General features: G+C 45.1%; 3 protein-coding genes and 3 non-coding genes across 7 annotated transcripts; 2 read left to right on the top strand and 4 right to left on the bottom strand.

The window, feature by feature from the left end:
* Nucleotides 1-14660: 14660 nt before the first annotated feature.
* On the top strand, nucleotides 14661-34352 carry NCOA4 (nuclear receptor coactivator 4). Of its 2 annotated transcripts, none has more exons than XM_075258013.1 (10): nucleotides 14661-14772; nucleotides 26948-27096; nucleotides 27775-27915; nucleotides 28050-28138; nucleotides 28438-28546; nucleotides 28665-28766; nucleotides 29655-29804; nucleotides 30224-31225; nucleotides 31452-31544; nucleotides 32808-34352. In XM_075258013.1, the coding sequence occupies exons 2-10, from the start codon at nucleotides 26950-26952 to the stop codon at nucleotides 32811-32813; spliced, it is 1839 nt and encodes a 612-aa protein (XP_075114114.1). In that variant the 5' UTR covers nucleotides 14661-14772; nucleotides 26948-26949; the 3' UTR covers nucleotides 32814-34352. The 2 variants fall into 2 exon arrangements, with proteins under 2 accessions (XP_075114114.1, XP_075114113.1); XM_075258012.1 differs by lacking the exon at nucleotides 14661-14772 and adding an exon at nucleotides 25365-25485.
* A 2639-nt stretch (nucleotides 34353-36991) lies between these two features.
* Nucleotides 36992-57260, bottom strand: TIMM23B (translocase of inner mitochondrial membrane 23 homolog B). Its single transcript, XM_075257850.1, has 7 exons — nucleotides 57075-57260; nucleotides 53524-53582; nucleotides 50964-51057; nucleotides 50258-50342; nucleotides 48044-48102; nucleotides 46704-46814; nucleotides 36992-37395 (listed from the first exon to the last, which is right to left on the bottom strand). Exons 1-7 carry the CDS (start codon nucleotides 57169-57171, stop codon nucleotides 37280-37282), a joined length of 621 nt encoding a protein of 206 aa, XP_075113951.1. The 5' UTR covers nucleotides 57172-57260; the 3' UTR covers nucleotides 36992-37279.
* LOC142183628 (small nucleolar RNA SNORA74) lies at nucleotides 47822-48018 on the bottom strand. Its single transcript, XR_012711789.1, has one exon. It is a non-coding gene; the product is annotated as a small nucleolar RNA SNORA74 (small nucleolar RNA).
* LOC142183627 (small nucleolar RNA SNORA74) lies at nucleotides 48295-48498 on the bottom strand. Its single transcript, XR_012711788.1, has one exon. It is a non-coding gene; the product is annotated as a small nucleolar RNA SNORA74 (small nucleolar RNA).
* LOC142183629 (small nucleolar RNA SNORA74) lies at nucleotides 50447-50649 on the bottom strand. Its single transcript, XR_012711790.1, has one exon. It is a non-coding gene; the product is annotated as a small nucleolar RNA SNORA74 (small nucleolar RNA).
* A 79-nt stretch (nucleotides 57261-57339) lies between the features above and the next one.
* Nucleotides 57340-125334, top strand: PARG (poly(ADP-ribose) glycohydrolase). Its single transcript, XM_075257839.1, has 18 exons — nucleotides 57340-57706; nucleotides 59507-59573; nucleotides 67698-68318; nucleotides 74857-74965; nucleotides 75384-75506; nucleotides 75587-75667; nucleotides 76816-76890; nucleotides 87759-87851; nucleotides 90973-91127; nucleotides 101026-101105; nucleotides 101204-101264; nucleotides 101600-101675; nucleotides 104794-104941; nucleotides 107861-107939; nucleotides 109697-109805; nucleotides 114274-114379; nucleotides 123154-123282; nucleotides 124603-125334. The coding sequence occupies exons 1-18, from the start codon at nucleotides 57559-57561 to the stop codon at nucleotides 124713-124715; spliced, it is 2373 nt and encodes a 790-aa protein (XP_075113940.1). The 5' UTR covers nucleotides 57340-57558; the 3' UTR covers nucleotides 124716-125334.
* Nucleotides 125335-138549: the final 13215 nt, after the last annotated feature.

Here is a 138549-nt window from a genome sequence, read left to right as displayed (position 1 = left end):
TATAGAGCAAAAGGAGCTAAGCAGTTTGATAGATTTAATGTGAAAATTCTATATAACTTATAATTCATTAATTTACATCCTTGCTTTTTGTATGCTGAGAGGCATTATCCAGTTTTTTTAAAGGGGCTCTATCATTAGATTTTACTTTTTGTAGATAAACATATGCCTGAATAGCCTTTAAATAGCCGTTTTTCTGAATTACCATTAAAATGTATATGCAAATCAGTTCTACCGTGCATGGTGGGTGTTCTGTGCACCCCTCATGTCATAGCTTGTTCACGCCCTCCTCTCTTCTTCGACGTCCTCCTCCTTGCCATTCACTGCCTCCAGCCTGGCGGTTTCGATTGAAATCTTGCGCATGCACAGTAGTGCTCCCTCTGGTCTACTACTGCGCATGCTCCAGCGCCACTTTCCTGTAGAGATCATCGGCGACTGTACTGCGCATGCGCAGCATGTTCGCGTAGTTCTCAGGGGAACTGAGCAGTTCTCTACACAAAAATGGTGTGGGAGCATGCGCGAGATTTCGAGAAGAAGAGAGGAGGGCCTGAACAAGCTATGACGTGGGGGGTGTACGGAACGCCCACCGTGCACGGTAGAACTGATTTGCATATACATTTTAATGGTAATTCAGAAAAACGGTGGAGGGGGTTAAAAAACAATTATCAGCACCTGAATAGCCTGTTTAAAGGCTATTCAGTAGAGATGAGTGAACACTGTTCGGATCAGCCGATCCGAACAGCACGCTCCCATAGAAATGAATGGAAGCACCTGTGACGCTGACTTTGCCGGTGGCCGGCCGGCGTCACAGGTGCTTCCATTCATTTCTATGGGAGCGTGCTGTTCGGATCGGCTGATCCGAACAGTGTTCGCTCATCTCTACTATTCAGGCATATGTTTATCTAAAAACCAAAATGATCTAAAAAAAATCTAATGAGAGAGCCCCTTTAAATATTGGCCAAATAACAGGGGGCTCCCTGTAAGCAGCTCATCCAGCAAACAAAACATCACAACATCTCGAAGCCACTCATACTGACCTCGGATGTGTAAGTGATCTATTGCCAGGTCAGATATATGGAGGAGAGTGATGCTGCACGGACTGAAGAAGAAATGTGACACAACACAGACCCCAGAGAGAGAGCTTGCACACAGGCAGTGTATGTCCAGAGGAGAGTAAAGAAGGGAGGTGAGTGCAAGAATATTAATCATGGGAAATGTAGTATTTCCACAGATTAACCACATGTGAATAATAGTGATACATGGAATAGCAAGTAAAGTAAAGCTGAACAAAGGGTATAAAAGGGATCATTGAGTATTTAGCAGTGCAGTGGAGGTATCTGCAAATATTTTTTAGAAGTTGGATAAAGGCAGTGGGTGGTCCTGAATCACAGACGGCCTACATTATTTCTCTAAGGGTTGGTTCACACTAGCGTATGTATTCCATCCGGAGATAGTCTGCATGGAGACCCCCCAGACGGAATACAATCACAATTGCAAGCGTTGTGCTGTCAAAGCACATGGACTGTATAGACTATAATGGGGTCTGTGTGCTTGCCGCGTGCTGACCAAATGAATCATGTGGACAGGAAAGTAGATTGTGAACTACTTTTCTCTCTGCACAATGCCTGTGGAGATCTGGCGGCAAGCACAGAGACCCCATTATAGTCTATACGGTCCATGTGCTTTGACAGCACAACGCTTGCAATTGCGATTGTATTCTGTCTGGGGGGTCTCCATACGGACTCCCCCCAGACAGAATACATATGCTAGTGTGAACCAGGGGTAAGCGTCAGTCACTAAGGAGGACTATCCACCAGACTTGTAATCATAAAAGATCAGGGATGTAAATAATGATTTTATTATTTCCTTTTTTTGCACATTTTGCACACGTAAATGTATCAGATAAAGATCACCTGAGTAAATACAAAAAGCAGCTTGCCAATAATAATTTCATTTATTAAGAGGAAAAAAGCTATCCCGAACAACTATGTGAAAAAATAATTACCCCCACCCCCCATATGCATTAATTGTAATTAACTATATTGTTTTGGAAAGCTGAGTTCAATTTCACTAGCCACATCCAGGCCTGGCTACTGCTAGAGCTGTAGAATCAAGAAATCCCTGAAATAGAACCTGTGCAACAACATGACGTAGGCTAAAAGATCTCAAATTAGCAACACATTATGCCCCGATCTGAAGGAATTCAAGAACAAATGAGAAACAAAGTCATCCACATTTATCAGTCTTTCAAAAGGTTGCAAAGCCATTTCTAAGGGTTTGGGGCTCCAGTGAACCACAATAAGGTATTATCTACATATGGAGAAATCATGGAACAGCGGAGAACCTTCCCAAGAGTGGCCAGCCTACCAAAAATTCTCCAAAGAAAGCATCAACAGATGTCTCACAACATTTGCTTTCACAACTTTAGAGTAAGTTCACACGGGTTTTTTTGGACCGGAACCTGAGACGGAGCCCGCCTCAGGTTCTGGTCCAAAATACAGGTAGCCGCGACTGAATACCGCTGCAGTACACTGGCATCCAGTCACGCACTCTGCTCTGGATTAGGCCCAAATGAATGGACCAAGTCGGGACGGAGTGTCTTCAGGCGGATTCGCGAGGCGAATGAATGAGCATATCGCTCAGTTTGTTCCGGCTCCCGGAAAAAGGAACTGGTTGGCTCCCATTGATTTCAATGCGAGCTGTCTTTTTGATCAGGATTTTGAGGTGGATACGACCTCAATATCCAGACCAAAAAACCCAGTGTGAACTTACCCTTAGGTAGGGAGGTCAAAATTGTGACAGCAATAGGTTTCACGTGAACTCCTTGTGTCGCAGTAGTGGCAGCATGACTGCATTCGCTTTCATTAGTTGAGATGAAGTCAGCCACTTATACTATGATCTTTGGATATGGGTTACAGCTAAAATCACTGTTTAACCCTAGCCTAAATGTCACTCGGCTATACCTATGGAGCCAATGCTATATACTAACACAGCAAAAACAATGAATGAGTCCTCTGCTTGTGCAATTGTCACAGAAACACATGTATGATGTCACAACACACTTATGTTACAGAACACTAGGTCACCACCTCTTGGAGTAGTCCCCGTGTTGGGGACAGTTGACCAGATATTATGCTGTCGTGCTCCAATGGACCAGGCAAAAGATGATGGATTAGCCCGAGGTCAGGCTGGCAGGACAGGTGAATTAATCAGGAACAGGTCCGGTCTGCAACGAGTAATCATATTAAGCCCTATTCACACCTGCGTTCGGGTTTCCGTTCAGGGAGTCTTCTTGGGGACCCCCGAAATGAAACCTATACGCATTCGAAGTGGTTACCTTCAGGAAACCCGTAGACCCCATAGACTACAATGGGGTCAATGTGGTTTCTGCCCAAAAAGGGTGAGAAAAGCGCTGAGAGGGGAACTGACTCCCTAAACGTAGTACAAGTGCTGGTAGTGATCCCAGCCTTATGCCTCGTTCACATCTGCTTTTGGTAATCCGTTCAGGGAGTCTGCATAGGGACCCCCCTGAACAGAATACCAAATGCATTTGCAAGCGGTATGCAGTGAAAGCACACGGACCCCATAGACTATAATGGGGTCCGTGTGCTCTCCGCGCTATGTCCATGATCTACTTTCATGTCCGCATGACTCGTCTGGGCAGCGCGTGGTAAGCACACGGACCCCATTATAGTCTATGGGGTCCGTGTGCTTTCACTGAATGCCGCTTGCCAGTGTGTTCGGTAGTCCATTCGGGGGCTCCCCATGCGGCCTCCCCGAACGGATTACCAAACACAGATGTGAACGAGGCCTTAGCTGCTAGGAGTTCCTGCATCCCTGCAACATAATGTCCTGTACTGTAATCACTATGGAACAGTATATGACGGGCAGGATAGATAACTATGCTAGGAGTCTTCTGGAATATACACAGAATGAGTTGGATGGCTGAAACCTGGTTGTGTGAATCTAGGCTTAGGGCAACAATATGCAGAGTTGATCCACATTCACAAATGACCTCCCCCCATGCACAGAGAATGATATAGTCTGCTTTCAGATAATAGCTGATAACAACCCATTAACTATCACAAATATTTCCCATCTGCTAATTCTGCTCAGCAAATAGATGTTAGCCCATTGACATAGCTAGCATGTCTCCATTTACTGCTACTGCTACATACATGCACACTATGCATTAAGAGAGAAGTTCTGCACTCTGCCCAGTTGCAAAAGCACACTGTTATTGAGTTTTATTGACCCGAGTCCTTTGGCAGACTTCACTGAAACACTACAATCGTATGTCTATCTGCAAATAATGACACAGGTGCAAAACTGCATTGCTCAACCTTCCCATTGAGCACTAGCAGACGTATGACAAAACACATCAAGCCAGAAGCCTCCATGTTTACCAATGCACCCGAGTGTTACTGCTAAAACAAGAACAGGACATAGTGCTGTTGCCAACTGGATTCTAATACAGAAGTGTTAGAAATTTCTAATCATTTATTATTAGTGTTGAGCGAGTAGTATTCGATCGAATACCTCACCAACATAGGAATACGTGTAATCAACCGAACACCGGGGGGTTAAACGCATATTCGATGCGTTTAACCCCTTGGGTTTCGGCCGCTTACACGCATTCCTATGCTGGCGATGTATTCGATCGAATACTACTCGCTCATCGCTAGATATTATTAGCCCTAAATATTCTATAGTATGTACAACACAAATCTTCCCCTGATGTTGTGTGGAGGGGTCACTATGAAACATTGTGTTATATGGAGGGCTGCTTTGGGACACTATACTGTATAGGGGGCACTATGGGACATTACAGTGTATTTTTTTGCCTTCCCCTGGATCAATACTGTAGGGATTGTAGGGTTATAGGTTGGACTTGATGGACTAATGTCTTTATCCAGCCTCATCTACTATGTAACTATGTATGGAGGACACTATGGGACATTAAACTGTGTGAAGGGACCACTAAGGGACACTAAACTGTATTTACATTTTTGCTTCAGGAAGAAGAATAGCTAGAATTGGTCCTGGAAATTCCAGCATTCCAGGTAAGGGGGTCCGGACCACCCTAGTACAGCTATATAGCAGATGAGCTTGGATGAGAACATAGGTCAATCAAGTTCAACCTATAACCCTACAGTGTTGGTGCATCGGAGAGGGGGAAGTCTTTGCAGTGAGGGGGCAAGCGGCGTAGGATGGGACAGGTTAATGTGTGATGTCAATGCAGTGGAACATGAATCCTTATGCTTTGGCTCCACCAATGTGAAGTTGAATATGCTTGGGGGAGGAGGTAGACTCTCATTAAGTGTGAGAAGGAACGCTATTGAAAGTCTTTCCTCCCCGCTGCGATTAGGCTGTACAGCCAACACCGAGCTAAGCAGAGATCACTCCATACAAAGAACGGAAAGATCCTTAAGTTGTGATATCCCTCCTACTATCTTCTTTACCTTTTATTTGTACCTACTGTCACTGTAATGCCCCTACCATGGAGCTTTTTGGATTTGTTTTTTTTTTGGTATTGTTGTATTATCCATGCTGCTGTAACACACTGAATTTCCCCATGGTGGGACTATTAAAGGATTATCTTATTTTAAAGAAAACTCATCCACACATTACAGTAAAAAAAACATAAACAGTGTTCAGAAATTTGGAAACTTGAATTTTCAGGAGGAATCCACATATGGCAGATTTTTTGCAGACATATCTGAAATTCTAAAAGCAACTGGTTATTTTAAAATTACTGCAAAAACAACTCCATTTACACGGATGAAACAAGTTTTTAGCCATAGAAATTATTGCCGTGTAGAAATGTACCTTAAGTCTTCAGCATGTCGCTCGTAGGCTGCAGATTTTCAGTGCGGATTTCAGTGCTTGCAGTGCAAAAGGTGAATTTTGCAACAAATCTGCATCACGCATTTCTAAGAACACATCAAAACTCGCCTTTTTTTTCTACTTTGAAATTTGGCGCTAGAAAAAGCCTCGCACCAAATGTGTGTCATATTAACACGTGTCTACACGCTGGTGTACATGGGATAATGAATTTAGTGTTCCTTTGTGTCTCTGTTTCTCTCACACTCACTCAGCGTTGGCTCTCCGTACGGGGATTCCGTTCCCCTCTCTGCAAGCAGCGCTTTTTTCTCTGCATTTTTCGCCACGCTGACCCCATTATAGTCTATGGTGTCCATGGGTAACCACTTTTTTAAGCGGATTAGGCTTCCCCCAGAACGGAAACCCAAACGCAGATATGTAAATGTATCAGATATGTAAATGTAAAGCACCATGGAATTAGTGGTGCTATATAAATAAACAATAATAATAATAATAATAATAATAATAAGATATGAACTCAGACTCAGAGATGAAATTCTCCAAACATTTTTATTATTATTAATAGCTGGTACCCGCGACTTCGTCTGCGGTGATTGTAGCAGTGGGTATATACAGGCGTGGGTAAGGTTTTCGTACTGTGTATAAGGTATGGGATATGAAATGTAAGTTTGTATCTTGTTTTTGCTGTAATTCAGAGAATACGTGAGACTTTTGTGTTGAAGTTAATTTGTATTTGAGCTGCTATACGGTGTTGTGAGAAACTTTACATAGTGACTTTGGGACAGAAGTATTTGTAGTTAACCCTTTCCCGCCGATGGCATTTTTTGATTTTGGTTTGTCGTTTTTGACTCTCCTCCTTCTAAACCCCATAACTTTTTTATTTCTCCGCTCCCAGAGCCATATGAGGTCTTAATTATTAAAATTATTTATTCTATATAATGTACTGGGAATCAGGGAAAAAATGCAGAATGGGGTGGATTTGAAGAAAAAATGCATTTCTGCGACTTTCTTACGGGCTTTGGTTTTACGGCGTTCACTGTGCAACCAAAATGACATGTCCCCTGTATTCTGTGTTTCATTACGACTCCGGGGATACTAAATTTATATGGTTTTATTTAAATTTTGACACCTTAAACAAATCGAAAACTATGTTAAACAAATTTTTTTTTGAAAAGTCGCCATATTCCGACAGCCGTAACTTTTTTATACGTCCGTGTACGGGAATGTATAGGGCGTCTTTTTTTGCGGGACCGGGTGTACTTTGTAGTTCTACCATTTTCTGGAAATGTTATTGCTTTGATCACTTTTTATTCAAATTTTTATCAGAATCAAAACAGTGAAAAAACGGCGGTTTGGCACTTTTGACCATTTTTCCCGCTACAGCGTTTACCGAACAGGAAAAATATTTGTATAGCTTTGTAGAGCGGGCGATTTCGGACGCAGGGATACCTAATATGTATGTGTTTCACAGTTTTTAATTACTTTTATATGTGTTCTAGGGAAAGGGGGGTGATTTGAATTTTTAATCCTTTTTATTTTTTTTATATTTTTTTTTACTTTTTTTTACACTTTTTTTTTTTTTGCATTTATTAGACCGCCTAGGGGTATTGACATGGGTGGGCGGTGTCGCGGATTGTCAGAGCGGTGGGGGTCGGCAAACATGGCTGCTCCGGAGCGTTAAAGAGAGCCTCCTGGAGTATCGTTAAGGTGAGGGGCAAAGTGGTAAAGTATATGTATATGTGATTGTGTGGGGTTAGGGGCGAGGCTGTAGAGGGCAATAGGAATTTTGTGGCTTGCTATGGTCCAAAGTGTGTGAGATGGCAGAGATGGTGGTGTGAGTTTGGGTTTTGTGGGGTTCCTGGCACAAACCTATGTGCGCTATTGTGACGAAAAGTAGCCTATTGCGCAATGGGGTGTATTAACTATGTTTGTGGAAACTTTCAGCCAAATCGGTCGAGCAGGTTTTCCGTGATTGAGGAACAAACATCCGAACATCCAAACTCACAAACCCACAAACTTTCACATTTATAATATTAATAGGATTATTATTTATTTATTTATTTATTTACACTCACCGGCCACTTTATTAGGTACACCATGCTAGTAACGGGTTGGACCCCCTTTTGCCTTCAGAACTGCCTCAATTCTTCGTGGCATAGATACAACAAGGTGCTGGAAGCATTCCTCAGAGATTTTGGTCCATATTGACATGATGGCATCACACAGTTGCCGCAGATTTGTCGGCTGCACATCCATGATGCGAATCTCCCGTTCCACCACATCCCAAAGATGCTCTATTGGATTGAGATCTGGTGACTGTGGAGGCCATTGGAGTACAGTGAACTCATTGTCATGTTCAAGAAACCAGTCTGAGATGATTCCAGCTTTATGACATGGCATTGCATTATCCTGCTGAAAGTAGCCATCAGATGTTGGGTACATTGTGGTCATAAAGGGATGGACATGGTCAGCAACAATACTCAGGTAGGCTTTGGCTTTGCAACGATGCTCAATTGGTACCAAGGGGCCCAAAGAGTGCCAAGAAAATATTCCCCACACCATGACACCACCACCACCAGCCTGAACCGTTGATACAAGGCAGGATGGATCCATGCTTTCATGTTGTTGACGCCAAATTCTGACCCTACCATCCGAATGTCGCAGCAGAAATCGAGACTCATCAGACCAGGCAACGTTTTTCCAATCTTCAATTGTCCAATTTCGATGAGCTTGTGCAAATTGTAGCCTCAGTTTCCTGTTCTTAGCTGAAAGGAGTGGCACCCGGTGTGGTCTTCTGCTGCTGTAGCCCATCTGCCTCAAAGTTCGACGTACTGTGCGTTCAGAGATGCTCTTCTGGCTACCTTGGTTGTAACGGGTGGCTATTTGAGTCACTGTTGCCTTTCTATCAGCTCGAACCAGTCTGGCCATTCTCCTCTGACCTCTGGCATCAACAACGCATTTCCGCCCACAGAACTGCCGCTCACTGGATGTTTTTTCTTTTTCGGACCATTCTCTGTAAACCCTAGAGATGGTTGTGCGTGAAAATCCCAGTAGATCAGCAGTTTCTGAAATACTCAGACCAGCCCTTCTGGCACCAACAACCATGCCACGTTCAAAGGCACTCAAATCACCTTTCTTCCCCATACTGATGCTCGGTTTGAACTGCAGGAGATTGTCTTGACCATGTCTACATGCCTAAATGCACTGAGTGGCCGCCATGTGATTGGCTGATTAGAAATTAAGTGTTAACGAGCAGTTGGACAGGTGTACCTAATAAAGTGGCCGGTGAGTGTATATAGCACCATTAATTTCATGTTGCTGTACATTTGAGGGTTTATATCTGGTACACAAAATATACAAAACAATATAAATATAATATAAATATATACTATATATAGTATGGGTATAATACAGTGACCGACTGGCACAGTGGGATAGAGGGCTCTGCTCACAAGGGCTGACAGTCAAATATTTCGAAGAGAATATCAGGCTAGGAAGGAGGGAGAAAGAGCAAGATCAGCGGAGAAGCAAATATTCTTCTGTGATAAGACATATTATAACATTTATTATATTTGCCTGTTTTATTGATTTAAGCAAAGTTTGTTGAAACATTTAAGTATCTGAGATATTTTTTCCAAATAACTTATTACAGTTTATGCCATCATGGCGCATCTCACCCTACTAATATTATAAAAAAGTTTGTGTGTTTGGATGTTTGTTCCTCAATCATGCAAAAACGGTTGAATGGATTTGAATACAATTTGGCACATAGATAGATTGTAACCTCGATTAACACATACTACGCTACTTTTTATCCCAGTAAATGACATCGCTTCACTGTTATGAATTTATGTTCACATACTATATTACACTGCTCTTGGCAGCAGCTTATCTCAGGTTCTGATAAAGCCAGGTCTGTTATCTCTCTGTGTAAACACTCAGCTAACCCTCAGTCCATTCTGAATACACATTTGCATATTATCTGATCTGCTCCAGGCAGTGCTGACAAACTGGATGGCAAAACACCTTTAATCCAAATTGGCAGTTTGCTACTTTTAAGCATGCCGGGAAAAAGAAAATCTAATTTGTTGCATAATTCTAAAACAATGTCAGCTACGCAGGTAGCCAGAAGTCACAGAGTTCTCCTCAAGCAGAGCTGACGGGGATCATCTGCGCCAACAACATGCTCATTATATGGCGTCCCAGCAAGCTGCTGAGATGCTGGAACAATCACAGGCATGGCGTGAGGAACAAGTTCAGTAGCAGGACAGCTTAAGAGCTGCCGAAACGTTGGAGCAGACAAACCATCGACAGCAGCAATTTGCTGAATATAGGCGGATCATCGATGCCAACACCACACAGATGAAGTTGCAGGCAGAGATACACATGCAAACGACATACAAAATACACAAGTGCAAAACTGGGCAATTCTTATAGGGCCACTACACAAACAAAAAATTAAATATACCCGTGCGAAGCCGCGTCTTCCTGCTAGTTTTCTATAAAAGAATATCTGTATTGACAAGTGCTAGTTTTGTTCCTTTTCGTGCAGAATACATCCGTCCCAAAGTCTACTTATAGCCCACTGCCATCTACCAAGTATAGTTTAAAAGACTCTTCTTCACATTTTCATGAGTATCTGTACATTTTCAGAACAAATATTCATGTACACTTATGAATAAAGTCATGGTTATCAATGGAAAATTCACTTTCTCTTTCATGAAACAAATTTGTCTACAAGAAGTGAAAGTGAACTGTGTAAAGATGTTGTCCCAGGATGTCTTCCTGTCTCAGGAAGTGAAATGTAACGTGTGTTGAAAGGAACAATCTCCTTCTAAAGATCTGAGGAGAAGTAGAGGCATCTGTAGTGCTGTAACTTCCAGAAATCCTAACCACAATAACGGTTTTACTGGCTTAAGAATGACTTCCTACTACACTCACCGGCCACTTTATTAGGTACACCATGCTAGTAACGGGTTGGACCCCCTTTTGCCTTCAGAACTGCCTCAATTCTTCATGGCATAGATTCAACAAGGTGCTGGAAGCATTCCTCAGAGATTTTGGTCCATATTGACATGATGGCATCACACAGTTGCCGCAGATTTGTCGGCTGCACATCCATGATGCGAATCTCCCGTTCCACCACATCCCAAAGATGCTCTATTGGATTGAGATCTGGTGACTGTGGAGGCCATTGGAGTACAGTGAACTCATTGTCATGTTCAAGAAACCAGTCTGAGATGATTCCAGCTTTATGACATGGCGCATTATCCTGCTGAAAGTAGCCATCAGATGTTGGGTACATTGTGGTCATAAAGGGATGGACATGGTCAGCAACAATACTCAGGTAGGCTTTGGCGTTGCAACGATGCTCAATTGGTACCAAGGGGCCCAAAGAGTGCCAAGAAAATATTCCCCACACCATGACACCACCACCACCACCAGCCTGAACCGTTGATACAAGGCAGGATGGATCCATGCTTTCATGTTGTTGACGCCAAATTCTGACCCTACCATCCGAATGTCGCAGCAGAAATCGAGACTCATCAGACCAGGCAACGTTTTTCCAATCTTCAATTGTCCAATGTCGATGAGCTTGTGCAAATTGTAGCCTCAGTTTCCTGTTCTTAGCTGAAAGGAGTGGCACCCGGTGTGGTCTTCTGCTGCTGTAGCCCATCTGCCTCAAAGTTCGACGTACTGTGCGTTCAGAGATGCTCTTCTGGCTACCTTGGTTGTAACGGGTGGCTATTTGAGTCACTGTTGCCTTTCTATCAGCTCGAACCAGTCTGGCCATTCTCCTCTGACCTCTGGCATCAACAACGCATTTCCACCCACAGAACTGCCGCTCACTGGATGTTTTTTCTTTTTTGGACCATTCTCTGTAAACCCTAGAGATGGTTGTGCGTGAAAATCCCAGTAGATCAGCAGTTTCTGAAATACTCAGACCAGCCCTTCTGGCACCAACAACCATGCCACGTTCAAGGGCACTCAAATCACCTTTCTTCCCCATACTGATGCTCGGTTTGAACTGCAGGAGATTGTCTTGACCATGTCTACATGCCTAAATGCACTGAGTTGCCGCCATGTGATTGGCTGATTAGAAATTAAGTGTTAACGAGCAGTTGGACAGGTGTACCTAATAAAGTGGCCGGTGAGTGTATGTGCAGTATAAGGTGCATGGTCACATACAGTATACCGTTGCATACATCTGGTTGCACGTTTGGCATACCTCCCAACTTTTGAAGAGCCGAAAGAGGGACAAAATATGTGGCATACTTAGCTCCGCCCATTTTTATGTTGACTCCGCCCATTCTCGTTCATTTTTCATATGCCCCCACACATTATAATCCTCCTATAGTCACCTGTAAATTATATGTCCCCCCTCCATCTCTCCCACAGTTTCATATAACCCCTTTATCTGCCCCCAGTTTCATGCCCCCCTCCATCTCTGCCCCCAGTTTCATGTTCCCCCATCTCTGTCCTCAGATTCATGTCCCCCCTTCATCTGCCCCAGTGTCATGCCATTCCCCCCTTCATCTGCCCCAGTGTCATGCTGTTCTCCCCCCCCTTCATCTGCCCCAGTGTCATGCCGTTCCCCCTTCATCTGCCCCAGTGTCATGCCGTTCCCCCTTCATCTGCCCCAGTGTCATGCCGTTCCCCCTTCATCTGCCCCAGTGTCATGCCGTTCTCCCCCCCCCCTTCATCTGCCCCAGTGTCATGCCGTTCCCCCTTCATCTGCCCCAGTGTCATGCCGTTCCCCCTTCATCTGCCCCAGTGTCATGCCGTTCCCCCTTCATCTGCCCCAGTGTCATGCCGTTCCCCCTTCATCTGCCCCAGTATCATGCTGTTCCCCCCCCCCTTCATCTGCCCCAGTATCATGCTGTTCTCCCCCCCTTCATCTGCCCCAGTGTCATGCCGTTCTCCCCCCCCCTTCATCTGCCCCAGGGTCATGCCGTCCCCCCTTCATCTGCCCCAGTGTCATGCCGTACCCCGCCCTTCATCTGCCCCAATGTGATGCCTCCGGACGCCAATGAGTTGAAATCGGGACATACCTCCCGCCGGGACAAGCAGGACAGGACGCTGAATTTGTGAATGTCCCACGGAAATCGGGACGGTTGGGAGGTATGTGCTTGGTGTTGTATTGGTAACTTCTCAACAAGAAGGCAAATTATATTTTTTGCCAAAGCACAGGGAATGGGATACAATGAGAATAAATAACTATATTTACCTCTTGTGGCCCCTGCTGGTCACTGCTTATTTCCTGCAGCAATGAAATAACATCCATGTACTTCCTGCTGCAGTAAATCACTGGTGTGCATACTACGACCCAATGGAGGGAACTGGAGGATGGGAGTAGTAGTTTGTGTTGTCAATGCTAACAAGCAACTCTCAGCCAACTCCTCCAGCCCACCTCCCGAGTTGGGACAGTGTTGAGGGGGCCTGTGGTGTACCTGATGGTTGTGGTACTTCCCCCTAGGACACTTCCAGTTGTGAGGAGTCCTCTACTCTCATTGATTCAGGTGATGGTGGCTGGAAGGAAGGAAAGACTCAGAGACAGCAGTTGCAGTTTATTCCCGCTCGCAGAAAAAGGAAATAACCGACTCTCATTGATTTCAACGGGAGGCGTTTTTTTGAGCAGGATTTTGACGCGGATTCCACGTGAAAATCCTGACCAAAAAACCCTGTCTGAACTGAGCCTAAGGGTGCATTCACATGGAGGTAAATGGCGCGGATTCCGTGCGGATTTTGGCATGATTCCACGTTAGATTCCGCAAGGAAAAAAAAAAGCCTCCCCATTAATGGAGGAATCTGCGCCATTTACCTCTCTGTGAATGCACCCTAAGGCCGGGGATTACACCCGGAAACGCGGTGATTTTTACCTCTGCGTTTCACAGTACTTGAAAAGTGGATGGGATTCATGCGAATCCCATGCCCACTTTGCGGAAAAAATTGCAGCAATTTCCAAAACCGTCACGGTTTTGAAAATCACAGCATGTTAATTATATCTACGGAAACGCCGGTGGTTTTCCCATAGATATAATTGTAACAGAAAGTCCCCAGAGGAAAACTCAGTGAACTTTCTGTTCAAAGCGCTGCGGGAAGAAACGCAATGCGTTCACGCCGCGGTTCCGGCCCGTGGGGCCTTAGCCTAAGGCCCCAAGTTGCAAAAACGCAGCTTTTTTTGTTGCAGATTTTGCTGCAGTTTTTTGAGCCAAAACCAGGAGTGGATGGAGCAGACAGTAGAAGTATAAGAACTTCATATATATATATATATATATATATATATATATATATATATATATATCCCATTCTTGGCTTTGGCTCAAAAAACCGCAACAAAATCTGCAACAAAACAAGCTGCGTTTCCACAAAGTAGGGTCTTAAAGTCTCAAAAACCGTCCCTGTGGAACCGGCGGTGGAAAGACAAAGCTGAGCTTCATCATCCTGTTTGGCTGTGATACTAGTTTCATATATAATGGGCTGATGAAACGTGAGGCCTCGCCGCCGTGACTTCAGGTGGGATTCAGTAGGTAGAAGTAAAAAAGCATAGCTAAAAAAAAAAACGCTGCAAAAATATGTTGTGTTTTCCTCCACACTTTTTCTTCACCTACAAATATATAGAGAATACCATCAGGATGCTGCACCTAAAATTAGCATGATGTCATTTTCCAAAAAAAAAACATGTTTTGATTTTTATTTCCTTTAAAACAGAGAGCACATTCACCACTGCAGATACATGTCAGGACCACCAGATGGCAGCACAGTATCGATAAGAGTCGCTGATAACAACCAGTGATCTCTTCTCGCGAGATTTCCGCCCTCTCTGCCTTTTCTCCGCCCGGCGTGTATACGCACCATACGGGTAGCTGGACAGCGGATCTCCGTCCCGGGGCGGATTGTGATACTAGTAAACAGATCGGTGTGTCAGCGGTAAGTGAGATGTTTATTGAGTTTAGTTGGCTGCTGTCTGTACGTCTGACCTGGTGACGTGACCTAGTGCTACTGGTATGTGGGTCATTGTCTGCCCTTCCGTTCAAGATCACATGCGCGCATGCGTGCCGCTCAAGTGGTAGGGGGCGGACCTAAGGGGGGACTGTGACTAACGACGTCACTGGTCACCTCTGCTGTGTGTATAGAGATCATGTAGGACTGTGAGGGTCATTGTATCCCTGGAAATGTTAGGTGGAGAGGTGCCCTGTTAGCTAGGATACCTGGCCATGTGGGGTGCAGCTGCTGTATTATTACACTGAGGGTTTGGTAGTCTTGTATACTACTGGCCACAATATGTCTGTATTATAAGATAAGATAATCCTTTAATAGTCCCACCTTGGGGAAATTTCAGCGTCAGTCAGTAACACGGCCACAATATGTCTGTATTATATAGTCAGTATCACGGCCACGATATGTCTGTATTATATAGTCAGTATTATGGCCACAATATAGCTGTATTATATAGTCAGTAACACGGCCACAATATGTCTGTATTATATAGTCAGTAACACGGCCACAATATGTCTGTATTATATAGTCAGTAACACGGCCACAATATGTCTGTATTATATAGTCAGTATTATGGCCACAATATGTCTGTATTATATAGTCGGTAACATGGCCACAATATGTCTGTATTATATAGTCGGTAACAGAGCCACAATATGTCTGTATTATATAGTCAGTAACATGGCCACAATATGTCTGTATTATATAGTCAGTAACATGGCCACAATATGTCTGTATTATATAGTCAGTAACATGGCCACAATATGTCTGTATTATATAGTCAGTAACATGGCCACAATATGTCTGTATTATATAGTCAGTAACATGGCCACAATATGTCTGTATTATATAGTCAGTATCACGGCCACAATATGTCTGTATTATATAGTCAGTAACATGGCCACAATATGTCTGTATTATATAGTCAGTAACACGGCCACAAATCCCTTTTAATGACCAGAACTAGCAGAATCATAGAGATCTACTGTATGTGAATATGTCCTTACCGGGTCAGAAATGGTAATGTGTATCGTGGTACAGGACTTCTAAGACCATGCATGCCCTGTGAAGAGTTCTCGGGTCACACTAGCGCCGCTGTTCGCCCAGGGGTTTCTGTCCTACTCCCCGGAGACACTACATAGGGGACGGCTTCCTGGTCAGTTTTAAAACCCATTCATTTTATACGGACCGCTGGTGTCCGCCTGCAGCCTCTCCGACTGTAAACCGTTTTTTTGCACGGACACAAAGTCCTGCATGTCCGACTTTGTGTCTGTGCAAAAGAAAAAAAAAAAAGATTCCGGGCAGAGCGGCTGCAGGCGGACACCAACGGTCTTAAAACTGACCGCTGGGAAGCCGTCCCCTATCCAGTTATGTTACCCTTTATTCACATCTGCTTTTGTATTCTGTCCAGAGAGAGTCCACATGGAGACTCCCCGCCCCCCCGCCCAAACAGAATACAAACGCAATTGCCAGCGCTGTGCTGTCAAAGTCCACGGACCACATAGACTATAATGGGGTCCGTGTGCCTGCTGCCAGATCTCTGCAGGGGTCTTGCAGACAGGAAAGTACTTCACAATCTACTTTCCTGTCTGCATGAATTGAACGGAGATCTCGCAGCAAGCACACGGACCCCATTATAGTCTATGGGATCCGTGGACTTTGCCAGCACTTGCAATTGCGTTTGTATTCCGTTCGGGGGGGGGGGGGGGGGGGGTTCATGCGGACTCTCTCCAGATGGAATACAAAAGCAGATGTGAGCCAACCCTTAGTTTCTTCTCTTCAAACATGAGTACGTGGGGCTGGTTTTGAGTGCCCGCTGATGGGTACGTGGGGCTGGTTTTGAGTGCCCGCTGATGGGTACGTGGGGCTGCTTTGGGTCCATACTTTCTCAGGTTACATTCTCTGTTGATACATAGCCTGTATTGTATAGTCCCAGTACTGGCACTTTCCCTGGAAATCTGCATAGAGCGCACATTCCATTGCAGTAAATGAAGATCTGACTCTGCTTTTATAGGTAAATGGCTTTGTAAACATTGTGATGGCTGATATGGAGCTGCAGTACGTGCCGGGCATGACATGTCTTAGGAAAATATAGTTTTATACAGCGCTGTAAATCGGATTGGAAGACTCCAAGGAGAATAATATCTCCTGCACCTATAAGGTTTTTTTTTTTACTAGCTTTTTTTTTATTGACCTATGTGAGTTTTTACGGCCAGACTATTCACCTTGGTGTGTGATATCACTTTCCAAAGCCGACCATACAACGAGCTAACTGGCTTTCGATTGTTTCTTTTTTACTTTTACCATAAACCTACAGAATTGTCTTAGCTTATCAATAAGGAGAGAAGAATAAGCTGCAAAGCAGACTTGTCTCATCTGCTGCAGGAAGATACATACACATGATGGAACCTGTAGGGCTACAGATATGGACGCAGCTTCACACTAAAATAATGGGTTCATCTTAGTATACTATTACTGATAATATATTATTGGATACATAGTTTGTTCCATATTTTTATGTTTTAGCAATTCAACACTAGGCTATCCTCTACTGTATGTACCCTTATATGAAATCAGAGGCTCAACTGAGTGTGCAAGTGTTCTGAAAGGAGAGAACGGACTAAGATGTTGTGGTCGCTTTCCCGTCTAAGATTTAATCTAAAATTTCTCATGACCAGGGCTGGCTTCAGGTTTGTGGGCCCTTGGGTGGCAGAGACTCTGTGGGCCCTATGTGGAGCAACTCAGGTGCACTGCAACTGAAAAAAAACAATCAAAATACATATATAAGTATATTTTTTGTTGAGCTGGACCTACTGGAGCGGACTGTGATACAGTAAATGCTGTAAATTGAGCAGATTGATATTTTTCCCCAATGTCCTGCTCCAATTGTTTTCAGTGGGAGACAGAATGAGGGGGACACTGTCAAAATCATCTAGGAGACTGAGCCGCACAATGCAGAAACTGAGTAGATCCTCACCGATAAATATAGTGTAATATGTCCCATACCTGCCCTTGCACACAGTTTAATGTCCCATATCAGTCCCTATGGTGTTCTTTGCAAATAATGAAAAATTTGGGTTTGGTAGAATCTGAAATTTTGGGGGTTCACGACTCTCAAACTATTATACTCTGGGGTCCTTTTCAGATCCCTGAATATAATGTTCGTAGGCCCAGGGGAGGTGACAAACATAAAAAAAACAGTGTGACCCTTCATTCACATCTGCAAACGCAACTGCAAGTGCTGTGCAGAGAAAGCACACGGACCCCATAGACTATAATGGGGTCCATGTGCTTGCCGCACGCTGCCCGCACGAATCATGCAGGCAGGAAAGTAGATTGTGAATTGCTTTCCTGTCTGCATGACCCTTGCAGAGATCTGGCAGCAAGCACACGGACCCGATTATAGTCTATGGGGATCTGTGTGCTTTCACTGACACAGCGTTTGCAGTTGCGTTCAGTAGTCCGTTCGGGGTCCTCATGTGGACTCCCCTGGACAGAATACCAACACAGATGTGAACGAGGCCTGAGTCACCTCTCCTGGGCACCATCGTTACTCCTTACCGCTGTCTTCTGCCTTCTTCAATGACCTCACAGACTTGGGTTACACCAGCCTGACCCATGTGACGTCTGTGGACTGAAGACGACGTAGCGCTGTTTTTTTTAGATTTGATCATCACCTCTCCTGGGGCTCTGATCACTAAACTCCCCCACCCCCAAGTATAATAATAGTTTTGGTTGGGACATGTTTAGCCCAAACTAAACTACGAGGAGATCCTCTTATGGGTAAGGGTTTTTTGGAGGCAGAGGCCGCCTCAGGTTCTGGTCCAAAAGCCGGGTAGCTGCGACTGAAAGCCAGTGCACTGCACCAGCATCCAGCCGCGCACTCTGCTCTGGATTAGGCCCAATGAATGGTCCTATTCGGGAGGAGGGAGTGTCTTCAAGCCGAATAGCGAGGTGACTCGGCCTGAAGAATGAGCACCTCGCTTTTTTTTTTCCGGGAGCCGGAAGAAACAAATACTGGTGCTGCCGACCCATGGCTGCCTTCGCTTCCACTTCAACCCTTCAGGGGGCCCGTGTGTTGCATGTCACATTGCTGCCAGCGTTGTCCTGATGTGAGACATCAGCAATGTGAGATCACAGGGCCCCCTGGAGGGCTGAAGTGGAAGCAGAGGTGGTAGTAAGTAAATTGGGCCACTTTCCTACTCCAGTGGGAAACTATTTATTTTTTCAATAGGTCAAGTTACAATTGTGAGACCCCGAATAAATAAAAAAAATCAGGACAACTTTTGCTGTAATGTGTATAGGGGCTAATCCGGTGTGTAGCCGATTTCGGGTTAGATGTATTGGTATAAGCATTAATGGGTGGTGGGTTTCTAGTATTTTGAGTATGTTCTAGTGGATACATATATTCTACATGGTGTACATTAGATTTTGTTAGGTTTATTCCCTTGTTTTCCAACCAGGGGAACCCCAGAAGACAGCTGTCCCCTGTATAATAGGGGTTGCCCAAGAGGGAACTATAATTTTTTTGGGATTTCCTCTGTGGTTGGGAATTAGTGGTTGGCACAGGCATTGTTTTGCACATGGATTACATTTTGTTTTCCGAAGTGTTTTCTGTAATTTGAGGCTTTTGTTTTTGTAAAGTTCTGTCTGTATGTGACAGTGCTGGCTGCTCGGTTATCTTCTGACCTTCCCAGGAGCTTCTGGAGTTTTTACTTGCAGCTAGACACCATGAAGGACAGGCCGGGTCTGCAGACTAGTTATTCTGCCTGGTAACAATCACTCTTCTGCCTTTGAAGTTCTATCTTGGGATATCATAATTGTTTGCTGTATTCACTTCTCAAGGAGATCTATATGTCTGGACTTTTTCACTTAAGTCTGTGTCTACACTCTGATAGTTTGGAGAAAATGTTTTCTTGTCAGGGTATGTTCCCATAGGGCTTAGAAGACAAGGCAGAATATCAGCTAAAAATGCAAAACAGAAAAAAAACAAATGCAGTGGATTTGATTCCTATTTATCCTTCTCATTGCAAATACTGAAGTACATCACATGTCATTGACTTAGGGTAAGTTCAGATGGGGTTTTTTGGTCCGGAACCTGAGGTGGAGGCCTACACCGCCATCCAGCCACACACTCCGCTCCAGATTAGGCCCAATGAATGGGCCTAGTCGGAGGAGGGAGTGTCTTCAGGCCAAGGTGAAAACGGCCTGAAGAATGAGCATGCCGCTTCTTTTTTCTGGGAGCCGAAAGAAACGGCTCCCGGAAAAAACTCCTGAGCCGCTCCCATTGATTTCAATGGGAGCCGTCTTTTTGGTCAGGATTTTGAGGCAGATACGGCCTCAAAATCCTGACCAAAATACTCCGTGTGAACTTACCCTTAAGATCTACATCACTAGCCTGTTGCTGGCTCTGTGTGGGTTTTTTTCCAAACTGCTGTGATAAAATTTTCTTACAAGATCATCTGCTTTGCTTTTGTTGTAAAATTCTGCAAATGACTGTGAACTCCACTGTGCAGGAAATACGGTACTTGTCCCCGCCGCCCCTTCATTCGTAGCCTAGTTGAGGGTCTCAGAGGTTGGGGCCACTGTACGGCTAGTTCAGGATATTTCTTAAGTCATCAGTTTCAGTTACTGTTTTTAAGGAGCGCTGTCAGTCCCGTCTCCTGCACGCTCAGCACATTGGCGCTATGGACAGCGGGCACTTCCTCCTTATTCATGTGATGAATGGCTTGTACATGGGGTTAGTTTTGGCTACAGTAAGGTCTAGTCACATACTGACTGCATGCACGGCCTAAGCAGCGGCTTTGGAAAACTGAGACCATTAAGAAATATAGCGATATCACGTTAGAGACACCGCCCATACTCGTTTTGCCAAGCGACATGTCCTTTTGCTGTTTTTTTTTTTATTATTATTAATAATAAAGGGAATTCCCAATAGTTACTTTACTTACAATGGCGTACCAATGAACTGTCTATAACCGGTATGAGGTTCAGGCCCCATTTAGCAAAAACGCAGGTTTTTTTCCCATTGTTTTTCATTGAATTTTTCAGGTTTTTTTATGCCACTAAAAATTTAACTTGCTGTATTTTTCAAAAATGCATAATTTTTTTTTAAAAAGCAGCTTTTCCGCAGCTCTTTTTCTTTGTGTTTTGCACCACTTTTATAAAAGTTTAGACTTTTTTCAAACTTGGGCGAAAAAAAAAAGAGACGTGGCCTAAGTTGCAACTCTGCACGCCATGAACGTTTAAGAAAACTCGACGGTCTAACGATATGTCACATACATCAAATAACAAAAACTTAGACAGTATTAGCAAATCTGTCCCACTGTGTTTTGCAATGAAGGTTTCCAATCCAAAGCAATTCAATTTGTTGCTGCAGTTTCTGCCTGTTTTTCAACCTCTGCAATGCAAAAGTTGCATGTCTTCCACGCTAGGACCATTCATTGGGCCTAATCCGGAGCGGAGTGTGCGGCTAGATGGCGGTGCAGTGTACTGGCTTTCAGTCACGGCTACCTGGTTTTTGGTCTGGAACCTGAGATGGCCTCCAATTTTTGGACCAGATTTTGACGTGGAGGCCGCCTCAGAATCTGGCTCCAAAAAACGCCTCCCACTACTGGACGCCGGTGCAGGTACTGTAAACTGCAGCAATTATTGCTGCAATGTTTTATGCCACAGCTAAAATTCTGCATTTTTGCAACATGGGACCCCAGTCTAAAGCTGGAGCCGCACGTGACGTAAACGCCGTGGGAAAAATTGTGGCGCTTTTCAGCAAGGGAATTCCAGGCTCACTTTGCGGGAAATCACAGCATGTCAATTATAGCAGCGGAAATGGAGGCGGTTTCCTCTTAGGTATAATTGGAACAGAAAGTCTGTGGAAGAAAACTCTGTGAACTTTGTCTAAAGCGCTGCGGGAAGAACCGCAATGTGTTGCCGCCATGGTTTTTCCCGCAGCGCTTTTTTGCTGCGAAACGTCCCATGGGGCCTTAGCCTAAAATGATTTTCTCTACTTCAGTTACCAGGGAAGAGCCCAAAAGAGACTCCAATCTGACTCGCGGGTATTTCATAGATGAGATTGGAGCTTCTATGTTTTACTTTATCTACACCATGTGCAGTATGCCGATGGCATCTTCTCTCCAGTAATTGGCGTACATTGCTCACAGTCTTATAACTTTTTAGAGAAAACATTAATATGTACTCTTACGGGAGAGATGTGCTAAATCCCAGTTGGGTTTGCCAAACCAACAGCATGAAGGCGGTTTAATGTACAAAAATCTAGTGACATGGACTCTTTAAAGGGATCTTATCATTAAAACTCAATTTTTTTTTCTCCCTACCACGTCAGAATAGCTTTAAGAAAGGCTATTCTTCTCCTACCTTTAGAAGTCTTCTCCGCACCACTGTTCGGTATAAATCCCGGGTTTCGTCGGTATGCAAATGAGTTCTCTTGCAGCACTGGGGGCGGTCCCCAGCGCTCAAACAACATTGGAGGCGTCCCCAATGCTGCAAAAGAACTCTCCAGCGCCTTATTCATCTTCTTCAGGAATGGGCTTTCTTTGCATCTTCTTCCAGTGGTGGCTTCAAACTTCTAGGCCTCGGGCAGCTGACTGCCCATGCCCACCGGCCACAAGAAAATGGCCGCTTACAATACTGTGTAAGCGGCCATTTTCATGTGGCCGGCGGGCATATGCAGTCAGCTTTACCTGAGGCCTAGAAGTTTGAAGTCAGAAGAAGACGCGTGAAGAAGATGGAGGCGGCGCTGGAGATTTCTCTCGCAGCATTGGGGACGTCCCCAGTACTGTTTGAGCGCTGGGGCCCGCCCCCCAGTGCTGCGAGAGAACTCATTTGCATACCAACGAAAATAGTGATTTCTACTGAACGGCAGTGCGGAAAGACATCTAAAGGTAGGAGAAGAATAGCCTTTCTTAAAGAGGACCTTTCACCATATCTGGGCACATGCAGTTCTATATACTGCCGGAAAGCTGACATTGCACTGAGTTCAGCACACTGTCGGCTTTCCCGATCCGTGCCCGGTGTAAAGAGCTTACGGGGCCGGTACCGTAGTGCTCTATGGTCAGAAGGGCGTTTCTAACCATTAGCCAGAGACGTCCTTCTGTCTCGCGGCGGCAATCGCGCTGTGCTGTGGAGACGGGAGGAACGCCCCCTCCCTCTGCTCACACAGCTCGTCCATAGACGAGTATTATCAGGAGCGGGAGGGGGCGTTCCTCCCCGCTCCACAGCACAGCGCGATTGGCGCCGCGAGACAGAAGGACGTCTCTGGCTAATGGTTAGAAACGCCCTTCTGACCATAGAGCACTACGGTACCGGCCCCGTAAGCTCTTTACACCGGGCACGGATCGGGAAAGCCGACAGTGCGCTGAATTCAGCGCACTGTCAGCTTTCTGACAGTATATAACACTGCCTGTGCCCAGATATGGTGAAAGGTCCTCTTTAAGGCTATTCCTACGTGTTAGTGAGAAAAAATTGAGTTTTAATGATAGGATCCCTTTAAAAGCTCGATTCTCTAAAAGACAATTTTCTAAGTATGTGGAGTGCGCGGTCATTGTCATGTGAATGCTTGGATAGGAATATGGAACATTATTTATTTTAGGTCAAAACCCTGGTTACTGAATATGCAGGAAGGTCATGTGCTCCAGCTTTATTTATTTAGTGACCACAACTGCTAGAAAACACGCTCATTAAAGTGAATCTTTCGTCAGATTGAGCTGCCTGTACATGATAAGGTTTTGCATCAGGTTTTTTTTATCAGGCCAAAACCAGGTATGGATTGTAGGGAGGTAAAGGATTAAAGGTGTTTTTCTAGGGGTATAAAAATATTATGTACAGTGCTAAAAATAGAGTCCTTAATCCGCTTATACAATGTTATTGAATTGCCCAGACTTTGGGCAGACACTTCTCATCTACTCTTAGGCTAAAGCCCCACATTGCGGAAACGCAGCTTTTTTTGTTGCAGATTTTGCTGCGGTTGTTTGAGCCAAAGCCAGGAGTGGATTGAGCAGAAGGTAGAAGTATAAGAACTTCCTATATATCTCCCATTCCTTTTGTAGCCATTCTTGACTTTGGCTCAAAAAAACGCAACAAAAAAAGCTGCGTTTCCGCAATGTGGGGCCTCAGCTTTAGGCTAAACCCCCATGTAGTGAGCTGCGGTGGGAAAACCTGCAGCAGAAATGCATAGTGCTTCTTTCCCCTCAGCACTTGCTGCCTCTATTACACCCATATGGAAAATGCCAGCATTTCCGTAGTCATACAGTAATTCACATACCTCGATTTACAAAAACGCAGTGTTTTTACATCAACACATGTTCACTGCGGATATTTTTCTGCAAGGTGTGGATGGGATTAGCCAGAATCTCATTCACTCAGATAAAAAGAGCTGTGGAAAAACTTTGTGTTTTTGAAAAATGTGGCATGTTACTTTTAGCTTCAGAATCGTGTTTTCTCTAATAGAAGGGCAAAAAAAAAAAAAACCCAGAAAAAACCCCCAGCAAAGACTCTGAAAAATGCTGTAAAAGGAAAGTGCCTTTGCTACACACGTTTTAGCTGTGTTTTGCTACGCGGGGCCTTGTTTGGAATCCCATACAGTCCTACGGTGAGGCGTTTTTAGGAGAAGGAATTTGAGTCAGTTTCCTGACCAAATAACTGTGTGAACGCAGACTAAGACCTTTTTATAGAGCTCTCATTCCTTTTGTAGCCATTGTTGGGTTTGGCTCAAAAAACGCAACAAAAAAAGCTGCGTTTCTGCAACATGAGGCCTCAGACGAAAGTAGTTTTCCTGGACGATATTGAGACCTGTCCTTCATATAGACAATCGGTAATAGATTGTTAAAATCTGGCACATGGGATACCAAGTAGCTGATCCGTGGCGGCCTCCAGAAATCTCCTAGTAATGGCCTATCAGGTGACCAATATCCCAGTCCTATGTCTGACCAAAGGAAAAGACAGTCTAAGGCAAAACTGGATGAATTGCCCAGAACAGCCAATCACAGCACAGCTTTCATTATGAAGGCTGCTCCTGAAAAATAAAAGCTGCTTTGTGATTGGTTTGCTTCGAGACCATTTTTAATCAATCTGCTCCATTGTTTGATGTGTTTTACGTTTCACCAAAAAAAATAGTCCCCTAACATTTGGCCGCAGAAACGCTCTGTGTGAATGTGCTCCTATGGCCGTAACAAACAGCTGTTTTTTCTGAGGTGAACTTTGACCGTCCTATAAACATTTACTTTGGGGGCTTCAGGCCTGTACACTCCTCTGCCCCCGTGTGTGGTCTGTATCGTGCTGTGGTTGAGTCACTATAGGCAGTGCGGTGTTTGCTGGCACAGCTCTTCTTTATCTGGCTCTGTAGATAAGGAGCCTTGTAGCCGGCCCTCCCTCACCCCATCGGCTCCTGTGACCGGCCCTCCCTCACTCCCCGGCTCCTGTAGCCGGCCCTCCTTCACCCCCCTGCGCCTCCCCATCAGCTGGTCTCCTCAGACTACGTGAGCAGCTGCCCTGTGCTAGTGGCGGCCTGCAGGCTGCGCGCCCCGCCCATTATCCGTGACGTCAGCGGAAAGCTTTAAATTGCTGTTTGCCGGTGCGGGGTCTTCCTGAGCTCCGGTAACCGGGAGATGAGGCTGTGCGGTGAGACAGGTACCGGCTACCCCCGTGTGTATGTGTGTGTGTGTGTGTGTGTGTGTGTGGGGTGCTGGGAGTTGTAGTGCATCCTCAGCTGCAGACCTTTATTGTAGTGGCGTGGATCTCTGTGCGCTTTATTGTTGTTGTGTCCCGATTGTGCGTTTCTTATTGCGTTGCCGGAGACTCTGGTTATGTGACCCCTGCACGCTAGACACGTGTGTGTATCAATTGCATCGGGCAGTAGTAGGTAACCTGAGGCCTTACTGACCTGCTGGGAGTTGTAGTTCCTCGGAATGCTGACTATAGTGTATGTTCTGGCCTCATGACCAGGGTGCAGTTTGTGTATTGGGCCACCACCATCATTTGTTGGGGTTTCACCTCCTGTAGAAACGGTGTTATAGATGAAATGTCATTTTTGTGATCCAAGGAAAGGTTCTTAAAATTGTAATTGTAAAATTGTAAACTTTGCATACACCTATATACAAAACTTTTATCTGCTCATTTTCTTCTTGCATTGTAAATGATCTATAGGAGCCACAGTCTTAGGTGCTAACAATCCCCTATGGTGAGCACAGGCAGAGCTGCAACCATTGCAAGCCGGGGTGCACGCCTGGTGGTCATATGAGCGCCAGGTCCGATCGTTAGCAGTGCTGCCTTTTTTATGTAGATTGTAGCCCCATATAGGGATCACAATGTACATTTTATTTCCTATCAGTATGTCTTTGTAGAATGGGAGGAAATCCATGCAAACACGGGAAGAACATACAAACTCCTTGCAGGTGTTATTCCTGGTGGGTTCGAACCCAGGACTCCAGTGCTGCAGTGCTAACCACTGAGCCACCGTGCTGCCTTTTTTCTGTTTGTATATGGCACTTGCAGAACACTACGTACTTTAGTCTGGAAAATAGAAGACCTATGCAGTTGTATACATCTCCCCCTGAGTCCGGATAACTGGGTACCTAACGTTTGCCTGCTAGAGTGCAGGGGTCCAATGGTCAAACCAACAGAACCATTGCTGAGATCAGCTGGAGCTCTCACATCTGTCTGTTGGGGTTGGTTCACACTGTAAATGTGTTCTTCCTGTAGAGGAAGTTGCTGTTTTCTTTGGCTGTCCTATAAACGTCTTGGAATGTGCCTCTCTCCTGGCCCGAGTCAGCAAGACAAGAACTTCACAGCTTCTCAGTAAAACCTGTTCTAGGCGTCTGACGTTGACCTTCTGTGCTCTCTGCTCTTGCCTTCATCCCCCACTAGCTACATTCCTAAGGAGATTGAACCTTAGGAAAGGGGGGTAGTCCTGATGGTCATGTTGGATGTCACCCAGCTTTCCTAGAAACTGATAAAACCACTCAGTATTAAAATCTATTTCTTTATATTGATCTGTCTAGTGCGTTCAGTATTTCTGTGCCTTGCATTAAATATTTATGCTGCATTTCCTATTATTGAATAAGCATTTTACACGTGCCCTCTATCATTGTAGAGATGCCTAAAGAAATGGACGTGGACCAAGACCTCCGTTCCTGTGGACGAGATCCGCTCTCTAAATGCCTGCAAGCCAAAAAGGAATTGGAAAGTGCTATCCAGGCACTAATAAAAGCAGAGCAGCAAGTTAAAGACAATGGCAGAGAGGTAAAGGCTTTATATACTGTTGGGACAATACACTACAATTTTGTTTGGACTCGTCCAACTATTATTGTGGACGCCTGCTTGGGATCTCCTCGGGCCACAATCTCATGATTGCGTCCTGTTCCCGTGATTCAACAACTTCGCAAACATCAATATTTAGTTGTAGACTCTAGCCATACACAAAGTAGCGGAGTGGAGGCATCTGTGGTTTGTAACAGCGCAGGGAATTGTCGCAGCCGTTATTGCTATCCTAATACAGAGCAAAGGGTTTTCTGGAAATTTAAGAAGTCCTGTATGGCTAATATATAATGTCCAAGTTAGGATGTTTGGAATTGACCTAGTATTAAAATCTAATCCAATTTTTAGATGACAGCTAGTCATGTGGTCTTGCCTAGGGGTGTTTTTTCACTTTTTTATGTAGATTGTGAGCCCCATATAGGGATCACAATGTACATTTTTTTCCCTATCAGTATGTCTTTGTAGAATGGGAGGAAATCCACGCAAACACGGGGAGAACATACAAACTCCTTGCAGATGTTATTCCTGGCGGAATTCAAACCCAGGACCCCAACGCTGCCAGGCTGCAGTGCTAACCATTGAGCCACCGTGTTGCCCCTTTCTCTTCATTTTTATCTGTAATTGATTCATTAGCAAACACTAATTCATATTTGATATCAACAGGTGAAGGCCCAGATTCAGTCTTGCATTAGTCGCCACCTTGAATGTCTGCGCAGCCGTGAGATCTGGCTATTGGAGCAAGCGGACCTAATACAGCAGCTGAAGGAGGAAACTTTGCAACAGCAAACTCAGCAGCTGTACTGGGTAAGGATGCATGCAGAATATTGTAGGTGTTGTAATACCTAAAGCTACATGTTACAAAGATCAGAGTTTCAGTACTTCCTTTTACTTTGTATTTTTCAGTACGTTATACCGATATCTTTATCTTGTTTTTGTAGCTGTTGGGGCAGTTCAATTGTTTGATTCACCAACTTGAGACTCCGCACAGTAACGATCTTGCCAACCAGATTACTGTTTGCCTGGAGAGGTATGCGTCCTTAAACACAATTTATGTTGTTTGTTTGCACAATGCTTTGTCTATGTCCTACAGCTGGTCCTAACAACAGACTTGCATGCTTGGTTTAGCTGAGAGTGCATTTGTTTTTAATAGGGAGAGGGGAGTTTGCTGCTAGATATTCTGGAGAAATAGGGATTGTGCATCCCCCCCCATTACAGTCTGTGTGCAGTCAGCTCTCCCTTAGATGTAAATGCATAAAATGGTTATAGACATAATATATAATAAATCGTATACATGAAGTTATTCACTATACTTTCCTTTTTCTGCAGGTTGGGCAGCCTTGCCTTGAAACCAGAGGAATCTTCTGCCATACAGTTTGAGGCTGATGTTGCTTCTCTTAGAAAAGCTATTACTACATTTGGATCCATTAAAACTATGGTAGGTGGACACGACATGGGTTATTTCTGTAATGAGAATAAGCTGGATTATGCAGGTCACAGATGAAATTGCAAACTGCGCTTCTGAATAAGCATTAAAACTCTCATGTATCTTCTAGAGTTGTGATGAAATCCCAGAAAATGTAACCCCTGCGCCATGCAGTTATGTCTCACATAATCCCTGGCTCCTGAACAATTGCTATGTAGCTGAAATTGAACAGGTATGTTTAGTTCTTTATCTTCTCTTATTTAACAATGTATTATTAGGGGTGTTCAGATCAGATATGCAATAAATACCTGATGGGTGTGAGGCCCACCTCTAGGACCGGTCTTTATCTCAAGGACGGTGGGGCACTGTCTGTATCTGAAAGTGGCTTGAGAGCTCCTTACTTGTGTTCAGGGAATATGGATTTAGCCATAAATACTGAGACTACTTAAGGAGTGTGCCCAGGATTCTTACTATCTCAGGCACTTGTGGCATTAAGTCTCTCCCGCTTGCTCCCACCCAAGTTAGGGTGGATGTAAATGGAGAGCAGCACATATTTACTACCACCTGCAGGATGGGGGACATTGACTTGCATTATCAAGATAGATGGTACCTGCACCACTAACCTCTTGTTCACATCTGCGTTTGTATTCCGTTCAGGGAAGTCCGCGTGGGGGAATACCAAACGCAATTGCAAGCGCTGTGCACACGGATCCCCATAGACTATGATGGGGTCCGTGTACTTGCCGCCGGATCGTCACACAGAACAGGAAAGTACTTCACAATCTACTTTCTTGTCCACATGATTCGTACGTGGCAATCACACGGATCCCATTATAGTCTATGGGGTCTGTGTGCTTTTACTGCACAGTACTTGCAATTGCATTTGGTATTCTGTTTGGGGGGTCCCCATGCAGACTTCCCTGGATGCAATACCAACGCAGATGTGAACGAGGGGTAAGTCACTTATGGTATATCCTTTGGAAAACCCATAGGCAGTTTTTGAACCTGGGGAAGAACAAGATTTTCATCTAGCAATTGTGGAAACTGCTAAGTCTAACATGGATTGGGCACAGGCGTGTAGTATCATTGCTACAGTAAACCTTCCGTCTTATTTTACCAGAAACCTACTTCCGTATTTGTGAACACCCCTCTGTCAGACTGGCTACTAGAAGGAAAAGTGACTAACTTGGCTCAGTGTCCGGCTTTGCACATTCCCAGCTCTTCTCTTCAAGACTGGCTGGTAAAGACTCCGCTTGCTGATCCCATCACGGTATGTCCAGGTCACATTGTGAAGATCAGACTTGTAACGTGATATGACGTTCTTTAAAGGGTTGTAAGACGTGAGGCATGAAGTAGAGATGAGCGAGTAGTATTTGATCAACTATCTCGCTGCCATAGGAATGCGTGTAAGCGGACAATCACCAACTGGTTAAGCGCACCGAATATTCACTGCGCTTAACCCTTGGTGATTGGCCGCTTACACGCATTCCTATGGCAGCGAGGTATTCGATCGAATACTACTCGCTCGTCTCTAGTATCAAGGACTCTTTCTGAAACTGTTCATTCCTATTCCCTGTAATAGGTTTAAGACTCCTTACCAGACTTGTCCAAAGTGACGCTGAGTCTTAATCAAAAGCAGTCTCTTCCTATTTTACTAGTGTGTAACGTACTTGTATGTTTATTTCACAGACTTCAGATGCTGTTAATATCCCCAAGTTTAACATTGAGCAAATCTGGGGGAAGTTGGGGGAATTGCACAACTGGCTGCATGAGTCGCAAAGCAAGGACAGTTCCCCTGAGAAAACCGGAGTCCGCACTCGGGAGAGCTCAATTTCAAGCTCCGCTTTTTCCTTTGAGAAGGTAGATGATGAGGATTTTGATCTTTCCAATGATGAAGAGATGGATCTATCAGATTGGTTAATTTCCCCCGCACAGACAGAACCATCTGAAGTGGTGGACAAGTGGAAGTATGTATTCCAGCCGTTCGTAGAGGACTACAGTATTACCGACTGGCTTCATAAAGTAGAGTCCTGCGGGAATTGTTGCGGCGGCAAAACAGCTCCTCTAGAAATCGAAAATCTAGGGAACCTCAAGTGCCTCAACGAACAGGTAGGAGGAAAGAAGCCACCGAGTTCTAGCAATGAAATGTGGCTCGTAAAGGAGTCTCAGCCTCATTTTAAGACGGAAGACGTGTGTAAAGCAAATGAGCCCTGCTCCTCCTTCTCCGAATGCGTCTGCGACGAAAGCTGCAAGAAAGAAGCTCTTAGGAAGTGGCTCTTAAAGAAAGAAGGAAAAGATAAGAACGGGATCCCTTTAAATCAAGAGCACAAACCTAAAAGCAAAGAGTGCGAAAAGTCCAAGCCTTCCAATAACCTGTGGCTACATCCCTGCAGAGCAAACTCTGGAGACCAAAGCTATACCAAGAACTCAGAAGAATGTGACCCCACCCTCAGGATTTTTAAATCTTTGCTTGAAACCCCCTTGAGCACCTGGGTGGTGAAGTCCAGCGCCACAGAGACAAAGATCGATCCAGACAGTAAATATCAGACTCCCCTGGTGGAAACGCCATCTCCGTTCCATTTGCCTCTAGACTCCAGCCGCTGGGTGTTGTCCTCCCAAAACGCAGATAACACAGAAAAGGCAGAACCATCTGTAGCCGAGGATAAATGGCTTCTACGTAAGAGAGCACATGTAAGTAACCTGATAATCTACGCGGACTGCTGGATCTCTGTAGATTAGTCTCTGAAGGGAATGTCACTTTCCTTCCTCTGTGGTTTGTAAGAGCGCCATCTTGCCCAATCTTTGCCTACTTCTTATAACTTGCATGTACAATAGTTGTCATCTAGGTCCAAATTAATAAATGACTATTTTTGCTTGACGAGCGCTTTCTATTAAACAATGATGCCCTTTCTTGTAGGAATACTACGGCCTTCCCAGTGTTTGTGACCTCTTTGCCTGTATGAAACTTGCAGCGGACAAAGACCAGTGGTTGCACCGTACATCTCTACAGGTAAGTTGTCTCGCTACATAATAACTGAATATTGGTCAGGGTAATTCAGTCCTGTTTTCTATATTCTGTACTGTTTTTTTTGTATGACTTAATTCAAGGATCTTTGACCCTTGTTGACTCGAACCATCTGACAGCTATTATTTGCGACTTCCTCAAATATATGCACACTCCATTTGACCTTGTGTGTATTTCAATGAAGCATGTAGTAAGCCTCCGCCAGATGTTGAAATTCAACATCAGTTGGGAAACCCCACTGAGATTGATGGGATCAAACGCTGTTCTTTAATACTCATTTTTGTTCTCACTAACACATCGGAATAGCCCTAAGAAAGTCTATTCTTCTCCTACCTTTAGATCTCTTTTCCGCGCCACTGTTCGGTATAAATCCCGGTTTTCGTCTGTATGCAAATGAGTTCTCTTGCAACACTGGGGGCTGACCCCAGCGGTCAAACTGCACTTGCGGCATCCCCAATGCTGCGAGAGAACTGTCCAGCGCCGCTTCCATCTTCTTCAGCAACGGCCTCTTAACACGTCTTCTTCGGGCACAGACTTCAAACTTCTAGGCCTAGGGCAAAGCCGACTGCGCGTGCCCGCCAGCCACAAGAAGATGGCTGCTTACAATACTGTGTAAGCGGTCATTTTCTTGTGGCCGGTGGGCATGCGCAGTCGGCTTTGCCCTAGGTCTAGAAGTCTGAAGCCAGCGCCTGAAGAGGACGTTCTTGAAAAAGATGGAGGCGGCGCTGGAGAGTTCTCTCGCAGCATTGAGGACACCCCCAGTGCTGTTTGAGAGTTGGGGCCTGCCCCCAGTGCTGCGAGAGAACTCATTTGTATACCGTCGTAAAATGGGATTTCTACCGAATGGCGGCGCGGAGAAGACATCTAAAGGTAGGAGAATAGCTTTTCTTAAGGCTATTCCGACGTGTTAGAAAAAATTGAGTATTAATGATAGGATCCCTTTAATTTGTATGGTGGCCTAGAGGTGGCTTGGTCATTGCTTGGCAAATGACAAACCTATTCATAGAACCATATACTTTTAGGTATATTTTTAGGTTTTTTCGGCATATCGTTTAGTTTAAAATGTATAGGGTTTGTCCAGGATTTTTAGTTAGACCTTCACTTTCACCGAAGGGTTAAAATAGCCTAATAATGAAAGTCTCAGCACCTGCCTCACTATTTTGGCTGCACCTCTGCATGTTACTGGCTGGACAATACAATTACAAGGCTGACACAGATATTGATTGTCTGTTTTTTTTCTCTCTGTAGATGTGAAGGACCTCGTGATCGCTGAACCACCGATGAATCTTCATGCTAAAGATACGCACACAGATCTTTGTGATTTTTGATTGTTCTGCCTCTTTTATTTTCTTTTACCATCACAATCCTCTGCTAGTCATTTAACGTACTAAAATGTGAGTTTCTTCACCTGGATTTCATGTAAATCCACTCCAGGAGAGCGTCATGGCCAGCATGTCTTGTTAGATGCCACATGTCATGACAGAATCTTGTCCGCCTTGTCAGTGTTGCTCAGATATCTGTAGACGGACAATGTTCTGGATCCATTGCTTGTAATGTCCTCCATTACTGACATGTTCCTGATTTTATCCCACTGGCTGCATTACTTAGACCATTGATCGTGCAGACCCAAACACGACCATCTCTGTATTGTGCTAGGGAGGTGAACAAATCCATCTTTGTGCAGATTGTATTTCTTGAAGAGTCTGAAGGACCTGATACTTAAAGGGGTTTTTCCCATCAGATGTTCTTCTGAATTTCCTGAGTCTGTCTTGCCACCCACCAGCAAGCAGATGTTTTTGCTGGGGAATTTACAGCCAGTCAGGCGTTTTTCTGCTGCGGTGGCCATGCTGATCGTGTAATACAGGGTCAGCTTCAATGAGACGCTCTTGGAGTGGCTCTCTGTTTTGGATTATAGAGGATGGGCACTAGACATGAGCGAGTAGCATTCGATCGAATACCTCGCTGCCATAGGAATGCGTGTAAGTGGCCGATCACCAACGCGTTAAGCGCATCGAATATTCACTGCACTTAACCCGTTGGTGTTCGGCCGCTTACACGCATTCCTTTGGCAGCCAGGTATTCGATCTAATACTCATGCTCCTCTCTAATGGGCACCCCTCCATGAGGTCCATGTGCCCCACTAGGGCATACAAACAAGTTGGTTCGCATGAGACGACCCCTTTAATTTCGTTCAGTTGGGTGAAGTTGTAGCAAAATTATCATCTTTTAATGTTTGATTGTTCGATTTGGTTTGGACATTGGGGTTACTTTGCACCACATTTCCTTTACATGCAGGAGAGATGCCCTGGTCGTTCTCGTTTCAGCATTTTGCACAGACTGATGGGACAAAAGCAATTCATTGAACTCTTTGTCTTTATCTCTTAGGTATTCTATAGGTGTTTTTTTTGGTTGCCTCCCCTCCCCCTAAAAGTCTATTCACAAAGTAACCCTATATATTTTTATTGATTACTTAGCTTACCCTTCTTATTTTATTTTAACCCTTTAAGATTGAGTTGGAGCCTGCAGCAATTGTTATGTGTTCAACTAGTAAGTCGGCCTCACCGGCTGGTGGCGACGTGGTACCTGCTCGATACTCGCCGTTCATCAGCTGACGTGCCCTTTTGTCTGCCTAAGCCTTTATCGTGTAAAATGTTAAGTTGCCATGGCCTCTTTTCTTCAATGTTAACATTTCACTTTAAATGATTTATTAATCAGTTCATCTATACAAAGTCTCCAATATAGAAATTTTACTTAACAATTTAATGTTCCATTAAAGACTTATAGCAATATGAACTTTGTGTTTTTATTGGTGTACTTGCGTGTCATGTCTGTACATTGCAGAAACTTTTGAGATGGCTGTTCTTGTCTCCCGAAGGCTATGTAAGGCCTCATTCATGTCTGTGCTGGTATTCCGTCCGGGGGAGTCCACATGAGGACCCCCCTGAATGGTATACCAAATGCAGTTGCAAGCAGTGTGCCAGTGAAAGCGCACGGACCCCATAGACTATAATGGGGTGCGTGTGCTTGCTGTGAGATCTCCGCAGGGATCATGTAGTTCACAATCTACTTTCCTGTCTGCATGATTCGTGTGGGCAGCGCGCGGCAAGCACATGGACCCCATTATAGCCTATGGGGTCCGTGTGCTTTCACTGCACACCGCTTGCAATTGCGTTTGGTATTCTGTTCAGGGGATCTCCATGCGGACTCTAACAACACAGATGTGAACCAAGCATTAGGCTCATGAACAACACTTAATACCTATCCCATATTGACCTGTATGATCACAGCGCTTGGATAAGATTCAGCCAATACACCTATCTTACTGATAATGTAAAAGGTGGTTTTAGGGAATGGGAATTTCCAAATTTTAAACCAGGATGTGCTCTCTCTCAGTAGGAATACGGTACAAAGGTGTATCAAAAATTGGGATTTACTGGTAAAAGACAAAACTTCATCAGATCTTATTCAGTAACGTTGTGGCGCATACAAATGTAAAAAGGGGTTGGCCACTTTCAGACCAATAGCGAGAGGCCGCTGTTATTGTTTGTATAATTTGTACGATATTCATCCTGTATCAATTCCTCAGTTTTCTAGATCTCTGCTTGCTGTCATTGTTTCCACCCAATGGATAAAAATTAGTCCATGGTCATGTGATGGGGCACAGCATTGTTACCGAGCTGTGCACATCACATGACCATGGACATTTTTAGGTGGAGGTAACAGAGAAAGACAGCAAGCAGAGATCTAGATAACCGTGACAAATTGATGAAGAATATTGTACAAACAGTAACAGTCTCTCAATATCCAACCCCTTTAACTAGCTGAAGATCATTCCTGTTTACTTGTCTACAAGGAATGAAAGGAACATAAGGCCCCGTTCACATGGCGTATGGTGTATTTTGGTCCTGATTTTGACGTGGGATGCCGCGTCAGAATAGGACCAAAATGCAGCTGCCACGACTGTCGCAGCTCCGGAGTAGGCCCAAATGAATGGGCCTAGTCCGTAGGGTGCTGTCGCGAGGCGGAATCAGCTGCAGAATCCGCCTGAAGAGGGCAGCTCGCTTCTTTTTTCGGCTAGCGGAAACATACTGCTCACAGAAAAAAGGAAGCTAGTGGTCTACATAGACCTCTATTGTGAGGGGGTGGAATTTGGGGAGGATTCAGAGCCAAAATCTGCCCCTCTTACTCCACGTGAACGGGGTCTAAGGGTTAAAAAACAAACTTGGATACATTTGAATACAAGAGTTGTTTGCCCCTTTACATCAAAATCCACTCCTTATATAACCGGTGCTGTAGCATCACAGACTTTGCTATTAAAAGGTGAAATGTTTCACCTCTACAAATAAACTGGAACACGTAAATTCATTTTTGGTGTTATAGGTTTGGGCTCATAGTTGGTTCAGCTGGTTTCTTAGGCCTGGGACTAATGCAGCATAGATGCCGCTGTGACTACCTGCAAAGTGGTAATCTCATCCATACATTGCAGGAAAATATCTGTAGCAGCCATGCTGTGACTAAGTCTTGTTGTTGTAAATTGCAGGGTGTCGCTGGAAACTCTGGTGCTTTCTGTAAACGTATAAGGTAGGGCTTTTTGGCTGGGAATCACCACATAGAGCTGTGAACAGAAAGCTGCCTCCATTGTTTGTCTTTGCACAGCAGAGGAGGCAATGGGCGGTCAGCAGTGATGTAACATACTATTAAATAGATATCCACAAGCGCAAAATAGGAAGTAGAATAGAAGTTGCCTAAGCTTTTTGGTTAATTTGTGGCCTGTGACTCAGATGTAATTGCTTAAAATAACTGCAATAAGACTGTATAGTGCATAGAACCAGTCCAGAATAATAAGTATCATGTGTTTAGCAGGACATTTTGTAGGAAGTTACTCAGCTCACACTAGCTCCCATTGCCTATAATGGTCAGGTTGTGGGCGGTTTTTCAAAGCGGCAAATGAAACCGCCATGGGTGTAGGACGATGCCACTCTGCCAATTTCAAGGAGACACTGCAATGGGATAGTAACGGGGCATTCACACAGAGTAATGCGGCGCTGATTCTGGCATAACTCATGGAAGAATCGGCGCTGCAAAACAGAATCCCATTGACGTCAATCGGTTCTGTTTAGCGCGTATAACACATTGAAATCAATGGGCTAAAAAGCCTCTCATTGATTTCAATGTGTTACACACGTTAAATGAAACCCATTGAAGTCAATGGGATTCTGTTTTGCAGCACTGATTCTGACACGAGTTTACGAGTAAAGCTGTTTTTGGGCAGCCGTACGTCCAGAATCTGAACGGCATGTAAGGGTTATAGACTGTCCAGTCAATGTGCTCAAAGCAGTTCTGACCCACGGAGAAAAGTGCTTTAATAAGAGACTGTATACAATTACAGAGATCGCACAATAAATACAGCGGAATGAGAATAATACATTGGGTTTGTTTTCGCTTTACAGCTATGATTTAATTTAAAAGAACAGAAATCTCAGCATTACAATACAGTGAATCATTAAATACAATGACATACAATTCTACATATTGTGTCATGACACGTCATGATAATCTTGTCTCCCGCTGCGGACCGCGAGGTCTTCTCATCCACTCGACAAATCCTACATTAGGACCTGCCAAGATCCAGTTGAGAGGTCCAACGCAAAGCTAAAGGTCCGGAAGGACTTGAGGTACAGTTCATTCTAAAGACTGTAGAGAGGTAAAGTGCTGTCCGCTTATAGTGAAACCCGCGTAGAAGACCCTTTAATGTGCTCCCAGTTGTTATATAAAGCGTAGATACTTGTAAGTGCTAAACCGGCAAGACCGCCACGAGCAATGCCACGTAATCCAGCTATGGAAACAAAAAAATTCGCAAATATTAGATGCAGAAGGAAACACGGCTCCTATTAAACAGTGTGGATAATAAAACCTACAATATTCCACCTTAAAGCTAAGGCCCCATATTGCAAATTTTGCTGCGGTTTTTTGAGCCAAAGCCACCCATAGTGTCACATTTATCCCCCTGTCCAGTGGCACAACATTATCCTAAAGAGGACCTTTCATGGTCCGGGGCACAGGCAGTTCTATATACTGCTGGAAAGCTGACAGTGCACTGAATTCAGCTCGCTGTCGGCTTTCCCGATCTGTGCCCCGGGTAAAGAGCTATCGGTCCCGGTACCGTAGCGCTTTACAGACAGAAGGGCGTTCCTGACAGTCTCTCAGGTACGTCCTTCTCCACAGCAGCGCCTATCACGCTGTACAGTGTGAGCGGGGAGGAACGCCCCCTCCCTCTGCTCACAGTGCTCATCAGGAGGGGAGTATTATCAGGAGGGGAGGGGGGTGTTCGTTCCCGCTCACACTGTACAGCGTGATAGGCGCTGCTGTGCAGAAGGACGTTCCTGACTGACTGCCAGGAACGCCCTTCTGACTGTGAAGATCTATGGTACCGGGACCGATAGCGCTTTACCCGGGGCACAGATCGGGAAAGCCGACAGTGCGCCGAATTCAGTGCACTGTCGACTTTCCAGCAGTATATAGAACTGCCTGTGCCCCAGACCATGAAAGTTCCTCTTTAATGGACACAACCCCTTTAGTGTTATAGACTATGCAGAATTCATAAAGTAATCTACACATTAATGCCCAATGAGTGACAGCTCAGCTGGATTCCTAGTTGGACACTAAAGCGACCCATCTGATCTCTCTCAGAGTGGAAAGCCCTGGACACCTGTGTGACCCTGAAATTTATGAATTTACATTGCAACAGACATTACCATCCCCCCCATATATGATTATTCTGCTCTCCCAGTTTTCTAAAAAGCAGTCAGTTCAGAGATGTCAAACTCCTGACAGATTCCCCTATGAGGGGTCAAGTTTATTCCAGCCCATGACCAAAGGGATAATAAAATCCTTGAAGGGTTGAAAGGTTTAGAAAAGTACCACACTTGTCCACAGATTTTAAGTGGTATTTCTGCTTAGCTAGGCTGTAACACTAGACACAATCCATGGACAGGCGACACCGATTCTGCACACAACAGCCAGGTTTTCCTAAGGGTGCATGCACACGATGTAACGTGGCACCGATTCTTGCATGATAATGTGTAAGGTTCAGTGCTGCAAAACAGAATGCCATTGACTTCAATGTGTTACGCGCGCTAAACGGAACCCATTGAAGTCAATGGGATTCTGTTTTGCAGCGCTGAACCTTACACGAGTTATTGTGCAGCAAGAGCCAAGCAGGGTTCATGTCAAACCACCACACCACAGACCATATCTACACCCTGCACAGCCTCATCAAGACGCACGTCCACAACACCAGAAGAGCCAAGATATTCGCCTGCTTTGTGGACTTTAAGAAGGCGTTTGATTCAGTATGGCACCCAGGCCTGCTCCTGAAACTCCTAGAGAGTGGAAGAACGTATGATGTCATTAAGAGCTCCTACACCGGAAACCAGTGCAGTGTGACGGTGAATAGGAAAAGGACAGCATACTTCCAACAGGCCCGAGGGGTCAGACAAGGCTGTAGCCTGAGCCCAACGCTCTTCAATATCTACAATGAACTGGCTACAGCCCTGGAGGCCTCACCAACCCCAGGCCTCGCCCTGAACGACCGGGAGGTGAAGTTCCTGCTATACGCCGACGACTTCCTACTCCTGTCCTTCACCGAGAAAGACCTCCAAGAAAGCCTGTCAGTGCTGGAAAAATTCAGCACCACATGGGCCCTACCCATCAACCAGAAGAAGACCAAAGTCATGGTATTTCAGAAGAAGGGCCACAATAAAGCCTCCACCACCCCACAATTCACACTGAATGGCTCCACACTGGAGAAAACCAACAGCTACACCTACCTGGGGCTGGAGCTCAGCCAATCAGGAAGCTTCAAAGCTGCAATAGAAACCCTGAAAGCAAAAGCCTGCAGAACCTTCTACGCCATCAGAAGACAACTGTACCACCTCAAACCACCAGTGAGGGTCTGACTGAAGATATTTGACGCAGTCATCTCCCCGATCCTTCTCTATGGCAGTGAGGTTTGGGGCCCAGCCACCTACCCAGACCAGTCAAAGTGGGATTCCAGCCCAACAGAGAACTTCCACCTGGAGTTCTGCAAATACCTGCTCCATATCCATCGCAACACCACCAACATAGCCTGCAGGGCAGAGCTAGGCAGACTCCCCCTATGGCTCACCATACAGAAGAGGGCGCTATCATTCTGGACTCACATACAGGGCAGCAGCCCTGGCTCTTACCACCACCAAGCCTGGCTGAGCCACAGAGCCCCGAGAAAAACTGATACCCCCCAACCAAGCATCAGCCATCTGCCAAGCCAAAACCCTCAACATGCCCTGAACAAGGCTCAAATAAAAGGAGTCATTGAGAGAGACAAAGAGCGGTACATCAAGGAATGGAGAAGCGCAATAAATAACTCCAAGAAACTCACCGTGTACCAGTCACTGCAAAGAGACTACACCATGGCCACCTACCTGGAGAGAATATGCCACCCTAAACACAGACCCTGAGCCGGTACAGACTGAGCGCCCACAACCTAGAGATAGAGACGGGGCGATACAGGCAGACGTACAAGCCACGGGAGAACAGACTGTGCCAGCACTGTGACCAGGGGGCCCTATAAGACAAGGCCCATTTCCTGCTACACTGCACCAAATACTCAGCTGTGAGGGCCGTCTACCACCAAAGACTCTCTGCCCACATCCCAGACTTCATGTCTGCAGACGAGAAGAGGAAACTCTACATCCTACTGGGAGAAGAAGAGGCCACTGTGGAGATCGCTGCCCAACATGTGTTCAGCTGTCACCAAACAAGAGGAAGTTGAGACTCCACGGACTGTTATACCCCACCCCACCTCCCCATATAGCGGTCACCAACTAAGAGGAAGATGAGACTCCACGGACTGCTATACCCCAAATCAGCCACCCCACCATACTCTCCACCTCGACTCCAACTCCCCCCCACCCCACCCACACACACACACACACTTTACTGGCTTTGGCAATGCCCAAATGTCCATTCGGATGTGCCAATAAAGCCCATTTGATTTGATTTGTGCCAGAATCAGCGACGCGTTACATCGTGTGCATGCACCCAAATACTGGAAAACCAAACTGTAAAGTCGGCGAATTTTGGATAGTAAAGGAATGTACAGAGAGTAACAACTTCTACATTAGTGCTGCAACTTAAGGAAACTCCCTGAATGCAACCTTATCACAAAGTAACACAGATCAATGCTTTGCTTCTTGCAGATAGTGCTGATCTGGCAGCTTTTTGCACTTTTAGCCCAGTTTTCTTATCTTGGCATGCAGTATACTGCGCTATCCGGGTGCATAAATATACACACACACACACACACACACACACACACACACACACACACACACACCTTACATTCTGCTGACTGGACATGTTTAGGAGACCCATACCAGTTTTATGTGTGCAAACACTACATCTAGCTAAGGTTATTTTAGCTATGCATACAATATCATCTTGAAGCCCATTGGTTATGATAATCACTTATTTCATGCATGCAACACTCATCATAACTCATTAACCCCTTTCCGACATCGGTTATTCTATTATGTCTGGTCTAAACAGGACGGGAGCCGAGTGGTTGCCGGGCCAGTCACCAGTGCTGTCACTCCATTCATACGTGTGGAGTTGCCTGACACGGCTATGTCCTAGACAGCACTACCTCAGTTTGAGACATAGTTTAAAGGGGGTTGGCCACTTTCAGACCAATATTGACAAACAAATGTACAATAAAAAGATATACAATTTTCCAATATACTTTCTGTATCAATTCCTCACGGTTTTCTAGATCTCTGCTCGCTGACATTCATTCTGTTACTTCTAGAGGATAAAAGTCTGACCATGGTCATGTGATTTACGGTCCATGGTCATGTGATGAGTATACAGGTGCACAGCTGATTACCAGGCAGAGGTCTGATTATTGTGCTGTGACTATAACGAGCGGCACCTGTGTGCTCATCACATGACCATGGACCGTAAATCACATGACCATGGTCAGAGTTTAATCCACTAGAAGTAACAGAATGAATGACAGCAAGCCGAAATCAAGAAAACCGCGAGGAATTGAAACAGAAAGTATATTGGAAAATTGTATATCTTTTTATTGTACATTTGTTTGTCAATATTGGTCTGAAAGTGGCCAACCCCTTTAATGTATTGGTAGTAGTTTGGTGCACCCACAACCCCCTGGTCCTGTGGTACAACTCTAGTCAGATTTATTTTTGCTTACGTAGCACCCCTGACACATTGTGGGATGTGGCTTTAATAAATCACTGGAAAAATCATCTGAAGGTTTTATACTGATTGGAAATGGATCACAGTTCACGGCAATGGAAAACCCATCAGCGTATCGCAAGTTGTTCATTTCGCACATAATATAATTAGAAGGGCCGGATCACACCTATTTATTGACTACAAGTAAATCTGTGATAGTAAGTACAAGTAAAGGGCTTGTGTTACTTTAACAACTACTTACTGTTCCTCATCCCTGACCTGCTTCTCCTCCATAACTGACGAAAAACTCTCCTCCCTTATCTCCAAATCCCACCTCACCTCCTGCGTGCTTGACCCGATCCAGTCACATTTCATCCCCAAACTCGCTGAAGTCATTACTCGAGCCCCAACCCATCTCTTCAATCTCTCCCTAACCAATGGATCCTTCCCCTCAGCCTTCAAACACGCCACTGTCACTCCTATACTTAAGAAACCGTCCCTCGACCCGTCCTCTCCTGCCAACTATCGTCCCATCTCACTGCTCCTGTACGCCTCAAAACTTCTTGAGCAGCATGTTCACTCTGAACTCTCCTCCTATTTCTCATCCAACCTGCTCTTTGACAGACTTCAGTCAGGCTTCAGACCCCGGCACTCCACTGAAACTGCCCTAACAAAAGTCACCAATGACCTGCTAACCGCCAAAGTCAAGCGCCATTACTCTGTCCTCCTCCTCCTTGACCTCTCCTCTGCCTTTGACACAGTCGACCACTCCCTCCTGTTAGAAATTCTCTCATCCCTTGGTATCTCAGACCTGACCCTTTCCTGGATCTCCTCATACCTCTCTGACCGCACATTCAGCGTCTCCCACTCGCACACCACCTCCTCACCACGCCCTCTCTCTGTAGGTGTCCCCCAGGGCTCCATCCTAGGACCCCCTCCTGTTCTCCATCTACACCCTTGGCCTGGGCCAACTCATAGAATCTCATGGCTTTCAGTACCATTGCTATGCCGACGACACCCAAATCTACATCTCTGGACCAGACATTACCTCCCTGCTGGCCAGAATTCCAGATTGTTTAGCGGCCGTAGCCTCCTTCCTCTCCTCCCGCTTTCTCAAACTCAACATGGAGAAAACAGAGTTTATCATCTTCAGCCCATCCTGTATGGCCCCACCACCTGACCCATCTATCAAAGTTAATGGAACCACAATTACCCCCGTCTCACAGGCCCGATGCCTTGGGGTAACCCTGGACTCTGACCTATCCTTCAAGCCACATATTCAAGCCCTCAACACCTCCTGCCGCCTCCAACTCAAGAACATCCACCGAATTCGCCCCTTCCTCACCCAGGAAACTACCAAGATGCTCGTCCAGGCCCTCATAATCTCCCGCCTAGACTACTGCAACACCCTTCTCCATGGACTCCCAGCTAACACCCTCACCCCCCTCCAGTCCACCCTAAACTGCGCTGCTCGCTTAATCCACCTCACCCCCCGATCTTCATCAGCTGCTCCCCTCTGCCAGTCCCTCCACTGGCTACCAATAGCCCAGCGAATTGAGTTCAAGCTACTAACACTAACATACAAAGCCATCCACACCCTGTCCCCTCCATATATCTCTGAACTAATCTCCCGCTACCTGCCCACACGTATCCTCAGATCCTCCAATGACCTCCTACTCCGCTCTGCACTAATCTGCTCCTCACACAACCGTCTCAAAGATTTCTCTCGTGCATCCCCCATACTCTGGAACTCCTTACCACGACACATAAGACTGACCCCCACAATCACAGGATTCAAGAAGGCCCTGAAGACTCACCTATTCAGGAAGGCCTACAACCTCCAATAACACTATCACCGCACTGCCATCTGTACAGTCTCCCCCTCTCTTCTGTCTCTATCCCCTTCCCTCATAGATTGTAAGCCCTCGCGGGCAGGGCCCTCTACACCAACGTGCCAGTCAGTCATTGTTAGTATTATATCTACCTGTATATTCTGTGTATTGTATGTAACCCCCAAATGTAAAGCACCATGGAATTAATGGTGCTATATAAATAAATAATAAAAAAAACAAAAAACAAAACAAAGGTGGACGTATAGATGAACTCTTAGGGTACGTTCACATGGGGGTTTCTGGTCCGGAACTTGAGGCGTAGGCCGTTTTAAGTTTCCGGACCAAAATACAGGTAGCTGCGACCCGATGCTGGTGCAGTCGCGCACTCTGCTCCGGATTAAGCCCACTGAATGGTCCTAGTCACGAGGAGGGAGTGTCTTCAGGTGGATGTCGTGAGGTGACTCGGCCTGAAGAATGAGCATGTCGCTTCTTTTTTCTGGGAACTGGAGCAAACGGCTCCCGGAAAACTGAACTGACCGGCTCCCATTGATTTCAATGGGAGCCATCTTTTTGGTCAAGAGTTGGAAGCAGATACGGCCTCAATATCCGGACCAAAATACCTTGTGTGAACTTACCTGTAGCAGCCAAATCCGGGGCAATCAGCTGATTATTGTGACAAGTCTCATATTATATTAATTATCAGAGATCCCCGAAGTGTCCGCTAGATATTTACAGAAACTACATCTTTCTCCCTGTGATATAGTGTTTCTTAATCTCACCAAGTTCCATTTCCTCTTCTTATAAGATAAAATGAAGAATGACTCGCTTGTCATTGTGTCTTCCCGCTGCAGGGTTCCAAGATCTTTGGGCCATTTATAAATGACTCAGACTGTGAGATATGGATTGTGTTTCCATAGACCACACACAAAGGGGGCAGGGGGCGTCCCAGAGAAGCACAGTGCTACCCGAGACCAATCTCACAGGTCACCCGTTGTGGCCTCTGCTCAATTCTTTACCAGCAGGGTAACAACTATTCTGGGCCGGGATATACTTGGGACAGCTGACGAGTAGTACTCGATCAAATACCTTCCTGTAAGCGGCCGAACACAAAGGGGTTAAAGGGATTCTACCATTAAACTACTTTTTTTTCTAATTACCACGTCGGAATAGCCTTAAGAAAGGCTATTCGTCTCCTACCTTTAGACGTGGTCTCCGCCGCGCCGTTCCGTAGAAATACTGGTTTTTACTGGTATGCAAATGAGCTCTCCGCAGCAATGAGGGCGGGCCCCAGCGCTGAAAGGCCGATGAGCGCATCCCCATTGCTGCCAGAGAGCTCTTTCCTGCGCCGCCTCCTTCTTCTGCAGCAAATCTGCCTCTTCTGGCTTCTCTTGCTCTTGTAGTTCGATACAGGAGGATAGAGTGGCCACCCCAAAATGGCCACCGGCCAGCTCCTGTATTGAACTGCAAGAGCGGCTACCCAAAAATGGCCGACGGCCATTTTTGGGTAGCCGCTCTTGCAGTTCAATACAGGAGCCGGCCGGCGGTCATTTTGGGGTAGCCGCTCTTGCAGTTCAATACAGGAGCTGGCCGGCGGCCATTTTTGGGTGGCCTCTCTATGCTCCTGTATAGAACTACAAGAGCAAGAGAAGCCAGAAGAGGCGGAGTTTCTGCAGAACAAGGAGGCGGCGCAGGAAAGAGCTCTGGGCAGCAAGGGGGACGCGCTCATCGGTGTTTCAGCACTGGGGGCCGCTTTGCTGCGGAGAGCTCATTTGCACACCGGTTAAAACCAGTATTTCTACGGAACGGCGCGGCGGAGACCACGTCTAAGTGTAGGAGACGAATAGCCTTTCTTAAGGCTATTCCGACGTGTTCATTAGAGAAAAAAGGTAGTTTAATGGTAGAATCCCTTTAAATGCTTCGAATATTGATGCACTTAACCCCTTCGTGTTCAGCCGCTTACACGGATACCTATGAAGGGGAGGTATTCAATAGAATACTACTCGCTCATCTCTACTGACTACCACTAGGGAATAATACAGGGTGAAGTTCACATGCTACAAACTCACAGCTCATAAGTTTCAAAAACCTTGGAAGAGGCCATGGACGGGGAATAACCACCACACGTCTGTCCCCAGCGCTCAGCTATCCACTGCCATTGTCTAGTCAAAGTCGTGCGCTGCACGTGACCGCTGAGGTCAATCAATAGCCACATGAAAAGAACTGGTGACGTCACTCGCACAAGTCACCGGTTTCTTTCATGTCCAGTGTAGGACTTACCCCGGCACAAGCACTGTATTTGCATTGTGAAGGCTAGACTGGTGTATGAGCGTGCACGCAGGGCCGGCGGCATCTCGCCGCTTGGCTTTGCATATGTGACCCCGCCCATCAATGACGAAAGAAAGCCGGAAGACAGAAGATTTCAGAGAAACGAAGACGGGTGAGTATGCGACGTGGGACAACCCCTTTAAAATATGTAAGAAACACATGAATGTTCCTGGTCCTACCCAACAAGAGATGATCTTTGAATCCCGAATACGAGCTCCACCCTAGTATCTCAGCATTTCCTCATTTATGCTTCAATAACTAGACAAACCCCTTAGGGCTAGTTCACACGGGGACATGGAGGAGGATTTTGACAGCAGATTCCACGTCATAATCCTCCTCCATACAATGTTAGTCTATGTAGACTGCAAGCTTTTTTTTTTCTTCTGCCGGTAGAGAAAAATAAGCGACATGACCTTTCTTCAGGCATTTTTCTGCCTGAAGAAAGCAACAGAAGTGAATGGGAGGCTATAACCGCAAGTTTTTTTCCACGCGTTTTTTGCAAAAAAATAAGCAGCGATTTTTTTTTTCCCCAAAAAACCGTGCGGGAAAAAAACGCGATGCAGTTTTTTCAGCCCATTCACTTTACAGGAGGGGAAAACAGCCTGGATTTTTTTTAAAGCTGTTTTTACAAAAAAAAAAAAAAGCTAAAAAAAAAAAGCTTCCTGGTTAGGAAGCTTTTTATTCCGGTGCCAAAATAAGCCACACGTTATTTACGTGTGAACTAAACCTTAAAAACACGAAGAATAATCACCTGTGGATTTGTACAACATCCCTGTCATTGTACCCGCCGCTACAGTATTGAGGTCATCTTCTGCTCCTCTCGACTTTTCAATGATCACGCCAAAGGCACTGTAGAGTAATGCTGGAAGATGGAGGAAAAAAAAAAAGCTTAAAAGGTTGCCTGAGATATTAGTATATAAGTATATATTTTAAATTTAATGGGATCCTATCATTAAAACTCAATTTTTTTTGTCCCTAACATATTTAACACTTAAGAAAGGCTATTCTTCTCCTACCTTTAGATGTCTTCTCCGCGCCGGCGTTCCGTAGAAATCCTGTTTCGTCAATATGCAAATCAGTTCTCTCTGGGGGCGTCCCCAATGCTGCAAGAGAACTCTCCAGCGCCACCTCCATCTTCTTCAGGAACAGCCTTCTCTTTGCGTCTTTTCTGGCAGTGGCTTCAAACTACTAGGCCTCAGCCTACTGCAAAGCTGACTGCGCATGCCCGCCGGCCACAAGTAAATGGCAGCTTACACAGTATTATAAACGGCCATTTTCTTGTGGACGGCGGGCATGCACAGTCAGCTGCCCGAGGTCTAGAAATTTGAAGCCACTGCCGGAAGAAAACATGAAGAGAGCCAAATCCTGAAGAAGGTGGAGGTGGCGCTTGAGAGTTATCTCGCAGCATTGGGGACGCCCCTAGTGCTGTTTGAGCGCTGGGGCCCGCCCCCAGTGCTGCGAGAGAACTCATTTGCATATGGAAGAAAACTGGGATTTCTACGGAACGGCGGAATGGAGAAGACATCTAAAGGTAGGAGAAGAATAGCCTTTTTTAAAGCTATTCCTACAAGTTAGGGACAAAAAAAAATTTTGTTTTAATGATGGGATCCCTTTAACTGCTCCTATGCCATAAATGTCCGGTTAGAGTACCCCTTTACAGTCCTCCAATCTAGACGTGAACTTTAAAACATGGACACAAAAACAAGGGAAAGCAATGTAGTACGTGTGTCATAATGTCCTTCTAAAGCAAATACAGCTGGAGGAGTCACCCGGTCATTGAGATTTTACTAGAATATTTCATCCACAAAAACAGGAGACGAGTAAATACAACTCAGTGTTACATTGATAAGAAAGGACAGTACGTTGCGTCTTGTATGCTTCCATACTAGCACTTACAGATAAGTGGTAAGCGCACTCTCGAGGAAGCACCGCACTGCCTTATGCCAAAACCACGTGTCACCAAAACAGTGGCCATGGTTTACAGCATGGGGCGGCAGCGCATTCATCTCCCAGCAGTGTAACACGGTCACAGTCACGCCAGAACCGGACAGCTGACTACCGCTGGGTGTCATACAGGATCACGGCACTTACCTAAAGATCCCAGTGTGTTGGCCCACATTGCACCCTGCCTTGTGACCATGTTCAGGATCCTAGGCGAGAAAAGCAAACAAAAAAACACATTATGTTACGGTACTGTTGTCCTTTGTTAAAGGTCAATGCTGGATATGAGGGCGATCAGTGACTGGAGTAATCTGATCGATCTGATCGGCCATGGTTTGCTTCAGCAGCTTCAGACTGGTTATGGATCTTTATAGGAGAGATTCCTGGGTATACCAAGAGATGATGTATGTTTCCAGACTAGCACCAAACTCACAGATTACAGTTTGGCGCACTCTCAAGGAAACACAACATTGCCTGATACTAATGTCACAGGTCACCAGAACGGTGACTGTGACATCCAGTATGAGATGGCAGCGCCTTGTTCTCCCAGCAGTGTAACACTATCATAGGCATAGTATAGCGCTAGACAGCTGACTACCGCTGGGAACCAATATCAGCAGAAATGATATGTGTGTGCTTTGTAGTTCTTTCCTGCTCTTTTGGTTTGTCACCCTTTATTATGACCATATTCCTATGTTTATGGCCTTATTTAGGGTTCCTGTTCATGCACACATCCCTTGAACAAGGTGCGATTTCCTTGGTCCTTTAATGTTAATGCTTTTGTATCTTGGTCCTTTGATCTTAGTTCTGTTTGTCCAGCTGTCTGTGCTGGGAGGCAGATTAGGGCAGTTTTTTGGAAAGAAATTTTGAGGTGAAAGACCACCTCCAAAATCTACGGTGTGATCATATCCTATGGCATAACATAATAACAGACATGCGAGTCAGGTTATCATTGATAACACTGAGCTTTAGTATTACTTAAATATAACTTGACTTTGGAAGTGCAACCAGGGAGAAGCTATGAATATATTATGTAAATGGGCGCTTGTGAAGGATCCCAAACCTTTACTGAAGGACAAGTGTTCTCTGAGAAAAGGTGCGTATACTGCCACCTGCTGGTTGTCACTGCATTTACAGAATAACTGCTTATAAGACAGTGGACATTTCCTAGGGATTTGTAAAATTTTGGTGGAAGTTGGGAAACCCTATTAGGCCTAGTTCACACGGGGAAAGGGGGCGTATTTTGGCCCCGATTTTCACGCAGGAAGCAGTGTCAGAATAGGACCAAAATACGCCTGTAGAGATGAGCTAGTAGTATTCGATAGAATACTACGGTATTCGAAATACTCGTACTCGTTTGAATACTACTCGCTATTCGCAGTAAATATTCAATTCAGAATCAGCATTGATTGGCTGAATACTATACAGTGTACAGCATTCGGCCAATCAATGCTGGTTCTGCTGGAGGCTCAGACTGCTGTGGTCCGATCTTAGACTCCGCCTCCTCACAGACGCGCCTCTGGCAGAATCAGCATTGATTGGCTGAACGCTGTACACTGGCCAATCAACGCTGGTCAATGCATTCCTATGAGAAAAAGTCAGCTCCCTTGTAACAGCAAGCTGCCAGCTCTCCCAGCTAGCAAGGACAAGCCTGTATAGCATTGGGGCAATCAATGCTGGTTCTGCAGGACGAGTAAGGGCCGGTTCACATTATCGCTTGCCTCCCATCCGTAAGGAGTCCACAGGAGGACCCCCCCTCCCAACGGAATATCAGCGCAACTGCAAGCGCTGTGCAGTTAAAGCGCACGGACCCGTTATAGTCTATGGGGTCCGTGCGCTTTAACTGCACAGCACTCCTCCTAAACACTCTCCTCCTGCTATTCGTGGACTTGGTGACTCTCCTTTACTCAAATAGTGGTTTCCCCTGAAACTAGCATTTTTCCCCATAGACTGTAATGGGATTCGATATTCAATCGAGTAGTCGAATATCGAGGCTCTACTCGAAACGAATATCGAATCTCGAATATTTCACTACTCGCTCATCTCTATAAGCCTGCCACGACTTCAGACAGTCACGGCACTCTGGTCCAGAGTACATGTAGAATTTAGCTGTCCACTTAAAAAAATCAGACATCTTTGTAAACGGGCACTAAAGGACACTACATAATAGTACATATGTAATTTTGATGTAACTTTCTATGCAGTATGTATTACGCATTTTGAGGTATAATAACCTGGCTTGCAGAGACCCCAGACCTGCTTTGAAACCTTCTCAGCCATTTGTTCGAGTAAGAAAACGTAGAATTAGTTTGAGCAAATCAAAACCCTAACAGCACCAACGTCAATGATACAAGTGTTACTTACTGAACATTCTTGGGTTTGGACCACACCATGTTCTGCGTTTCCTTAAGACCAAGTCGGAGGCCATTAACTGCACCAAATGCTGCTCCTGGAAGACACAAGTTATCCTTATAAGACGACATCCCCTGGCTAAGAGCTCCATATAACTACTTATCTATATAAAAGACATCCTGCCACATGGCTCAGGAAGAAGCTGTGTAATTCCAGACTAGCACCAAACAGCAGGACCTGTGCGGCGCACTCTCAAGGAATCACAACACTACTAAATGCCGGCATAACAAGAGTCACCAGAACGGTAACAATTGCCGCCAGCAGAGGGCAGTAGTGACTTCATCTGCCAGCAGTGTAACACGGTCACAGGCATGGAAAGCGCTGGACAGCTGACTACTGCTGGATAGTGACTTCAGGTAAGCTCTTGTGACATCACAAGGGCGGTGCGTGTGTGTGTGTGTGTGTGTGGGGGTTAAACTAGTAATTTACTGTAAAATTTTAAGGGTGTTTCAGTCAGGCGACATCAAAGCCCAACCACGGGTTTTGTCCAGGTATACATCCCTTACAGATAAGAATGACCCCATGCAGACGCCATTAATAATGCATGACAGAAAGCGGTATAAATGTTTAAGAAAATTTATTTCCACAATTTTGTTTAATTTTTTTTGATTATTTTTTCAGAATTAAGGAGGATATTTCTACCTGCAGAAATACAAACCTGTCATACAGCAGCCTCCAATAGTGAAGAAAGCCAGCTCAAATCTGCCACGAGTCTTATTAGCACCAGTTGGTAAAATAAATTCATCTGTATCCTACAGGGCAACAGAGAGGACAATGTCAAGTGCGTTTGCTTCTTAAGACTCTTCAAATCCTGCTCAATGTCATACTAAATCATTGCTTTGCAAGCAGACACGGGGCTCAGGACCCTGCCGGAGGCCGCAGGAATTCAGCAGAAACGGTTGTGGCAATGCCAGCCGCACATCAGTGCAGTCCATGTCTAGCAAGGCTGAAGAATATGTGAGGACATTATCAAGGATCGAATGATTCAAAGCCCTAATCTGGACTCAGGGGCATCATAGATTGGTATTGGAGGCTCTTATCTCCTCTCTGTTGTAGGGGTGCGTGGAAGAAGTGAAACTGGGGAGTCATTGGCTTCAAGTTTAGAAGATTTATTTGGCAAGAAGTGGAGAGACTGTGCCTACCAAGAAAGGAAGCATTGATAACAGTGATACTATATTTATTTTTTTATCTGTAGATTGTGAGCCCCATATAGGGATCACAATATACATTTATTTTCCTATCAGTATGGCTTTGTAGTATGGGAGGAAATCCACGCAAACATTGGGAGAACATACAAACTCCTTGCAAATGTTGTTCCTGGCGGGATTCGAACCCAGGACTCCAGTGCTGAAAGGCTGCAGTGCTAACCACTGAGCCACTGTGTTGCCTGTGATGCTATATTTATTGGCACCACTAGGGTGACATGATGTGCCGCACTGTGATGGTTAGCGCTTCTACCAAGTAGAGCAAAGCAATTTTGTCAAAAAATAAAAAAAATTCGATTTAGAAAATTATTGGCAATTTTTAAATTTTAATCTGATTCCCTTATTTTTGTTTATTAAAAAAATAAAAAAAAATAACCCTAATGTTCAGTGACCTGGCACTGTAGGAACCAGCCAACTATTGACCGCAGTGAAGAACTGTTGATCATAGCTGGTAGTTTGAGAGGAACACCAACATAGAACATATAGCTGGAGGGAGCGTGTCGCAACATAAAACGGTTGTGCCATTACAGACACTTATCCTTTATCCAGAGGACAAGGGAGAAGTGCCCTTAAAGGGGTATTCCCATGTAGATAACCATTTTTAAATTTGTAGATAACTAGCATCTGCCCGCGACTTCGTCTGCGGGTTGGTGTGGGCGCTGAGTTGCTTTTATTTAGCCAAGTCGTGTTTGTTAGGATCCGGCGTGCGGCCCCACAGCCCTCCTTGTGCGCCCCCGCCTCCCTTGCTTCTCGCCTGGCCTCGCTACCTACCGCCTGCTCCTGGCTTCCCCCTCGCACCTGCCCCCTTCCTCCACCGCGCCCATGCCCCTGCTCCCCCTGGCGCTCCCCGCCCCCCTTCCCACGGACCCTCTCCTCCCACACCCCCTTCCTCCCAGGTGCCCCTATCCCGCAGCTCCCAGCCCTCCCCCCCACCCACAAACTCCCCTGCCTTGTGGCTCCACAACTCACGCGGCATTGGTTGCTGAGCTGAAGCAGCCGGCGTACTTACACAACCTCCGGACACGGCACAGGGAGAACAGTGCAGTCTCCTGGCGTGCGCACACCACCGGCACAGGCGATGACACTCTAGCAACCCCACAGCACGGGCGCTTTGTCGGGACGCTCCAGAGGTGTGAGAGACGCCATGTTTTTCGGGCTGCAGGCCAGGTGATAGCTCCGCCCACACAGTCACGGCAGCCAACCGGGGAGCAGTTCAAGAGCCTGGGATAACGTCATCTCAGGTCCTTGAGCGTATCCCCAAGTGAACATCGGCGATAGTGGCGGGGGAAGTCCGGTGGTCGACGGGGATGGTAAGTAAGGTATTTAAACATTTTAGCAAATATAAGTAATTAAATTAAATTAGACATTTTTTCAGCTCCCTGGTGGTTTTGAATCAGTGAATAGTTAAACAGAACAAACCCCGCGGCTATGTCATCGCCTCAGCTCGCAGCTCCTGACGCAGGGGCCACATTTAAAGCCAGGCTTCCACCTCACTATTACAGCAGATATTAGGAAAACGGAATTAGACATTTTTTGTTAAAGAACAGAATTGTCTGAGACAACCTAAGTGAATTCATCTAACTAATTAAATTAATCACCCAGCTGTAGCAGTATGGCATTTTCTGACAGACACTGGCATTCAGCACTGCAGTGTAGTATTTGGTGTAGTTATGGCATTTTGTGTGCTGTACTATGGCCCCCAGTTTAACCTAATGGCCATTGGTCAGGTTGACAGATTTTTTTTAAATGTAGATTATGAGCCCCATATAGGGATCACAATGTACATTTTTTCCTATCAGTATGTCTTTGTAGAATGAGAGGAAATCCACGCAAACACGGGGAGAACATACAAACTCCTTGCAGATGTTGTTCCTGGCGGGATTCAAACCCAGGACTCCAGCACTGCAAGGCTGCAGTGCTAACCACTGTGTTGCCCCGAGGGGTTGACAGATCCTGTAAACAGTATTCTGAGTATGACAACAAACCAGCTAAATTTAAGTACGGACAGCTTACCTGTACTAAATACCTCGGATCCACATTTAGGTATGGTGACAGTGGGCTCATCCCAGTTACTGAAACCAAAAGGAAAAATAAGACACCTTTAGTTCTACAAGTAATTTCTACACAGCGACTTACAGCGCTACATCTTAGAGGGAGTTTTCTGAAAGTAAACACTGAGAACTAATCCTTAGGATAGATCCTCAATATCTGATGATGAAGGGTCCAATGCATGAGACCCCCACGGACCGAATGCTTGGAATAGCAAGAATGTTCTGGGGCAGGGTGGAAATACTAAGCACAAACCTTAAGCAACACATGAGACATCAGTCCCCCAGTCCCAGATGTCAGACTTCTCCTAAGGGTAGGTCACCAATATTACAGTCCCAGAGAACTCCTTCAGGCTGAGGCCCCACGTTGCGGAAACGCAGCTTTTTTTGTTGCGGTTTTTTGAGCCAAAGCCAAGAATGGCTACAAAAGGAAGGGGGGATGTATAGGAGGTTCTTATACTTCTACCCTCTGCTCAATCCACTCCTGGCTTTGGCTGAAAAAACTGCAACAAAAAAGCTGCATTTCTGCAACGTGGGGCTTTAGCCTTAAGCTGCCCATGATATGTGGTAATACCCAAACATGTACTACAATTTTTTTTACTTCTACATTGCTAATCTATTTCCTGCCTCTCTATTCCAATTAGGTCTCAGTCTAAATACAGAAACATTTTACACACATGGGAGACGTCTGACTGTGCTGGAGAATTACCCCATTACTATAAGGCCAGGGCTGCACTGCAGCTTTATATACAACCTTGTGGTCACAGAGGTCACTGTAAACCTGTGCATGACCTATTGAGAAGGTAGATCATCAATATCAGGTCATTGGGGTCCTACGTATCTGCTATTAGACAGTATGGAGTAGGAAGCAGACAGCGCTGTTCTCTGTGGAGTGACCAAATCATATTACTGCAGGTTAGTGCCCATTCACTAGACTGAGAGCTAAGGTGTAGTAGTAATGTGGTCTGAGCAATACACAGAACAGAGCTGTCTGCCGCCTGCTCTATTCTCTGTATGTTAAAGGGGCTCTATCATTAGATTTTAGGGTTTTGAGATAAAGATATGCCTGAGAAGCCATTAAAAAGGCGATTCAGGTGCTGGAAGTCGTTTTTTAAAAGACCCCCCCCCCCCCCGTTTTTGTTAATTACCTGGATATGCAAATCAATCTCTCAGTGCACCCCCCCCCCTCCCCCCCGATGTTTTCTTGCTTGTGCTGCAAATCTCCTCCTCCTTCACCGCATCCAGCGTAGTCCTTCCCGGCGGATTCTATCAAAATTTCACGCGTGTGCAGTAGCGCTCCCTCCGAAGCGCTTCAGCGCATTCTCCAGCGCCATTTTCCCGTAGAGAACACTGCGAAATTTCAATAGAAACCTCCAGGAAGGACAACGCTGGAGGCGGTGAATAAGAAGAAGGAGGAGGAGTTTTGCAGCACAAGCAAGAGGGTGCACGGAACGCCCACTGTGCATGGAGAGACTGATTTGCATATCCATTTCAAAGGTAATTAAAAACAGGAGGGAGGGATTGTTTTTAAACACGATTAGCAGCACCTGAATAGCCTTTTTAATGGATATTCAGGCATATCTTTATCTCAAAACCCTAAAATCTAATGATAGAGCCCCTTTAACTGCTGGGAATAGATGACCAGTGGGGGGGGGGGGGGGCCTAATCCTGGACCCCCACCGACCTGATATCAGTGACCTCTCCTTGTGTCCTCGTCCTTACTGTACAGCAGTCACACTGCTTTCCCAGCATTTTCATGAAATCTACACTGGAGTCTCTTGATGGAAATCCCAAAACAGATACGAATATTAATAAGCCAAAAAATGACTAAGAAAATGTCCCAGGTTTGGTGCTTAAAGGGGTATTCCCATGTACATAATTATTTTTAAATTTGAAGATAATTAAAAAAGTTAAACATTTTTGCAAATATAAGTACCGTATTTTTCGGACTATAAGACGCACTTTTTTCCCAAAAAATTTGGGGGGAAAAGAAGGGTGCGTCTTATAGTCTGAATGTGGTGCCTGGCACCCGCCGTAATAGAGAGGCGGAAGCCGGCAAGGGATAGACGCCGGCACAGGTGCCGGGGCCTGAGACATCGCTGTGCTCCTCTGCCCTGCATGAAGCCAGCAGCGGGAGGAGTGATGCTATTCCGCTCCTCCGTCCCCCCGCCGCTGGCTTCATGCAGGAAAGGGCAGCGATGTCTCAGGCCCTGGCGTCTATCCCTCCCCGGCATCCGCCTCTCTAGTACAGCGGATGCCGGGTCAGTATCGGTGGCCTCTTCTCCCCCGGGGCCGGTCCCCACCGGCCACGTACCTGTAAAGTTGCAGGCCGGCTCCTGCGCGGCGATATCGCAGGAGCCAACCTGTTCGGGTGACAGCCGGGAGCCTAATGAGGCTCCCAGGCCTGTCACTGCTGTATTAGTATTGCAGCTGGTCTCTATGACCAGCCGTAATACTAATACACAGAATGTCCCATAGATGGCAATACAGTTGTATTGCCGTCTATGGGACTTGCAATCAAGCGACCGCAGGTTCAAGCCCCCGGGGGGGAATAAAATAGTAAAAAAAAAAAAAAAAGCTTTAAAAATATATAATAAATAAAAGTTCTAAATCACCTCCTGTCCCTAGAATATATATATAAAAGTAGAAAATCATATATAATAAACCACCGGGTTTTTTTTCAATACAAGGTGATCTAAGCAATAGATATTCCCCAAAATGGTATAACTAAAAAGTACATCTGGCCCCGCAAAAAAAAACACTCTATGCATCCCCGTACAGCTGCAGGGTCACCTGTCAATGTGGCCTTGCAGCTGTTGCAAAACTATAACTCCCATATATTAAATATTTTACCAGTTTTTGCTTCAAAATTTTTTTTCCCTATTTTCCTCCTCTAAAACCTAGGTGCGTCTTATAGTCCGAAAAATATGGTAATTAAACATTTTGTAGAGTTTTAAAGATTTTCTCTATCTTGTGGTCACAGTCTGTTGTCCTGATCGGTTGCCAGTGGATACGACCATGAATGCAGGAACTTTCTAAGGTCAGAAAATCAGCCATGATTTCTTTATTGTGGCCGGGATATCTTCTGATACATGTAGTGTCCCTGCCTGATAACCCGGCTACAATAAGAAAATCATAGCTGGTTCCTGACAAGTCCCAGACCAGAGAAAGTTTCTGCATTAGTGGTCGTATCCATCGGCAACCGATAAAGATAATACACTGTCACCACTAAGAAAGTTACAGAAAATCTTTAAAACTTTGCAGAATTTTTAATTACTTATACTTGCAAAAATGTTTAAACTTTTAATTATCTACAAATACAGATGTGATTATGTACATGGGATTACGCCTTTAAGGCCCTGCTGTAGGTAACTCCCCATTGTAAGGGTGAACACCCAATAATACAGGCAGTGGGATGGCTCCAGGTTATGCCGAGGACCCCCCGAGATCCTGCCCGCTGAAGGCCACATGTGATGGGCACACACGCCCGTCCTTCTACCATCCCCCCATACTTACACGGCACACCGGCCAGATCTGACTGAGAGTACCCGGGAGACCCTCCAAAGAGGCTCCCGAGTCCCCCCCGGCCGCCGGGGTGGTTGTTGGTGTCCATCTTCCTACGAGCTCAACCTCGTGCCTCGCTATCCCCTCTCTGACCTCTCCGGAGCGGCCGTAAAAGAGAACGCTTCCTGTGTCACCGCCCTCTCTTCTTGCACTTCCTGTGTTGGGACAGATTCCGCGCTTTACGGCTCCTGTCCCTAGCTGATTCCTTTCCTCCTCGGTTGTTTCTTCCGGGTCTCAGCACTGACAGCCAATACTTCCAAAGCGCTGACTGCGCATGCGTAGCTTAGATACTGAGACTGCGCGGAGGGTTAGGGGGCATCGCTAAAGTTCAAGATTGTCAGGAAGCGCAGAAAAAAAGCCTCCTGATTGTTTGTGTTTAGGGGAGTAAGTAACGGCTCAGGATGAGCAGACACTCCCCGGCGGTGTATGCGGAGCAATGAGTGCGGGCTCTAGCGTGGACACAGCGGATGAGCCCTGCAGCAAGAGGAGCCGGACCGGAGGACCAGAGAGAGTTACCGAAGGCTCTGAGACACAGTGGGGTTCCCCGGGGAGCCGGGGCCCCAGCACCACCGTGGGGAACAAAGGTGAAGCCTTGTCACCATTCCTATTATCACTGCTGTTATGTGTATGCCTCACAGGAGCTGCCCAGCCTGAGGGGTGTCAGCCATCACCGGCATCCTGGGAGCACAGGGTCAGCTGGAGCTAATGGTTCATTATTACTATGGGATCTTGTGGACTGACAGTGGTGGCTGCTATTGATCGGTAGTGGCCATTATAGATCAGTGGCAGATACTATAGACCACTAGTGGGCACTGTAGATCAGTGGTGATCTCTATAGATAAGTGGCAGATACTGTAGAACACTAGTGATTACTATAGATCAGTGGCAGATACCGTAGACCCGTAGTAGATACTATAGACCAGTGGTAGATACTATAGACCACTAGTGATTACTATAGATCAGTGGTGATTACTATAGATCAGTGGTGATTACTTTAGATCAGTGGCAGATACCATAGATCAGTGGTGATTACTATAGGTCAGTGGCAGATACCGTAGATCAGTGGTGGTCACTATAGATCAGTGGCAGATACTGTAGACTACTAGTGGTAACTATAGGTCAGTGGCAGATACCGTAGACCTGTAGTGGTCACTCTAGATCAGTGGCAGATACCATAGACCTGTAGTGGTTACTATAGATCAGTGGCAGATACCGTAGATCAGTGGTGGTCACTATAGATCAGTGGCAGATACTGTAGACTACTAGTGGTAACTATAGGTCAGTGGCAGATACCGTAGACCTGTAGTGGTCACTCTAGATCAGTGGCAGATACCATAGACCTGTAGTGGTTACTATAGATCAGTGGCAGATACCGTAGATCAGTGGTGGTCACTATAGATCAGTGGCAGATACTGTAGACCACTAGTGGTAACTATAGGTCAGTGGCAGATACCGTAGACCTGTAGTGGTCACTCTAGATCAGTGGCAGATACTGTAGATCAGTGGTGGTCACTATAGATCAGTGGTAGTCACTATAGATCAGTGGCAGATACCGTAGATCCGTAGTGGTACTATAGATCGGTGGTGACCACTATAGATCACCAGCGGATATCATAGATCATTATGAGACATTGCAGATTATTAGGGACTTAGTCTATAATTCCTTTCTTCTTCCCCAATCCCTACTGTATTCATCTGCTATGTTACAGTGATATGTTCCTCTTTTTAGGTTTATGCACCTAGACACATATCTATAGTTAATCTAAAGAGGTTTTCTGGGTTAACAATATTAATGGTCTAAGAAGTTCCTGTGATCAGAGAGCGGTCCTATGATATACGGTCTATAGTCATGTGATGGACACAGGTTCACAGTTAGTTGCAAAGGGCAAAGTAAATGGATGCCTTGTAACGTGCTGTGCACCGGTGTGTCCATCACATGACCATGGAAATTAGCAGAATTAATGCAGAATTAAAGATGAGCAGTGTTGGTTTGCAAAGGCACTTGCAGCACACTAGGGGTCGCAATACAGCTGTATTCACTAACAGTAGTGAAGGGGTCACGGCAACCCGGCGATCTCTGATTACACAACTGGAGTCGTGGGTTATCCCCAGCCTAAAACCAGCAGTGGTTTATTAGTATTGGTGCACTGTTTCCAAACAACCATGTGGAAAGTTTCCAGGATCTGAAGTTCCTTGTCGCTGTGACGGTTATGATATTTTTTCTTCTACAATTTCTTCCTCTGCAGGCAAACATTGTGCAGATTTACGCCATGAAGTCCTGGCGATTGAATCACTTGTGGCGTCCTTGGAGCTGCTTCTCATGAGACCTCGGATTTGTTCGCTACATTTCTAGTATATGTAACTCCCATCTCCTTATTTTCTAGTTTTCAAACAGAGGACCCTCCATTCTTGGCTGGGACATAAAGGAAGACGGACGGACGAGATTAAAAGGTGAGCTTCTAATATGCCCCATTGTCCTTTTATTTGTGATGTTCTCCTATAGTGACCCTCCAGTCAGGGCTCAGTAATGCTATGTAAGTGAGTACTTACAAGGAGTGCTCGCTCACTATTTATTTTGCCCTGATCTTCTTCCTTAGTTCACCTCCATTAGAGCAGAGCTAAAATCTTTTAGTACGGCTATGGTACTTATTTTAAAGGGATTCTACCATTAAAATCGAATTTTTTTTCTTGTTGACATGTAATAAAGGCCATTCTTCTCCTAACATTAGATGTCTTCTCTGTGCCGCCGTTCCGTAGAAATCCCAGTTTTCGTCGGTATGCAAATGATTACTCTCGCAGCATCGGGGGCGTCCCCAGTGCTGCGAAAGAATTCTCCAGCGCCATTTATCTTCTTCAGGAACGGCCTCTTTATGCGTCTTCTTCCGGCGCGAGTGGTCAAATTCTAGGCCTCGGGCAGAGCCGATTGCGCATACCTGCGGCCACAAGAAAAATGGCCGCTTACACAGTAAGTAAGTGGTCATTTTCTTGTGGCCTGTGGGCATGCGCAGTCAGCTCTGCCCTAGGCCTGAAGCCTAGAAGTTTGACTGCCCACGCTGGAAGAAGACGCGTGAAGAGGCCGTTCCTGAAGAAGATGGAGGTGGCGCTGGAGAGTTCTCTTGCAGCATTGGGGACACCCCAGTGCTGTTTAAGCGCTGAGGACTGCCCCCAGTGCTAGAGAGTACTCATTTGCATACCGATGAAAACTGAATTCTACAGAATGGCGGCACGGAGATGACATCTAAAGGTAGGAGAAGAATAGCCTTTCTTAAGGCTATTCCAAAGTGTCCATGAGAAAATTTTTTATTTTAATGGTAGAATCCCTTTAAGGCACACCATATATCTTCTCATAGGTTCAGCCTTCTGCAAAATAAATCTGTAGCGATTCTGGGTGTCTCTGACTACCTTAGACCCGCTGTATGCATTGTAGGAGTCACAGATCACAGCTTTGCCCTGTGACAAATAAATACACGTATTTATTTGTACAAGTATCCCCTGTAAGTACAGGCACATTATTTCTAAGCCTGGTCGGAGGTCTTTTTTCCCCCCACAGAAAAGATAGATTTTTTTTTTTTTTTTTTTTTTTTATAGCAGGTCATGTCCTGTTCATACCACTTCATTTATGACATTTTACCATCATTTACATCCAATGCTCTATTTTCGGCCTTTTGCAGTGCAGACTGTGGGGTGTTCGGCAGAATTTTTGTTGTGTATTCTGCATCTAGAACCCAATGTAATGCAGGGGAATGGGTGGGACACAACGACTTCCCCTGAGAAGAATATCAGTTTGGATTCTGGGGCTTCTTGCAGGGGTGTTATAGATGAGCTATACCTCCCATGAGTCATTTAAAGGGATCCTATCATTGGATACACTTTTTATCTCCCTAACATGTAGGAATAGCCTTAAGAAAGGCTATTCTTCTCCTACCTTTAGATGTCTACTCCGTGCCGCCGTTCAGTAGAAATCCGGGTTTTTTTCGGTATGCAAATGAGTTCTCTTGCAGCACAGGGGACATCGCCAATGTTGCGAGAGAACTCTCCAGTGCCGCCTCCATCTTCTTCTGTAACGCCCTCTCCCTGTGTCTTCTTCCATCCTGGGTTTCAATCTTCTAGGCCTTGGGCAGAGCCGACTGCGCATGCCCGGGCTACAAGAAAATTGTCCCAGCATGCGCAGTCAGCTCTACCTGACGCCTAGAAGATTGAAACCCAGGACGGAAGAAGACACAGGGAGAGGCCATTCCAGAAGAAGATGGAGGCGGCGCTGGAGATTTCTCTCGCAACATTGGGGACGCCCCCAGTGTTGTGAGAGAACTCATTTGCATACCGAAGAAAACCGGGATTTCTAGCGAACGACGGCGCGGAGAAGACATCTAAAGTTAGGAGAAGAATAGCCTTTCTTAAGGCTATTCCTATGTGTTAGGAAGAAAAAAACGCTATCCAATGATAGGATCCCTTTTAAGGAGCTGTGTAGTAACATGGCAGGAACCCTCTTGAACCTTTAGGATGCTGGTCCTTTGTTCCTCTTTATCCATATGTAATTAATGGAAATTCTTTAAAGGGGTCATCCCATTAAGGACACCTATTCCTTATCCAGCGCCTGGCACTCGATTCACAAGGAAGCAGGCATGGAGGACATTTGGTTCCCCATTCTCAAGATTGCTGGGTAACCCGACGGTAGGACCCCGAGTGATCTGACACTTATCCCCATAATGGGTCAACCCCTTTAATGACTGGACACTTTTATCAGTATTCCACTTATGCTGGTTAAACTTTTTGGTGGTCACAGTCAGGTCTTTGCTGGGTCACATGATATCTGTTACGCCACCAGAGTGCGCCTTGTGAAAAAAAACTTGCTGTCTCCTCCTGGGTGACTGTCTCTGACAGCTGCTGTTTTGTGTCGCCATATTTTTTGCACCTCTGGAGGCTTTAAGCCCCTTACCAGCTGCCCTCAAAAATATTTTATCCTTGGTTTTAGGTTGAGTTCACCCAATTAATTGCACTTTTAGTTTCACTCAAAGCTAATGATTATTTTCGGGAGTCACGTAACATAACCTTGCTCTCGCAGTGTTTGTAAAGACTGCTTAAGGCTAAGGCCCCATGGAACGTCCCACAGCCAAAAAGCGCTGCGGGAATAACCACGGCGGCAACGCATCTCGGTTCTTCCCGCAGCGCTTTAAACAGAATGTTCGCAATTTTTTCCTCCACAGCCTTTCTGTTACAATTATATCTATGGGGAAACCGCCAGCGTTTACATAGATATAATTGAAATGCTGCAAATTTCAAAACCGCACCAATTTTGGAAATCGCAGCGTGTCCGCAAGTTTGTAAAAAGACCCCCCAACCCCCCGTCTTTGTTTCTTACCTTGGAAATTGATATGCAAATGAGCTCACTGGTGGGCGATTCGTGCACCCCCTTGCGTCATCACTTCTGGACGCCCACAGCTGCCTCCAAGCCCTCCTCCTCCTGCTCCTGCACCGCCTCCATCGTCAGCAGTTTCTATTGAAATCACGCGCATGCGCAGTAGCGCTCCCTCCGGCGCACTACTGCTCATGCTCCAGCGTCAGCTCGCAATGTTCTCTATGGGAAAATGGTGCTGGAGCGTGCGCCGGAGGGAGCGCTACAGTGCATGCGCGTGATTTCAATAGAAACCGCTGACGATGGAGGTGGTGAATAAGCAGGAGGAGGGGGGCTTGGAGGCAGCGGTGGGCGTCCAGAAGCTATGACACAAGGGGGTGCACGGAACGCCCATCGTGCACCATCGAGCTCATTTGCATATCAATTTCCACAGTAATGAACAAAAACGGGGGGTGGGGGGGGTCTTTTTACAAACTAATAGCAGCACCTGAGTAGTCTTTTTAAAGGCTATTCAGGCATATCTTTAGCTCCTAACACGTAAATCTAGTGATAGAGCCCCAATAATAAGATATATAGAGATGCAATATTGTGCAACTTCACGAGTATCGGGCTACACTTCTGTACTGTGACTATGTCTTGGGTGACTCGTGTCTTCTGCTTACAGCTAGTGTATGTTGAGCTAAGACGGAGACGTGCAGGACACGTAAGGATTCCTATGTGTCGTGCTCCACAAGGGTTTACATGTTTTAGGCACGTAGATAGTCCCTGTTATAGTCTGCTTGTCAGTCCTGACCTTTACCCTGGAGATGGAGGACAGATGGTAAATGGAGAAGCTGAAGAAGTGAAACTTTGCCTGATATGATTTACATGAAATCCTTGTCAAAATCCTTGCTCTAAAGTGAAACTGAAAGATTGCAGCGACTAAGGCACATATGGGAAGGTGGGCGACCAGCGCATGTAGGTATTCCACTGTCATGTCACCTTTATACATTAGACAATTCGATTTGGATTTTTCTAGTTTGGGTTATAGCATGTTCAAGTTTCTTGCTGTTTTTCTGTGGCTTGTTACTTCAGTTTATTTTTTTATAGAGTGTTACTATTTATCTGCTGACAGTTCTGTAGTAAGTCTCTTGTTAGACGCTCATAAATGATATAGGGGAGTAGCTATAGGGGATGATCACCTTCCATTTATGCTCCTCAGATCTTGATCGATGACCTTATTTATCACAGTGATGTGAGTTGTGAATACTGCTCGGTTACAGTACATGGGGGAGTCTGAGGTGGTCTGAGAAACGCCCTCCACTTGTTATTGGCTATAGAGGCTTGGTTACTTCTCTTGCAGCTCTCCTTAACCTTACACAGTAGCTAATGATATGTTCACAAATCGGATTCTGACCAAAAATCTGCACTAGATTCTGCTCCTTTGTTTTGAATGGGAGACGCATATCAAAGCAGGATGCTGAGGGGGGGGGGAGTGATCTGCTCAATCTTAAAGGGGTATTCCCATAACCCTTGTTCACCAACCTGCAGGCTCTGTGCTTTGTTCACTTCCTGGTTTTCTCAGCACATTGGTGGGCGGGGTTTCACTTGCTCTGCTATCTGCTGTGTTTGCAGTCAGTAATGAGGGATTGGTTGTAAATGCATTACCACAGTGTGAAGTTGATGTAGCAGAGCTGGATTTGAGTCAGCTTGCATTACATACAGAGGTACGGGACTCCCTATCTCAGCCCTTATCAGCCAAATTCAGAATCAGAAATCCGGAGCTCTCACCTCCCTCCCTCCCCTATCTGAGGAGCTCTGTTGCTTGTCAGCCCCTCCCTAGGCAGCTACTTCACTTGGGAATTGAGCAGATAAACCCTGTGGCCATAGAAACTGAGTGTAAACAATGAAATAAATAAATTAAGATAGCGGCCAAACAAAGCAGTTTAGATAAAGCAATGTATTTAAGAAAAGTCTTATATCCACATAAACTAGCAGTATAGATAGGATGCTTTTCACGGGACAACCCCTTTAAGCCTCTTTAATGTTTTTGTTCCTTATATGTAAAAATTAGTTCCATCCCATAATGAAGTTGTTGTTTTACGGAGCGGTACAGGTTTTTGGAATTCTCATGCCAGGGCGTAGCACTTACTTTAGGATCGTTCCCCAAGACTCTTGTTATAACTTTATTTACTTTCCTGCGTTGTCATTTTCAACTGCTGTCTCTTTCATTTGTATGTGGCAGATTTTCTTTATGGGTTCTAGCAGAATTAAAGGGTTTGTCTGCTAAATACAATAAATTTTGTTTAGTAAAGTTAAGAATGATATTAAAGGGATTCTATCATTAAAATGCAATTTTTTTTCTGGGTACCACATCGGAATAGCCTTAGGAAAGGCTGTTCTTCTCCTACCTTTAGATGTCTTCTCCGCGCCGCCATTCGGTATAAATCACGGTTTTCGTCGGTATGCAAATGAGTTCTCTCGCAGCACTGGGGGCAGTCCCAGTGCTCAAACAGCAATGGTGTGAGAGAGCTCTCCAGCGCCGCCTCTATCTTCGTCTGGAACGGCCTCTCTTCGCGTCTTCTTCCGGTGCAGGCTTCAAACTTCTAGGCCTCGGCCAGAGCCAACTGAGCATGCCTGCCGGCCACAAGAGAATGGCCGCTTACAATACTGTGTAAGCGGCCATTTTCTTGTGACCGGCGGACATGCGCAGTCAGCTTTGCCCAAGGCCTAGAAGTTTGAAGCTGTGTAAGCGGCCATTTTCTTGTAGCCCGAGCATGCGCAGTCGGCTCTGCCTGAGGCCTAGAAAATTGAAACCCGGACGGAAGAAGACAGGGAGAGGCCGTTCCACAGGAAGATGGAGGAGGCGGCGCTGGAGATTTCTCTTGCAACATTGGGGACGCGCTCAGTGCTGCGAGAGAACTAATTTACATACCGAGTAAAACCGGGATTTCTACCGAACGGCAACGCGGAGAAGACATCTAAAGGTAGGAGAAGAATAGCCTTTCTTAAGGCTATTTCTACGTGTTAGGGAGAAAAAAGTGCATTTTAATGATAGAATCCCTTTAAAAGTCAACAGAAGTGATACCAGCCCCGCTGCTTTCATTTCGACGCTAGATCGACATTGCCTCCATTTTTCACAGCCATTTTTTTCAGTGTTCATGTGTATGAGGCCCTAAGTCTCTAACTCATTTTCACTAGAATCTGTCTTATTAGAATTTGTGCCATCATTTCTTTTAACAATGTAATCCTCTAGCAAACAGATGGCAATGTGGTATTTATTTGGCGCGGTATCCAGTGTAGAGTCTGTGAGACCGGGGGCACAAACACACAGGAGCACGTCAGCCAATCACATGCTGACAGTTCATCTGTGCCTTTCACTGATTGGCTGGCATGTTTTTGCTAAGGAGGAAGTTAAATAAAGACCGGGGACCTGAAAGAATAGTCTCTACTAGATCCCTGACCGGTGAGCATCTAGTCACTAGATTCTAGTGTTTCGTTTAAGTCATGAAGTGAAGTGGAATGCCCCTTTACTACATGCAACTACGATATTTTGCAATAGGCAACCCCTGGTTTGTTTTCTTCTCTATTTCATTGCTCCACTTGGTTCCTTTGTACTAAGATCAACAATGTAGAGTCTTTCATTGTTGTCTTTCTTATTGTTCGGTAATCTTCTGCTGAGCTGGGGAGTCTGTCGCCCAAATCGCCAACTCCTTTTTTTTTTTTTTTTTTTTTCCCACAGCCACTCTTTCTTAAATGGCTGATGGCCATGGTCGGTTAGAAGCAGTAAAGCACCTCTAATTCATTAAAGGGATTCTGGTATTTTTTCTCGTTGACACATCGGAATAGCCTTAAGATAGGCTATTCTTCTTCTACCTTTAGATGTCTTCTCCGCGCCGCCGTTCGGTAGAAATCCCGGTTTTCGTTGGTATGCAAATGAGCTCTCTTGCAGCACTGGGGGCGTCCCCAATGCTGCGAGAGAACTCTCCAGCGCCACCTCCATCTTCTTCAGGAACTGCCTCTTCACGCGTCTTCTTCCGGCACGGGCGGTCAAACTTCTAGGTCTCGGGCAGAGCCGACTGCGCATGCCCGCGGCCATGAGAAAAATGGCTGCTTACACAGTAAGTAAGCGGCCGTTTTCTAGTGCCTGTGGGCATGCACAGTCGGCTCTGCCCGAGGCCTAGAAGTTTGACCGCCTGCATCGGAAAAAGACACGTGAAGAGGCCGTTCCTGAAGAAGATGGAGGCGGCGCTGGAGAGTTCTCTAGCAGTCCTGTTTGAGCCCTGAGGACTGCCCCAGTGCTGCGAGACAACTCATTTGCATACCGACGAAAACCGGGATTTCTACCGAACGGCGGCACTGAGAAGAATAGCCTTTTTTAAGGCTATTCCTACAATGAACGAGAAAAAAAATAGATTTTAATGGTAGAATCCCTTTAAAACACAAACTATGAATCTCATTCATTATACAATATTAAAGATTGTATAATATAACTAAAAATAATGAATCATGTTAAGGTATTTTGAAGCCAGAGAACTTGGACATACCATGAGTAGACTTCATTTTTCATAACGTATAATAGTTGGAAATATTTAGCAGCCGGGTTGGTGCTCTTGTGTCTCAGTATGAGCGGAGAATTCACTAAAGGTGTCCATACACATTTGACTAAAGTCGCAGAAAATGGACAAATTCATCCAAAACAAATGTTTGTTGTAGCTAACCAATGACAGACCATTATCTTCTGGAAACAAGTTAGTCATGTTTGGGGAATAAAAAATGTTTCATCGGGGCAACACAGTGGCTCAGTGATTAGCACTGCAGCCTTGCAGCGCTGGAGTCCTGGGTTCGAATCCCACCAGGAACAACATCTGCAAGGAGTTTGTATGTTTTCCCCGTGTTTGCATGGATTTCCTCCCATTCTACAAAGACATACTGATAGGGGAAAAAAAATGTACATTGTCATTCCTATAAGGGGCTCACACTCTACAAATGTTTCGTCTTTTGGACAAAAATTGTAACCGATTATCCATTGAAAGAATACTCTCTTCTCTTTCCTCGATACTTCTTTCATCCACCACCCAGTGTTTTTGGACATATACAGCCTGTATAAAGAAACGACCAGTTGTTCAACCATCAACCTACTTTTATCTAATGTGCATGACCTCCTCTTTACGGAGCCCCCCCCCTTCCCCACCATGGTGCTCTGCGCACATGGGCTTACCAAAATTTTTATTATTGTGCAGGTCTCATAGTAAACACAGTCACATCCATACCGCCAACAAGATGAGCTCCGAAGGTAAGACCAGTCTCTGTGAAGAAAGCAAGAATCATTTGGAGGTTGTCGCCTCTTCGGGAACTCAGGCTAAAGATCACAACCTAAACCATCCACAAGACGACAACATACAAATGTCCTCATCCAATGACAATGATCTGATTAGCTTTGAAGACAATAAGACTACAACAACAAATACGTCCCCTACCGAACCTCTCACACCCCCGACCTGTAGAAGTCCAAGTGGGGAGCCCGAATTTTCCGTAGAAGGCCAAAAAGTAGGTGCAGATGAGCAGGTGTCAAGTCCAGGAGAACGGGAGAGTGAATCGGAGACCCAGATGGAAGTTGATGATGACCACTTGGCTGGAGTGGAATCAAAAGATTTCCCGAAACTTGATCTAACCTCCAGCCATGCGTTGGAAGAAAACAAAAGCTGTAGAGCGAGCGACGAATCCGCTTCTGCTGAACCGATCGGTGCCGCGATCAATGATCCTTCATTTTCCCATGAACATAAATCAAATAATAATGAAAGCAAGAGATTAGCTAATGTGGCCGCTCATATTACTGGTAGAGAGAAGGCCGAAGAGATAAGGTAACGTCTACTCTTCCCGCTACTTGTCGACGTGTCTGAATGTGCGTGAATGTAGAGAATAATGAACTTAGACACAGGTTTGGGGGCTTTTTTAGAGGAAATTTTTGTATTTGTGGAGGCTTTTTAGGATTGCTCTCAGCAGGTCTTTCTGGCACAATGGTTGTTCGTGTTCCTACTTCATGCAACTGACCGAAATTACACAAGAGTACCCTCAATGCTGTGTGAGGCTAGTCATGGCATACATTAGATAAACAGTAGGCAACTAAAAGGCAACTCAAAACGCGTTCTTCTTCCCAAATTAATATCCAAATCCAACTGGTTTTTGAACCAGTGATATATCTGGAAATTAGATTTCCCTTGAAGCCGGTTTCTCCCTTGCTGATATAGTGCTGTTTGCACTTAAAGGGATTCTACCATTAAAATAGAATTTTTTCTTGTTGACACATAGGAATAGCCTTAAGAAAGGCTATTCTTCTCCTACCTTTAGGTGTCTATTTCCGTGCCACCGATTGGTATAAATCCTGGTTTTCGTCGGTATGCAAATGAGTTCACCCGCAGCACTGGGGGCGGGCCCCAGCTCTCAAACAGCACTCTGGGTGTCCCCAATGCTGAAAGACCTCTCCAGTGCCACCTCGATCTTCTTCAGGAACGGCTTCTTCATGCGTCTTCTTCCAGCATGGGCAGTCAAACTTCTAGGCTTCGGGCCTACGGCAGAGCCGACTGCGCATGCCCACAGGCCACAAGAAAATGGCCGCTTACTTGCTGTGTAATCGACCATTTTTCTTGTGGCCACGGGCATGCACAGTCGGCTCTGCCTGAGGCCTAGAATTTGACTCCCCGCGCTGGAAGAAGAGGCATGAAGAGACCGTTCCTGAAGAAGATGGAGGCGGCTCTGGAGAGTTCTCTTGCACCATGGGACCCGCCCCAGTGCTTTTTGAGCACTGGGACCCACCCCCAGTGCTGCGAGAGAACTCCATTGCATACTGATGAAAGCCAGGATTTCTACCGAACGGCGGCGCAGAGAAGACATCTAAAGGAAGGAGAAGAATAGCCTTTCTTAAGGCTATTCCTACGTGTCAATGAGAAAAAATTCGATTTTAATGGTAGAATCCCTTTAAGACCACAAATAGATGTCTTGAAATCACCTATGTACTTTATTCACGTAGGGTATTTGTAGTCATACAGAGCGCTCTCGTGACCTTTGGAGTCCCAGCAGTCAGGCCTTATAATTTAACTATTAAGTTATGGGATAAATGTCATTAAATGCCAAGTTCTTCGCGGGCCCAATATCGGAGTCGTTGATTCTATTTTGGCATTGTACACATTGTGATGTGCAGGTGCTTTTAGATGTGTTCCTGAAGCTTTATCCTTCTAGTAATGGTCACATTATTTTTTGGGCTATTTTCAGACAAATCTTTTCATTCTTGAATCAAAATAGTTCTTTGTCAATAAGGGAAGTAACGCCATTTGGTACCAGGTATATGCGACGTCTTGGCCGATCTTGATGACCTTCTGTCCACCTTGACTTGACAGATAAGATCACCAGTGGACCCTGGTATCTGCCTACACTTGCGTCTTTGCATTGACTCCAGAAAAAATGGTGTCTGTGACTGGGATTTATGGGGATACGAAAGAGCAAAAGGAATATGTTTAGCCGCAGCATCCTGTGCAGTACTGAGCACGTGCCTGACTAGCTTCATGTGGTGACTGCGCAGGGGTGGTACATAGATTTCATCACTCATATTATTTTATTATTACTACACTATATATTAATGATATTTTTAAAATATTTAGTTTTTATATTTTTACATTTTAATTTTAAATTTTTTTGCTATAATGTCAAATTTCAAATTATTGGCAGTTTCCAATATTTCTTTAATACACTGGACTCGGTATGTTGGTATTTGGCCCCGAATTTGACACAGATTTGGATACTATTGGGAAAAATAAGTGTCGTCTTCATCATTTAGGTGGATTCCAAATTTCTATCGCCACAGAATTTGTCACAAAAACACTAGCGGAATTTGGAATTTGAGGCTGCTTAATAAAGGCAAACTACAGCGGCTCTCCTTCCTTAATCAGAAAGTTTCTGCTTGGCAGTTTCAGCACCAAATTTCTACGTGTGAACTTATCCTTACATGTCTCTCACGCATTGGGTGATTTGGTACTTTTTCTGGTATAGCAAACTGGTCCTCATAGGGCCAGGTCAGTCACAGTAAGCCAGGGATTATTTTTTGTATTTTTTCTCCCCCAATTTGAGCACTGCAAATATCCCGATAGAGCTTGAACCTAAAGCAGGCTAAGGGTAAGTTCACACAGAGTTTTTTGGTCAGGATTTTGAGGCCGTATCCGCCTCAAAATCCTGACCAAAAGGATGGCTCCCATTGAAATCAATGGGAGCCGCTCAGGTCTTTTTTCCGGGAGCCGTTTTTTTCCGGCTCCCGGAAAAAGAAACGACATGCTCCTTCAGGCCGAGTCGCCTCGCGAATCCGCCTGAAGACACTCCCTCCTCCCGACTAGGCCCATTCATTGGGCCTAATCCGGAGCGGAGTGCGCAAGTGCACCAGCATCCAGTCGCACCTACCCTTATTTTGGACCGGAACTGAGGCAACCTCCGCCTCAGGTTCCGGTCCAAAAAACCCCTTGTGAACTTACCCTAAGTGTAAGAACAGAAGTGAGAGAGGCTGAAGTTGTATCCCGCCCAACAGCTAAGTGGGTGTAGACAATTGGCAATAAGGGACATGCATATTGCTGTTATGTCAGTCCGTTGGTGTCATCCGTCATGCAGTAGTAATAGTAGCAGAGTATCAGACACAGACAGAGCCCCCTTCATCTGTATCTGTTCCCATTCACTATAATGTGAAAAAACATGATGGAGACTTCCTTCCGTCACTTTTGTCATCATTCAGTCAGAATCCATCAGCAATCTTCAGACTACTTACTGGGGTTGTCCAGCCATGTTCTCCTGCCCAATCTGACGTAAGCAGGGGCAGCCACTCAAATGCACTTGCTAGGCATCCGGCAGATAACGGTGCCACACACAGCTTGATGTTTTATAGTATATACTAGGGATGGCAAACCTTTTAAGAGACCAAGTGCCCAAACTGCAACCCAAAACCCACTAATTTATCACAAAGTGCCAATTTGCTAACATGGCAATTTAACCTTAATAATATGTGGATCCACAATTGCACACAATTACAGACCTGCAAAATATGGTCATACGGGGCTTTATAGAGCTTTCTGCTCCACTGTGACCCCCACACAGTCCATTTTGCTTCACAGTGACCCCCACACAGTGCAATCTGCTTCACAGTGACCCCCACACAGTGCAATCTGCTTCACAGTGACCCCCACACAGTGCAATCTGCTCCAGTGACCCTCACACATTATAATCTGCTCCACACTGGCCCCCACACACTATAAACTGCTGCACAGTGGCCTCCACACAATACAATCTGCTCCACAGTGGCCCCCACACAGTATAATCTGCTCCAGTGACCCTCACACAGTACATTCTGCTCCACAGTGGCCCCCACACAGTACAATCTGCTCCACAGTGACCCCCACACAGTACAATCTGCTTCACAGTGGCTCCCACACAGTACAATCTGCTTCACAGTGGCCCCCACACAGTACAATCTGCTTCACAGTAGTCCCCACACAGTACAATTTGCTCCACGCTGGCCCCCACACAGTATAATCTGTTCCATGGATGGGTGCCCAGAGAGAGGGCTCGTGCCATAGGTTCGCCATCACGGGTATATACAATACTCCTGATACGCGACGGAGTACAGCTTCTTATGTTTCCAGCGGGTCCAGGAAGTAGAGACTGGCAGAGAACTTGGTTAGTGTTAGGATGGGATCAGCGGGATCCCGAGGAAATTATTTATTTTCTTATATAAGTTCTTCTGAACCTTTTGTTATAAATCTAAAGAAATAAAAATGATCGGCTGGACAACCCCTTTAACTCTTTGAGAACCCTGACACTGACCTATAGGATTTCTAAAAAGTTTTGCTTTCGTTTCTGGAGGTTTTTCCTTGTACGTGTTCCCTCCAGTGACTTGTATGCATTGTGTCCTCGCCAGATGATGAGGTACATTGCACCCTGCGGATTAGCATTCTTTGCCGCCCTCGGAGTTAAACGCTGGATACGGACGAGGCATTTTGATCCTCACACAGTGGAGTGCTCCTTCAAAGACGAGTAAGTTACAGCTGGAGAGGTTCATTGACTTGTCCTCTGCGAATGCTGAACCTTCAGTTAGTAAGTCTCACATACTTGTAGCTTTCAGGCCCTTTCCCATCTTGACATAATGCATCTTAGGTAAATTCAAGATCTCTAAAAGTCAATTCCCCCCCCAGTCTGATATTAGCCTGACCGAAAGGGTAGCAGAATATTCAGGAGTCTGAATTTTAACCCATAGTTTGCAAACAGAAGATCCTGCTCTTTGGTCTTAAGTTTTGTTGGGAACGGCCGACGATGGGGTTCTGCCAAGTCTCACTTGATGACAGATGTTGAGTGGCCTAAGAGAAAGGATTGGACATGTTGGATTCCAGCATGCTTGATACCAGAGAAGTCAACAGTTTATACCCTGTTCACATCTGCTTTTGTATTCCGTCCAGGGAGAGTCCGCATGGAGAACGGAATACAAACGCAATCGCAGGCGCTGTGCTGTAAAACCACATGGTCCCCATAGACTATAATGGGGTCCGTGTGCTTGCCGCGCACTGCCTGCACGAATCATGTCTGCTGAAGTCATCAAACTTGGACAACTTTCTTTTAAAGGGATCCTATCTTTTAAACACATTTTTTTTCTCCCTAATGTCGGAATAGCCTTAAAGGGATTCTACCATTAAAACCTTTTTTTTGTGGATAAGACGTCGGAATAGCCTTTAGAAAGGCTATTTGTCTCTTACCTTTAGACGTGGTCTCTGCTGCGCCGTTCCTTAGAAATATCGGGTTTTACCGGTATGCAAATGAGTTTTGTCGCAGCGATGGGGGCGGGCTCCAGCGCTCAAACAGCGATGGGGGCATCCCCACCGCTGCCAGAGAATTGTCTCCAGCACTGCCTCCTTCTTCGTCCGCAGCGTCATCTTCAATGTCTTCTTCCGGCCACGGGAAAATGGCCGCTTGCACAGTATTGTTAGCGGACGAAGAAGGAGGCGGCCCTGAAGACACTTCTCTGGCCGCGGTGGGGATGCCCCCATCGCTGTTTGAGCACTGGGGCCTGCCCCCATTGCTGCGAGAGAACTCATTTGCATACTGGTAAAAACCGCTATTTCTAAGGAACGGCGCAGTGGAGACCACATCTAAAGGTAAGAGACGAATAGCCTTTCTAAAGGCTATTCGGACGTCTTATCCACAAAAAAAGAAAAGGTTTTAATGGTAGAATCCCTTTAAGAAAAGCTATTCGTGTCCTACCTTTCCTTTTCTTCTCCGCGCCGCCGTTCGCCTGCAATCCCGGTTTTTGTCAGTATGTAAATGAGCTCTCTCGCAGCACTGGGGGCGTTCCCAATGATGCCAGAGAGCTCTCCAGCGCCGCCTACATCTTCTTCTGCAACGAGGTCTTCACTGCGTCTTCTTCTGGCGGCGTCTTCTTACTTCTAGGCCTCGGGCAAGCCGACTGCGCATGCCCACAGCCACAAGAAAAATGGACGCTTCCACAATATTGTAAGTGGCCATTTTCTCGTGGCCGGCAGGCACGCACAGTCGGCTTGACCTAGGCCCCAGGCTTAGAAGTAAGAAGGCGCCACCGGAAGAAGACGCGGGGAAGACCTTGTTGCAGAAGAAGATGTAGGCGGCGCTAGAGAGCTCTCTGGCAGCATTGGGGACGCCCCCAGTCCTGTTTGAACGCTGGGGCCCTCCCCCAGTGCTGCGAGAGAGCTCATTTGCATACCGAGAAAAACTGGGATTGCAGGCGAATGGCGGCGCGGAGAAGACAACGTAAGGTAGGAGACGAATAGCCTTTCTTAAGGCTATTCCAACAGGTTGGGGAGAGAAAATTGTGTTTAAAAGATAGGATCCCTTTAACGTGTACGCTTTTACGCATTTGGTCTAACATCTAGACCAGGCAAGTCAAACCTCACGTGCTCAGAGCTTTAGTTTTTAGTGTCTTACCCTTCGCTTTCTATTTTTGAAAATAGGCAAGAAAAGTGGGCAGGATTTAGCAGAAGGGTGGTGGTCTGCCTTGGCCCAGCAGATTTACTATAATTTACAACAGGACTTGGGGTACATTATAGGGCATAGCTACCCCGTTACATAACTGCCAGGAATTTCATTGCATGGTACAAGGACAGGTAAGGTCTGTAAATTTGGCGCATCTTACTGCAACTTGCTTCAGACCTACAAAACACCGATTATAAATATAAAATCAGAAATCTTTGCACCGTTGCAGTCCAAGGGGTGTTAGTGAAGTCCAGGTTTACTACGCATATATTTTGTAGTTGGTATGTATGAGTGTGAATGGCTCGTCTCCAAGGTTATGTGCCACCTACTGCATTGAGGCTTGTCGCTAACTATGATCTGTTGCACGTACAGCATGGTAACATGGCGGGGGACGCCACTGGCCGAAATGAATCGGATGCCGGTGTGTTACATGCAAGAGCAACCGCTGAGGCCTTCTCCGCACCACACTGTTACTGTGAAGGTAAGAACGTAGACATGGCTAAGTAGAAAGCGTATTAACTTCAGTAGTGCAAAGTTCTTGTGTTTTTTAAAGCCTCGTTCACACGGGGCAAGAGGGGGCGGATTTTGGCACTGAATCCACGTCATAATCCGCCCCTTCACCATAGAAGTCTATGTAGACCGCTAGCTTACTTTTTTCCGTGCGCGGCATGTTGCTGTTCGTGGAAAAAAGAAGTGAGCTGCCCTTTCTTTAGGCGGATTCTGCGGCTGATTCAGCCCCGGCGTCCACCTCGCGGCAGCACCCTCCGGACTAAGCCCATTCATTTGCCCAGTCTAGTGGCACTTAATAGGAATGACAATGAAGCAGATAGTGTGGACAGAGTCCAAGAAGTAACGTTTTGTATATAATATAATTGGCACGGTATTGTTCTTTTTCCCAGTATGACCAGTTACAAGAGGGTGTGCCGCCCTTACCCCATCCGGTACCTTTCATCGACAAATGGGAACCCGCCTACGTTAAAATGCCCTGCTCGCAATCGAATCTGTACCCAGTAGATGACCAGGTGAGAGATATACAAAAACATAACCTGGAATCAATGAAATAATTTACACCTGTTACAAAACTTGATTGTATTGCTTGCAGAATGGAGGCAAGACATCCGGGAGTCGATGGAAGCTCATAAAGACCTCTCTAAGTAGTATAAAAAACCCATATGAACTTAAGGTGCGTATGTAACCGTTTAGCTCTATTTAGTGGAGGTTTTTTTCTATTTATGCCCCATGCACACAAGCGAGTGTAATGTTTGAGGTAGGGATGATTTTGCAGCTGACATGGAGTGACATCAAGTGTATTCCATGGATGCGTGTACTGTATGACAGCTTCTAATCCATTGTGTTCCAATGACATACAGAAGGATATATATATTTAGCAGAACAGAGAATCGGACTCCCCTTCTGGAGAGCTTCAGCCTGCACACGCGGTCTTATGCATAAGGTGTTGGCTAGATGTGAGACACAATGCTGGAAGTCCTACCTGATTCCAGTGACATCCCATTTGTTCTAGGTGACCACTGCAGCCAGGCCTTACAGGTGACCACTTCTAAAATGGCATACGACAGCTATGATGGGCCGTATGTGAATTTACCACCTCTGACTGGCTGCAGTTGTCACCTGGCACAAACAGCCAGTAGGATTTGTAAACCCGAAGACTGGACTTGGGTAAGGCGAGTACTTACATCAGCACACAACCCCTTTCAAGACTTGATATTCCAAGACACGTATAATGCCAAAAAATGATTTTGTTATTTTACAGGTACCTCTGCTATGATACTGAGATTTACCCCATCCCCACAGAGACAGACTATCTATGGCACGTTCAGAACATTGATTCTAGTTTTTCATCTTTTAAGGGTTGTCTAAATAGAAGATTTTGTATGAAAATACAGAACAATACTAAGAGTAATCTTCTCCTTAGCAATCCTTCGCTCCAGGTCCCTCAATAAACTGTTTACTGAACTCCACAACATTTGTGGTTGTGTTAAACTTACTATATAGCTTTATACTTCTAATAGAAACTGTGTAAAATAGCAAGTGCAACAGAATTCTATGTATAATGTTGCTTTATTGCAGGGGAAGGGAAAGTACGGCTCTCCAGCTGTTGCAAAACTACAACTTCCAGCATGCATACTCCCATGCAAGTGAATGGAGCATGATGGGAGTTGCAGTTTCACAGCAGCTGGAGAGCCAAGGTTCCCTACCCCTGCTTTATTGCATTATATTATTGTAATGCTTCTTAATCACCTGTAGGGGGCAATATACTACCACATTTTTTCATTATTCGCAAATTCACCCTGTGTATTTTATGGTTCCCAGGAAGCGATTCTTTCATACAATCTCAGCTACTCCAAGAAGTGGGACTTTACCGCATTGAATAATTTTTGCATCAAGGTAATAATTGTATTATTTGACTTTCAATCTGATTTACATATTGTGCAGATATTAAAATAATATTTTTCTGGTTTGGTACATGGCCATTCATGTTTGCGAACCATTCTTGTGCATGTTTCAGTAGGTAAGTCTAGGATCTGATGGGAAAAGTAACCCAGTAACCGTAAGACTTGGGCTACACAGAGACTTTGGCCGGGTCACCCTGCGATTCTTTCAATAATGTTAGTGAATGGAGTCACATTGTGATACCCCTAGGGTGCTGCAACTATTAATTCTAGTTGCAAAAACACCTTAGTTGTTGCATTATTCAATCTTTTTGCAACTGAAGTCATAGCTGCGGTATCCTTGGAGGTCATAGTGTGACTTCATTCACTAATAGAGATGAGTAATATTCAATCGAATACCTTGCTCCCATAGTAATGCGTGTAAGCGGCTGAACACCAAGGGGTTAAGCGCAAATATTCACTGCGCTTAACCCTTTGGTGTTCGGCCGCTTACACGCATTCCTATGGGAGCGAGGTATTCGATCAAATACTATTCGCTCTCTGTTCACTAACATTAGTAACCTCTCTTGCTTTACCAGTCCTCACCTGCTGATTTTTACCCCCTCCATCCCTCTGGGGAAACAGACAATGAACACTCAGACGAGTTGGGGGACAACCCTGGAAGTGTGTGAACAAGAGTAGGAGGGTTCATTTTGCAGATCCATTGATAGGCAGAACTGTGATCTATCCTGCTGAGGGAGAGATAATAGGTGTGATGGATCCCCACTAGCGTTTCCTTATGTTTGTGGGAATCTTGTACTTGCTATAACACTTGGCTTTGAATAGAGATGAGCAAGTAGTGAAATGTTTGAGATTTTATATTCGTTTCAAGTAGAGCCTCAATATTCGACTACTCGATTGACTATCAAATCCCATTATTGTCTATGAAAAAAAAAATGCTTGTTTCAGGGGAAACCACTATTTGACTAAAGGAGAGTCACCAAGTCCATGAGTAGCAGAAGGAGAGTGTTTAGGAGGAGCGCTGTGCAGTTAAAGTGCGCGGACCCCATAGACTATAACAGGCCCGTGTGCTTGAAGCGCACTGCCCGCACGAATGATTCCTTCTGCGGGCTCCTTCCGGACGGGAGGCAAGCGCTAATGTGAACCGGCCCTTACTCGTGCTGCAGAACCAGGAATGATTGGCCGAATGGTATACAGTGTATAGCATTTGGCCAATCAACACTGGTTGTGCAGCAGGCTCGTCCTTGCTAGTCGGGAGAGCTGGCAGCTTGTGGTTATGTGGGAGCTGACTTTTTCTCATAGGAATGCATTGACCAGCATTGATTGGCCGAATGCTATATAGTGTACAGCATTCGGCCAATCAACACAGGCTCGTTTGTGAGATGGCGGAGTATAAGATCGGTCCACAGCAGTCTCCATTCTGGTCTGATATTAGACTCCGCCTCCTCACAGACGAGCCTCCGGCAGAACCAGAATCCCAGGGATAAGAATCCCTTTGCCTGTTTGCCATTATTGATATACAGTACAAGGACTCCTTCACGCCTCTCTCTATTCTCCGGACATCACATACGTCACATGGCGGATGCTATTTAGAGTAAAACGCCCTCTGCGGTTCTAATCTACCTGGTTTTACGCACATATTAAATACAGGCCATAACCTTAATGCATTACCATAATGGACAGTGTGTGCTTATGGGAAGTGACATACATATATATATACTGCATACTGCATAGGATGAATAGATAAGCAGATCTTGCAGTGGACTGAAGTAATAGTGATGAGGTCTTCCTTTTGAAGGGTATTCATATGGTAATGTTTCTTGGCAATGTCCTAAAATCAGTACCCCATGCACACGCAGCCTAATGCTATCACTGCAGATCAATGGGAAGCAATCATGGTGAAAGCTTTGGGGTCAATAGTGATTGCATTTAGACATTGCATATATTGTGTTTGTGCGCTCCCTTGCATGCTGCAGTCTTGTATCTGAAATGACTTGTAATCTCTATATAGGTCTAAAGATAGCCAGCAGCGCTGCAGGTTTTAATTCTTAGTTATGCCGCGGATGCCGTTACCATATTAATGTCTGAGGCTGCTGATATAGCGGAGACCAGTCTAGTAATAGGCTTCACTGCTACAAGTCCTTTCTGCATTTCATCAAGATTTTATTTGTGAAGCTTGAATAGTATATGATATACCTAGACCATGGGTATGGGTTATAGGGCTCATTCACACAGGGTAAGAGGGGGGTAGATTTTGGTGCTGAACCCACGTCAGAGTCCGCCCCCTCACAATGGAGGTCTATGTAGACCGCTAGCTTATTTTTTTCCGTGAGCAGTATGTCCCCTTACGGAAAAAAGAAGCGAGCTGCCCTTTCTTCAGGCGGATTCCGCGGCTGATTCAGCCTCGCGGCAGCACCCTCCGGACTGGGCCCATTCAGGGAAGTCAGGCTAATTTTGGTCCTATTCTGACGAGGCTTCCTGTGTCAAATTCAGGACCAAAATACGCCATCTTGTGCTCCGTGTGAATGGGGCCTAAAGAGATTTACACTACGTTATAGGTGCCAAGAGTCCGATCAGTGGGGTCTGACTGCTGAGACCCCCAGTAATCACAAGATAGGGGGTCAAGCCAGTGTGCTGTTACTTTGTTCATCTCTGTGGAAGTGCAGGCCCTAGTCTGCTTCTCTTTGGCAGTCCTATAGACTGGATTGGAGCAGCTGAATGCCCAATCATCACCCAGTTCATGGGGGGGGGGGGGGACTTGGCCCATGTTTTCGTGATTGTTGAGGATCCTCGCAGTCAAAACACTACTGATCAGACACTTAGCACCAATCCTATGTCTCCTTAAAGGGATTCTATCATTAAAACTGCATTTTTTTCTCGCTAATGCGTAGGAATAGCCTTAAGAAAGGCTATTCTTCTCCTACTTTTAGAGGTCTTCTCCGCGCCGCCGTTCCGTAGAAATCCTGGTTTTCGTCGGTATGCAAATTAGTTCTCTTGCAGTACTGGGGGCGGTCCCCAGCGCTCAAACAGCACAGGAAGTGTCCCCAATGCTGTGAGAGAACTCTCCAGCGCCGCCTCCATCTTCTTCAGGAACAGCCTCTTCACGCGTCGTCTTCCGGCGCAGGCGGTCAAACGGCGCATGCCCACAGGCCACAAGAAAATGGCCGCTTACTTGCTGTGCTCCTCTCCTTTCTTTTCATCAGACAATTTGAGCAGGTCACTGTGATAGCCTAGCTGTTAATGTTGATGGTGGGATCGTCGCTACATCCAAAAGCAAATCTCCCTTCAGTAAGTCTCCAGATGAATATGAAGAGATTGTCCGATTATTCCATTTGCACAACAAGGGCAAAGGAGACTCTTGTGCACCCGTCCTTGCCCCTTGCAATAAGCAGTGCCCCGGTGGCCTTCCTTTCTAGGAGCCTCCGCACACAGTGCTTAGGGCACGTCACGGAGCGATACTACAAATGGTTTTAAACAAACCCAAGACATTCCCCTTTAACTGAACCTTGATCCTGACGCCACTTTGTACACAGAAAGCCTTCCCTGTCGGTCTGAGAGTGCTAGACATGGACGTGATTGATTGGAGAGTTAAGCACATGTCCTACTCAATTACACATAGCTGATAAATGGCCGCTCGCTGCATTACAGGCCTCTGCTCCTATGACAGATCGTCTACAGGGCACTTCTGATGATCCGCGGATCGCAGCATGTTTTGTACTCTCCAATAATATAAAGCTGTGGCTGACAGCACGTCTACTAGTTCTCTATTCTAAACCTCAAGACAAATCTCTTCTGATCCGGCCTGTCCCACAAAAAATATGTAACGCTAGAAGAAAACCCTGCGATTTCTCACTCCGATAATGCCCCTGACATTACTGAAGATGGTACCATGAGATAAGGGGGTTAGAATACCGGGATGTGACTTACAAGGCTTATATTCTAAGACCACATCGTCTTCAGACACCACATACAAGGTGCAATGGCTACTTATGGCCCGTGGACTTTTTACTAGATTAATACTGGATATTACGATATAATTAAGTTATACAGTATATATTTGTGGTGCCCTCCAGTAATTTGTCATATGAGTTCTATGTAGTTCAACCCCCCAGTGATGACTTCTCATAAGGAGACACCAGCACCGCTAAACTCCTACAGAAAACCTTATAACTTGATTTATTATTATTATTATTAATAATAATATTTATTTTTTATTTTTTTTACTTTCTGTATTTTAACAGATTTATTACTGTGTAGCCAACTGCACTAGAATAACACAGCTACAAAGCAAAAGTACTAGTCTTACCAATACTTATTAGGGAGCGTTCACACTACCGTCGGTGTCGGACATGTAGTGTCCGCTCCTAGTGTCCGCTCAAAATCTGTCACGGACATTAGGAGAGGACACTAGCTGTGTCCGTGACACCTGTCATTTATTTCAATGGGCATCGGGTGCGTTCTTTTGCACTCCGTGCCCGTCCTTTCCTGTCCGCAAGTGAAGATGTCCGACTTCTCAAGCGGACAGAAGAACCCTTGAATATTCGATGCGTCTAACCCCTTGGTGTTTGGCCGCTTCCACGCATTCCTATGCCGGCGAGGTATTCCATCGAATACTACTCGCTCATCACTAGTATCTACAGCTCTGTGTCTCCATTAGGGTTGAGCCGATCTTGAGATTTCAGGATTGTTTTTAAAATCCGATTTTCAATCATTTTCCAGCCGATCCTGATCATGAAATTTGCTCGATCACCGATCGGAATCCGATCTTTTCCGATCCCGATCACTCAACCCTACTAGAAAGCTATTTCTTCAGACAGCCCCCATACACACGCCTGCGCATGTTTCGATCCTTTCCCTTCACATCAGCCATTGGGCGATTGGCCATACACATTAGACGTGTCCCACTGAAATTAGTGCACTCTACTAAGGGTGCATTCAGACTACGTAACGCCGGGCGTGTATGAGAGCCGTACACGCCGGCATTACGGCAGACTGCCGAACACTTCCCATTCACTTCAATGGGAGCGCTCGTAAACGCCGCTGTTACGAGCGCTCCCATTGAAGTGAATGGGAAGTGTTCGGCAGTCTGCCGTAATGCCGGTGTGTACGGCTCTCATACACGCCCGGCGTTACGTAGTGTGAATGCACCCTAACACTATACACTATTGTGTATCTGGTTACACTACACAAGGACTCTTTGTCTGTTGCCACGGAGACATACAGGACTAAATAGGAGCTGTATACACAGCAATAAGATATTTTTAATCAAGACTTTTTGACCAAAAATAGTACAGTGTTTACTTTATCGGTACAACTTTTTTTTTTTTTTTTTTTTTTTTTTATGTAGCTTGTGAACCCCATATACGGATCACAATGTACTTTTTTTTTTTCTCCTATCAGTATGTCTTTGTAGAATGGGAGGAAATCCATTCAAACACAGAGATAACATACAAATTCCTTGCAGATGTTGTTCCTGGCGGGATTCCAACCCAGGACTCCTGTGCTGCCAGGCTGCAGTGCTAACCACTGAGCTACCGTGTTGCCCCACAACTTTTTTTTTTTTTTCTAACCCCCTTGAGGAGCATATTCTTTGGTGACAATAACCTTCACCACTAGTCGTCTCTGTACACTTTGACCTTGGTTGATCCTCGACTCTTCTGCTTTAGAACCATGAATCTAGGGAACAAATCCAGTCTATATCCAGAGTTTGGGTCAATAACTTGTGGTTTCTGACAATAAGCTCTCTTTTTTTCGTCTTCTCATAAATTGATCTTTGCTTCTTTTTTTTTTTTAAATTGTCTTCATGACCATTAAGACTGGAGTATGAACTGGAGATCTTACTTTCTTTGTAATCTCTAGCTGATATTTTCTGAAATTTCCCCACTGTGGGACTATTAAAGGATTATCTTATCTTATCTTATCTGATCCCTAGGACCAAAAAGACTGCGTCGTATAAAGCCTATTCTTAGATTTAATGTTCTCGCTTGACGGCAATATATATATTTTTACCAGTAGCAATTTCCTTGACTGAATCCGACAGGGTTAAGCAGAAAAACCCCAGACACAGCACAATGAGACGAGAGCTGTTAAAGCCGGACCCTCTTTGCATGCAGTCGGCATTTTCAGACTTGATTATTCTTTCCTGCTCCGTGATGGATCGGCCTGTCTGGGATCATGCGTCATGTGGTCGTTTTGTATGATTTGATGAGCTGTCACGGGCAGGATTTTTTTTTTTTTTTTTTTATACTGGGGGGATAAAAAAGCCATAGCTGGTGCCGTCTCGGACTTGTTTTGGCTGTCATTGAAGGGAGCTGTGTCATGAGGGTGTATAATTCAGGATTATATCATCAAATTTGTTGGGTACATTGTCCTAAATTTTATTCGTTTTTTTGGAGGGGCTTACGGTTGACAAATTAATTAACATTTTAACTCTTCACATACCAGCATTCATTTGCAGCTCACAAAGCAACACCGAAAGTGGAAATAATGTGTTCGATCAAGAAATTCTCTTAATAAGGGGCAACACGGTGGCTCAGTGGTTAGCACTGCAGCCTTGCAGCACTGAAGTCCTGGGTTCGAATCCTGCCAGGAACATCATCTGCAAGGAGTTTGTATGTTCTGCCTGTGTTTGTGTGGATTTCCTCCCATTCTGCAAAGACATACTGCTAGAGAAAAAATGTACATTTTGAGCTTTGTATGGGGCTCACAATGTACACTTACACATATACATGGGCATCTTAGAAGTGGTGGGACGCCCTCTTTAGGCTAAGGACCCACATAGCAATAGGCTGCACAACGTTTGTTTTTTCCGCAGACATTTTCATTGCGTTTTTGCTGTATGTTTCTCTGTAGATTTTCTACCCCAATTAACCCTAATTAAACCTATAGGGAAAACTGCAGTTTCCACAGGCAGAACTGACTTGCTGCGATTTTCCAAAACGTAGGTGTTTTTGAAAACTCTGTTTTTGTTTGTTTCTGCAATGTGTGGATAGGATTAGCCAGAATCTTATTCAGTTTGCAAAAACGCTGCATTTTACAGTACCTGCAATCTGGGACTTCCAAAGGAACATATTCAGAAGACTTAAAGGGATCCTATCATTAAAATCAAATTTTTTTGTCCCTAACATGTAGGAATAGCCTTAAGAAAGGCTATTCTTCTCCTGCCTTTAGATGTCTTCTCAGCGCCGCCATTCCATAGAAATCCCGGTTTCCGCCGGTATGCAAATGAGTTCTCTCGCAGCACTGGGGTGTCCCCAATGCTGTGAGAGAACTCTCCAGCACCGCCTTCATCTTCTTCAGGAACGGGTCTTTCGTTGTGTCTTTTTCCGGGGGTTGTCTTCAAACTTCTAGGCCTAGGGCAAAGCCGACTGCGCATGCCCACCGGCCACAGGAAAATGGCCACTTACACAGTAATGTAAGCGGCCATTTTCTTGTGGCCAGCGGGCATGCGCAGTCGGCTGCCCGAGGCCTAGAAGTTTGAAGCCAGCACCGGAACATTAAACCAAACCACCACCTACTTTATAAATTACTTGCGTCATCAAAAATACATATTTACCATTATCATGTGACCGCCCCAGTCAAATTTTCATAGACTCCTGTGACGTTCTGTTTCACTGCTTCCAGAAATGGAGCGTCAATTCCCCTCACTACACCCTTGATTGTTATACTCTACCTTCCTTCTCCTTGGAATATCCCGTCACCTAGTGTCATCTTCACCTCGGACATACGCAATAGCCCACAATCGCTAAGGAACACTATTGCATGTGCCTTAGTTGAAGCTGCCCGGCTACGTCACAAAGATGTCTGCCGGTCCGCGCATGTGCAGTAGATAACATAAGCCGGCATGTCTCACAACCCTGGCAGAAGAGACTGGATAGCACAAACCATTGAGAAGATTATCTCCACTGATGGTAGAGTAGGTTGCTGTTGCCTGGTTGATGGATTTATTGTCTTTCTGTGGATCAGTAGTCTCCTATCTACAGACATAGCAGTGCGAAAGGGCAGCAGAGTGTAACAGCGACAATTACTTGAGTGTTTTTTTTTTCTAGCACCTTCATTCTATTTTTCTGTATAGACTGATATGTAGAAAGTAGTGGAAAATGGAACATACCTGTGTAATTCATATATGCAGTTATTTATAAGTGTAGGTACGTTTTAAAGTTCACATCTACACAGGTAGGATTTTATGGCACACAGAGGGGTCAGGGATGTGCGAATCGCCAAAGCAGGTAGCACATGAGACTGACATATGTAACGCCAGTCTTGATTCATTTCCCTTATGCTGCATATACATCTGCGCTCTTTTCCGGGTTGTTTTGCTCCATTATAGGAGAACAGTTGGTGTACCGGATCTTTAAAATGATGTATAGCAATGCAACCCAGCCAGTCCCCTTGTCTATACTGGCCGCTGCTTGGCTTCCATTCATACGGCTTTCATTTTTAAAGGGATTTTCTCATTAAAACTAATTTTTTTCTGCCTACCATGTCGAAATAGCCTTAAGAAAGGCTATTCTTCTCATACCTTTAGATGTTTTCTCCGCGTCGCCGTTTGGTAGATATCCCGTTATTTGTCGGTATACAAGTGAGTTCTTTCGCAGCACTAGGGGTGAGCCCCGGCGCTTAAACAGCACTGGAGGCGTCCCCAGTGCTGCGAGAGTGCTTTCCAGCGCCGCCTCCATCTTCTTCAGGAACGCCCTCTTCACATGTCTTCTTCCGGCGGTGGCTTCAAATTTCTAGGCCTCAGGCAGCTGACTGCACATGCCTGCCGGCCACAAGAAAATGGCCGCTTACAATACTGTGTAAGCAGCCATTTTCTTGTGGCCGGTGGGCATGCTCAGTCTGCTTTGCCCGAGGCCTAGAAGTCTGAAGCCTGCGCCTGAAGAAGACGCGTAAAGAGGACGTTGCTAAAGAAGATGGAGGCGGCACTGGAAAGCACTCTCGCAGCATTGGGGATGCCCCCAGTGCTGTTTGGGTGCTGGGGCCCGCCTCCAGTGCTGCGAGAGAACTCCTTAGCATACCGACGAAAACCGGATTATATACCGAACGGTGGAGCGGTGAAGATATCTAAAGGTAGGAGAAGAATAGCCTTTCTTAAGGATATCCCTACGTGTTAGGCAGAAAAAAATGAGTTTTAATGATAGGATTTTTTTTTGTCTCTGTTTTATGTATTGTGTCTTCTAACCAACTAAAAGGGTTAATAAGATGTTTTTATCTAATAAATTTTACATAGATGTGGTGCTAATAGATGCCCTATAAACTTCCTAACAGTCACAATTGAGTTTTTTCAATTTTTTTTGTCTAAGGTCTGGTAATATAATAGTTTACATTGCAAATGAAACCATGAGAAAGCTTGACTGTAATATTCTTTCCCTGGAAGTTTCATTAGCATCTTTGCTAGTGAGAGCCGGGACCAGATGACAGTTCTAAGTCCGGGGTCACCGTATATGTTTTGACAACTGCTATAGAGCAGCAATAAAGCATGACAGCCTCCTATTCATATGTCAGTTATCAAGGCTCGAGTCCACTCCTTGTCCGACGTCTTGACAGCCGGCAGCACCTTTGATTGAATATATTTATTTTCAGGGAATTTGTGTAAACACATCTTGAAAGAATTACTTCGTATCTCTGGAAATTAAAGGGAGTCTACCACCATCAGAATTCCTTCTAAAGCGCTTATAAGCCGTTGTAGGGGGGTAGTGAACGTTGTCCAACCTTGCTGGCAAAAATATCCAAAATACCATCCATATGTAAATGAATTGTTTGGTAACGATGGGCATGGTCATGCCTTCCAAACACTACAGCACCAACTGTATTCTGCCATAAAGATGAGCGTTGCATACTGCTGTGAGACTGACATTGCCGAATTCAGGGCACTGTCCATTTTACCGATATCTTCCCATGTCTGCAGAGGTTGAGGTCGTACCAAAATCACTGCATTGTCAGAAGGGCCGGCCTCACAGCTTGGCGTCATTGAAGTGTATAGACGTGTACCGTCGGGGAAGGAGGGGGATGTTCCCCACCTCCCAATGATGACACCGAGCTATGAGACCAGCAACTTCTGCAATTGGTGAACTCGGCACACTGTCAGCTTTGCAGCGACTTATAATGCTAGAGAACATGAAAGGTCCTATTTAAAGGGATTCTATCATTAAAATGCAATTTTTTTCTGCCTACCACGTCGGAATATCCTTAAGAAAGACTATTCTTCTCCTATCTTTAGATGTCTTCTCCAGGCTGTTGTTCGGTAGAAATCCCGGTTTTCGGCAGTATGCAAATGACTCCGCTCGCAGCACTGGGGGCAGGCACAGCGATCAAACAGCACTGAGGGCGTCCCCAATGCTGTGAGAGAACTCTCCAGCGCCGCCTCCATCTTCTCCTGGAACGGCCTCTCTTTGTTTCTCCTTCAGGCACTGGCTTCAAACTTCCAGGCCTCGGGCAGAGCCGACTGCGCATGCCTGCCAGCCACAAGAAAAATGGCCGCTTACAATACTGTGTAAGCGGCCATATTCTTGTGGCCCGCGGGCATGTGCAGTCGGCTTTGCCCGAGGCCTAGAGGTTTGAAGTCAGCGCTGAAAGAAGACGCAGGGAGAAGCCGTTCCAGAAGAAGATGGAGGCGGCGCTTTAGAGTTCTCTTGCAGTATTGGGGACACCCCCTGTGCTGTTAGAGTGAATCCTATCTGTAAAATGTAATGATTCACGAAAAATGCTGAAGACATTGGTGATATGAATAGGCACTTGGCTGAATTTTTCCGTTCTTTGGTTTTCCTACCTCATTTTATAACTTCTGCTTTTTCGCACGTTTTTGTACGTGACAGATTTCTACACTATATTGTGGTTTTCATTTTTTTTTTTTATCCTTCGCAGGTTCTCGGTGATGAGGAGCGTAAGCATCTCTTCTCTTCCATCCTTCCTGACATGGTTTCATTGACTCTCAGGCTCCCTAAACTCTGTACACAGGTAAGACATCAACGTTCCCTAAAGGTATTATCTAGTCTCACTATGGAAGTGTCTGCATAGGTGTCTTCTCCATCACCTTTGACCATGGGTAACTAGTAGGGTTGAGCGTTCGGATCCCGATCGGCGATCGAGCAAATTTCACGATCGGGATCGGCTGGAATATGATCGAAAATCGGATTTTAAAAACGATCCTGAAATCTCAAGATCGGCTCAACCCTAGTAACTAGGTAAACCTATACACCTATGCAGAACTGACTCCGACCTCCTTCAGCCTGAGCCTTATGCATATACATGGGAACCTGCTGACTACTTTCCTAATAAATGTAGTTATACCCCCTGCCATATTTTTATGCAGAATTCAGACTCAAGTAAATTGCTCCCCCCTCCCCCGCCCTGCTGTGATGGTATAGATCACAAATGTCTCCTTTTAACATCTTCATTTCCATTCCTCCCTACCACATCCATTCCCCAGTCATATACATATTGTATTATTCAAATCAATTCTGTCAAAGTAAGAGGCGAAGAATCCGATGGAGAGTCTGATAACTAGTTAGCAGCGCTGAATTCTGAGATCACGGGTCGACTTCCCCCAGGACTGACACAAGCTAATGAAGCGTAAGACGCCTTTGATTTAGGTTACCATTTATTGCTGGAGTTATTGTCTCATCTGCCGATTTCTGGATTTGTTGCGTATTTCGTTCTGAGACAAGGAAAATATTCATTCTATGTGTCTGAGTAGGGACTTGAGTCACACGAAATACAATGAACATCTCCAATACCGGATGTCGTCAGGAGAGTGTACAAAGTCTTAAAGGGAATTTACGAGTCCCTCCCCCCCCCAAGCATATGGAGCTGTCACCAATAACAATATTCTTTTGTTATGTATATCATGTTTGTGGATTCGGATAAACTGCTTTGAAGTATTGTGCAAATTAGGTATTTGGTGCACTGGGGGCAGCCCTTAAGTTTCCTGTGCACTGGTTTTGTTGCTGAGACCCCTACCATCTCCTGCCTGCACTAGCTCTTGCAATAAGTTGATCCTCCCACTCCTATGACATCACTAATCCACGACACCAAACTGGCTCAAGACTTCGCGGCACATAGATATGCCATGAGGAGGAGGTTATATTAAAGGGGGTTATCTGGTTTCTAACAATGATGGCGTAAACTTATCAGAATTATCTGCCTGGTCAGAATTTTTATTTGCTTTTTAACTATTAGTGGTAAAAAGGGATTAAAATTGTATTTTTTACTCACTAACACGTTGGAATAGCCTTAAGAAAGGCTATTCTTCTCCTATCTTTAGATGTCTTCTCCGCACCACTGTTCCGTAGAAATCTCAGTTTTCGTCAGTATGCAAATAAGTTCTCTCGCAGCACTGGGGGCGTCCCCAATGCTGCGAGAGAACTCTCCAGTGACACCTCCATCTTCTTCAGGAACGGCCTCTCTTCGCGTCTTCTTCCAGCGCTGGGTTTAAACTGCGCATGCCCACCGACCACAAGAAAATGGCCACTTAAACTTTCTGTGTAAGCCACCATTTGCTTGTGGCCTGCGGGCATGCGCAGTCGGCTTTGCCCGAGGTCGAGAAGTTTGAACCCAGCTCGGGAAGAAGATGCGAAGAGAGGCCGTTCCAGGAGAAGATGGAAATGGCGCTGGAGAGTTCTCTCGCAGCATTGGGGACGCCCCAAGTGCTGCGAGAGCAATCATTTGCATACTGAAAACCGGGATTTCTACCGAACGGCGGCGCAGAGAAGACATCTAAAGGTAGGAGAAGAATAGCCCTAAATACTTACCTTTGTGAGGGGCTGCAGCGGAGGGTAGAATTCTGGTTTCTGTCTTCCCTGCGGCCGCTCTGACCCTGGGTTGCGTGACCAACTCCATTTAACTGAAAATGACATCGGAGAAGAGTGAACGACCAGAGTCTCGATCTACCCTTCAACCCTGTGCAAAAATAATGAACTGGGAATGCTCTGGTTAAACCTTCTACTACTACTACTTGGTTAACCCTTTGGACGAAACAAGATAACTTCCTTTAACTTCCACAATGTTTTTATACTCTTTCTCTGAAAGGGTTAATCTATCCATAAATCACATGGACCTTTTAAATGGTAATATTGAAAAATACAATTTACAAACCCTCATACAGCTATATCAATGTAAAAATAAGGGCACGGCGATGAAAAAAAAAACACTTAAAAAGTCGCACAAAAAAAAAGACCCTATTGTCCGATAGCTGCTGCTACTGTGTCCTTAATCTGCCTGGATTCCCACTTTCCTCCTCATGGTGGCGCTCTTGTCTTCAATATTGTTCTGCGATGGTGTTTAATGGGATTACACGTACAGTAACAATGTCTTAACGTCTATCTCGGCACACCGGAGATGGTGAAAACCTGAAACAAAATCTTTAATCCCAATATGTTGTATTTGTCTACACCAACATTTAGTTATAGAAGTGTTGACTCCGCCATCTCACCATGTCCTTTGTAGATGTTCACGCTCAATATCGTAGTGGAGTGTTTAATATTGTGTACAGGAGCTGCCATTGTATATACTGTGTATGTAGACCGAAGGCCATGGTAGACGATCAGGTGAGGCCTACAGCTCTAAGCAGATGGAGTCCACTGTACGTGAGGCCATTGGTGTATATGGCCTTATCTATGGCGATAAATGGGCAGGTCCATTAGGTGTCATTGGAGCGGCATTGTACATCCAGGGGGGGGCGACCACTTCAGTTGCTATCAATATGCAGTAAATATGTCATTTATAAAGTGTAATTTAATCTAAGAAAATTATCTGCATTGTCTTAGAGGGGTAGAGTAAGGAACAGTCTTGTCTTCTGATGTGATTTGAGGATTCCAGCTCGGCTCTGGATTTTCCAATGTGATCTATAATTCCAAGGTCCGTCTATTATTGTTATTGATCGGATATCTGCAGAGTGTCAAACCCATCCCCCGTAAGCGATCAGCGAGGATAAATGACTCTGGTTATATGGGGCGGTTGATTTAAGGACCCTCTTAAAATATTTCATTCGTCTTCTTTAATTTGGTCCTTCCAATCCCTCGCTCGTGGCTCTCCAAATGGTGAAATGATTGATCGCTGACCTTCTTCTTTTTTCACGCAGCCCATCCCATTGCTGAAGAAAAGAAAGACCCATTCCATCACCATGTCCCAGGAACAGATATCTTGTCTGTTAGCCAACGCTTTCTTCTGCACCTTCCCACGCAGGAACGCCAGAAAGTCCGAGTACTCCACTTACCCGGAAATCAACTTCAACAGGTAGAGCCATTCTTCTCAACCGCGCCGTGTATTAATGAATTTCCTAATATCTAGTGAAGAGCGAGTAGTATTTGATTGAATATCTCGCCGGCATAGGAATGCGTGTAAGCGGCCGAACACCAAGGGGTTAAACACATCGAATGGTGTTCGGCCGATTACACGCATTCCTATGCCGGCGAGGTATTCGATCGAATACTACTCGCTCATCACTACTACTATCGTTTTGTGATAAAGGGGGTTTCCAGTATGATAATATGGATATCTGTGTAAGATCAGTGGGGTCAGTTATCCAGCACACCCAGTCATGAGGTTTTAACACTGTTAAAATAAAATTACAGGGACGCCATGGAGTTCAGTCACCGTACACACTGGTGGGCAAGATTTTCAGTTAACTTGTTAATGGGTCACAAGATTTTGCTGGTAATACTGTAGGTTTACCCATAAAACTGCAGTCGGTGGCTTCACCAAGGCTTCATATTCATGATCTACCTCTAGGTTAGGCCATCATTATGTCATGACTAGTGTTGAGTGAATAGTTTTCGTCGAATACCTCGCCGGCATAGGAATGCGTGTAATCGGCCGAACACCAAGGGGTTAAACGCTTCGAAGATTTGATGAATCTAACACCTTGGTGTTTGGCCGATTACACTCATTCCTATGCCGGCGAGGTGTTTGACGAATACTATTTGCTCAACACTAGTCATGACATTTGCAGCAACCCCGCTGATCAGCCATTTTGTTTTTCACTGAGTACAGGGCCAGAAGCCGTCAGATTTATACAGGTGTGTAAAAAGGGTGATGTTAGGCTGAGTTCACACAGAGTCTTTTGGTCAGGAAAAATCTGCTCAGGAAAATTCCTGATGCGTTTTTTGAGGTGTTTTTTTAAAGCGTTTTCTGTCTGAAAAAAATCAATGCAAGTCAGTGGGAGGCCGAAAATCCTGTTTTTTGTCAAAAAAACGTCTCTGAAAACGCCTCAAAAAACCACTTGCAGTTTTTCTGCCTCCCATTTTTCCACCCCGCTAGTGGAAAAAAAACAACAAAAAAAACAGGTCACATAGGACTGTATGGTGAGGCGTTTTTTGGAGGAGGATTTTGAGGCTGCGCCTCAGGTTTCGCTCCAAAATACGGGTAGCCACACCTGGATGCCAGTGCAGTGTACCAGCATCCAGTCACGCACTCCGCTCCGGATTAGGCTCAATGAAAGGGCCTAGTCTGGAGGAAGGAGTGTCTTCAGGCCGAATCGCGAGGTGATCCCGCCTGAAGAATGAGCACCTTGCTTCTTTTTCCGGGAGCCGGCTTGAGTGGCTCCCATTGATTTCAATGGGAGCCGTCTTTTTGGTCAGGATTTTGAGGCGAATTTGGCCTCAAAATCCTGACCAAAAAACTGTGTGAACTCAGCCTTACAGTTGCCAGCGGAGGGCCCTGCAGGTACGTGTTGGCCCTCATTCTCAGGTGGGTGCAGGTGTGGTAAGTATTTGAGGACGACTGGCTTGGACGCAGTTTGATGTAGGTGAAGGATCCCCTCTTGGGCCTTGCTCTATCATCAGTAATAGTATAGGACTAAGCAGTAGTGCTGGAATCCTGCACGGGTTATACCATACCAGCAATCCATTCAGACCAGCAATAGGAATTAATGTCATTGTGTAGTATTAGGGATAGGACATTAGGAGTGTAATCATCTTATAGATTTTACCGCACCACACCTACCATAGTGGAGCCGCTTCAATGCTTTACCTCGTAATAAAATGTCAGAGTGATTTATAGGAGGCGTGGCTCGTGCCGCGGAGGGTAATATTCCTTAAAATAACTCTGTAAATTCCCAGGAGTCCGGTTAATAATGAGGGAAGTATAGGAAGGTCTACAAAGAATTTCAAAAGCTCTACAATGCAGATGAATTTCCCTAAATAGCTTCTATTCTTCTTCTTCTTCTATTCTATTCTATTCTAACCATTGAAGTTTCATTGAGGACACAAAACCCTTTAAGTTGCAACTTAGAAATGCTAATTTTCCAAGTTATAGATATTTATGACTGGACGGCAGTTTCGAATAGCACGCACCCATAGCAATGAATGGAACCGGCCGACGTCCTGCCGCTTAACCCCCTGCGTGCCGGCTGCGTCCATTCATTCCTATGGGTGCGTGCTATTCGCAACTGCTGTTTCGAATAGTACTTGCTCATCTCTATTTATGACCTATCCTTAAAGGGATACTATAATTAAAACTCAATTTTTTTTCTCCCTAACACGTCAGGATAGCCTTAAGAAAGGCTATTCGTCTCCTACCTTTAGATGTCTTCTCCGCGCCATGGTTTGGTAAAAATCCCGTTTTTCGTCAGTATGCAAATGCATTATCTCGCAGAATTTGGGATACCCCCCAGTGCTGTTTGAGTGCTGGGGACACCCCCAGTGCTACGAGAGAACTCATTTGCATACCGATGAAAACCGGGATTTATACCGAACGGCGGCGCGGAGAATACTTCTAAAGGTAGGAAAAGAATAGCTTTTCTTAAGGCTATTCCTACGTGTTAGGGACAAAAAAAATTGAGTTTTAATGATAGAATCCCTTTAAGGCATCAATATTATTATTCATCATTATTACATTGTATACAGGACTGAGTTCCAAAAGGGCAATGTCACCCATGTACCCGATTTAACAGGCCAAAGAAGAAGCCGTGTCGCTCACTTGGTCACTAGGGTCCCGTGGAACAGCTGATTGAGGATGAGGGGTGTTGAAGTAGTTTCTTTACTTATTACATGTACCTATACTTGGATTTTGTCCCACTGTATATAATTGGTTTGGTTTATGCAGATTTTGGTAAGGGAACTTATGGGCTCTTTGTCTGCTTTGCCCACTCAGTGTTGTATTGTGTATCCCTCAGTTTGCTAATCGCAGTAAAGTAAGGGACCGGAAAGGTTGAGGCTAAGGGACCGTTAAAGGTTTATAGGGGGGCAGCGAGCCATCTCAGTTCTTGGTTCACTCCCCATGTGCCAGGTAGCTGGCTTGTAATGACAGATTTAGGGAATGCTCCTAATAATTTTCTAACTTGTATTTCTTTTTTCCACGTTTCAGTAAGTTCTATCTTTACAAACCTGTTACCCTCCCATGTAACCATAAGGCCGTGGCTTAAGGATGATCCACTTTGTCTGCTTCCTTCTAAGTGCCCCATTAGATAGGAGCCCCTGCTCTGCTTCCCGTAGCCTAGCACGTTCACCGTCTGTTTTCCCTCCCAATATTGAGCTTCTGCCAGTTAAGGGTTTATACGACTACCAGAATCCTAATCGTCTCGTTTCGACATCTTTTGTATATTGAGTTAAATGTTACGGCTTCCAATGTTGGGGGATCTGTGACCTTTTGTTCTGTCTGCGCTCCTGTACTCTGCATGGCTAAATATCTATTAAAAGATCTCTGATTTGATTAACATCGATTTCCCGGGAAGATGGAAGGCAGAAGATAAACAGTCGCTCCCTTGGCTGGCAGTCGGGATGCCTGCATCTGTCTCCCTGTTTAATTGTAGCGGGCTTATGTGGCAGCTTGACAGAACCTCTTACAAGAAGGGAGAAATAAATATAAAAGAGATCTGACTTGCTGGAGGAAAAATCTTTCCTGCAAGTAATTTGTCAATGACTTAATTTTGGAAGAAGCATCGCCTGGCGGTTCCATTTATTCAGCAGCATCCCATAAATGAAGAAATTGTGAATATTTTCAATTAGGATTCCAGCTGGACAGATGCTTCTCCTGCCTATAGTCTAACATGGGAAGTGCTGGGTATTGTAAGGCTAAGGGTGACGAGGGGGGAGATATCGCATTCTGAACTAACGGACATAAAGCCGGGGAGCCATAGCCCCTTTTAGGGGTGTTTTGCAAAAATGTATCTGCCTACATAATGCTCCATATGCAGTTTCAACTGATGTGACAGGTCTGTGTTATAGAACTGTTGCCCCTAATTCACACCAGAGTCCTGTTGCTCGCTACATAATGCAGCTTCAGCCTCCTGCTTATGATAGGTTTCTTCATGTCAGCTATACAAACTGGAGGCAAGGAGAGAAGTGTGAGGTTAAATCTTCTAGAAATACACTGGACATTCTGCACACAGCACACTGTGATTCTGTTTCCTTAGATAGGGAAGAAATACTAGCTTAAAGGGATCTTATCATTAAAATGCAGGTTTTTTTTTTCCCTAGCACATCGGAATAGCCTTAAAGAGGACCTTTCACCGGTTTGGGCACAGGCCGTTCTATAAACTGCTGGAAAGCTGACAGTGCGCTGAGTGAGCTTTCCCGATCAGTGCCCCGGGTAAAGAGCTATTGGTCCCGGTACTGTATCGCTTTACAGTCAGAAGGGCGTTCCTGACAGTCTGTCAGGTACGTCCTTCTCCACAGCAGCGCCTATAGCGCTGTACAGTATGAGAGGGGAGGAACGCCCCCTCCCTCTGCTCACAGTGCTCATTCATAGACGAGTATTATCAGGAGTGGAGGGGGCGTTCCTCCCCGCTCACACAGTACAGCGCTATAGGCGCTGCTGTGGAGAAGGACGTACCTGACAGACTGTCAGGAACGCCCTTCTGACTGTAAAGAGCTACGGTACCGGGACCGATAGCTCTTTACCCGGGGCACAGATTGGGAAAGCCGATAGTACGCTGAATTCAGTATATACACTCACCGGCCACTTTATTAGGTACACCATGCTAGTAACGGGTTGGACCCCCTTTTGCCTTCAGAACTGCCTCAATTCTTCGTGGCATAGATTCAACAAGGTGCTAGAAGCATTCCTCAGAGATTTTGGTCCATATTGACATGATGGCATCACACAGTTGCCGCAGATTTGTCGGCTGCACATCCATGATGCGAATCTCCCGTTCCACCACATCCCAAAGATGCTCTATTGGATTGAGATCTGGTGACTGTGGAGGCCATTGGAGTACAGTGAACTCATTGTCATGTTCAAGAAACCAGTCTGAGATGATTCCAGCTTTATGACATGGCGCATTATCCTGCTGAAAGTAGCCATCAGATGTTGGGTACATTGTGGTCATAAAGGGATGGACATGGTCAGCAACAATACTCAGGTAGGTTTTGGCGTTGCAACGATGCTCAATTGGTACCAAGGGGCCCAAAGAGTGCCAAGAAAATATTCCCCACACCATGACACCACCACCACCAGCCTGAACCGTTGATACAAGGCAGGATGGATCCATGCTTTCATGTTGTTGACGCCAATTTCTGACCCTACCATCCGAATGTCGCAGCAGAAATCGAGACTCATCAGACCAGGCAACGTTTTTCCAATCTTCAATTGTCCAATTTCGATGAGCTTGTGCAAATTGTAGCCTCAGTTTCCTATTCTTAGCTGAAAGGAGTGGCACCCGGTGTGGTCTTCTGCTGCTGTAGCCCATCTGCCTCAAAGTTCGACGTACTGTGCGTTCAGAGATGCTCTTCTGGCTACCTTGGTTGTAACGGGTGGCTATTTGAGTCACTGTTGCCTTTCTATCAGCTCGAACCAGTCTGGCCATTCTCCTCTGACCTCTGGCATCAACAACGCATTTCCGCCCACAGAACTGCCGCTCACTGGATGTTTTTTCTTTTTCGGACCATTCTCTGTAAACCCTAGAGATGGTTGTGCGTGAAAATCCCAGTAGATCAGCAGTTTCTGAAATACTCAGACCAGCCCTTCTGGCACCAACAACCATGCCACGTTCAAAGGCACTCAAATCGCCTTTCTTCCCCATACTGATGCTCGGTTTGAACTGCAGGAGATTGTCTTGACCATGTCTACATGCCTTAATGCACTGAGTGGCCGCCATGTGATTGGCTGATTAGAAATTAAGTGTTAACGAGCAGTTGGACAGGTGTACCTAATAAAGTGGCCGGTGAGTGTAGAACTGCCTGTGCCCAAACCATGAAAGGTCCTCTTTAAGAAAGGCTATTCTTCTCCTACCTTTAGATGTCTTCTCCGCGCCGCCGTTCGATTGAAATCCCGGTTTTCATCGGTATGCAAATGAATTCTCTTGCAGCACTGGGGGCGTCCCCAATGCTGCGAGAGAAATCTCAAGCGCCGCCTCCATCTTCTTCAGGAACGGCCTCTCTGCATGTCTTCTTCCGGCACTGGGGGTCAAACTTCTAGGCCTCGGGCAGAGCCGACTGTACATGCCCACGGGCCACAAGAAAATGTCCGCCTACTTACTGTGTAAGCGGCCATTTTTCTTGTTTTAGAAGGAAATCGCCCTGAGAGCAAAGCGTTCTTCTTTAGTAATACAAATTACTTATATTTCTTATATTTTCCTGTGCAATTCATTTGTGATAAGCTAATATATAAGTGGATTGCCATGCACACCAAGTTTACCTGTACAGTAAATACAGTGTGTTGGAGTAGCCCAGCGAGAAGGACGTTAGAGCCAAGGGAGACCACCTGGTCAGCCATTCGGGTGGCCATAGACTGTTTAGTCATCTAAGCTTTTGCCAAATACAAATACATATCAGATTATTTTTTTTTTTTCATGTGTTTAATGCAAAGTTCCAGATTTTACTCAAGTCAAGCAAAAAATAATATTTTTTTTTTTTTTTTTGAGGGGTTGAGGGGGGGGGGGGGGGTCTATGACCAGCGGCAATAGTAATGTATAGAATTTCCAATAAAATAGTGAAAAAAAAAAAAAAAAAAGCTTTAAAAAAATAAAATAAAGTTGTAAATCCCTCCTTTCCCTAGAATACACATAAAAGTAGAAAATTACCATGAAACACATACACATTAGGTATCCCTGTATCTGAAAGTGCCCGGTCTACTGAATATAGGGGATCTGCAGTGCTCGTGTTCCGTCGGGAAGGGGTTAATAGGAGCACTGCAGATACCCTATTCAGCCAGGCTGAATTCCAAGTGGGGGAAAAAAAAAACAGTCCTCAGGCTCAGGGAAGGGGCAGACAGACAACCAAAACACCCCCTCCCCTTCCCCAGCAAATACTGCACTCAAAAACTCCAACAATTTTAATTTTTGAAATTTTCCAGTAGCTGCTGCATTCCTCCCCCCCCCCCCCCCCCCCTCCAGGCTTATACTCGAGTCAATAAGTTTTCCCAGTTTTTGTGGTAAAATTAGGGGCCTCGGCTTATATTCGGGCCGGCTTGTACTCGAGTATATACGGTATTTCCTAATTCTGGTGGAATATTCTTTAGTGTCTCCCACCCCCCATATACTATACAAGCAAGAGGGGCTTCTTGCTTGTCTAGTATATAGATCGCTCTTGCCAGTAGTCAGATAGGGACATTGATCCCAATTAGCCAGGAGAAAAAACACATTCCCCACTGATGGCCTGAAATTGGTGTAATGAGGTCCAATCATTGTTATGTAGTAGATGGAGATAAACGATGGCCGTCGCGCACTACAGCAATGACCTAATTGTTAATAGACTTTGCAGGCTGCGTTTGGCTCGTCTCTCAAATGTAATGGTCGTACAGGCTACAACAGTCTGCACATTCGTCTTGTACCGTGCAATGGGAAATTAGGTTATTTTTGGTTATCAATCTCCAGCGCTGTAGCACTAAGATAAATGCCAGCCTGAATATTTCCTGAGCTGCTTAGTTCTGTCTTCTTCCCTATTGCTTATTCAGCACCACTGATAGGGTAGGAGGAGAGCAACGGACTGACAGGGCTCTGCTTCTTGTGGCTACTAAGCTCCTGTTTCTAATGTAACCTGTCGGGCATCCTTCCAAGGCTGGCATTTTCTGCAGTCAGTCCTAGATAAAGACTGACTAGAACCCATCCCATTAACCCAGCCCCAAAGATAGATGGGTGAGGGTCACACGAATCAAACCAGGTTTTCCTTTTGTGAATCAGTTGCTGCCCAAATCCCTTGCAAAACACATTTTGGGGCTGCGATTCCTTTTGTGGCTGATCTGTATCTAACATATATGGTATTTGGACATTTTTAGTTTACTATTGTACATTTTTGCCCATACCTTTTTTTATAGAATTGTGGGGTCTTTACATGTGGGCTGTGTACATTTTTGGGCCCGCGCCTCTTGGTTCAGGATTTTATTTAATTTCCTGGCTCAATAGGCTTGTGTAAGATTATAAAATAGATTCTATTGCTAATATTCTTTAATAAAGACAAGTTGTTTTCTGATTTTTGTTCTCACGTGTCTTAAAATTTGGTGGGCTCTCGTTGCCGCAAAGAGCTTATTAGCATAGTCTTAAAAACAGGCGATATCGGAGGCGGCAATTCACAAGAAGACGCGGTTTCAATCAGGTGACCATAAACTATGTATCTGCACAGTTGGGTTGATATGTTGCATTCTGTTGACAGAATCTAATAAATCCAACAAGTATACACTGAATTTTCCGTATGGATTTTTAGGTAGCAGTATTTGGATGAGATTTCAACAAATCTTATACACTTGTGCTTTTAAAGGGATTCTGTCATTAAAACTCAGTTTTTTCTGCCTACCACGTAGGAATAGCCTTAAGAAAGGCTATTCTTCTCCTACCTTTATATGTCTTCTCCACATCGCCATTCGGTATACAATCCGGTTTTTGTCGGTATGCAAATGAGTTCTCTTGCAGCACTAGGGGCGGTCCCCAGCGCTCAAATAGCACTGGGGGCGTCCCCAACACTGCGAGAGAACTCTCCAGCGCCGCCTGCACATTCTTCAGGAGCGGCCTCTTCACGCGTCGTCTTCCGTCAGTGGCTTCAATCTTCTAGGCCTCGGGCCTAGGACAAAGCCGACTGCTCATGCCCACCGGCCACAAGAAAACGGTTGCTTACACAGTATTGTAAGCAGCCATTTTCTTGTGGCCGGCAGGCATGCGCAGTCGGCTGCTTGAGGCCTAGAAGTTTGAAGCCACCGCCAGAAGAAGGTGCGTAGAAGACCCGTTCCTGAAGAAGTTGAAGGCGGCGCTGGAGTGTTCTCTCGCAGCATTGGGGACACCCCCAGTGCTGTTTGAGCACTGGGGACCGCCCCCAGTGCTGCGAGAGAGCTCATTTCCAACAAAAACTGGATTATATCCCAAACGGCGGTGCGGAGAAGACATCTAAAGGTAAGAGAAGAATAGCCTTTCTTAAGGCTATTCCTACGTGTTAGGGAGAAACAATTGAGTTTTAATGATTAGAATCCATTTAAAGAAAAAAAAAAAAGCTGACATGAAGTCATTCTGATGCCTGGGAAAGCTGGGTGATCCTGCTAAAGAGCCACCACAGTATAAGAAACACTTCCTCCTTTATATTTTTGTGTGAAATGCGCGGCAATGACGTCAATCTAATTTTGTGTTTTATACTAAAAACGAAGCGTCTGATTGAAGTGTATATAGTATATAAAGTAGCCCTCAGGCCTCTGACTTTATTGAAAGTCAGTGAAGTGAGTTTTCTGTCCCGTATTGGCGCTCGCTGTGTCCTTTGTTCTGCTCTAGGTCCCTGGGGCGACCATTTCTTAATGGCAGGACTTCTAGCATGTAGCAGACCATTAAGAAGAGCTGGACGCTCTATGTTATTGGCCAGGGCTGCCCCACATTGTTCTCCAGGCCGCATACAATACTCCATAGAAATCCTTGTTCTTCCGGCCCTGCACAACCTGAAAGGCCTGCATTGTGTTAGCATGCGGCACACACAAAGCTCACGGGGGCTTGTCTATTACAGGGGGCTGCTTTATATAACCATTTTTTAAGAATACGTGAAATATATGTTATACGGAAGGTTTTAAAGCGTGTTAATGGGTCAAGACGTTTTTCAGGACTTGGTTCACACTAGCACCAGAGCGTCCTGTCTTTTGGGACTTTGGAAGAACGCTTTTTAGTGACCTCGCCAAACCAAACAGTCCGTCTTGCAGGACTTCTTCATCCGGCAGATGCTACTACAGAGGTGAACCTCGCCTTAATACAGATCTGTGAAATCTAGTAATGGTTTAATTTGCATTTCAGATTATTTGAAGGAAAAAACCCAAGGAAAGCAGAAAAGCTGAAAACATTGTTCTGTTATTTTCGAAGAGTTACAGAGAAACGTGAGTTTGGTCCAATCTGTCATTTTCTTTCTTTCTTTTTTTTTTTTTTTTTTCACTTCGTGGTCTTGCGATGAGTTAATCTCGTTTTTTTTTCCCAGGGCCCACAGGTTTGGTGACTTTCACACGGCAGTGCATTGAGCGGTTTCCAGATTGGGAGAGGTGAGTAGGTTTCCTCTCTATAGTTGATCATACATTGCTGCAGTAAACCATTAGATCTGTACTATGGAGGACTTGCCTCCTATTCCTTACATATAGTAGCTGGAGAAGAACCTGCATAGCACTATGTTATATTTGGTGAAGCTCTGCTCATATGGCTTCTTTCATACCTAATAGAGATGAGCGAGTACTATTCGAAACTGCCGTTTCGAATAGAACGCTCCCATAGGAATGAATGGACGCAGCCGGCGCACAGGGAGTTAAGCGGCCATTCATTCCTATGGGAGCGTGCTATTCGCTCATCTCTAATACCTAACCTTTCCACATATTTTATTTAGCTCAAGTAAGAAGCTAAGAAAACTGCACATAACTTGTGAAGGTACAATCGAGGGGAATGGACATGGAATGCTGCAGGTAAGAACTGCCCCGGATCTCATGATAGCATAGCAATGGTTCAGGCTTACGTTTCGCAACTATGGTCCACAAAATAGTGGTGTGTCTGGTGGAAGGGGAAGGGCGGAGGGTTTGTTTTTATTTTTTTAATTTGTATTTATTTTTCTCTTTGTCGGAAACTTAGGGCTAGCTCACAGGGGTTCTGCGTGAACACATTCCGTTTCGGCTGCCGTGACGGGATGCCGGTGCAGTGCACTGGCATCCCGTCCTGGCTTTCCGCTCCAGATTAGGCCCAAATGAATGGGCCTAGTCTGGAGGGTGCTGACGCGGAATCCGCCTGAAGAAAGGGCAGCTCGCTTCTTTTTTCCGTGAGTGGGAACAAACCACTAGCAGAAAAAAGAACGCTGGCGGTCTATATAGACCTCTATTGTTAGGGGGCGGATTCCGCATCAAAATCCACCCACTCTTGCCCTGTGTGAAGTAGCCCTAAGGCTACTAAATAGGTGGTGTAAAGTTACACTAGGCAGCCTAAAACTGTACCAGACTTCTCATCCAGCATCAGCACTGTGATATATCTGATGCAGCCTATAACTGTCTGGTCTAAGTTTACGTTGTCTTAATTTAGACAGTCATATTAAAGAGGACCTTTCACCACCTCCAAGTCCACTGTTTACATCATTTAGCTGCTGCTCTACTGATACTGGCACAGTTGTCTTTTTTTTTCCCTCTAGCCCCCACTGTTCCCAAGAAATCAGTGCTATAAGTTTTGATTCCTGAAGTGCTTTTCAGTCTCTGTACTGTCAGGAGGGCGGTGTCGGGCAGGAGCAGACAAAGGGTGTGACTGAGCTCTGACACTGGCTGCCTCTGATTGGACCTCTGAATCACACCCCCTTCCCGACACCGCCCCTTCTGACAGTACAAAGACTGAAAAGCACTTCAGGCACCAAAACTAACAGCATTGATTGCTTGGGAACAGTGAAGGCTAGAGAGAAAATTCCAACTGTGCTGGAATTGGTGGAGCTGCGCTTGTTAACAGATGGTGAGAACTTGAGGTGGTGAAAGGTTCTTTTTAAATCTGCCTTGCAAGTGGATTTGGGACAATAACTCGCCCACCTCTTAGAATAACGATGGACAGGCTGCTATGTATGTAAATAGATCAGTGCAGGCATCATAAATCCACTCCTAAATTAAGTGTCCAGTGTATTCTCTCAGCACAGCTAATACTACAGACCTATAGGGCCGCTTATTAAGCTTACAGATCCCATGTAACACTTCTTGTTGTTGCCTGTGAAATGTGGAGGGCATTGTAGCCACTGGTGAATATTATTTACTCTATAGTATGGGTGGGAAAATGACTAGTGATCAAAGGTTTTTTCTACCTTGGGGAGATCCAGAAAACCAGATATTGTTCTACCATGTTTCCCCCGAAAGTAAGGCATGGGTTTGTTTTTTTGTTGTTGTTGAATTGCCTAATATAAGGCACCCCCCAAAAATAAGACATGATCAAAAATCGTTGCAGCTGGCTGAACACTGGGCGATGTGCTACGTGTGCACAGGAAAGCCGGCTGCTGTTTCTGCTGTTGTATCTGTCCCTGCTGCTGTAGGATGAGCTGGGAGATGCCCGCTGTGCATATGCTGCAGGGAGTCGCCTCTCCCACCTCATCCCAGAGGCAGCAGCCGACTTTACTGTGCACAAGGAGCACAGTGCACAGCATCCATTCGGCTCCAATGCCAGTGAAGTGAGGCTCTCCGGCGCGACCGCTGGAAACCTTGCTAAGCCCCACCCACCGCTGCCACCAGTGCTGCTACGAAGATGGGAAAGGTAAGTAGGATACCTTTCCCCCTCCCCTACGCTACCTACAACCGGCAATCATGTTGGCGCTCCACTAAGGAAGTGTCGGCATGACTGCCGATTGTCATAAGACATCCCCCGAAAATAAGACACTTCCTATATTTAGGACAACAGTTTACTATAAGACACTGTCTTATTTTCGGGGAAACCCGGTATGTTAGTGCTTTTACAGCATCAAACAGCACCTATGTCTCAGCCCATTACCATTCTTGCTTTGGTTGAAAGGTAATGTTGTTATTCTGTTGCCTTTCCAATGGAGAACAGGGGAACACGGAGTCTGTATGTTCTCCTTGTGTTGGTATGGGTTGTCTCTGGGCACTGGTTTCCTCTCGCACAATAAAAATATGGTTTCGTATATAAATTGTGGTGGGGAAATTTAGATTGTAAGCCCAACTGGGGACAGGGACCGAAAATGAATAATGACTATCTGTAAGCAACTGGAAATGAATACGTTCTGGCCTGCTCTTGTAAGGAAGGAATAAATTATTTTGTCTTGTATCTGTGCCCACAACCTCTCCGGTATCGGAGCTGGGCGCGAGCTTTGCATTGGAAGCGGCTTCTGTCTATGGCATTACTAAATGATTTCAGCAGCGAATAATACATTCCCATCCGGAGTGTTTTGACAGAAGCAGAATGGTCCCTAGGACCTGTTTTCCCACCGCGTGTTGTAGGCCAGCGATCCTTTGCTGATAAATGACATGGAATTAGATGCCATGGACAGCTAAAGGTCAATAGGTTTGGCTGCTGATGTGAGATTGATGGATCTGTCTTGCCAAACTGTGTTTATCCGGGCATAGATATGTGATATGAAATTTAAAGGCTCCGCTGTCGGCCAGATAAACAGCTTTCTCTTCCTCTTCATTCACTTTGCTTATCGTTCCGTCTTACACGTTTAGCTGGAACGCTCCCTCCGGAATTTAGTAGAGGTTATACCGGCTCTAGTATTAACCCAGTTGGTATCTCTCATTCAAGATGTATTGTTTCTAGAAGAGCCAACCTTACCGCCTCGATAGTGTGATGTCCAGGCGAAACCACGGTCACAGTGACATGTAGGGCAAAGCGATTTTTCGCAATGATGCGGTTAGTTTGAAATGTTTGCTGCAGAATGTGAACATTGCTGTAAGGCGTCCTTATCCGGAATGAATTCAAATACAGGACTATAGTTTGATAGGAAATCATGGCATTTGCAGGCACATTCAAGTGATAGACAATGGGGAAAGTTCATCATTCCCTCTACCCCAGTTTTAATAATCACCATTGTGTCCTATTTTCTTGCCTTATGGACAGGTGGACTTTGCCAATCGCTTTGTTGGGGGTGGCGTGACTAGCTCAGGTCTTGTCCAGGAGGAGATCCGATTCATCATCAATCCTGAACTGATAGCGTCGCGCCTCTTTACAGAGGAATTGGATCCCAATGAGTGCCTTATTATAACAGGTGGGTTTATTGAATTCCTTTCGGAAAGAAATATGAGTGGTTATGGCCCCGTGTCAGAGAAATCCATTAGGATGACGGACGCATTTTGAGGCCGGTATCAACGCTTGCTTCCACCATTGTTAGCGTCTGCTTCCGAGAATCGCTTGCCTTCAGCATCCTCTCGTCATAGGTGACATTGCTGCCTCAGTTACATTTTGCCTGGATTTTTGTACTTCGAGTCCTTTTCCCCAATCCACTTTAGTTTATTAGAGTGTCTGTTAATGAATTACAGTGATACAATGTTCCATCCTATTAATGGAAATGGCCATTTCATCATCGCTGTTATGTGGCTGGCTGCTTTCCATCTCTGCTCTCCGGCCAGTCCTCCCCTCCTGCCACACGTTCTCTTCCCGATAAATTACATTCCTTGCGACGGAGGCTTCGTGACTCAAGTCTAATGGATGTAACTATGCAGCTTTAATTTGTACAAGAGCTTGAGAAATTGGAAAGAAATTAAATTTACTGTGAATTTTTTTTACAGCGTCTGCTTAGCATCATCTTAGTAATGGTTATTGCTAATGTCAGTCTCTTAACGGTACCTAGCTCTTGGAGGACTGAGTAAGGGTCCTGCTTTATCTCCAAAACATATTATCTTGTTTGATATACATTTATGCCATTTATTGAGTTAGTGACTGGTACCTCCAACTGTAGTGTTAAAGCACGCACATGGCCATACCATATCTGTGCGCCTTATCAGTAATGTACTTATGCTTTCATTCGCAGTAATTTTGGGTTACTTGGCCAAAGGGAAGCCATTTAATTTTGAATTCTTGTGTTTTACTTTTAATGTGGTAACGTGTATATGTGTGTGTGTGTGTGTGTGTGTGTGTATGTGTATATATATATATATATATGTGTGTGTATATATATATATATATATATATATATATATGTGTATATATATATATATATATATATATATAATTTTATTTATTTTTTTGTTTGTTTTATTTTTTTTTGTTTTATTGATGTATTGTAGTTAAGAACATATGTGTTACTAGCCTCTGCCCGCGATTTCGTCTGCGTGTTGTTGGTGTCGATGATCCGCTTATATTTAGCAAATTGCTGCTGTCGATGGTTCACCTGCTCCGGCGTTTCGGCTCTGCTACATCTCTGCATATGCACAGCATGCCCAGCTGTGCTACATCTCTGCATAAGCTCTGTTACATCTGGCAATTTGGATGAAAGGGGTTTTCTTATGTCAGTGTCTGAGCAGCTTCTGTGCTATAAACGGCTGAACAGATTTGGCATAGTTCTCACCTCGCATTAGAGCCTGAACCCCACATTCCCCGCTCATACTCACACAAAATCTACACCCCATATACCCCTCTTGCCCACACACAGACTGCACCCCATTCTCCCCTCTTTCACCCCCATATCCCCCTCTTGCTCACACATGTACTTTTCTCTCCTCACCTTCCATTAGACTCCATTCTCAGCAACTTCCACACTGTCCTGTTCAATCCTATATAGTTCTGCCCACACCATAGCATGATCCTATCCTAGAGGACTAAAGGACCTGTCATGACATCATCAAAGGTCCTTTAATGTAGTATGAACCTAAATTCTTTCATAACAGTCATGAAGCCATGTCATTTACTGGGATAAAAAGTAGCCTATGTGTTAATCTATGTGCGTGATCGAGTAATAAACATCCAAACACATTTATAATATTATTATGATTATTTTTGTTATCCTATTAACAAAGTTTGTGTGTTTGGATGTTTGTTCCTCAATCACGCAAAACCCGCTCGACCGATTTGGCTGAAAGTTTCCACAAACATAGTGAATACACCCGATTGCGCAATAGGCTACTTTTCGTCAGAATAGCGCACATACGTTTTTCCCAGGATCCCCACAAAACCCAAACTCGCATCACTATCTCTGCAATCTCACACACTTTCGACCATAGCAAGCCCCAAAATTCATATTGCCCTCTACAGCTTAGCCCCTAACCCCACACAATCACATATACACATACTTTACCACTTTGCCCCTCACCTTAACGATACTCCAGGAGGCTCTCTTTAACGCTCCGGAGCAGCCATGTTTGCTGACCCCCACCGCTTTGACAATCCGCGATACCGCCCACCCATATCAATACCCCTAGGCGGTCTAATAAATGCAAAAACAAAAAAAATAAAAAATAAAAAGTTTAACAAATTCAAATCCCCCCCCTTTCCCTAGAACACATATAAAAGTAGTTAAATACTGTGAAACACATACATGTTAGGTATCCCTGTGTCCGAAATCGCCCGCGCTACAAAGCTATACAAATATTTTGCCTGGACACTTAACGCCGTAGCGGCAAACATACTGAAAAGTCCAAAACCGCTGTTTTTCCCCTATTTTCATTATCATACAAATATCAATCAAAAGTGATCAAACCAATAGCATTTCCCGAACATGCAACAGCTAAAAACTACACCCGGCCCCGCAAAAAAAGACATCCCCCGACACAGACAAATTAAAAAAAGTGACTGCTGTCAGAATATGGCAACTTTTAAAAACAAAAAAATGTCAACACACTACTGGCAGAAAATAACAAATCATACAATGTCGTATATCGAGGTATATTAACTTCAAATCCCTCTGTCCCAAAGTCACTATGTACAGTTTCTCACAACACCGTATAGCAGCTCAAATACAAATTAACTTCAACACAAAAGTCTCACGTATTCTCTGAATTACAGCAAAAACAAGATACAAAGTTACATCTCATATCCCATACCTTATACACAGTACGAAAACCTTACCCGCGCCTGTATATACCCACTGCTACAATCACCGCAGACGAAGTCGCAGGTACCAGCTAGTTATGTATAAATTACACTTTTTGGGGGGTTTTGTTATATCACTTTTTTATTTTTTTACATATAGGTGCTGAGCAGTATAGTGAGTATAAAGGTTATGCTGAAACTTACAAATGGCACCGTCCTCATGAAGATGAAGCTCCACGGTATGTTTTTAAAATCTCCATGATAATTCCAGTCTATCCATGGTATCTGATCTGATGTCCTGCAGTCATTATGATAAACCTCTCTGTGAATGTCTCAAGTCCTTTTAAGTAAATGGATCCCTACACTTGTAATCCCTTTAAAGGGATCCTATCCTTAAAACTAATTTTTTTCTGCCTACGATGTCGGAATAGCTTTAAGAAAGGCTATTCTCCTACCTTTAGATGTCTTCTCCGTGCCGCCGTTCGGTAGATATTCACGGTTTTCATTGTTATGAAAATGAGTTCTCTCACAGTACTGATGGCGTCCCTAATTCTGCCAGAGAACTCTCCAGCGCCGCCTCCATCTTTGTCTGGAACGGGCCCTCTTCGAGTCTTCTTCCGGCAGTGGCTTCAAACTTCTAGGCCTCGGGCAGCCGACTGTGCATGCCTGCTGGCCACAAGAGAATGGCCACTTACAATACTGTGTAAGGGGCCATTTTCTTGTGGCCGGCGGGCATGCGCAGTCAGCTTTGCCCGAGGCCTAGAAGTTTGAAGCCAACCCTCAGAAGAAGACCCCGTTCCTGAAGAAGATGGAGGCGGCACTGAAGTTTTCTCCTGCAGCATTGGGGACACCCCAGTGCTGTTTGAGCGCTGGGGACCGCCCCCAGTGCTGTGAGAGAACGCATTTGCATACCGACGAAAACCCGGATTATATACCAAATGGCGGCACAGAGAAGACATCTAAAGGTAGGAGAAGAATATCCGTTCTTAAGGCTATTCCTACGTGTTAGGCAGAAAAAAATGAGTTTTAATGATAGGATCCCTTTAATACTTTGTGTATCACCCCTAGAAATGGGGGATATCGAATCTTCACTCTCATGATTAGAGGGACCTCCATTGGTCATGCACTTACCATGTATCCTAAGTAATAAATTGATCTAGTAGGACAACCTCTTTAATCGCCTTATTCAATGTGTGTGGCTGGTTCATGTAGTTTTCACCTGCCTGTAAACTAAGGATTGGTAACATACATTTGTGGCCAGGCCTCTGTACCCACATAAGGGTGGGTTCAAACCTGTGCCTGATATCCGTTTTGTGGGTCTCCGTCTTCTGCCGCCAGGAGACGGACACCTGGCAGTCAGTGTCCACCCGTCAGCGTTTTCTGCTCTCCACGGCAAAACCTTTTTTTTTTTTTTTTTTTTTTTTTTTAAACTGGACACAAAGTCCTGCATGTTCGACTTTGAGTCTGGTAAAAAAAAAAATTGGTTTCACCGTGGAGACCAGAAGACGCTCACGGGCGGACACTTTGCAAACCCATTCAAATGAATGGGTTTGAAAAGTTGACTGCCGCTTTCCGTCTCCTGTCCAGTTTCTCGGGCAGAAGATGGAAACCTGAAAGCGGAGACCGGGCACAGATGTGAACCCGCCCTTACCATTCATTTCACACCAACAGAGCATCTACTGGTAATCCACATTTGAGTATTATGGCTTGGCCACCCATGTTATAGCAGCGATACAGTGCAGACCGACCTAAGCTGCAGGTCATTACGTTACAGAAACCATCTTCTCAATTCCAATTCATCAGAGACTGGTATTGAACATGAACCCATGTGGGATGTCATAGTAACTTGTAATAAAATCGCTCTTATTGCTTATGCTATACAATTGCTGTAACGCCCAGTACATATAGTATTAATGCATTGTGGATCTTGATGCCTACAGACCTGTCATTTGCACTTGTGTACAGTCCATACTGAACGCCTCTTTCTTTTACACAGGGACAACTGGCAAAGACGCACTACAGAAATTGTTGCCATCGATGCATATCACTTCCGCAGCTATGTTGATCAATTTACTCCAGACAAGATCAGAAGGGAGCTGAACAAGGTTTGTGCTTTGTCTTCTCTTTTGTCTTCTTTATCCTAAAGACAATGATCTGATCACGATATTTGACTTTTTTATATTTATTTTCTATATTGCTGGAAAGTGTTTCTCCTTTATCCATCAGGTAGAGGACAATTACCCGAGTTTGTTGTGTCACTTGGTGGACAGTGATCCCATTCACATGGGAATGCCGGAAATAGCTGAAGTAACGCACTCAATGGGAGTGTGAGCTAGTCTGTCCACTAAGCGACTCTCCTACATTCAGCTTGGTCAGTTGTCAGACCCACTGATCAACACAACGATGGGCCATCCATATTATATTTGAGAGAGCACGATGCCTAGCACCGCTGCACATCCCAGCCATTAATACATAGACTTCAGTGGGGCAGCTCTGCAATACCTAAAGCACCGCTACAATTTGTGCGCTGAGTGACAGCTTGTCTACCAACATGTTAGCAATATGGGGATCTGCTGGAGTCCAAGTGTTAGACACTCAGAAATCTAAAATTGATGGCCTATCCTAGGGACGATAATGACTACGATTTACATCATGGACTGTTCCTTCACACTGCACAAACGACACGGTTGTTTAAAGGGGTTGTCCAGGAATTAGACAAACTATGGAGGAGTCTGAGGCAGATACCTGACCCAGCACCGCATTGTCTGTCACCAAAGTCCGTTTGGTCGGGCGCTGCACCCTGGACCCCAGAAGCCTTGCACAGTCCCCATCCAATAGTGTAGGACACGAGGCTTCTGGGAACTGAGTTATGGCGCTCAATTACATAGACTGCAGTGCAGGACAGTGGAGTGCCGGGGACGTGTGTGTGTGTATATATATATGTATGTTTATATAATAGTTTAGTTTATTCTATTTTTTTTGTTAAATGTTACACCCGCCCCGGGCCCCTCCGTAGACAAACCTATTAATTTCACACCCTGCCAATCGTAGAGTCCTACATCCGCTTACATCCTACCGCTTGGGATGTAACGTCATAACGTTACTCAGATCTAAAAGAAGTTGATGAAAAATTCCTTTATCTGAAGCTCATGTATCCAGCTTACTCAGCATAGAAATGCTGGCCTAGGCATACGGCAACCTACCACTGGACCGGCTCAAGGAGCGAACTGATTTTGTCTCCATCTTCTGGCTCTTAATTACTATTCTAAATAACTTGGAGGCAAGAAATCTTCATGGCCGCTCCAGGGCCTCCTTCTGCCCGCACTTCTATGTCAGTATTGAGGACTCCTTTTAATCAGTCGTGTAGCGTCGTCGCACGGCGCGCTGAAACATTGATTTTCATTACTCCTTTCCGCAGGTAAAATATTAGCCTGTGTAAAATGTAACCCCCCCCCCCCCCCCCCCATATAATCAGTCAGCAATTCTGAACGAGAAGTACATTTCCATTTTCTAGCTGCTGCTTTGGTTAAGATAAATTCTGTTTTCAGATCCTGCATGTTTTTAATAACAGCACATCGATCATCCAAAAACTGGCCCTAAAAAGAAACTGCAAGAGAGGCCGTATGTGTGCAACTTATCCATTTTAGGAGCGCTGCTGACAGCTTAATCGGCAGAACAGAGGCGCAAACCCAGCTCACTTTTCAGGTTTTCCATGGCTATAATACTGATTTCTGTCGCCCCTTCACTACTTACACAGTACAATGGCTGTGCTTGCATCTCAGTCCCGTTCATTTGAATGGGACGAGGCTCCAATATGACTATATGATCAATGGACGTGATCACAAAAAATCCCTTTAAAGGGATCCCATCATTAAAACTCAATTTTTTTCTGCCTACCACATAGGAATAGCCTTAAGAAAGGCTATTCTTCTCCTACCTTTAGATGTCTTCTCTGCACCGCCGTTCAGTACAAATCCCGGTTTTCGTCGGTATGCAAATGAGTTCTCTCGCAGCACTGGGGGGCGTTCCCAATGCTGCGAGAGAACTCTCCAGTGCCACCTCCATCTTCTTCAGGAACGGGTCTTCTTCCGGCGGTGACTTCAAACTTCTAGGCCTCGGGCTGCTGACTGTGCATACCTGCCGGCCACAAAAAATGGCCTCTTACAATAATGTGTAAGCGGCCATTTTCTTGTGGCCGGCGGGCATGTACAGTCTGCTTTGCCCAAGGCCTAGAAGTTTGAAGCCACCGCCGGAAGAAGACGTGACGAAGACTCGTTCCTGAAGAAGGTGGAGGTGGCGCTGGAGAGTTCTCTCGCAGCATTGAGGACACCTCCAGTGCTGTTTGAGCGCTGGGGACCGCCCCCAGTGTTGTGAGAGAACTCATTTGCATACTGATGAAAACCGGATTATATACTGAACAGCGGCGCAGAGAAGACCTCTAACGGTAGGAGAAGAATAGCCTTTCTTAAGACTATTCCGACGTGGTAGGCAGAAAAAATTGAGTTTTAATGATAGGATCCATTTAAAGTGAAATATATAGGGGAGGTTTATTGTACAAGATATAAGATGAGTAATTCAATGGATATTTCAGTTTAAAAAAAAAAAATTAATTCTGGACAATCTATCCATTACCCCTACATGTACTTTACTGCTATGTTTTATTGTAAAAGATCCCACCATGAAACAATAAATCTTTCGTTTGAATGCTTGTTTATTTTCAAAGATTTCTATAATGCTCGGTGAAAAACTGAAAGTATAAACGTTTTCGGCCTATTCGGCCTTCATCAGACTCTACAAAAATAAAATAAAAATAAAAAACAATAGACCAAAGTGAGTATTACACCATCGCATTTCGTGTGAAAATATACAGTAATCATAAGTGAATAACATACTATTATACATAATATACAAAGTCATCACTAATACGCTACATTGTGAAGAGGAACGAAAGATCAAGTCGATATCACAAGGAACCATGCTGGAGCATGCAGGTTAGTTATCACTGATTTACATGAAGTTTAAATCGCCTTTCAGCCGTATAGGTCCTTGGTCACACGTAGATAAGACATAAGACATAGATTAGGATTTATAGATAGTGTCCCAGTTGCACCAAGAAGGAATGTAACAATCTCCCGATTGTATAGACACCCCTATTGTAGAAAATTGAGATAAGGAAACAAATTAGAGAAGAGTATCCAATAGAACTTACCGTGTCAGGTTTATAGTAGACTTGAGGATAGGTAGATTACCCCAAGGTGATCTAAGGACCTGTGGGTAAATGTATGTTGTCATGACAGGTTCTAATATAAGGTGATAGAGACATCATGTATGTCAAGTAAAATGATACCTTACCCTCAATAAGTATGGGGTTAAATGATTGTCATGAGCACGTTCGGATGCCGTTATAATGGTGCTGTGGGTACAAACTCTACGGTCTATTACTGAGGACAAATCCCTTATTATCAAACCGGCCGATAAGGGGTGCGCTACGGTCATTATGGATAGGACAGACTATGTGGAAGAAATCATGGGCCAATTAAACAATAGGGATGTCTATGAGCCCCTGAGACAGAATCCTCTGAATAGTATCAGGGAAAGAATAAATAATACACTACAGCTTCATAGACAACTAGGAACAATAGATGACGATACAGTACAGTTCCTTGTCAATCCATCCCCTGTCACACCTGTCTTTTACACTCTTCCAAAAATCCACAAAAGACTACAGAAACCCCCGGGCAGGCCGATAGTAGCTTCCACCGACTCAGTGCTTTCACCTCTGGCTATTTTCCTAGAGAAAATATTAACCCCACTCACAAAAAATACAGCTTCGTTCCTACTTGACACCTCCATGTTCCTAAACCACATACGTACAAACAGTCCAGTACCCGTTGACACTATTCTGGTCACGTTCAATGTGGTAAGCCTATACACCTCAATCACACATAACAAGGGCATTCAGGCTACAAGGAGGTTGCTGGAAAAATCAACATTAAATCAACAAGTCATATCACTAGCAATGGATCTCCTTAGGATCGTACTGGAGGAGAATTATTTTCTCTTCCAGGATACGTACTATAAACAGAGACAGGGCACCGCCATGGGGTCCAACGTGTGACCAAGGACCTATACGGCTGAAAGGCGATTTAAACTTCATGTAAATCAGTGATAACTAACCTGCATGCTCCAGCATGGTTCCTTGTGATATCGACTTGATCTTTCGTTCCTCTTCACAATGTAGCGTATTAGTGATGACTTTGTATATTATGTATAATAGTATGTTATTCACTTATAATTGCTGTATATTTTCACACGAAATGCGATGGTGTAATACTCACTTTGGTCTATTGTTTTTTATTTTTATTTTATTTTTGTAGAGTCTGATGAAGGCCGAATAGGCCGAAAACGTTTATACTTTCAGTTTTTCACCGAGCATTATAGAAATCTTTGAAAATAAACCCTCTCTCTGTATAGAAGACCTGCTACTTATCCACAGTCTCTGCAGGGTTTTGCCATCTACGTTTTTGTCATTATTATAAAGTCAGGAATTGAACTTGTCTGTTTTCTGTACAGGCTTACTGTGGGTTCTTCCGAGAAGGAATCCAACCGGAGAATCTGTCAGCAATCGCAACAGGGAACTGGGGCTGCGGTGCGTTCGGAGGAGACAATAGATTGAAAGGTAAATGGCAGATAACATTATATGGCTAAATGTGTTGTAAGCCCATGGCTGGTCAGGTAATGGAGAGGGTGTACGTCTCTCCCAGACTACTAAGGTGGGTGAGATGAGAAAACTCCAGGAATGTTTGTTCTCAGCAGACAACTTTCGTATGCTGAGCATTTTGGTAAATTCTCAGTACTGGGCTAGATTTTTAGGAATGACAGGTAGGATTGGTAGTGGGTCCTGTCATTCCACTACCCCCTCCAGTCCACACTTTGGGGATGTTCCAGCAGCGACTCAGCTGCAGAGAGTCTCCTTGTCAAGGAGGCTTAAGAAGTTGCTTCAGCAGCAACACTTTGGCAGAGCTTGGCTGGAGAGCTGACAGAGAGGTCATATTTTTGGTAGCTGTGTCCTGAATGATTCTACTGGCTCTTTCATTTCTGTTATTCTAGGTGAGGTAATCTATTCTGTGTTTAGTTAGAGCCTAGCCGGGCAGGGATTTATTTTTGTATTGTTTCCTTTTGTTGCTGTGCTACCTTTTTGAGTGAAAATAAACTCTACCTTTGTTTTGGACTAAAAGAAACTGGACTTGTGTGTCTATGCCACCCCACCGAGCAACCCCAGACCCTGACAGTATGTTCTTCTGACCTCCAGAAGTCTCTCTGGGTGCGAGTTGGTAGCCCTTGACCCCACGGCCCAAGAGGGGGATCTTTCTCTACATTGTAGGGATTATTTACGTGTGCAGATATGATCCGTGTTATGTGTAAGTGGATCAGCACTGACCAGTTCCATTGACATGAAGCAATCGCCATATGTGACCCAGCAATTGGCTTCATCCTTCTTTCACATACAGTTACACTTTTGTAGCAGAGAAGACACAAGAAAATGTGATGAGAAAACACCAGATAATCACGTGTCATCCAGATGAAAACTACATTTGGGTAGTGAATAGGCCCAGCCTGCGATCCCACTGCTGCTGCTATTATACTCATGGGGGTCTTTTCAGACCCCTGTGTATAATAATCGGAGCCCCAGGGGAGATGAGGGAACATAATAAACAGTGTTAGTCACCTCTCCGGAATCCAATGTTAATCCTAGCAGGCTTTGGTACTGTATGGTAATATCCCAGATGTCACGTGATCCCCATGGGATATTACCATATAGGCCCGAAGCCTGTGCTAGCAGTAACAGCCTGTTACCATACAGGCCCAAAGCCTGTGCTAGCAGTACCATATAGGCCCGAAGCCTGTGCTAGTAATAATAGCCTGTTACTGCTAGCACAGGCTTCGGGCCTATATGGTACTGCTAGCACAGGTTTTGGGCCTATATGGTAATATCTCATGGGGATCATGTGACATCTGGGATATTACCATACAGGCCCAAAGCCTGCTAGGATTAACATGAGCACAAACAGAATGTCATGTATTTTCCCCCCTCGGCTTATACACGAGTCAATAAGTTTTCCCAGTTTTTTTGTGGTAAAATTAGGGGGCTCGGCTTTTATTCGGGTCGATTTATACTCGAGTATATACAGTAAATTGCAGCCATGTGCCATAGATGAGCCACTGCTATGCCATTTCATAGTCAATTTCCCCCAATATACTGACGTATACTGGTAAATACAACAAATATAACCCTATGAGAATATTTAGCTTTTCTGGTCTGTGGCCTCCAAAACAAGGAAATGACGATGACTCCAAGGCCTGAGACTTCTTGTTAGATGAGTATCACAGCAAGGATATTGTTTATCATAGATTTTTTATTTTTCTGATATTGTGTACACCTGATCACTATAAATACTTACAGGTGACACTTTCCACCTATCTATATACTAATGTGCTCTACGAGTATACGTGGGTAACAAAATGGTATGTACTAAATTGTGAGCTTGTCTGAGAGTATTTTAATCACTTTAGAACCGTAGTATTCGCCTTCCTACAGAAATATCTGCAGATTTCCTTGTTTTTCTTTGAGTCAAGTGGCTGTGATTGACAAGCTGGTGTTGGCTGTAACAGTCAAGGAACGACCCGTGGTGTTTCCCGGTGTTGTCTGTGACCTTTTTAAATGCCTTATAAAATATGAACGTCCTTCTACGCGCCAACTAAACCGTGTTAGTCAACAACGCATTTGCATCTCGTGCGAATCCAGGCTTACTCCCATAGACGACTACTGGAGGGGGTGCAAGATTAGAGAATCCAGAGTGGTGTATTTAAGGCAAAATTACAGAAGCCTCTTGGCTAGGATATATGTATATTCTCACAGACACATGAACAGGCTTTGTGATGGCTGTGTGTGTATATGTAGATTTAAATGTGTAGGTGTAAAAAAAAATGTGTGTATATATCAGGGAAAGAGTCACCATTATTTATAGTTGTCAAAATGGAGTATATTAAAATAGAAGAGTATCTTGGTACAACTTGTAATCCTACTAATATTATAAATGTGAAAATTTGTGCGTTTAGATGTTTGTTCCTCACTCACGCAAAACCGGCCTAGTGGATTTGCTTGAAATTTGCCACATACATACCGTATATACTCGAGTATAAGCCGACCCGAATATAAGCCGACCCCCCTAATTTTACCACAAAAAACTGGGAAAACTTATTGACTCGAGTATAAGCCGAGGGGGGAAATGCAGCAGCTACTGGAAAATTTCAAAAATTAAAATGGTTGGAGTTTTTGGGTGCAGTAGGTGCTGGGGAAGGGGAGGGGGTGTTTTGTTTGTCTGTCTGCCCCTTCCCTGAGCTTGAGGACTTCTTCCTCCCCCCCCACTTGGAATTCAGCCTAGCTGACTATAGGGTATCTGCAGTGCTCCTATTAACCCCTTTTTGAAGGAAGAGGAGCACTGCAGATCCCCTATATTCAGTAGACTGGGCACTGTCAGACACAGGGATACCTAATGTGTATGTGTGTCACAGTCATTTTCTACTTTTGTGTCTATTCTAGGGAAAGGAGGGATTTAGAACTTCTAATTTTTATATTTTTTTTCAACCTTCTTTTTTTTCCCCACTATTTTATGGGAGGTTCTATACATTGATATTGCTTCTGGTCATAGACCTTCCCCCCTAAAAAAAAATAAAAAAAAAAAAAAAAAAATTTTTTTTTTTTTTTTGCTGACTCGAGTATAAGCCGAGGGGGGCTTTTTCAGCACAAAAATTGTGCTGAAAAATTCGGCTTATACTCGAGTATATACGGTAGATTGTAACCTGGATTAGAACATAAGCTACTTTTTAGCCCGGTATATGACATGGCTTCACGGCCGCTAAGCACGAATTTATGTTCACACTACGCTAAAGAACCCTTGATGACATCATCACAGGTCCTTGAGCCGTTCTCTGATAGGATCACACTATCATGTGGGCGGAGCTAAATAGGATTGAACCGGAGATTGTGCAAGTCACTGAAAATGGAGTGTAATGAAAGGTCAGGAGAGTAGAGAACATGCAGGCAGGCTGTGTGTGCGCAAGAGGAGTATATCAGGTGTAGAGTTTCTGTGTGTAAGACAGGGGGAATGTGGTGTTCGAGCTCTGATGGAGGAGGGGGCAGAATTGTGCCAGATTTCAGCAGCAGCCATTTAGCCGTTTCTAACACAGAAGCTGCTCGGACACTCACACAAGACAACCCCTGTAATCCAAATTGACAGATGTAGCAGAGCTGCGGCAGCGCTGTAGCACCACTTAGTCTTCTGTCCATAGGGATGTACATACACCTGGGTCTGCTGCGCATATACACAGATGTAGCAGAGCCGAGACGCGGATGCAGGCGGAACTTCGCCAACCACATTTTGCTAAATATAAGCGTCTCATCGCCAACAACAACACGCAGGCGAAGTCACAGGCAGAAGATAGTATGTGGAATATAATCTTTGTCCAGACACACAACTTACCATTTGGTAAACTCCTAACCCTATCCACAGGAACAATAAAAGCAGTACTAAAGTTATCGTCATACAGTCAACCCTCCATTAACATCCCCATCAGTTGCCCCTCTCCATCTCTGGCGTTGACCTCCTTTTTGAGGTTAGGGTATCCATTCACAACACATCATTTTTTAGATGCTGGTTGTGTAGTAATGATGGCGGACTTCATGGAGGCGAGGTAGTAATGATGGGCTAGAAGTCATACCTATTATGTAAAATGATATTGGATTTCTCTATTTCTTTAATGAAATTGTTTAAGAGTTGGAAATAAATTAAAAATAGTGATCTATTTATGAGCCAATAACCTGAAGACTGATCAGAGGGGTCAATAAGGTCATGAACATAAGGAGTATTATAAGCGGCCCCATGGGAGTCGTTCCCATCTCCAAAGATTTGTAATGATGTCAGTCTGGCAGAGCTTCGTACACAGTCCATGGTGATAGTATAGCGTCAAAAACCTTTATGGTATTTATACATGCCTTATATATAAGTGACTGCAAGCCTGTGATCCGGGCCCTCTCCATCTGATGCTGGGCTGTCTATAGAAGCAGCCAAATCTATGGTATGGGGTCTGGTGAGATAAATCCAGTGATTTGGAGATATTAGACTGGCACACATGGCTTTCCACTGGGTGGCAGTTTTTGCCTTTGATCATGACAAGCTGTTCGTCTTATAGTAAGAGATAAATTATTAAAAGCCTGGCCCCGACCCAGTCTGTTTACTGGAAAGCTACGTGAAATGGTTAATTTAGTTTAATTACTTCATTCTGTTTAATTAAAACAACCCATATCAATGTCTTAAAGGTGAAAACAAACCACTATTAAGGCTGTGTTAGGCCTGTAACCTATACATCATACCCAACGTGTAGTAAAGCTGTGTCCTTGACAGACAGGACTGCAACGTCATATGTGCACTGAGCTCTGCAGCCTATGTCATATACATATGTCATACACATGTCATACATACCAGCAGTTACAACTTTGGTACGGGCCTAAAGTCACAGATTCACCTGCAGTAGTTGCTTGACAGATACGCCAAGTTGCATGGATACGCCATGCTGTTATAACCAATGGTGCAAGTTTAGCTGTCGTTATTCTCTCTGATCTTTATTCCCGCAGCCTACTGCCTATAGATGTAAAGCGATCAGGGACGCTGTTTTATTAATGTCTTCTTTTAGTATCTCACAATAGTCTAATCTGATCAAGACGCATTGTAGACAGACCTTCCCGCCCATTCACATGGAATAATTGGCAATAAAATGAAGGTGATGAAGCTTGGCTGAATTAATTGCCTGATAAAGTAGAATCTTTCAAGCAGAGTTTGTGCCATCCTGACATATCAATCTGGCTGATGATGAGATGCCATTCATCTTAATACTAAACAGCTTCAGATATTAGAGAAGTGTTGTTCCCCCACCATTGCCTGCAATAGACGAAACGTAAAGTGGTCTATCCGACATCCACACCAGGTGTTGTATTCGGTGATCTACTAATACAGGTGCAGGTATCTTATCGAGAAATTACATTTTGTAAGGGTTATACTTTATTTTTTATTTTAGTTCAGCGAGACACATAGTAGGTCAGCACTATCTGTATTCTGCAGCTCTTTTTTTCAGCTTTGCTTTGTAGACTGGGATAGTCTTCCGAGTCATGCCAGGTGATTTCTCCGCAAAGTATGAAGAGCTAAAACCCTGTGTGCAGATTCATTGTCAGTCCTTAGCCTCTGTACCTTGGGGCAGTAGACTGCATTAAAAGGGTAGGGAGGGAGTAGGGGCCCCCAGATAAAAGTTTGCACTGGGGCCCACAAGACTTTAGTTAAGCCTCTGGCCTGGGGCACACTTGCCCAGCTACTATTCAAGTGAACCCAAACACTACACAGCAGACGATCTTGGGTGTGATCCTCACCGATGTCCTGTTAATGGCCTAGCACAGTGATGGCGAAACTTTTAGAGACCAAGTGCCCAAACTGCAACACAAAAAAAACCACTCATTTATCACAAAGTGCCAACACGGCAATTTAACCTTAATACTATGCAGATTCACAATTGGGAACAATTATAGACGGTCTGTAATATTATCACTTGTCAGCTATAAAACAGATACTGTGTGATAAAAATAGTGAAATTCCCCCACACAGTACAATTTGCTCAACAGTGAGCCCAACACAGAGCAATCTGCTACAAAGTGCTCCCCACATTGTACAATCTGCTGCACAGTGGCCCATACACAGTACAGTCTGGTCCACAGTGGTCCATATACAGTTCACTTTGCTCCACAGTGAGCCCCACACAGTACAATCTGTTGCAAAGTGGCCTCTACACAGTATAATCTGCTCCACAGTGGCCCATATACAGTACAATCTGCTCCATAGTAGTCCATTTACAGTACAATTTGCTCCACAGTGAGACCCACACAGTACAGTCTGCTGCATAGTGGCCTCCACACAGTACAATCTGCTCCACAGTGGCCCATATACAGTACAATCTGCTCCACAGTGGCCCATATACAGTACAATTTGCTCCACAGTGGCCCCCACACAGTACAATCTGTTTCACAGATGGGTGCCCACAAAGAGGGCTCTGAGTGCCACCTCTGGCACGCGTGCCATAGGTTCGCCATCACGGGCCTATCATAATGATAGACCATCAATAGCGACTCTAGGATAACTATCTTCTAATGTGTATGGTGTCCCCTGACTTTCACTTGACATCAAATTCGGAGGATAGAAGGATTGAGCAGATGAATTTCAACTTGCCGGATCCTTTTGTTCATAAACAAGAAAAGCCACCGACTTGGAGATGGCAGAGACGAGGGGGATATGAACAGGCCTAGTATAATGGCCCCTTCTTGTTCATACATTGCTATTGCCATAAAGTGCACTTGTCTTACCGTGTTGTCTTCAATATGGCCGCCCTAATTGCAATTTTTTAACATTTACATAACTTATTTATTAGTCTGCTCTGCCTTCTTGATCTCGTGCTGCTTTTTTATGGGAAATGGCCACCAAAAAACGCCAAAATGTATACATGCAACATGAAAAGGCACAAAAATATGTGTCGGGTTCTGACAAACTTCAGTGTGAAGACTAAGATGGCCTCAATGATGTTTTCCTTCAAATACATTTGCTACACTGGGCTGTAAATCATCTTTCTACGAGGAAAGAAACTGATGATTGATTTGCCCTTCAGGTAAAAGCTGTTCAACAAGGCGTCCCGGGGAAGTTGTATGGAGATGATTCTAGAAGGCGCCGACACCTTGTACAATGTGGCTGAGACTAATGAAGTGTAGACAAAACAAATCAAGTTGTGGGGAGCGATGTCACCGCCGCCATGTCACCGCAGCCTTCACCCAGGGCTTCGGGAATTACCAGGGGGGTGTTTGTAAATTTAACACTTTGCCAGCTCTATGGCACATTTTAAAAACCTGCGACTTAAGGCCGAGGTCACATGTTAAGGAAAATCTTTGGTTTTCTGTTGTATGTTTTTTGAGCCAGGGCCAGAAACTGATTTAACGGAATGGAGAAGTGTAAGTGCTTACTTTATAGTTCACGTTCCTATTATAGCCACTCTTGACTTCGGATTTAAAAAAAAACTGTAGTAAAACCTGCAACAATAAGCTTTTTCTGCAGAATGTGACCTCAGTCTTAGAGAGGATCTGTGTGCGTTACACAGGGAACCCATTGAAGAACAATCACAGTGTAATACTTTAGTTCTCCTGTGGTGGTGCTACAGGCAAACTGAACACTTAGGGTATGTTCACATGAGGGAAAAGGTCGCCGAAACCTGTTCCGCTTTGTGATCATTGCGCGCCGCTCACATGCAGCGTCAGTATTCCATCGCGGCATCCCGCTCCTGTGTAGGCCCGATTGAACGTGCCTACACTGGAGCGTGTCTCGAGCTGTGGACGCCACAGCTGATTCAGCCGTGGAATCTGCAGCAAGCTAGGACATGTCGCTTCTTTATTCCTCGCTACTAGCTAGCGGAAAAAGAAGCGAGCAGCTCCCATTGAAGTCCCATTGAGCTGTTTTTGGCAGTAGATTTTGAGGCGGATTCTACATCAAAATCTGCTGCCAAAAAAACTCCTTGTGAACTAGCCATTACTACCATGTTTCCACCACAGGCTACAACGGACTACTGGAGTTCCCAGGATTGGGACATTTGGCAACTTCTAAATCAGTAAATACTTGTGCATATTTGGGTGCTGTCCAATAAGAGTTGTCAGTGAGTCTGTGGGCACAAGTCCCAGCCTAACCACACGTCTACTGACCTGAAGTCGCAAAATTATAGGCACGTCCGATCATGTGATTTTGGGTATGTAGACCTACAATCAGACCTGGACACTTAATATGGGTACAAAGAGCATGAGTGTAGAATTTACAGGCCACTTCAGGGTCCACTCATAGCCCTTTTACATTTAGGGTAAGTTCATACGGAGCTTTTTGCACCGGAACCTGAGGCGGAGGCCGCCTCGGGTTCTGATCCAAAAACCAGGTAGCTGCGTCTGAAAGCCGCTGCACTGCACTCGCATCCAGCCGCACACTCCGCTCCAGATTAGACCCAATGATTTCAATGGGAGCCGTCTTTCCGCCTCAAAATCCTGACCAAAAATCTCTGTGTGAACTTAGCCTCAGAGAGTTTGGACAAGGGAATGCTCTGTTCTGGGACTTTAAGATACAACGGTGTATCTGTATTTTAAAGAAAATCCATGATGAAACTTGGGAGGCTGGGATCCCATAAATACTGCTGGTTTACAAATAGCTAGAAAATCCAATACAGAGAAGGAAGAAGCTGAGCGAGCGTTTTATGTAGTAGTGTCCTAAAAATAGGACGGATTCTATTAACAAATTAATATTTTCTTCCCCTTTTTCTACTTGGCAGCCTTAATTCAACTTCTGGCAGCTGCAGAGACTGGTCGAGATGTCGTATATTTCACCTTTGGAGACAAGGAGTTAATGCACGAGGTTTACGAGATGCACAGCTTCCTTGTTGAGAAAAATCAGACTGTGGGTGAGTATACGTATGACCTGTCAATCCTATCAGTCTGTTTTCAAAGGATATATGGTAGTTACGCCATCTTGGTGTCCTTTCTATGGTTATAAGGGTGCATGCACACGATGTAACGCGGCACTGCTTCTTGCATAATACCTCTTGTAAGGATCAGCGATGCAAAACAGAATCCCATGGACTTCAATGTGTTATGTGCGCTAAACGAAACCCACTGAAGTCAATGGGATTCTGTTTTGCAGCGCTGATTCTTACGCAAGTAATCGTGCCAGAATGAGCGCCGTGTTACATAGTGTGTATGCACCCTTACTGCACTGACCTGCAGTTAATCATGTTAACCCATTAAGTGGTCACGCTTAACCCATTAATGTCCAGTTTATTATGGAGTATCTTTCACCAACTCCATCTCTTTGCATCCTTTAAAGGGGCTCTATCAGCAAAATCATGCTGATAGAACCCCACATATGCATGAATAGCCTTTAAAAAGGCTATTCAGGCACCGCTAAAGTTATATTAAACTACCTCCCAGTTTTAAAATAAAACCCTAAAACAGAATATGATCAACTAACCCATCGTGCACGGTGGGCGGGCATTCAGGGTCCGCCGTCTTCTTCAGCCACGCCTCCTCTTCCAGCGATGTCCTCGGGTGTACGATGGGTAAGTTGATCATATTCTGTTTTAGGGTTTTATTTTAAAACTGGGGGGTAGTTTAATATAACTTTAGCAGTGCCTGAATAGCCTTTTTAAAGGCTATTCACGCATATGTGGGGCTCTATCAGAATAATTTTGCTGATAGAGCCCCTTTAACTGGTGGATTCAATTGCGGATGGAATTTTCTGTCTAGCCCTCAATCATTTCTGTTAGTTTCTGCCCCCAATATGGTGATCAGGTGGGCAGCAGTTAGTTTGAGCCCACCCACGTGTCAGTAAAGACTCTAATTAGCATATTGTGACTACAATGATCCTCAAGGACCTTGTTGTGAGTGAGACCTTTGAGACTATTTTTAGCTCCTGCTTGTAGAATTGCTTACATACAGTAACAGTATATTAGACAGACACGACTACTTTTGCTCGGGTATTGGTGGTGTTTAGAGATGAGCGAGTAGTATTCGATCAAATACCTCGCTCCCGTAGGAATGTGTGTAAGCGGCCGAACACCAAGGGGTTAAACGCTGTGAATATTTGATGCGCTTAACCCCTTGGTGTTCGGCCGCTTACACGCATTCCTATGGGAGCGAGGTATTCGATGGAATACTATTCGCTCAGCGCTAGTGGTGTTTAGTTATGCTTTAACCACTCTGGTGTTGTATTTTTTCCTTTTCAGGTGACATTTTTAACCTGCTGCTTAAGTATTACTTAGAAGTATGCAAGAACTGCTTCATGACCAGACCAGATCCGAAACTGTATACCTTTATTTACAACGCCTTGCAACACTGAGCCCTGACGACGAAGGACTCTCGCAGCAAACTCATTGCTTTTGCCCTCTTCCACTTTAATAACCTGGTGTATTATACAGATGAGTATAACCAGTGTATATAGAACGGTGCAATTTAGTCTTCTGTGCTTTTTCCAAACTGAAATCCTTTTAGGGCTGTGTTTCTATCGTTAAGTTTTTAAGACGTGTTCTGCTTGATTGGAATATTTTTTCCATTGATTTTTTTCTTATTTCAGATTTCATAATTATTTTATTAGATTCTTACCAGGACAGTGCATTACTGTGCTACGCCAACCACTGAATGTCCATATTTATATGTGCGATTGTAGACACCGGCACTGCTTCATCCATTGGATAACGCCACGATAGGTCCAGAGGTGGGTTGGATAATTCGGAAGGGACAGCTGAGGGTATCATGGGGGCTGTACAATCTTGTGGATAGACCAGTGTAGCACTACAGTGCACATGGCTTACCTCTCAAGTGCAAGAGTTTACAACGTTCACCTGGGAAGAGAACTACGGTTGGAATTGCACATGCTGTTGACTTTTATGGACACAGGATAATACAGTTAATTCCAAGTAATGTGTCTGGAGAGTTAATAAAATATAAGCAGAATAAGAGTTTCTCTGTGTTTATGTGGGAAAGGAATGTCTGGGATCTATCACATAACTACACAGTCCAGTCACATTAATGTGACCACCTGTCAGAATCCAGAATAACCACCTTTGGCACAGAAGACCGCTGTGAGACGTGCAGGAAGAGAGGGGATGTTGTGATGATGATCACTGGGATGTTGAGCCATGCCGACTCCAGTGCCGTGTCCAGCTGTGATAGATTACGTGGTTTAGCATCCATGGCGCAAACAGCCCGATCAAGGTGGTCTCACAGATTCTCGATTGGGTTCAAGTCCGGGGAATTTGCTGCCCAAGGGAGTACAGTAAACTCATCCTGGTGCTCCTCGAACCACACACGTACACTGCGAGCTTTATGACACGTTGCATTGTCCTGCTGGTAGATGCCATCATCCTGAGGAACACAGAACACAGAAATTCTCTCAGATCATGCAGAGGGTAACCAACGAAACCCTTCCCCTCCCCTCTTCTCAACTGATCATATGAACTGGGGTGTTTTGCACCCTAAGTTGCATGGAGCAGCAGAACATGCAGTGTGCAGTGAAGAATTGAGTTGAATGCACTGCCCAACATGCTGCTCTGTTCTATCCTGGGTGTCGGATACTCCATTCTCTTGACTGGTGGGGATCCCATAAGTCTGATCACCACTGATTCGCAAATTCCCCCATACCTGTGGATGAGGGTAATTTATATTACTGGAATACCCTTTACGTCCTCTTCTGTATAAGCAATACTTGTATTTCCTATAAATAACAAATCAAGAGTATGATTTAGACTTTACTGTTCCTTTGTTATTTTTCCTGGAAAAGTATGAGAATTTAACACCACAGTCTGACAGTGTCCGAATGAGTCGGGATACGCAGTATTTGCATACCCAAACCATAGCCTACAGGGTTACGCTATACTGTTGGGACTATTTTTGTTGCGGGTTCTGTCACCATCACCAGCCTTATTCACGTGTCCTCATTTCCAGTATGTGTGCCACCCTCATTTTTCGCTGACTGCTTCCATAGACAATGCTGTCAATGTCTTTATCCAGACGATGACATCATGCCAATTAAATTCTATGGGAATGTAAAAAAAAAAAAAAAAAAAAAAAAGGATGTCCTCTGTTTGTATGTTTGTGGGTTTGAGAGCCTGCAAAAGAAAAGCACTGCAGACAGGCCGGGTAGCCTTTACAAGGCTCCCGGCTGTCATGCCAACGTGACGTCGGCCCTGGAGCATTCTCCAGGTGCCAGCGATCACCGGCGCCAGAAGGGTTAATGCCCACGGTCGGTGTGGACACCGACCGAAGGCATTAGTGCTGGATGTCTGCTGGCATTAGCGCTGGATGTCTGCTGACACCAGGCGGCTATGGCGGTCGCCCGACTCCCAGCCACCCGGGAGTCGGGCAGCCGCCATAGCCGCCTGGTGTCTGAGTCGGGCAGCCGGCATAGTTGAACACCCGGCAGGATGCTGGGTGTTTAACTATGGCGGCCACCCGGGAGTCGGGCGGCCGCCAAAGCCACCTGGTGTCTTCTGGTGTCAGCAGACATCCAGCGCTAATGCCTCCAGTCGGTGCCCACACATGCTCCCATAGAAATGAACGGAAGCGCCCGACACGCCGATTAACCCCCCGCTTGCCGGCTACTTCCATTCATTTCTATTCACTACGTCTTACTTTCGGGGGAGCGCCTCATATTAGGCAAGGCAGCAAAATGTCTGCCATGCCTTACTTTCAGGGTACGTCCTATTTTCGGGGAAACACGGTAGGAATGGCGGCGCCCCCCGTCACCAACGTCGAAGACCTCGACCGGCCTCCTCCGCACTCTATTATGTCCCTTAGTGGCCCCTGCACACAGTATTATCCCCCATAGTGGCCCCTGCACACACTATTATGTCCCTTACTGGCCCCTGCACACAGTATTTTGTCCCTTATTTGTCCCTGCACACAGTATTTTGTCCCTTACTGGGCCCTGCACACAATATCATCCCCAATAGTGTCCCCTGCACACAGTATTATGCCCCATAGTGGCCCCTGCACACAGTATTATGTCCCTTACTGGCCCCTGCACACAGTATTATCCCCCATAGTGGACACCCATAAACAATTATTATACTCTGGGGTCTTTTCAGACCCCAGAGTATAATAATCGGAGACCCGGGGGAATAAAAAATTACTGTTTCTTACCTGTCCCCCAGCTCCTACGCTGTCTTCTCCGCTGTCATCTGAAATGACGTCAGACGTCACATGACCCGGGACGCAGGCCGGGTTCATGTGACGTCAGAGACGTCAGGAAGGAGGCCTGGCAGGATCGTGGAGAGGTAAGTAACAGTGTTTTTTATGTTTATTACCTCTCCAAGTCCGCCGATCATTATACTCGAGGGTCTGCCCTGTGGCAGCCGCCTCCGTTGCCTCTACGGTAGTTACGCCCCTGACCCCACTTACGATCAGAAGAGTGGGGTAAGTCCATAAACAGAGTGCACCTTAAACGTCCATTATAATTGTGTGCATGATGCCTTAGAAAGTCAGAGCTTGACATATTTTGGGCTTGACGTGTGTGTAGCTGTAATGTCATACAATTATGAGACAAGCAGTACGCAGCGGGTGGCGTGCCCCGTCTATGTCCATTCTAAACACACACACACCCCCTACCATTCTGGGCACCTGCTGCTTCCTTACAAGGACTCAGGTGCAGCGGCGCCCATTAATCTCATGAGGACATAGCCTAATTTAACAATGTGTCAGTATAATTTCATTACTAGACTCCATCTCCAGTTATCTGGTCATTCCACTATTGATTTCCCGTAGTCGTGTTCACCAGCAATATATTGTAATGGTATTTAAGAGAGTTGCTTTAAAATAACCTTAAGGGAAGGACCTTCAGCCCATTTGTTTGGTTCCCTGACAGTCTTTTTCATTTGCTGCGTTCTTTGGCTATTCATGATCGGTTTCAGCATTTAATCAGCTCCAGATCTAGTTCAAGGTCCCGCGTTCCTATCGCTCCTGTCCAGATATTGCAGCATTTAGCACAAACGTTTCCAATCAATCCGCTCCGGCGACAAATAGACTGTCCTGCAATAAGTCATTCCACCCCGATAGCTGATGTCATTCGCCTATCACTGTCTCTGACCCTACACAAAATACCGAGTGTAAATCTCAGCACGGCTTCTGGGATTTTCCCGGCGTAAAATATAGGAGTCGCATTTGGAAACGGCCAATTCATTATTGCTAAGACTTTAAGCCTATAAATACATATGTACAGGAGTGATATAGATGTATTATACACAAGTCCATTGCAATTCCCGCTCGTGGAGTGAATAGTCCCTCCTAATATAAAACACCTTACAGCCTTCATGCTTCACTTTCTTATTTATTCTCCCATTTATATGTCATGGCGTAAGTGAGTGTGACCTAAAAGACAGACCAGAGGCAACGCTGCGTGATGACTCTATTATTTCAATGTTGTGCCATCAATTCTCAGTAAACTGGGCTGTCCCTAGGCCATAAGAACAGCTTACCCCATGGATCTCAAAATGTGCATGCACTTAAAACCCTTTTATATTGCAGCCAGTGTTGCACGGGGATAGCAAGAAACAAGGCTGCAGCACGCCAAGAGTTCAATGAAATCAATGTCACTGTACCAAATATTATCTATGGGCACACATACAGATGTAGGCAGTCGCTTCGCTTCAGATTAGCCTCCTTTATGTACGTTTTGTGCACTAGCATAGTAGTATGGGCATACTCGAACCCTGCGACGGCAGCAATCAATGTGGCATAACATTCCCCAGCCTGCCATTAATAACCTCATCAATAGCATGCCAAGGCGTGTATATGTGTGTATTTCTGCATATGACACTCATACTCAATATGGGGTGAATTCTCCATCCTATCATTTCCATCATTTCCACTTTTCTTTCTTGATGCTGCAATTTCAATGTGCAGGATTGTGTGTATACAGTATACCAGGTTGAGATATGCCCCAATAAATCATCTTCATCGATGCACCTCTTACTTCTTCAATAGTAAAATGGGTACAATCTCACCCATTCCAGTTATTTTGAGTAAGATGATGGCTCTAGACCATGCCAAGACTGTTCGGTGAATGGACCTACTTCTTACTCGCTTCATCTTATTTGTATTTTTTCCTCCAGGGTGCCATATGTAAATCCCACCACATCTGCTGATGATCAAATTGCAGATGCCAGTGGATATATTGTTATTGCGCTATTGAGGTCAAGTCCGTAGTAATGCCTGTAAATGTGAAACCTGACAAATTCCAAGATTTTCGCACTGATTTCTTACTCTTAGAGTATACAAGAATCCACAATTCATATATATGTGTGTGTGTGTGTGTGTGTATATACACTCACCGGCCACTTTATTAGGTACACCATGCTAGTAACGGGTTGGACCCCCTTTTGCCTTCAGAACTGCCTCAATTCTTCGTGGCATAGATTCAACAAGGTGCTGGAAGCATTCCTCAGAGATTTTGGTCCATATTGACATGATGGCATCGCACAGTTGCCGCAGATTTGTCGGCTGCACATCCATGATGCGAATCTCCCGTTCCACCACATCCCAAAGATGCTCTATTGGATTGAGATCTGGTGACTGTGGAGGCCATTGGAGTACAGTGAACTCATTGTCATGTTCAAGAAACCAGTCTGAGATGATTCCAGCTTTATGACATGGCGCATTATCCTGCTGAAAGTAGCCATCAGATGTTGGGTACATTGTGGTCATAAAGGGATGGACATGGTCAGCAACAATACTCAGGTAGGCTTTGGCGTTGCAACGATGCTCAATTGGTACCAAGGGGCCCAAAGAGTGCCAAGAAAATATTCCCCACACCATGACACCACCACCACCAGCCTGAACCGTTGATACAAGGCAGGATGGATCCATGCTTTCATGTTGTTGACGCCAAATTCTGACCCTACCATCCGAATGTCACAGCAGAAATTGAGACTCATCAGACCAGGCAACGTTTTTCCAATCTTCAATTGTCCAATTTCGATGAGCTTGTGCAAATTGTAGCCTCAGTTTCCTGTTCTTAGTTGAGAGAAGTGGCACCCGGTGTGGTCTTCTGCTGCTGTAGCCCATCTGCCTCAAAGTTCGACGTACTGTGCGTTCAGAGATGCTCTTCTGGCTACCTTGGTTGTAACGGGTGGCTATTTGAGTCACTGTTGCCTTTCTATCAGCTCGAACCAGTCTGGCCATTCTCCTCTGACCTCTGGCATCAACAACGCATTTCTGCCCACAGAACTGCCGCTCACTGGATGTTTTTTCTTTTTCGGACCATTCTCTGTAAACCCTAGAGATGGTTGTGCGTGAAAATTCCAGTAGATCAGCAGTTTCTGAAATACTCAGACCAGCCCTTCTGGCACTAACAACCATGCCACGTTCAAAGGCACTCAAATCACCTTTCTTCCCCATACTGATGCTCGGTTTGAACTGCAGGAGATTGTCTTGACCATGTCTACATGCCTAAATGCACTGAGTGGCCGCCATGTGATTGGCTGATTAGAAATTAAGTGTTAACGAGCAGTTGGACAGGTGTACCTAATAAAGTGGCCGGTGAGTGTATATATATATATATATATATATATATATATATATATATATATATATATATATCACACACATACAGGGTGTCTGGAAAGTAAGTACACGAAACAGAAGGGTGGACTTTAGCCGGTGTATGAAGCGGTTTTTTTTTATTATTGAACATGTGACCGGAAATGCACCGTTGTGGCGCTGCAGGTAGCCCGAGATGTCAGTTTCCTATCCCTCGTTGCGCCATGTGAAAGGAGAAATGAAGAAGAGAAAGCGCTTTAATGGGAAATCAGTTTAATCACTGTTACTTATTACAAGAATTGCTCGAAGTGCTGGCCGCCTGCCTCAATGCAAGCAGTACAACACCAGGAGATGTTTTGACGCACCCATTTACAGACTCTTGGCATGGTCCTCACCACGACGAATGCAGCCTGGATGCGGCTCACGAGCTCCTCACGGGCTGGCACAACAGCCCACAACAGACTTGACAAGTCCCCAGAAGAAAAAAATCAAGTGGGGTCAAATCCAGCGAGCGAGGGGGCCACAGTACGGGTCCGCTGCGTCGGATCCACCGATTTGGCTATTGGTAGTTGATATGTTCGTGGACGATGCGGCCAAAATGGGGAAGTGTTCCATCCTGCTGCAGCCACATCCTTGTCCTCATTTTCAAAGGCACGTCTTCCAACAATACTAGCAAATCATCCTGAAGAAATGCACTGTGTCGGGCTACCTGCAGCGCCTCCATGGTACGTTTCCGGTCACATGTTCAATATCAGGTAGATGGGTGTTCAACATCCAGGACCCCCACAGATTGGGTGTTTGAACAGACCACAGGGTGCATGCTGTGACCTCTTCACTGAATACCTAGCACAGTACTATACTTTGCATAGGAGCTGGGCTTAGTATTACCTCTCAGCTCCATTCATGAATGACCTCCCTGCTAGGATTTTGTTGTATTGTGTGCATTTAAAAATGTAACAAAAATTAATGTAAAAAAAAAATAATTTATGACACCAACTATAACTCCAGATATGGAGGGTTCCTTTGGTAAATGATGTAAGAAATCATAATGCTCTCATTGATATTGACTGGGCATAAGTAAAATGTCATTGAAATAAATTAGGGTAATCATAAAACCCACATGTTATTTCACAAAGGCAAACAACCCGACCAAACAAATTCCATTAGCCAAGCATGAGCCGTGTTTATCAGCTAACTGCTTATGCACTAAGGTAATTATTCTGCTGAAGTTTTCTGCCATTTCTCTGGTGGTTGCCTTAGGGGGCTACAAAAAAGAGTAGAATTAATAAGATGCCAGAAACGGGAGGGCTTTAACTTCATCTCTGTCATAAAACAAGAGTCACACAAACAAAATGACATTTTCTTCCGTAATTGCTTGACCTGCTTCACTTTAAGGTCAACCACTACTGTATTCTTAGGCAATGTTACTCATTTTATTATTGGGTGTGAGTAACCATTTGGATAAAGTTACACATTGAGGCGGTATGTGCGGATTTATACAACTCGCAACGTTCTGATCGTGAACGATCACTGGTAGAATCTTAGGAAAAATATTACTCCTGCTAAAATGTGACCATGACCATAAAACTAAACGGGCTTTAGCCTTTTTGATGCCAAGTAATGTTGTTTCTGAATGGTTTACATTGAGGCAATACAATACAGCATCTTCTACCAATGATTCATGTTCATTGTATATGGAACATCCATATCTGATATGGATATCTGACTGTTTTCCCATACTTAACCCCGGCTTGTTACTTCACTCCCATAGTGGGGTTGAGCAATCGGGATCGGAAAAGATCGAATCCTGATTGGTGATCGAGTAAATTTCGCGATCAGGTTCCGATCCTGCCTAAAAAAGATCGGGAACAGAATTACGATCCTGATCACTCAACTTACCTGCACAGAAGCGCTGCCACTCCCCGTTGTTCTCATTCCTCTTCTCTCTACTTCACATGCCTGCAGAGTGCCGTGCGCACCCCCACCTCCCAGGCTAGTGTTACAGATGCTGGGAGAAGGCGGGGCTTGTTGTGGCTTAGGAGAGTGTGGGCGGGTACTGGGAGGGGAGACGCGAGTGATGCGCTCATGTCTCTCCACCCTGTACCCGCCCACATTCTCCTAAGCCACAACAAGCCCTGCCTACTCCCAGCATCAGGGAGGCGGGGGCACGCACAGTGCTCTGCAGGCATGTGAAGTAGAGAGAAGAGGAGCGAGAACAATGGGAAGTGGCAGCGATTCTGTGCAGGTAAATGGTGGGGACTAAGTAGCCGGGGGATTTTTTTAATCACTACACAGCGTGAAGTCCAAAAATTGAAGCCTCCAATTTTTGGACTCCACACTGTGTAGTGAACAGGATTGTTTTTAAAATCCAATTTTCGATCATTAAAAAATCCCATTGACTTACATTAGGATTGGGATTGGAATTGGGATCGGGATCAGGTTCAGATGGAAAATGATCCTGAAATCTCAACATCGGCTCAACCCTACCCCATAGGCCTGGTTCACATCTGTGTTCGGTATTCAGTTCAGGGAGTCCACTTGGGAATCCCCCTGAATGGAATACTGAACGCATTGACAAGCGGTGAGCTTATGAAAGCACACGGACCTTATAGACTATAATGGGGGTCCGTGTGTGCTCTGCATGGTGTCCGCATGAATCATGCGGAGAGAAAAGTACTTCAAGAGCTACTTTCCTCTCCGCCTGACTCGTGCGGACAACGCTCGGAAAACACACTGACCCCATTATAGTCTATGGGGTCCGTGTGCTTTTACTGCTCATCGCTTTTTAAAGCGTTTGGTATTCCGTTCAGGGGCTCCCCAACTGGCCACCCCGAACAGAATACCGAACGCAGATGTGAACCAGGCCTTGCCTGTTATCTGATCTACAAACCTTCCACCCACATCCAGATCACCACAGTCAACAGCTACAGAGACCATGGAGATGCCAGGAACATTGCAGACATGTAAATGAAGAAAGAATCCAGCACCCCTGGGGTCCTCATAAAATAGATCATTTAGACCCTTTTAAAACCACATGCACACAACTGTTCTGATGTGTTTTGGGCAGGGACTGCATTTAGTCAAAGGACAGTGTCCGACCAAAACATCATATAATATAAAGATAATCCTTTAATAGTCCCACCATGGGGAAATTCAGTGTGTTACAGTAGCATGGATAATACAATAATAATACAGAAAATACAACATACAAAAGCTAAGGCTAGAAGATAAGTAAGATACTAGGAGTCATAACGAACTTCAGGCTCACTTAGTTCTCTGTACAGAGTGATCTTCGCTTAGCCTGATGTTGGTGACACAGGGGGTCCACGCTCACTACCATTAGAGATGAGCGAACACTAAAATGTTCGAGGTTCGAAATTCGATTCGAACAGCCGCTCACTGTTCGAGTGTTCGAATGGGTTTCGAACCCCATTATAGTCTATGGGGAACATAAACTCGTTAAGGGGGAAACCCAAATCCGTGTCTGGAGGGTCACCAAGTCCACTATGACACCCCAGGAAATGATACCAACACCCTGGAATGACACTGGGACAGCAGGGGAAGCATGTCTGGGGGCATAAAAGTCACTTTATTTCATGGAAATCCCTGTCAGTTTGCGATTTTCGCAAGCTAACTTTTCCCCATAGAAATGCATTGGCCAGTGCTGATTGGCCAGAGTACGGAACTCGACCAATCAGCGCTGGCTCTGCTGGAGGAGGCGGAGTCTAAGATCGCTCCACACCAGTCTCCATTCAGGTCCGACCTTAGACTCCGCCTCCTCCGGCAGAGCCAGCGCTGATTGGCCGAAGGCTGGCCAATGCATTCCTATGCGAATGCAGAGACTTAGCAGTGCTGAGTCAGTTTTGCTCAACTACACATCTGATGCACACTCGGCACTGCTACATCAGATGTAGCAATCTGATGTAGCAGAGCCGAGGGTGCACTAGAACCCCTGTGCAAACTCAGTTCACGCTAATAGAATGCATTGGCCAGCGCTGATTTGCCAATGCATTCTATTAGCCCGATGAAGTAGAGCTGAATGTGTTAAGCACACACATTCAGCACTGCTTCATCACGCCAATACAATGCATTAGCCAGTGCTGATTGGCCACAGTACGGAATTCGGCCAATCAGCGCTGGCTCTGCTGGAGGAGGCGGAGTCTAAGGTCGGACCTGAATGGAGACTGGTGTGGAGCGATCTTAGACTCCGCCTCCTCCAGCAGAGCCAGCGCTGATTGGCCGAATTCCGTACTCTGGCCAATCAGCGCTGGCCAATGCATTCTATTAGCCCGATGAAGTAGAGCTGAATGTGTGTGCTAAGCACACACATTCAGCACTGCTTCATCACGCCAATACAATGCATTAGCCAGTGCTGATTGGCCAGAGTACGGAATTTGGCCAATCAGCGCTGGCTCTGCTGGAGGAGGCGGAGTCTAAGGTCGGACCTGAATGGAGACTGGTGTGGAGCGATCTTAGACTCCGCCTCCTCCAGCAGAGCCAGCGCTGATTGGCCGAATTCCGTACTCTGGCCAATCAGCGCTGGCCAATGCATTCTATTAGCTCGATGAAGTAGAGCTGAATGTGTGTGCTTAGCACACACATTCAGCTCTACTTCATCGGGCTAATAGAATGCATTGGCCAATCAGCGCTGGCCAATGCATTCTATTAGCTTGATGAAGCAGAGTGTGCACAAGGGTTCAAGCGCACCCTCGGCTCTGATGTAGCAGAGCTGAGGGTGCACAAGGGTTCAAGTGCACCCTCGGCTCTCCTACATCAGAGCCGAGGGTGCGCTTGAACCCTTGTGCGGCCTCGGCTCTGCTACATCAGAGCCGAGGGTGCGCTTGAACCCTTATGCACACTCTGCTTCATCAAGCTAATAGAATGCATTGTCCAGCACTGATTGGCCAGAGTACGGAATTCGGCCAATCAGCGCTGGCCAATGCATCCCTATGGGAAAAAGTTTATCTCACAAAAATCACAATTACACACCCGATAGAGCCCCAAAAAGTTATTTTTAATAACATTCCCCCCTAAATAAAGGTTATCCCTAGCTATCCCTGCCTGTACAGCTATCCCTGTCTCATAGTCACAAAGTTCACATTCTCATATGACCCGGATTTGAAATCCACTATTCGTCTAAAATGGAGGTCACCTGATTTCGGCAGTCAATGACTTTTTCCAATTTTTTTCAATGCCCCCAGTGTCGTAGTTCCTGTCCCACCTCCCCTGCGCTGTTATTGGTGCAAAAAAGGCGCCAGGGAAGGTGGGAGGGGAATCGAATTTTGGCGCACTTTACCACGCGGTATTCGATTCGAACATGGCGAACACCCTGATATCCGATCGAACATGTGTTCGATAGAACACTGTTCGCTCATCTCTAACTACCATCACAATAAAAACCTAAAGTCAAGTATTACAACTCTTTCCATCTCAGGTCCTTGTAATGGATCCTTATGATCTCCAAGGAGGTGACTCCTGTAAGACGTTCTATTTACTTAAGATAATTAGAAGCCTATACATGATTAGATTTTCTTCTCGCAGGTACTAAGTGAGGTTGTGTCTCCTGGTTTTTCTGCATCACACTCAAGAATAAAAACAGCTAGTGCGTAGGAAATGGGAGGTGATTTATTGAGCATGTCACCATAAATGATTCTCTAATCCAATGAACTTGATGCATTAATGGTCTTGATGTTGATGCACAATTACTTCTTCCAGACATTTGATTGATAGGTGAGTCTCAATGTTGTTAAAGTGAGCAGAGGATTTCCAATTAACCCTATTATGGTTGACTAGTGGTAGACAAGAATTTCCAGGCAACTTTGTACCTAGAACTGATAAATAAGAAAATTAGATGGAATTGATTCTGAAATACTCTTAACACCGGTTTAACTAGTTACTTTTGCACTTGCACACAATATATATGTCTGTACACTGTTGAGTTTCTACATTGATTTCATGCATTGCATACTCACGAGAGGCCATAGTCTATAGCATACAGTATCCTAATAGCAGAACCAGGGGCGTAACTACCATAGAGGCAGCAGAGGCGGCTGCCACAGGGCCCGGGCCATTAGGGGGCCCGGTGACAGCCGCTACCGCTGCATGTTTTTTTTTTTATTTTTTAAATTTAATAGGCCGTTACGGCCTCTATTCACTTGCCGATCCTTGCTGGGCCGGGATCGGCAAGTGACACCGCGGGCCCCACAAATGCTACCATTATACTCGGGGGTCCTTGCAGACCCCCGAGTATAATGATTGGCGGATCGGGAGAGGTAATAAATATAAAAAACATTGTTACTTACCTCTCCATGATCCTGCCAGGCCTCCTTTCTGACGTCTCTGACGTCACATGAACCCGGCCTGCGTCCCGGGTCATGTGACATCTGACGCCATTTCATAAGGAACGCCAGCGGAGAAGACAGCGTGGGAGCCGGAGACAGGTAAGAAACAGTAATTTTTTATGTTTTTATTCCCCCGGGTCTCCGATTATTATACTCTGGGGTCTGAAAAGACCCCAGAGTAAAATAATTGTTTATGGATGGCCACTATGGGGAATAATACTGTGTGCAGGGGCCAGTAAGGGACATAATACTGTGTGCAGGGGCCAGTAAGGGACATAATACTGTGTGCAGGGGCCACTAAGGGACATAATACTGTGTGCAGGGGCCACTATGGGGGATAATACTGTGTGTAGGAGCCACTATTGGGGATAATACTGTGTGCAGGGGCCACTATGGGGGATAATACTGTGTGCAGGGGACACTATGGGACATAATACTGTGTGCAAGGGCCACTATGGGGGATAATACTGTGTGCAGGGGCCACTATGGGGCATAATACTGTGTGCAGGGGCCACTATGAGGGATAATACTGTGTGCAGGAGCCACTATGGGGGATAATACTGTATGCAGGGGCCACTATGGGACATAATACTGTGTGCAGGGGCTAGTAAGGGACATAATACTGTGTGCAGGGCTTACTAAGGGACATAATAGAGTGCGGGGGAGGGGGTCGGTTGAGGTCTCCAACTTCGGTGTCGGTTGAGGGGGGGGGGCCCATGACAAAAGTTCGCCACGGGGCCCCGCTATTCCTAGTTACGCCACTGAGCAGAACATAGACCCTAAACCAAATTATAGTCATTTAGACCTAACACTTCCCAAGGTAGATCACCAGTTACTTGCTGAATTTATTGCGGCCTCATGGATGTAATTTGTTGCCATATATTATCCGCAGTTAGGGGTCTATAATTGTGGATAATATACAGACCCATTCATTTATATGGCCACATAAAAGCATCTGTAGATTTTACAGATCTGTGTCTGGGCCAATGAAAAGAGAACGGGAAAGGAAAGGGGATCAGTAGTTTGGTTTGGGATAAGCACTGGTATCAGTATTGAGATTGCAGCTTCCATCTGGCCCATAAACTAAGGAGACCCACAGATTACCCTAACCACACTAAGGTGAATTAAACTCCTTAGCACCCGTAACCCTCACTATCAAGTAGATAGGGGGCCCGGACAAAAGATTGCATCGGGCCCACGTGACTTTAGTTACACCGCTGGGTAGATAACACTACAGCAGCGTCACCTTAATGAGTTAAACCTCGTAATGCATCACTAAAGACGTAGATTATTCACCAG

This window comes from Leptodactylus fuscus, chromosome 10 (assembly GCF_031893055.1).
Source record: "Leptodactylus fuscus isolate aLepFus1 chromosome 10, aLepFus1.hap2, whole genome shotgun sequence".
NCBI lineage: Eukaryota > Metazoa > Chordata > Amphibia > Anura > Leptodactylidae > Leptodactylus > Leptodactylus fuscus.
This window is presented reverse-complemented; position numbering and strand designations above follow the sequence as displayed.

Bases quoted from the DNA above. Each gene is read 5' to 3' on its own strand.
- PARG (XM_075257839.1), top strand. From the start codon at position 57,559: ATGAGTGCGGGCTCTAGCGTGGACACAGCGGATGAGCCCTGCAGCAAG. The intron at 57,707-59,506 runs GTGAAGCCTTGT...CTTATTTTCTAG, and splicing joins CACCACCGTGGGGAACAAAG to TTTTCAAACAGAGGACCCTC. The intron at 75,507-75,586 runs GTGAGAGATATA...TATTGCTTGCAG, and splicing joins TGTACCCAGTAGATGACCAG to AATGGAGGCAAGACATCCGG.
- TIMM23B (XM_075257850.1), bottom strand. From the start codon at position 57,171: ATGGACACCAACAACCACCCCGGCGGCCGGGGGGGACTCGGGAGCCTC. The intron at 50,343-50,963 runs GTTTGTATTTCT...TGTGTCTTCCAG, and splicing joins TGGAGGCTGCTGTATGACAG to GAGCAGCATTTGGTGCAGTT. The intron at 37,396-46,703 runs GTGATTATTCTT...TTGTTTCCATAG, and splicing joins GATGTTGTACAAATCCACAG to CTGGATTACGTGGCATTGCT.
- NCOA4 (XM_075258012.1), top strand. From the start codon at position 25,464: ATGAGGCTGTGCGGTGAGACAG. The intron at 27,916-28,049 runs GTAAGGATGCAT...TTGTTTTTGTAG, and splicing joins AAACTCAGCAGCTGTACTGG to CTGTTGGGGCAGTTCAATTG. The intron at 28,547-28,664 runs GTAGGTGGACAC...TGTATCTTCTAG, and splicing joins TTGGATCCATTAAAACTATG to AGTTGTGATGAAATCCCAGA.